This window comes from Euleptes europaea, chromosome 1 (assembly GCF_029931775.1).
Source record: "Euleptes europaea isolate rEulEur1 chromosome 1, rEulEur1.hap1, whole genome shotgun sequence".
Taxonomy (NCBI): domain Eukaryota; kingdom Metazoa; phylum Chordata; class Lepidosauria; order Squamata; family Sphaerodactylidae; genus Euleptes; species Euleptes europaea.
The window spans coordinates 24,160,553-24,304,731 of NC_079312.1; the positions used below are offsets into that span (position 1 = coordinate 24,160,553).

The following is a 144,179-nucleotide window of genomic DNA, read 5'->3' on the forward strand; positions in this document are numbered from 1 at the left end:
TGGTGAGACCACACTTGGAATACTGTGTACAGTCCTGGTCACCACACCTAAAAAAGGATATTACAGAGCTTGAGAAGGTGCAGAAAAGAGCAACCAAAATGATTAGGGGACTAGAGCAACTGTCCTATGGGGAGCGGTTAGGACGCTTAGAGCTGTTTAGCTTGGAAAGAAGGGGGCTAAGGGGAGACATGATAGAGGCCTATAAAATTATGCATGGTTTGGAGAGAGTGGACAGGGAGCAGTTTTTCTCCCTCTCCCATAATACTAGAACACGGGGTCATCTGCTAAAGCTGGAGGGCGAGAGATTCAAAACAGATAAAAGGAAGTATTTTTTCACACAACGCATAGTTAAATTGTGCAACTCCCTGCCCCAGGATGTGGTGATGGCTGCCAGCTTGGAGGGCTTTAAGAGGGGAGTGGACATATTCATGGAGGAGAGGGGTATCCATGGCTATTAGTTAGAATGGATACTAGTCATGCTGCATACCTATTCTCTCTAGTATCAGGAGCATGCCTATTATTTTAGGTGCGGTGGAACACAGGCAGGATGGTGCTGCTGCACTCGTCTTGTTTGTGGCTTCCTGGAGGCACCTGGTTGGCCAATGTGTGAACAGACTGCTGGACTTGATGGGCCTTGGTCTGATCCAGCAGGGCCTTTCTTATGTTCTTATGATATTCTATAAGTCATATTGTTCCTGTTTGATAGCAGAAAAGATGGGATAGAAATATTTTAATAGATCTTCCAAACTGAAATGTAATTGGTCAAATGTAACTGGGGCAGATTATCTCAAAAAGTTGAAGAACTAAGAATTTTTTTTACACATTTTCTTTATGGCAGACTGCAACATTTATTGGTTTTGTTTGCATGATGAATACAGAACATTCCAGTCTCCATCTATATCACAAAAGCTTTCATCTGGCAAACCCACGACAAGGCAGTGTCGCAGCGATCAAAAGCAATCATCTTTCCTTTTAAGGCCCCACAGGAATGTAATTGGTCTTCATCTGAGAGTGGTTCAGACCACCTAAAGGAATAGACAGAATTAGAGATTATGGTAAAATATAACGAGATTGGATTTTGCCATCCTCACTTCCCCAACATTGCCTACCTGCTCAAGAATACTGATGAGCGGTCTAGCAAAATTCAGGTTTTTTATTACTCTTTTTTTTTTCTCCCAGTGTCTAAAGAGACATGTTATACTGCTTAGGGGAGGGGAGGTAGGGGACACTTCTAAGTGCCAAAGGAGCACTCTTGTGCAAATTTTCAATGCAGCCATCTTGGGAAATGTGCTCCAATGGCTTTTCTAGGGTTCTTCAAATCAAAGGGAGTGCATTTGCTGAGGTCTCTTAAATTGTGAGATTGCACATGGTGAGTTCCTATAGCACTTAGAAATAGCTTTGCACCCCTGCAATCCGAAGTTAACACTTCCACTAAGCGAAAGGACCGTTTCTTACATAAAATTGCTCTCTAAGGCAGGATTCCGGCACTAAGGGAAGGTTCCCTTAAGTGCCAGGACTAAGTCGGAGAGCCCAGACTTGTGCTGTAAAATGGGTGTGGGGGGGCTTTTCTGAGTTCCACAATCTCCTCTCAAGAGTGCTCTTCTGGCCTCTAAGAAGGAGCCCTAGTGCCATATTTGCTTAATATTACAAATTCTGAGTATCGAAGATCTTTTATGCTTCTTCGGTACAATGCTTTGCCCTCTACGTATTTAGATGGGAAATATAATAGACTTTCGATGGAAGCATGTAAATGTATCCGTAAAGAAGGTGAACTCGAAACTACTGAACATGTGCTATTTAAATGTAAACTGTATGATCATATACAGTACCTACAGGACTATTAACATTATTACTTGTAGAATGTCCTAGAGCTCTGAGGAAACAACGTCTTAAGTTATTACTGTCAGATACAAGTGAGGGCTTAACAAATAGAGTTGCTAGATTTGCTTGGCTAGCAATAAAAATAAGACAGTACTGGATCAAATCTATATAATAGCTATGGAAGTATGGGATGAATATTGTTTGGAACCCTACAGATTGTCATTTTGTACCAACCCTATTCATTTTCTGTGTATTGATTATTTCAGTAATCTTTATGTTTCTTTTAAATACTGCAATTTGTTTTTGTCCTGAATACTTGTTTTTACTATATACTATGTTTCTTTTAAATACTGGAATTTTGTTTTGTCCTGAATACTTGTGTTTTTACTATATACTACATAACATTTTGTTTATTTGATGGTCCATAACCGTAATAATAAATTATTATTATGAAGGAGCCCTAGGAACCTTCTCAGTTGAGCTCTTTCAGTCATAACAGTGCGAAGGAGGTCACTTCATGCTAACAGAATGTTTCTTAAGATAGAATAGAATCATAGAATAATAGAATCATAGAGTTGGAAAAGACCACGAGGGTCATCAAGTCCAACCCCCTGCACAATGCAGGAAATTCACAACTACCTCCCCGCCCCACACCCCTAGTGACCAGAAGATGGCCAAGATGCCCTCCATCTCATCATCTGCCCAAGGTCACAGAATCAGCATTGCTGACAGATTTCCATCTAACCTCTTCTTAAAAACCTCTATGGAAGGAGAGCTTACCACCTCCCAAGGAAGCTCACTGAGGAACCGCTCTAACCATTAGACAATTCTTCCTAATGTCTAGACGGAAACTTTTTTGATTTAATTTCAACCCGTTGGTTCTGGTCTGACCTTCTTGGGCAACAGAAAGCAACTCAGCACCATTCTCAATATGACAGCCCCTCAACTACTTGAACATGGTTATCGTATCCCCTCTCAGTCTTCTCCTCTTCAGGCTAAACATACCCAGCTCCTTCAACTTTTCCTCATAGGACTTGGTCTCCAGACCCCTCACCATCTTTGTTGCCCTCCTCTGGACACGTTCCAGCTTGTCTACATCTTTCTTTAATTGTGGCGCCCAAAACTGAACACAGTACTCTAGGTGAGGTCTAACCAGAGCAGAGTAAAATGATACCATCACTTTGAGTGATCTGGACACTATACGTCTGTTGATGCAGCCCAAGACTTCATTTGCCTTTTTAGCTACTGCATCACACTGCTGACTCATGTTCAGTGTTTGGTCTACTAAGACCCCAAGATCCTTTTCACACACACTACTGCTCAGACAAGTAAGACAAGATCTGTTCCACATGTAGGGGGATGAAGTGATACAATGTTGAAGTGGTGGGCTCTCCACCTTCAGTCAGATGTGGTCAAGTCCTTTTAGTCGCCTCAGCATTTTGCCAACACTCAGCGTTCTTGAAACTAAAACCCCATACCTAAAAGTTTCAGTTTGTGTCAATGCAAGCCCCCCCTTTCAAAGAGTTGTTATTCCCAAAGAACTCACATGCTTGTCTGAAAGGGAGAGCCGTCCACCCAAATCAATTTTTGGTCCTGGGAATTAAATTGCAATCCAATCCAAATAGGATTCTTACTGTTTACAATATTCTCGATGAACCCCTGCAGAATGAAAAAAACAAACAAACCAGCCAACAAAATTTTGTAAATGTGGTTTGCAAAAAGACTCTGATTTCTCCCAGCACTGCCTTTTGTGTAACTAAAGCTGCTCTGTTTTGCAATAGTATAATTCTCCATCTCCCCTCAGCAGAATTTGCTAAGGTGATATTTGAACATTTCTGAACATTAGCAGTTTGTTTGTATGTATGTTAAGGGATGTCAAGTCACTTCTGGCTTATGGCAGGCCTGATAAGTATATTTATTTACACATTAAGAAGATAGCATAGAGAGGTATTAGCCTGTTATAGCTGAAGCCTGTTGCCTTTTCATACTTTGGTTGGTGCTGAGTTTATAGCTCTACAAGAAGAAGAGTTGGTTTTTATACCCCGCTTTTCTCTACTTTTAAGGAGTCCCAAAGCTTCTTACAATCGCCTTCCCTTCCTTATGAGGACACCTTATGAGGAAGGTGGGGCTGAGAGAGTTCTGAGAGAACTGTGACTGGCCCAAGGTCACCCAGCAGGCTTCATGTGGAGGAGTGGCAAAACAAACAAACCCGGTTCTCCAGATTAGAGTCCACCGCTCTTAACCATTATGTCATCCTGGCTTAGTGGTTAGGAAATGTGACAGGGGGCTGCATTCTGGTCATATCACTTTAATGAGCAGCCTGAATAGCACAGCTTAGCCTGAGCTCATCAGAACTGGGCAGGTAAGCAGGGTCAGCCCTGTTATTACATAGATGGGAGACCACCAAAGAACTCCAGGGTTACTACGCAGAAGCTGGCAATGGCAAGCCACCTCCGCTCATCTCTTGCCTTGAACATCCTGCAGATGGGGTCACCGTGAGTCAGCTGCAACTTGACAGCACATTACCTAGTCATTCACTTTTAAGCAGCATTTAACTGGGATCTGCATGAACATGACATTCCCAGACTCACGCTATTACACCCCTTCTCCTCTCCCTTCTAGCACATAGGATACAAGCTACAAACTGAATAAGGTTAAGTGTGACATGAGAATGAAGGCACAGAAGTTAACCAGAGTTAGTACCCCCCAATTAGAATTGCAAACCAGAGCTTAATCCAGGTTTCAAATCCCGGGGGGGGGGGCTAACCCCAGCTAATTTGTGAACCTGCATTCACATGTCAAGAGTAACCAGAATTAGTTTCTAACTGGGATGTTCAGGACAAGAAGAGAGAAGGCAGGAACAAGACACATGGGAGCTCAACCACAAACAGGCTTCGTGGACATCCCAGTGGACGGCAACACCCAAACGTTGATCAGATATCTTTTTCCTATTGTGGATTTTGTTGCAACAAACCAGCACAACTGGTTGTAGATTAGTAAAACCTGCCCCATCTGGAATAATCAATTCCGTTTTTATCCTGCCCCTCCTCTACTGGGCATATAAAGTTATTCTGTCTTCCTCGTTAGCTCTCCAACTCCCCTGTGAGGTAGGTCAGGCTAAGAGAAAATGGCTGGCTCAAGACCACACAGTGAGTTTCCTGGTAAGCAGGGATTTTGACCTGGATTTCCGTAGGCGTAGTCCAGCACGCTAAGTGCCGTACCATATTGGCTTTCAGATTAAAATTTGGGAGGGTGTTTACAGGCCAAACAAAATTGCTTCATAGGCTGCTTCTGGATTGTGAGCTACTACTAACCAACCTTGAAGCCCCATTTCAGTGCTCTTTTCCCACTTCTACTCTGCACCCTCCAACCTATTCTGTAACATAAAACTTTACCAGCTCTTCCGAGTCCTGTATCACCAGCATCTGGGCATGCTTCTCAGTGCAATTTTCATTGCTCTCATTCCAAGCATTTTGTATCTTATCAAAAAACTTGTAACACTTGCTCCCATGAAACAGCCAGTCTTTGGGGCACAGGAGGCAAAGCTTTCCCCCAGAAGGATAAATGGTGTTCTCTGCAAGGAAGATGGATGGTAAAACGTCAGTGATGTAATTACAGACTCCTTTTCCTGACTGCAGAGGGCAGCACACATCAAGCATCTTGCAATCCTGGGAAAGCACTGACCTCTACATATCTGCAAGGGCCATATTCATAGACTGCAGATCTATTGTATCTGAAGGAGACAGAGAAGTCAGGCTTTTAATATTTAGAGGTCGTGTGTGTGTGTGTGAGTGTGTGTGTGTGTAATGTGTCGCCAAGTTACTTCTGATATATGGAAACCCTATGAATTAAGGACCTCCAAAAGGTCCTATCATTAATAGCCTTGCTCAGGTCTTGCAAACTTTACTGGTTTCTTTGATTGACTCAATCCATCTTATATTGGGTCTTCCTCTTTTCCTGCTGCTGGCATTGAATCAGAGTTGGAAGGGACCACCAGGGTCATCTAGTCCAACCCCCTGCACAATGCAGGAAATTCACAACTATCTCCCACCCACCCCCACATCCCCAGTGACCCCCTACTCCATGCCCAGAAGATGGCAAAAAAAAAAAAAAAACCCTCCAGGATCCCTGGCCAATCTGGCCTGGAGGCAAACTGCTTCCTGACCCCAAAGTAGCCATCGGCACTACCCTGGGCATGTAAGAAGGGTTAACAAGAGCCAATCACTGATGCAAACCTTCCAGCCCTCCCTCTCATGATCTGCCTAAAGTCATAGAATCAGCATTGCTGACAGATGGCCATCTAGCCACCAGGGTGATGCTCTAGCAATTGCCCCAAGACCCTATGGAGTTTCTGGACGAGTGCTAGAGTGTCGCCCTGGTGCAATGCCGGTGTTTCCAGGTTGCGCAGGAAGTGACATCATCATGCAGCAACGAAGATCGCTGCCACCCCTGTTTTGCCTGCCTGCTTCTGCTCGCCGACCAGATGATCATCAGCAACAATTACCAGGAGTTTGCCCGACATTAGCGAGCACTTGGTAAGCCTATTCCTGTCAGATTGGCTGCAGCTCATCCCATCCCTCATTCTTCCAGGCTATCACTGAGGGAAATACCAGCAGCATCTGTCCAACATGTGCCAACACAGGACATCTGAGCCGGCTCCTCTGCGCTGCTGGTCAGCGAGCTACGTTTTGTCATTGGGCCAGGTAAACCCCCTACCACTCAGCATCCAGTGATCTCCGGTGGACAAGTTACCTGTGTATGTTCTCGGCTCTGGCTCACACACGTGCTGTTTAAGATAAAGCATCAGTCTGTCCAGGCTTGAATTGCAGTCACTTCTGTTTCTGTTCATCTTTGGGCTATGTATAACTTCAAAACAACACCCATATCAAAGATGGTTACTGTTATCCAGGGATTGAAATGCATGGGGGAAAGTGAACTGTCTATCAATCCCTCTGCTCCAGATTAGTTTGGAATGGTTATTCCAAAGTACGCATGTGGTAGATTGTGGGAAGCCAAGTATGTGGGAAGCATCAAGTCGGGTGCGAACGGGCTAGAGGGAATAGCTGCTGTCTCTCTTGGCCTTCCTACAGCTCTACAAATAGAGCTGAAGGGTTATAAATGGAACAAGCAGTTGCTGCATATCAAAGGATGGCAATGGACCTAGGTAGACCCTTGTATGCTAAGCAGAGTGTGCTGCAGGATGGGATGGTGGGCCACACTCTTTCAATAGTGGGCTTCTGTGGGCATGAAGGGAAACACAAGGTAGGCCTGGAGGGAATCCAACTGCCAAAGCTGCCATTTTCTCCAGGGGAACTGATGTCTATTGGCTGGAGATCTGTTGTAATAGCAGGAGATCTCCAGCTAGTACCTGGAGATTGTATGGAAAAACTCACAGTACTGATAAGAAAACGTTTGCTACAACAAAGAACCAGTACCACTCAATATTGTACAAAGTCTATTAAATACTAAGTGCAAACATGAACAACTTAACACGAAAAATCTCATGTCATTTTCAGAATGTTTTTGCTTGACAAAATGGCTTGTTAAGGGGGCGTTGAAATTAAGAGCCCGTAACCTCAATCTATGCTCCCCTATGCGAAGTCTAATCTGGCGTACTGTGCTCCCAATATAGAGTTTCGCACATTTACAAGTGATCGCGTAAATGATGCGGCTCGTGGCACAGTTCGAAAAGTGCCGCAGTTGAAACTTAAAATTTTCTTAGAAATATTTATATGTATTGTCTAGGCTGATGAAGCTATGCTTTGGTGAAAGCGCTACAGAATATCCGGAATAGCGTTTCCTTCCTTGCTGTTCACTTTGGATTGTTTTGCTACCTACTTTGGAGCAACCGTCTACTTTTGGATAAGAAGATCGGGTTCTTCTTCCTTTGTACATTGGACTGACGTTTGGTTCTTTGGAGACAGCTATTATGCTTGTATTAGATTGTTTGCAGTTCACTGCTTATTGATTCACTTTGTATATATTGTGTCTAATTTGTTTATTGTTGTAACTTTGTGGTTTTTGATAAGTTGTTCATGTTTGCACTTAGTATTTAATAGACTTTGTACAATATTGAGTGGTACTCGTTCTTTGTTCTAGTACCTGGAGGTTGGCAACCCTTTCCACCGCTCATGTGGCGGAGTGGGGAATCAAACCTGGTTCTTCAGATTAGAATCCACCGCCCTTAACCGCTATACCACGCTGGCTCTCAACATTTCCAGTTCAAACCAGACAACAAACCCCAAATCTCCCCCCCCCCTTAAAAGATGCCTTCCATTCAAAGCCCCTCAAAAGCCCTGGCAAAAAAGCAAGCTTTGCAGCATCTTCTGAACATCTCCAAGGAGGGAGCTCCCCTCACCTCCTCAGGAAGCCCATTCCACTGAGCAGGAGCCATGATGGAAAAAGCCTGGACTCTAGTCAAGACCAGATGTGTCACCCAAGCAGTGAGATAGCCAACAGATGGCTGCCTAACGATCGTAGTTGGTGCACAGGGATGGATGGAAGAAAAAGGTCCTACTTCTCAATTACTTGAGGTCAAGAGATTAGGCCCGATGATGGGGGTTTACCCGCCATGAGTGCTCAACCATGCAATTCCATGTAAGCAAGCTGTGGGGCAACATCTGACCACATTTACTTACCAGAAATGCTAAGCACCACAACTGCCACCAGCAAGACAATGTAGCCAGCGCTTCCAGCTCGCAGAGCAACGTGATGCCATCTGGGGCACTGGTGGGAATCTGTTTAATCCCATGTTTAAGAAACAGAAAGTGAGGAACATGGAATGATCATGTGTATCCTCTCATTTATTAGCGTGTTTACAATGGACCATTTTTTGATTGCAAAAAGATCTGGATTAACTCAGATGAACTGCAAAATGACCTTGCATTTCATTCTAGAAACCATTCATTTCTGGATAAGCTTTCACCTAACTGAAAACTACCAGACCAATTTGAATAAAATGATATGATTTAGGGTCTGAGTAACTAGGCTCCTTTGGAAGCCCTCCGTCTGAACACGTTCTGCTTGAATGAACTTTCAGAATGAACTTTCGGCTTTTATATCCCGATTTTCTCTACCTGTTTAAAGGAGGCTCAAACTGGCTAACAATTGCCTTCCCTTCCTCTCCCCATAACAGGCACTTTCTTTGTGAGGTGAGGCTGAGAGAGCTCTAAAAGAACTGTGACTAGCCCAAGGTCACCCAGCTGGCTTCATGTGTAGGAGTGGGGAAACCACCCTGGTTCACCAGATTAGAGTCTGCCACTCATGCGGAGGAGTGGGGACTCAAACTAGGTTGCCAGGTCCCTCTTCGCCATCTGCAGGAGATTTGGGGGGGTTGAGGAGGGGAGGGACTTCAATGCCATAGAGTTCAATTGCCAAAGCAGCCATTTTTCTCCAGGTGATCTGATCTCTATTGGCTGGAGATCAGTTGAATTAGAAGGAAATCTCCTGCTACTACCTGGCAGTTGGCAACCCTAACTCAAACCCAGCTCTGTAGATTAGAGTCCATTGCTCTTAACCACTACTATACGATTTTTTATCCTCACAACAATGTTATGAGGTACTTTGGCTGAGAGTGTGTGACTGGCCCCAAGTCAGCCAGCGGGCTTTCCGACTTCCGCTAGGGCAGCGGAGTGGAGCAGTCGCCTCCCCCGGAGCTCCGGGAAGGGGAACCAAGAACGTCATAAATAAGGGAGCTATCGTGCCCCCCCCCCCCATTCCTAAACAGTGGAATGGGTAACAGGAAATTTCCTGCAGCCTCGTTGTGCGGTGAACTCCTGGAATCTCTGAGATTTACGACTTGGAGACCCAGTAGCAGTTCCGCCCGCTAAGGAGTACTACATCGCCGAAGACGCTTCTTGGAATTTTAATTGGCTTCACTCCCCCCTACTTATCTACATCTGGCAACTATATAAGTAACTATACCTGCTCTTCTGACATCTGAGTAAGTTTGAAAGACCTCTTCTGTTTTACCTGGATCTGGAAGTCCCAGGAAATTCTTATGCTTATCTATTGAATCTGTCTCTCCCCACTCAGCTTTTAAATGACTTTCTAAAATTAAGAAAGCATCAATAACTTGCCAGGAGCTTTATCAACTTGATCAGTGGGAAAACATAACAGCTAAGATTTTTGAAAGACGCTTTAATTGCCAATCAGGAACTATTACGTATTAAGGGGAGGGAGGAGTGGAGATCCCCCCAACTCAAGGACAGTCTTTTTAATTAAATAAAAACTTCCTGCCACGTCCTCCCTGGCAACAGTCTAGCATCGTGAGAAAGTCAGAGAACTTGGAATCGGAAGCCTGATATCAGTGTGTAACCAGTAAATGATTCCTAAGTCTCTGACTACAAAGAAGGAAGGTTTATGGCTTTGTTCCTGTAGTACCTCCCTGTTACTCATCTTGAATCTGCCTGGATTTCACTTGGAGGTGCAATCATGGCATTCATGGCAAATATGATTCAACAGATGGAACAATTCACGGATTTGATGAACACTTCATTTCAAGGTCTTATTCAGAAACTGGACATTATTTTAGAAGAAACCAAAGAAATAAAAGCCTCATTCACCTCAATGAGATCAGAGGAACCACCAAAAGACTTTCTGGCTGACAAAAGGGATCTTGTAAATGAGGGGAATTTTACAAAGCAATCTGCAGCAACTCACTGGATAATAATGGACTGGAAAGAGTCTGAGTTTCATTTTCACCATCTGGATTTGTTTGATGATCTTCTCAAAGTGACCGGTTTTGACATGTGCTACCTGGATATATCTGATGGATTTTACAACAGCGGCTTGGAGGATTTGAGGAACAGAAAAACTGGATCGGTCAGGATCCCCCTCTCTGAATTTGGGATGGAAGACAATGCAACATGGATCTACTATGCTCCATCTGCAGAAAACAATTTACCAACAATCTCCAAGGATGCCTTGCGTCAACTACTTCAAATGTGGAAAAAACAGAAACGCTGGAAATTCAGGATAAAGGGACTAAATTAAAAGAGTCTGGTTTTTTCTTGCTGGTTAAAATTGACAAGTAACTGACTAAATGGATTGGTTTTAATGGAAATGGGATTATATAAAATATTAATCTACTAGAAATGTCATGTAATAAATGAGTGTTGGGGAGAAATGGAGGATTTACAAATTAACTAATTTTCACTAGAAATAATTGTATGCTTCTTACTATACTAATCCATCTTTACTAGGGAGATTTAATATTTTCCCTTTTTTAAAAATCTTTTATTCTTTTTTCTCCTTATGTGATGTTATTAATTAAATTCTTTTCTTTTTTCTTTTTTGGGTGTTGTTATAGAAAATATAATAATTAAGTGATTAATGATTATTAACAATGCCATTAGGGTTAGAAATTTATGCAAAAGAGATTACAAGTCTATTACAGGATGGAGGGAGAAGCAGGGGAAGTCAACTTTTTTCTCTATTCAATATATGTTATTGTTAAACCTTTTTATTAATAATTTTAGAAAATAATAAAAAAATATTTTTAAAAAAGTCAGCCAGCTGGCTTTCCTAGAAGATCGAGGATTCGAACCCAGAGACTAGCCTGGCACTCTAAGTACTATAGAACACTGTCATTCCAAAGTGTGGTGAGAGGCCTGTAAGAAATTTATATCTTGACAGCAGCAACACACTCGTGTGTGCTTAGGATTGTATGTTTAGAGGCTGCCAATAGTAGGAAGGAGGGAAAGCTGAAAAGGGGGAGGGGAGATAAAGGTGAGTTGTTTGGTGTGTGGGAAGTGGAGGAGGAGAGGCTATGAGGGCTTTCAGGGAAGAGAAAAAGGAAATATTTAGTCATTTTATTTAATTTAAAACATTCCCCCCCAGTCCGTGTCCACAAGTCAGCAAACTTAAAAAATTAAAACAGTTAAAATTCAGATAAAAATAGTGTGTGTGTGTGGGGGGGGGGAATTGGACCTACCCCACAAGTCCTGCTGGTAGTACTTAACCTAGGAAGAAAGTCCCATGCAACTTAATGGAGCTTTCCCCTAAGTTACCAGGATCAATTTGTTTGGAGTCTAAGGGATTTAGACTTCAGCTACCATGGTTTAAGCATGTGCTTAACTCTTGTTTTAAAATCAATGGGACTTCAAAATACTTCACTGTGGTTGGCACTAGGGCTGTTGAAAAAAAAAATTCGGTATAGTTTGGATTCGGCCGAATTCGGCCTGTCTGGATTCGGGATATGCTGAAGTCTGAACTCCCCCACTTCGGGTCCGTGCAATACGGCGCGAATTCAAAGTTTGGGGAAAATTTTCGGCCGAATAAATCCATTAAAAACACAACCGCACCTTTCTGCGGCTCCAGGGGGGCATTTTTGGGGATAGAGGTCCCAAACTTTCAGCAGAGCTTCAAAGGACCCTTCTTACAAGACCCCCCACGTTTTATAAAGATTGGGTCAGGGGAGGCTGAGATATGGGCCCTGAAAGGGGTCCCCCCACCCTTAATGTGCATCTCTGAGCAGAGCTTGCCGCCCACGCACAAAGCTCCCAGCCCCGACAAACAGCTGAGAGCAAGGGCGGGGCAGGTGCGAAGAAGTTTGCAAAGCAACACAACTGCAAAGCAACACAACTGCAAAGCAACACCTTTGCAACCATGCAAAGCAACACCTGACACCTTGCAAACCATGGAAAGGGACAGAGGCAGCTAGCTATGCATAATGAGCAGGAGGGGGTGGAATTTCCCCTTTTGCATCGGACTCGGGACCAGGCAAATGCATTCTTTAAGTCACCATTTGAAAACCAGTTTTGAGCAAGGATCAAAATAGACCTAACCGATCTTATGAATGAGGGAAAACCTGAGGACACACAACTGAAGCCCCCCCTCAAACCAGGGAGAGAGATACTCGAGGGGGCACACACACCCCAGGCAGAATGGGCGAAAGCCCCCTTTGGCTTCCCACCCACCCACAGAAACTGCTCCCTCCCCACACACACACAGACTCTGCTTTCCCCCCCCCCACACACACACACAGGAGAAAAATTATAGATTAAAGCCCCCAAAGGGGTCTTACTGTGGCTGTCTTCTGTTCCATCAGGAGGGGCTGGGAGGACTGGGTAATCCAATATGATTCCATTTAAGCACGGAAGGTTTTGCCGCTCTGGAGATGCATACAGGATCAGGTGATCCATTCATCCCAATAGGGAAAAGGGGAAAGCCCATATCTCGGGACCCCCTGACCCAATGTTTACAAAACTTGGGGGGTCTCTTACGAAGGCTCGTCTGAAGCTATGCTGAATGTTTGGGGGCTGCACCCCAAAAAATGCACCCCCTGCAGCCACAGAAAGAGAAAAGGGGGGAGCCCATATTTCTGCCCCCACTGAACCCATCTTTACAAAACTTGGGGGTCTCTTAAGAAGGCTTGTCTGAAGCTATGCTGAAAGTTTGGGGGCTGCACCCCCCAAAAAGCGCCCCCTGCAGCCACGGAAATGGAAAAGGGGGGAGGGAAAAGGGGTGGAGCCCATATCTCGGGACCCCCTGACCCAATGTTTACAAAACTTGGGGGGTCTCTTAAAAGGCTCGTCTGAAGCTCTGCTGAATGTTTGGGTCTCTACCCTCCAAAATGAGCCCCCTGCAGCCACGGAAAGGAGCGAATGTGCACAAGCACCCCCACCATGAGGATTTCTCTCACTCTCTCTCCCCGGCCGGCCCGCGCAGCAACTGATTCCTCCAGTACTCAATCCTGACTGATTGGCCAGAAGAAGACCCAGCTTGGCCACCGATTGGCTGGGGGAGGAGAATGCTGCTTATTGACGGTTATGCTGCTTACTGACGCCCTGAATTTGCCGAATTTATTCGTGAACTCCCGAACTCGCTGAATTCGGCTCCCCAGTTTTCCCGCCATTTTTGAGTTCGGTTCGTCCCGAACTAAAAACCGCCGAATCAGGGGAAATTCGGCTGTTTTTCGGTTCGGGCCGAACCGAATCGACAGCCCCAGTTGGCACGCATTCAAATTTGGTCAAAAAGCAATGAATTATTTACTTCTGTTCAGCTGACATCATAATAAAGCTATGCAGGTGCAAGTATTTCAGTTTAAAAGAAAGTCTTAGGTTACAAGTGAAAAATATTAGGATTCTACAGAATCCTAGCTTTGGACTAATTACTTAATCTTGTGTCATGGTAATGTCTGATGTGTAATTCTATCCCCCCCAAGCAGCTGTGAGACTGTGTAAGAGACTGGAAGAGTGAGAGAATTAAGTTTAAAGCATCTGGCAGGAAGTGTGCCCCCTCTCTGTTTTTATTAATAATTTTTATTTCTACAGTCTAATCCTGTGTGCTTACTGGAGCGCACTTCCACCCTGGGGTGACTGGGATCCCATCCAGGCTGGAAGGGCTGGTTTGCATGATTGTGGCGCTTCTGCAGCGCGTCATCTGGGCTGCCAGAGCTCCCAGGCTTAGCAGGGCTGTTTGGGAGAGGTTAATCCAGCCTGTAGGGAGGGTAAATAAACAACAAGCTGCCTTTATCCTGTATTCAGGACAGCCTCTCCTCCCGAAGGCAAGGCGCATCGAAGGGGCAGAGATCAGCTCGTGGCAGCAAGCGTCAACAGTCAGGCAGTTTGTTTCTTTACCTTCCCTGAGGCATGAGCAAGAGAGAGACAGCCGGGAGAGGGGTATGGCAGTTTCAACACATGAAGCTGCCTTACACTGAATCAGACCCTTGTTCCATCACAGTCAGTATTGTCTACTCAGACCGAAAGCGGCTCTCCAGGGTCTCAGGCAAGGGTCTTTCACATCACCTACTTGCCTGGTCCCTTTAACTGGAGATGCCACGGATTGAACCTGGGACCTTCTGCATGCCAAGCAGAAGCTCTACCACTGAGCCACAGTCCCTCCCCAAAAATATGGAACGCTTCATGAATTAGCATGTCATCCTTGCGCAGGGGCCATGCTAATCTTCTCTGTATTGTTCCAATTTTAGTATATGTGCTGACAAAGCAACCCCTTTGAACAACATATGATAGCTGAAGGGCTATTCAGACACACACAGAGATTCTTTCTGCAACAGGTCATTCTCATGAGCGGCCACTTGCTGAGCGCTGGAGAGGAGCGGATGTAGGGCACTGCATGCAGGCAGCCACAGCCTCTGACATGGCTGCTGCCGCCCCCTCTCTACCCACCATGGCGCTGCCCAGGGCAGCTGCTCCTCCTCCACCCCCGCTAGATCCGGCCCTGACCCCAGGTGCTGAGCGTCACCCACAAGTAGGCCAATTGGGTAACTGGAGATAAGGGTTTTTTTTTCGTGATTTATTGGCAGGTACTTGAAAAATATTAACATGGGATGTAGTAGTACTTAGAGTGTTGGGCTAGGATCTGGGAGAACCGGGTTTGATTCCCCACTCTGCCACAAAAGCTTGAGAGAATTAATCAAGCTTGCTGCGCCAAAAGGCTGCTCATAGCCATTTTGAGCAGCCTTTTGGCGCAGCAAGCTTGATTAATTCTCTCTGTATTAGATTGCTATTATTGCATCTACAAAGACAAATTAATTAATATCTATGAAGATTCCAGCTGATGAAGCTGCAATTTTGCAGTGAAAACGCTTGTGAGCATCCGGACCGTGTTACTGTTGACTTCTTCATCCTTGTGCTATTTTTTGAAGAAAACAACCTAGAGATAAGACTTTTACTTACCTTGAAAAAGACTTTCCATCTTGAATTTGCTTGTACATAGTATCACTGCTGTGTTCACTTGTTTGTAGATGTTACACGTTGTTCACAATATATGTTTGCATAGTTTGATTGTGTATTATTTATATTATTTGGTTTGAGCCTAGTACTATATTTCCACAACTTCCAGGTGGTGGCTGGAGATCTCCTGCGATTGCATCTGATCTCCAGGCGGCAGAGATCAGTTCACCTGGAGACAATGCCCTCTTTGGAAGGGGAACTCTATTGCATTATACCCTGCTGAGGGCCCTCCCCAGGTCCACACCCAAGATCTCCAGATATTTTCCAACCCAGAGCTGCCAACCCTATCAATCAAGAAAGCCACAGCCCTCAGTTTGCAAGGCCGTTAGCAAAAGGATGTTTTGGAGGTCATTAATTCATAGGGTCGCTATAAGTGGAAAGCAACGTGATGGCACTTAACACACACATGTTGTGTTTATGTTTTTTGGCATACTGAAAGCTTCAGAATGAGCATACAAAATTTCAAAAGGTATTCCTGTGAAGAGTAGCATGTTCTTGAGTTCTGCCTGTGGGAGGAATATTTTTTGCATGGCAACTGGCACAATTAAAGTATTTTAAACCAGTCTTTTTTTGCTATTACTTTCAGAGATCAGCATGCACTTAGTATATAAATAGTGCCAAGACTAAAACATATTAGAATCCTTAATACCTAATGCTAGACTAGTAGTGGTGAACAATGCACTCAGTATGTTTAGAGAATCATTTTCTGTTATTACTATTTCACATATTCAGAGTTTGATACTTGTTTTTCTGAGTAAGCAACTATGTGGTGTACTGGTTAAAAGTGGTGGACTCTAATCTGGAGAACTGGGTTTGATTACCTGCTCCTCCACATGAGTGACGGACTCTAATCTGGAGAACCAGGTTGGTTTCTCCACTCCTGCACATGAAGCCTGCAGGGTAACCTTGGGCCAGTCACAGTTCTCTCTGAACTCTCTCAACCCCACTTACCTCACCAGGTGTTTGTGGTGGGGAAAGGAAAGAAAGGCAGTTGTAAGCCGCTTTAAGACTCTTTAAAGGTAGAGAAAAGCGTATAAAAACCAACTCTTCTTATTATTATGACTGATTTCCATAATATGCATAGTAAACAGATTAGGCCAGCCAGATTTGGGGAACTAGAATATAGCAACCATAGGATATGTGAAACAACACAAACACACTTCAAGGTGTTGTTTCTATAACCAAGTGAGAGTAGCAAAATACTGAAAACATTTGTGATTTTCTTTAGGAGAGGGGCCAGCCATGAATAGTGTGCATCAACTGAAGTTAAATCTATTTTCAAGACCTACCTGTGTGTGTGTTAAGTGCCATCAAGTCGCTTCCGACTCATGGCGACCCTATGAATGAAAGTCCTCCAAAATGTCCTATCTTTGACAGCCTTGCTCAGATCTTGCAGATTGAAGGCTGTGGCTTCCTTTATTGAGTCAATCCATCTCTTGTTGGGTCTTCCTCTTTTCCTGCTGCCCTCAACTTTTCCTAGCATGACTGTCTTTTCCAGTGAAAAGACCTACCGTATATACCCGTGTATAAGCCGACCCGCGTATAAGCCGAGGTGCCTAATTTCTCCCCAAAAATGGGGAAAAATTAGGCACCCGCGTATAAGCCGAGGGTCGGCTTATAACCCCTCCCCCCCCCCGCAGACTTACCTTCTGGGCTCCTGGCGGCGGGAAGTGGTGCGGCCCGGCGGGGGCGGCAGAGCGCCCTCCCCGCGGCCGCAGGGGGCCTCTGGAGGCCTCTCCCGGCTGGGAGAAGGCGGCGGGGGCGGCAGAGCGCCCTCCCCGCGGCCGCAGGGAGGCTCTGGAAGCCTCTCCCGGCAGAGAAAAGATGGCGGCGGTAAGTTCCCCCCTCCCTCCTCCCTCCTCCCTCCCCCCTCTACCGTATTGACCCGCGTATAAGCCGAGGCCGGCTTTTTCAGCCCTTTTTTTGGGCTGAAAAACTCGGCTTATACGCAAGTATATACGGTACCTACCCAACTCTAAATGTCTCTTGCCTTGAAAGCCCTACAGGGTCGCCATAAGACAGCTGTAACTTGATGGCAAAAAACAACAACAACAAAGTTTACTTACTTGAAAATCTGAATGAGAAAGTGAGAAATCGTGACCAGAGTACAAGCCATCTACAGTGCAATGTAACTGGAACTTTTGGGGAAGTTGGATAATGAATAGTAGCTGAATGATTCCTACCATACTGAAATTCAGAAACATAACCAAGAGGTAGATAAGGACCTAAACATATTATCCCACCTCATTGAGTGCATAAAATTCTGTGGAAGTTTTGAACTTGCTTTAAGGGGGCACAATGAAAGAAATTGGCCCCACGAATTCCAAACATCACTAGCTGCCACTGTGTGTCCATTGGGTAGACAATACAGTATCAGCATAAGCAACGTTATATCTTCTGAATGTGAACCAAACAAAGATATGTCACAACACTTTATGTGAGCATGGTGGCTGGAAAAAGTCGATGCTACTTTGATTTTATTGAAGTAAAATTTTTAAAACTGACATCTAATTTTTCTAAACATTTATATAGGGTTCTGTTAACCTAGCCAGCATGGTGTAGTGCAGGGGTCTCAAAACTGCGGCTCCAGAGCTGCATGCGGCTCTTTGGCCTGTTGAGTGCGGCTCTCCGAACTTGGTTTGGAGCCCCTGCTCTTGCGCCCGCTTGCGCTGGCACGCCTGAGAGAGAGAGAGAGCGGGCGCGCTGTCTCCCCCCCCTGCCGTGGAGAATGGCCCTTTCCCTTGCCCTCAATGGTTGGGAGGCTAAAGCCTCCCCTCCCCTCTAGTCGTGCAATTGCTGGGCGGGCGGCTCGGCGGTTCCTGCCCCCCCGCCTATCAGCTGTTGGGCGGGGCAGGCTTCCTTTGGTAGACCTGGCCTCCGGCTGAGTCCCATTGGGAGGCCATGTCTACCCACTGGCTTTCTTGGCAGTAGACCTGGACTCCAAGGAGGGGAAAGTCCCCCTTCAGAGGCCAGGTCTACCAACTGGCTTCTATGGGCCTCCGGAGGCCAGGTCTACTGCCAAGAAAGCCAATGGGTAGACCTGGCCTCCCAATGGGACTCAGCTGGAGGCCAGGTCCACCAATAGGCTTTTATGGCGGTAGACCAGGCCTCCAGATGAGGACTCCGGACGGGGAGGGGGAAATGGCAGGGACTTAGAATTTAATTTTTATCAATAAATAAGATCACTATTAAGTATGATATCAAGTTTTATTTAGTGTACCTATAGTTTGATTAAGACTTAAAACTTTAATTAAAGTTTATTAAGTAAATAAACAGTGTACCTACCTATATTGTTTAAGTTTAAGAAATTTGGCTCTCAAAAGAAATCTCAATCGTTGTACTGTTGATATTTGGCTCTTTTGACTAATGAGTTTGCCGACCCCTGGTGTAGTGGTTAAGAGTGCTGGTTTGGAGTGGTGGACTCTGATCTGGAGAACCAGGTTTGATTCCCCACTCCTCCACATGAAGCCTGCTGGGTGACCTTGGGCTAGTCACACAGTCTCAGCCCCACCTACCTCACAGGGTCTGCTGTGGGGAGGGGAAGGGGAGGTAATTGTAAGCTGGTTTGATTCTTTGTTAAGTTGTAGAGAAAGTCAGCATATAAAAACCAACTCTTCTGCTTCTAGCACAAGTAAAGGTTAAACGACATCCCAAAGACTGTAGCAACTAGGTAGGCTGGATCCATCCTTTTAAATAGCAAAGAAGACTGGACCTGCCCTGAATTCTATCCTTATTCTACAATAACATTGTTATGAGGAACCTTACATGAACAGTTTATGGCTCTTGACTGCTGGCTCTGTAGTGAAATTGGCAAGCTCTTCTGAACCAAGAATTCAGTGGTTTTCAAATTGTCTCCCAGAGAACTTAAGAAGCTTACCAAGAGGTGCACTATGCAAATTATAATAATAGCCAAAGGGTGTTTCTACCTAGTGTTTTACTCTGCCTTAGAAAAGAGTAGGAGTCCAGTAGCACCTTAAAGACTAACAAAAGTTCTGGCAGGGTATCTGAAGAAGTGAGCTGTGGCTCACGAAAGCTCATACCCTGCCAGAAATTTTGTTAGTCTTTAAGGTGCTACTGGACTCCTACTGCTAGTGACAGACTAACTGTCCTACTGCTAGTGACAGACTAACATGGCTACCCGTCTTGATCTTATTCTGCCTTGACTTCCTTACGGCAGTGCATCCACCTCCTGATGCCGTCCTCTATTCACCTTCTTTCTGTTTCCCCCCTGCTTTTCTACAATATTTGCCGGACCTGGTTTGCTACGATCTTTTTGGAAAGATTGAAGTCAAAGCATCTGTGGTCACCATGTACATGAGAGTGTCATATTTTTAGGTCCTTCCCACACCAGCACCATTTTCCTTATCTGTGGTGTCTCCCCCGCCCCTTATTTCGTTCTAAACACAATTCTTCAAATATAAGCTCGGTTTTATTACTGCACAAAGTCTATTGTTCACATTACTGATTGGGATTCCACATTGCTGCAGATAGAAATAAATATTAAAATTATTGCGTTGCACCAACAAATGGGACCCCAGGCCAAGTACCAGTACAGAATTGTCCCCCATTTTTGCTCTGTGGAACTAATTTCTCTGAGTTTCAATTGTGGGGGGGGGGGAATGAATCCGTCTTTTAAAACCACAACCCAGAAGTTAATTAAAATACAACTTACTGCAGGCTTGTGGTGGTTGTTCCAGCCCAGCCTCAGGGAGGTTCAGATCAGCATAAACTATTTCATCAGCCATGGCGGAAGCTGAAATGGTTGCATCTGAATGAAGGCGGGCACCACTTATGTTTAGAGTAAGATGCTTTCCCAGAAGGTCAGGAAGTGACATGAGTCAAAGACCACTGAGTGTCATGCACAGGGGCATTCTGCAACATTTTTCTCGGGGATGTGTATTTTTGTATTTTTCAAGTGTAACGTGTATTTTTCATTAAATGATAAGCCATTACAATGGTGTTGCAAAAAAGAAGTGTGAGCTAGCTGCTGCAATATGACTGAGCCAAGCCATGCCATGCTGTTGAAGAATTTTGGAAATGCTGATTTCAAATTGTGTGTTTCCCTGATTGACCAGAAAACACATGTAAATCCCACTGATTTCAATAGGACAGGGATTAGTATGGGCTTCATTCTCCCACTGAATTCCAAGTGACTAGTGATTCACTTTGGCTGGATTTCTGGTGTTTTGTATGAATGAAAATCCCTAATATTATAATACTAGAGGCTCACTCTGCTCACCAGCCCCATAGCACACTGTGATTATAATATTTGACAGTGGTTTGCCAATGAACCAGCAGGTGTGTTTCCTTCCAAAAGAGTTACCATGATACTTGATGAATTACAGCCAGAGGAATCATCACAACATTCGCTCTGATAGCTCAGAGAAATTCTTAACCCCCCTCTGTTTTGTAAAAGAGGGAATATGTTCCACTCTCCATGTCTGCCCTGCCTTTCTTCCCAATGTGGTCCCAGGTGGCTTACATCATTCTTCCATAGGGTACACAAAACCTCCAGGTACTAGCTGGAGATCTACTGTTATTACAACTGATCTCCAGCCGACAGAGATCAGATCACCTGGAGAAAATGGCCACTTTGGCAACGGGACTCTATGGCATTGAAGTCCTGCCCCTCCCCAAACCCCACCCTCCACAGGCTCCGCCCCAAAAACTTCCTGCCGGTGGTGAAGAGAGACCTGGCAACCCCATTATTCTGCCCTCCGTTTCATACTCACAACAACCCTGTGAGGCAGGTTAGGGTGAGAATGTGACACTGGCCCAGTGTTGTCCAGCAAACGTCCATGGCACAGTTGGGCTTTGAACATGGATCTTCTAGATCCTGGTCACTTGCCTCTTCTAGATCCAGGTCACACCTTCTAACACAACACCACACTGGCTCTTGGGTATGTCACTGAAGTTGTTTAACCCCCTTTGTTTTTTAATGGAGGGAATATCTCCCATCCTGTGTGTCCATGCTGCTTCCACCTTTCTGGCTTCTCATGAGTAAACCTTTATTTCCAAATAGCAGAGGGATGTTCTGGAGCTAATCTGGGCCAGAAGATGCTGATTCGTTTAATCTTTGTTGCTAGGGTTGCCAACCTCCAGGTACCAGCTGGAGATCTCCGGCTTTTCCAACTGATCTCCACCCAATAGAGATCAGTTCACCTGTAGAAAATGGCCCCTTTGCCAATTGGACTCTATGGCATTGAAGTCCCTCCCCTCCCCAAACCCTCCCCTCCTCATGCTCCGCCTCAAAAACCTCCTGCTGGTGACGAAGAGGGACCTGGATACCCTATTTGTCACTGTAACTCCCATGTTCATCCAGAAGTCAGTGCCCAGTGGGTTATGTCTGCCTCAAACAGGTTGTAGTGATGGTTCCGGAGATAATGCAGGTCTGGATGTTGTGATTCCCTTTATTTTCAGCACTGAAACTCCCACTGTCATTCTGAAGGTGGTGGCCAATTTGGAAGCACCTAGATTTATTTTCTGGTGTTATGCCTGCCATGGACAGACAAGGGCCTTCTTTTATTATTATAGATTGATAGATTTAAGAGAATTTCAAAACTCAGTACAGCTACAATGGTTGTAAGTCATATGAACAAAATTCTGCTGGTAGACCTGAGAAGATCCTACCTCGCATCAAGCAACTTGTACTGCTCTGAGGGCCGCACTGCAAGTTACGGTTTACTCAAGTTGCCACTGTGGCAGCTACAAGTTGGCAGTGGCCCTATCCAGATTGGGCCCACAGCATGGGGAAAAGGGACTCCTGTCTTTCCCTCTCCGTTCAGTTTTTCAGAGCTGAAATGGCCCAGGGAGGATAGGGGGAGGCCTACCATATATGGGGGAAAGTATGCCTGCCCTCCTGGGGCATTTCAGCTCTAGAAAATGGCACTGGGGGGAGACAGGAGCCCCTCTTCTCCTGCACAGTGGTCACAATCTGAATCAGGCTCCTCAGTGCATTTATGCTGGAGTTGCCCCTGGGGACTGATGGCTGCTCTTTGGTTACACAATTTGTGTAAACCATTATGTGTAGTTTGGCCCTAGGTACAGCAGCAAGAACGTAAAAAGATTTTTCATATTAGCTGAAAAAAAGCAGGGCCATGTTGCTTTATACAACAGTAGTTAGGCTGTGGCTCAGTGGTAGATAGGGTCACCGGGTCCCTCTTCGCCACCAGTTTTTGGGGAGGGCAGAGTTTGGGGAGGGGAGGGGCTTCAATGCCATAGAGTCCAATTGCCAAAGCGGCCATTTTCTCCAGGGGAACTGATCTCTATCAGCTGGAGATCAGTGGTAATAGCAGGAAATCTCCAGCTAGTACCTGGCGGTTGGCAACCCTAGTGGTAGAAGGTTCCTAGTTTGATCCCCGGCATCACCCATTAAAATTAGGTGATGCAAAAAAACTCTACCTGAGCTCCTGGAGAGGCATTACCAGTCAGAGTAGACAATAAGGACCTTGATAGACTAATGATCCCATTCAGTATAAAGCCTCTTTGTAAGTTCAGCTTATGTGGCATCTTGGAGGCTACTGGGAAATATGTGGTGATTTCTCTCATATCCAAACACTGCAAATGAGTATCTATGAATGTTTAAATATGCCCTGAAAGACCTTAAATATGATCAACTGAGTGCTTCAGTTGGGCCTGTGCAGTGAAGGAATCACAGGAACACTTTACTGCAAATTTGAGGCTGTCATACTTTGGTCCCATTATGAGAAGACAAGAGTCATTGGAAAAGACAATAATGCTAGGAAAAGTTGAAGGCAGCAGGAAAAGAGGAAGGCCCAACAGGAGGTGGTTTGACTCTATAAAGGAAGCCATGGCCCTCAGTTTGCAAGACCTGAGCAAGGCTGTTAATGAGAGGATGTTTTGGAGGACATTGATTCATAGGGTCGCCATGAGTCGGAAGCGACTTGACAGTGCTTAACACACATATATCAGAATTGGCCTTAAGATGCCACATCCATTTCTTTGCACTCAGACTAAAGAGGAAGTCAGTTATTACTGGGTGAGAATGATACAAAGAGGCAGAGAGATTCTGGAAGTCTATTTTTGGAACATACTTCAACAACTTTTGTTTTTGCTTACGGAACATTTCAGCCTCCTCGCCCAAACCACCACCTTGACCAAATCCTGCCCAACCAGCGAGCTCAAAAGGGTGCCTTAATTCTTCAGGAAGTGTCAAAAGCATCACCAGCTGAAATGCACACTTGTGAAAGCATTTCTTAGCAATGTCCACAGAAATAACCTCCAGCTTTATCATAGTCAATCCTAAAGTGTTTTCTCTTCCAAAAGACTGGCAAAAATGTTTTAGATCTGTCTCTGTGTAATTGTGTACAACATTCTTAGATTTTTGTCACAAGAAAGAAATGGGGGGGGCACACTGTACATTAGCCTCTTAGCCATGCCAAATTCTTGGACCGTGGGGGTAAGCTATAGCCAATCATGGCACATTTTTCTTCTCTGCATGCTCATGCACCACTTGAAGTCATAATCCAGGATGAAGATCGAGGACGCACTAATTTTTCCACTGTTGAGACACAGGGTTGTTCTATACATTAGTAATGATACTGCTTTTTTTTCTTGTTTTGCCTTCTTTCCTGGCATGTGGATTGACTCACTTGCTTGAGTTGTACGCTTTAAATCAGAAAACCCAACACCCTAAATTAAAGCTGTTCCAGCAGGACCTTAGCCTTGACTTGGTAGAAAAGAGCAAGAGCCCAGTAGCACCTTAAAGATAAAGAAAATTTCTGGCAGGGTAGGAGTTTTTGTGAGTCATGGCTCACTTCTTCAAATACCTAACTTGTTGGCCTGACTTGTGTGAGCATTTGCACTTCTTAATAAATTGTTGAAAGAAAAATGTAATTCTTAACAAAAGTTTTCTGACAAACATTTTTATTTATAATCTTTAACAAAATTGATATAAGTACCATTCTGCAAATGGCTTACATTTTAAAAGGGTGTAGTCTAAATTGATTCAATGTCTTTGTAAGAACTAAGTGCCTAGAAAGTTCTGCTCTCATTCCACTTCAGAGACTTTGCTTATTGAGGCAGTTCAGAGACCCAAAAACAGAAGTGATTCCACTTTCATTCCATATTGCAGTTACTGACTGAGAATATTTTTTATCAAGAAAAACCCTAAGACCTCTGCACTAAATTAATTCCTTTCCCATTAGAATCATAGAGTTGGAAGGGACCACCAGGGTCATCTAGTCCAACCCCTGCACATTCTAACCTCCCTTAAAAATACATCATTACCAAGAACACTGATTCAAGGGATGATTCATTTCCACCTTACACAACCCATTTCAAGATAACATGATAACACCCCTTTGCCTTTCTGGTTAGATGTCATCTGGTAACACCTCCTAACCACTAACTGCTTGACTGTAATAACAAAGAATATTGGCAAACATTTTAACTTCTCAGAGCAAAGGTGTCAGCGGCAGGACAAACCAAAACCATTTTTAAGTGCAGGAAGTGAAAGGTCAGTACTGATGATAGAAAAGTGCAGATAGAACAAGAGAAAGGGGCACAGAGGCTGGCACACTGAGGACACAGTTCAAAGAGGACAGTGGACTAACAGCCTTTCTACACACCATAAAACCCTGGTGCTTGTTGACAGACAAAACAAGGGATTTGTACCAGATATGCAACAGGAGCTTTGTGCCTCCTAGAAGCATCCTGTCCCTTTTCTACTCACAACCATGGCGTGCCGGGAGTCTGTGCATTCTCTTTACCATTTTTTAAAAGTTTTTAAAGTTTTATTTCAATACACAAAACAAACAAACATAAAACATGAACATTCATATTCATACAATTTGTATGGAGCTATTTAAGTTTACGTTTTTTGAGTTACATTACTCTTTTCAATATATCTTCATATTTTGTAACATATTTATTGTGAAGGATATATTACTTAAATCTTTCTTCTTGTTTTAACATTATGCTTAATTTCCAACTATATAATTTAAAAAGACATTACATTTTTCTTGAAATTGGTCTATTATGTATAAAGGATGTTAGTTTTGCCATAATTGCATATTAAGTTAATTTACTCATCCATTCATTCAAATCTGGGTATTTCTCTGCCTTCCATCTTGCTGCATATGTTACTCTTGCCACTGCCACCACGTACTTGAATAATTCACCAAAATAAAATGGCAGATTATCTTTGTGTGTGTATGTTAAGTGCTGTCAAGACGCTTCCGTGTTCCCTATGAATCAATGTACTCCAAAACGTCCTATCTTTAACAGCCTTGCTCAGGTCTTGCAAACTGAAGGCTGTGGCTCCCTTTATAGAGTCAATCCATCTCATGTTGGGTCTTCCTCTTTTCCTGCTGCCTTCAACTTTTCCTACCAAGATCCAATTAGTCTCTTCATAATACCGGAAAGATTAAGGTCAAAACACAGTTCAATGTTACTCAAAGTTATTAGTTGACGTTTTCTGATATTTGATAGTAAAAGTAAATTCCATAAAATATATAGTTCAGTTAATTGAAGCTGGCAGACTTAAACAACAGCAGATCTTACTGTGGATCTTGCTGGCATTCTCCCATGTCAGTCTCCATGTTTTCAGTGTTTCACGAGACAGAGGAATCCTATACTCTTTCCACGCACTGGTCACCAGAACACTTCTAATACTATAGAAGAGGGTGGGGGTTATTTTCAACCCTGCCTGGCAATTAATGCCCTTGTTGTAGGAGAAGCATGAAAGCACATACCAATGTACTTTCAACCAGTCACTGTGACAAGCCTTTTTTTTCCTACAGAGGGGACGCACACATCTTTTTTTGGCATCTAGGTCCATTTTGAACTATAAACCTTCCCCTCGGTTTCCAGGTGTTCTATAGGTAGCGAGTGTATAGGCTTTGGGTTTGCTGCTGTGAGGTAAATTTTGTGGTGCACAAGGAGATTATTGAGATCACTGTAGCTGGATTGGCATATAAACAACTAAGAAGATTTATTTATTTACAGGTTGGGTTTAAAGGAACAAACCAGCATCACAGGTCTCCAGGAAGACAAAGCAGAAACCTGGCTGAGGCACAAAAATTTAAACTGGCTATGACTTCAGAGAGTGGTTAGACTTTTCTACAATGCTTCCAGGCATGCACAGATCTTTTATTGACCAGCCACCAGGTTGTATCCTCTCTCATACATGGGTTTCAACCCACACCAGCCTGCACTTTCCCCAGAGTCAGACTAAATTGTACAAGGTCTGCCCATCACCAGAGACAAGCCTAACCACTGAGTCCTCTCTTCTCTCCCAGAGATAGAACTAAATCGATCTGACACACTACCAGGCAGAGCTACCCTTCACTCTAGTCTGCTCTTTTTCCAGAGCCAGACCTGAGCTGTCCCTGCTCTCTCCCTGAGCCTGAACTCAACTCCCCCCTTCTCCTGTGTTCCCTCCAACATCTCTTCCCCCTCCTCAAAGGTGACTGGAGGCTGGAGCAGCACTCATCTGAGTGGCTGATTTTCCCTTCAGGGGCAGGGCAGCCTCCTGTCCATCACACAGAAGGGGGCAGGGGTTATTTTCAACCCTGCTTGGCAATTAATGCCCTTGATGTAAGAGAAGCAGGAAAGCACATACTAAATGTACTTTCAGTCAGTCGCCATCTTGGCTCCCCCCTCCCTTTTTTGTGGCAGCCATCTTATGGCTGCTCTCACCACACTGTGTCAGAATTGTAAAGGTTGAAAAGGTTGGGGCAGTGTTCTGCACACAGAGTAATTTTACTTCTCTAACTCATAGAGCTGGACAATGTGGGGCAGCAGAAGGCAGACAAATTCAAGTGAGATAAACTCTTTACCAAGTGAGAGAAAACATCCTGCAGAAAAGACCAACTTAATGTAGTGTTTTGAACTACTGAAGGGTGCGTTTTCCTTCCCAAGGCCTTCCTCAATACCACTCGTTTCAATCTAACAATTAGCTGTATAGTATTGTCCCCCCGAAAAGGTGGGAAATTATTTTCTCTCTTCCAATTCCAAAATGGTGTCCCCTCTACCTTGCTGCTGCCGGGAAGGCTGCTGTGGTATTCTGCCTGTTGTACGCAAGACCTCTGCCACAGACACTACAGCGTCGACCATGGGACGAAGGATATCCCTGGTGCGTTGGAGCTCCGCCTCAATCATGTTGAGCTCCTTAATCCTAATCTCCCTCTCCAGCTGGTTGTCCCCGGCCCTCGCCTCTCTATCCAGCTGGGCCTCCCTAGCACGGGATTCTCGATCGAGCTGCGCCTCCCGTGTCCGGGCCTCTCTGTCTAGCAGCATCTCCCTCAGCATGGCCTCTCGAAACTCTCCCGCGCTGATCTCGCCCCTCTCGTGAAGTGCCTCCATGGTCTCCCAGGTCCTCCGGTAGTCTGTCATGATTTCATGCATCATTTCTTCATGGGAACGCCTCTTCCTCTCTCGCATGGACGCCATTCTCTCCGCTGTCGTTAGGGGACGTCCCAAGGGATTTTCTCGCCTGCCTCTACCTGCAAGAGCCAACAACATTGTATGTTTAGTAAGCCCCCACCACCTGCGTCATTTTTTACCACAAACAGAGGATTCATCATTTTGCCTGTCGTGCTGTATTATCCCCCTATGCTGGCATCAAAATCGATTTGAGTCAAAAATGTCATATTGAACCTCTTCCTTACCAATGCATATCTGAAGATCTCAGGAGATAAACACAAAACACACCAACAAACATTCTGCCAGCATAGCGGATGGGTGAAGTTATCTATTACACAACTTTCAAATGAAAGGGACAAAGATGAGGAAGTTTTCGTTAGAGATGTGATGGCGCAGGGGGGGAAATGGAGAAGAACAAGGGAGAATGATTTCAGTTTCTCCCCTTCCTCAGGCCTAATAAAGAAAACATGGGATCTGGGGGGAACCTGAGGTAGAGAGGACCTCTTTTGAATTGCTTTCTCTTCTTACACAATGATCGGTAAGATCATAAAATACAAATTGCATGAAAGGGTTGATTCTCTGTGAGCTTATGTAGAAATGGGAGGCTCCATCAAGTGAAAAGTTGTCACAACAAAGTCCCAAGGATTTCAATGGGATGTCTGGACCAAACCATGCAAGATGCTGGATGCTTCTGATTGTGTTAATTAAAGATAAATTATATTGGAAGGGGATTTGATGAGGATAGGGGCTTCATCAGGATAGCTACAGATACCCATCCTTCCAACCCAGGGAAGCTCACTGATTAAAGCTGACGCCCACATGATGTTAGTAGGCCAGGAAGGGGAAAAAGACAAGACAAGAGAAGTCACGGGAAGCAGGAAGTGCTTCAAGAAGTTTTTTACTAGTTCCTGCCTGCCCTAACTGCCACCGGAAGGGAAGCCCATCCGTTCCAAAATGCCCTTCTGACCAGATGGAGAACTTTCTCAACTAGTTTGGCCCTTAGTTGCCTCTAAGTCCCATTCTTTTCAGTGGCACTGAAACACAATTAACTCACCCAGTGTGGTGTAGTGGTTAAGAGCAGTGGTTTGGAGTGGTGGACTCTGATCTGGAGAACCAGGTTTGATTCCCCACTCCTCCACATGAGCAGAGGAGGCTAATCTGGTGAACTGGATTTGTTTCCCCACTCCTACACATGAAACCAGCTGGGTGACCTTGGGCTAGTCACATTCTCTCAGCCCCACCCACCTCACAAGGGTGTCTGTTGTGGGGAGGGAAAGGGAAGGTGATTGTAAGCCGGTCTGATTCTTCCTTAAGTGGTAGAGAAAGTCGGCATATGGTTCTTCTTCTAAAATGCCATTTTTTGTTAGCTTCATGTATCATTTATCACTGTGCCAGTATTTCCTATGTTCAACTTTCCTTTTTTTCCTTGTAAGTTTTCAAAACAACAACAACAAATGTATGCATAGATATCTCGGGGTACAGCGGTTTGCAGATTTCACTCCTAGGGATGTCTGTACCCTTTGTTTGAATAACAACTAAATAATATACAATTCTTTGTTTCATCAGTAGACCACACACTGCTATTCCAAGCCCTAGTCTCCAAAAAACCTTGTTATTTATGTGCCAACTGGATTTCATGTTCTTAACATAATAAAATTTATGTTTGATTCATCATTATTGCCTGGATTCCAAATCTTCATAACAACATAAAGGGAGCCCTGTAGGGCTGGACTAGAGGCCCATCTAGTCCTGCATCATGTTTCACACAGTGGCTAACCTTCTTCCAAACCATTCTTGGTTTTGTTTTAAAGAGTGGGGAACAGGAAGAGGGGGGCAGGTTCTTTTCCCTTTGTATAGTTCAAGGTCTGACTTAAAATCCCATCTTGCATCCATCACATGAGCAGCTGTTTGTATGGTATGCTTTTCCCTGGGATCAGACATCAGTTTTCACAGACATTCAGTAGGGCAATGCTTTATCACAGCACTGGTAGTATGCTACTGGCCCTGACCTGGATGGCCCAGGCTAGCCCAATCTCCTCAGATCTTGGAAGCTAAGCAGGGTCAGCCCTGGTTAGTACTTGGATGGGAGACCACCAAGGAAGTCCAGGGTAACTACATAGAGGCAGGCAACGGCAAACCACCTCTCAATGTCTCTTGCCTTGAAATCCCTACGGAGTCGCCATAAATCGGCTTATGACTGACGGCGCTTTCCACCACCACCATAATACTGCCTTTGTTGGGAATGCCATTTGAAAGAATTTAGATGACTGAGCAGCAACAAAGCAACCAACCATAACAAATAACACCAGTGCCACAGCGACAATGCTGCAATAGGGCTGTATCCACACATCACTGGATAGTGTGCTATTATTGTGCTATAGCAGTCATTTGCAACTGTATTTTCCTGGTGTGGACCAGACAATGCAATTTCAACTGGATGCTATAGGGCCACGACAGCACACTATCCAATGATGTGCTGATCATTGTGTGGGTAATTTATTACACTACCTGTGGTATTAATTAATGTAAGGGCAAATCTCTGAAACCACTGGCTTGCATGGCTATATCAACAGTGGCAATTTCATTCCTATACATCACGTGGCTTTACAACTCCTTTGGCCTCTGAAAAGGCAGCGTGTGTGTAGATATGTATAACAGGAGAACCAAGGAATATGGACAAATCCAGAATTTTCACATACTATGTCAGTATGTTTACACTGATGTGAATTATATTTGGTTCACTAACAGCCTTGCTCGTCTGCCTTGACCCCTCTGAATTTTCCTCTCTCCAACGTCTGTTCTCTCCCCTCATCCAGCTAGATTCTCTCCACAGTCACTTTCCCACCCTCCCCCATTTTCTCTGCCCATCCTGCCCTCTTTTTTCCTTCCTACTTGCCTGCCTACTTCCCCCAAAGCCCAATCAGTTTGCAGGGGTGGCGCTCAGGCTGTCAGGAGTGAGTGCTGATTGGCTGCTGTGGTGAAACTCCTTCCAAGAGGAGCAGCTTCCTTGCTAACCTCCCCCCTCAAAACCCCCTCCCTCTCACCTTTTTGACTAACATTGGCTGATGCTAGCCGGAGTTCCTGGCAAACAGAAGACGGCCAGGATGGCACCCAGTTTTACCCAGACTCCTCTTTTCAAACCAGTTTTGAGTCTCAGAGGGTAGCTGTGTTGGTCTGCAGTAGAACAGTTAGATTTCAGTCCAGTAGTACCTTAGAGACCAACAAGAGTTTCAGGGTACAAGCTTTCGAGTGCCTGAAGAAGGGAGCTTTGACTCTTTGACTCTTGAAAGTTTGTATTATGAAACTCTTGTTGGTTTCTAAGGTGCTCCTAAAATCTAACAGTTTTGAGTTGGTACCTTTCTTCCAATGCTCATCTAATCCGGTTCTCTGAACAGAAGGAAACTGGGGATGTTGATTCCTGACCCAAAAAGCCAGCACCTCCCTACCATAGCAACACCCCAGATACTTTTTAGGGTTTCCCACAGCTGATTTGGTATCAAAAAGACCAAACAGCTGAGGGCACCCGCTCAAAAAACAAAAAGTCAGCACTTGCTCACCAGTAATAGGATGGTGTCCATCTTCACTGGGGCCAGCAATTCCTTGTCCACATAAAGGCACAGCTTTTTCTTCTGTACATTCCTCCCCTATTGTAGTTTCGATCACTTCCGGGTCAGCAACCACCACCTCGCGCGAGATCCCCAAATTCGGTTCGGTTTCAGTATCTGTGTCAGCATCCATGCTTGAGAGGGTGTTGGGTGGGGTCATTTGGTTGCCTTCTTCCTCGGAGACTTGGGCCTCCATGTCTTCCGCATCTTCAGTTTTCACGACGACCCGGATGGACCCGTCCATGCTGGCCAGGCTTCGGTTAGCGACACCGTCCATTTCGCCGCCAAACATTTGATCCAACTCTCGAAAGTAGCGGCAAGACACCGGCTCAGCCCCGGCACACACTTGCGCGTCCTTGGCTCTACGATAACTTCGCTTCAGATCCCGCGCCCTGTTCCTGCACTGTGACGCATTGCGCTCATGACCTCTGGCAACCATTTGGGCCGAGAGGTCCTCATAGATGTCGCTGTTGGGAGGGCGGTTCTCAATCCACCTCAGAATCAGCAATTCACCCCAGAGGGCGAGGAAATCCCGGGTTTCGGTCTCTGACCACACCGGAGCTCGAGGCTGCAACCGCTGGCGAGGGGTATGTGGCATTTCTGCTCTGACCTGATCAACACAGAAAAAAATACCACACTCCAAACAGCTCCAAATACTCAAATGCCTTAACAAGTGCAAAACTTTCCCCCAAAGAGCTGAAAGCCACACCTGGAGCAAAATAATACAGATGTTGCATAGAGCTGAAAGGTACAAGAAGAAAGCCAAGATGGAACCTTTTGCACCGAGTGTTCACATGAACAGTTGTTGTTAGTCAGTAGTAACGTCGTGGGAGGAGTTTTTTGACCGGGACTTGAGAGATTCCCTTTCAGACAGCTGAAACGGCCAACCCTCGCCCACAACGTCACAAACATCAGCCCGCAGACTGGCCATTTCCAGGGAAAGGTGGGAGCAGCCTTACACTGAACGAATAGGCAAGGCTGGAAGGCGGAGACGCCTTTTGCAAGCAATGGAGCCACCCTGCCTTTTGCGGACAGGAAGAGGAAGGCGGCTGTGCCGGGGCTCTCCGCGCACCCCCTTTGCCCCACTGCACGGCTTTGCCCATTTGCAGATTGCAGATGGAAAAGAAGCTCGCCGCGCCGAGTTGCACCGGAGGGTCCTTTCCTCTGCGCTGCACTGTGTGCGCCCCTTCCCCGTTTCTGTCCCCCCTGCTCCTTAGGACTTCCCGACACTTTCCCTCAAGCTGTCTGCCGACCCATTCCTTAGATCCAAACCCGCCCCCAATTGCACTTTCTCCAGGAGAGAGGGAGCAAATCGCAACATTGAAACAAAAAATAATAATCGAAGGATGACCTTGGGAGATCAGATGGGAATCCAGCAGGACCACCTGACGCTCTCCCCCTGCTGGTTCCGCTGGGTTCCAGCACTGCTCACCCTGTAACGTCAACCCCCTCCTCCGCCCGGCGCCTATATAGTTAAAAAGTATCCAAGTAGCTTGCAAACTTTTGCAGTTCCGAAAGTGCAAAAAAAAGGAGCCCGTTTTTCGCCGGGCAATGATGCCCAAAGGCTCACAGAGCCTGGGGAGACGTGGGGGGGCCGGAAATACTCCAGGGCTGTCAGGTGGACGGAGGGAAGAAAGGCATCAATATATCAAACCGAACTAAGACGGAAGTGGCTGGAGGAATAAATGCTGGAGTTCATTGGTTCTTGTAGGTTATGCGGGCTGTGTAACCGTGGTCTTGGAATTTTCTTTCCTGACGTTTCGCCAGCAGCTGTGGCAGGCATCTTCAGAGGAGTAACACTGAAGGACAGTGTCTCTCAGTGTCAAGGGTGTAGGAGTCTTTGGAGAGGAAGGCCGATGGGGGACCGCACGTTGTCGGAGGATCCGCTTCTTCTAGCAGCGCATCTCTGCGGCTTTTTCCACCCCTTCCCAAAAGCATCTTCAGTGGTTTCCAAGGAATTTGTTTTTTTACTAGAGGGCACTCTCATAATAGAAGCTTGCATGTTCTCTTAAGTTTAGAGTCCATTTCACCAGATATTCTAAAGCAGGAGTAGGGAACCTTTTTTCCACCAAGGGCCATTGGATATTTATAATATAATTCGCGGGCCATACAAAATTATCAACTTAAAAATTAGCAGACCAAGCCCCAAGCAGGCAGCTGCCCCAGATGACCCCCCCCCCACACACACACACACATGGGCAAGCAGGTAGGCATCCAACCGATGACGCACTTGCCCACCTGGTGGCACAGGATAGTCTGTTGCACCAGCCGGGCGTAGCCATCCAGCCACACACTAGAGTTGCTCCTGCTCTGCATGGTCGGGGCCAGATTCTACAGCTGGCTCCTGCTACCTCCGCCTGCAGGGATGAAATGCGGACACACTGGCTAAGAACTCAGCCCCACATGCATTCTGGCCCTGCCCCCTTTAACCCCTCCATTGTTGCCACTTCCGCCCCCAGCCCTCTTGTAGTACAGCGAGAATACATTTCTCCACAGCCCAGGTGGGAAAGGGTTAATAACAGTTTCTTAGGCGGTCCTAGCAGCTCCATAGCTAACAACTCTTCTGCAAGGGGGAAAAAGGCTTCTTTTCTCGGCAAAACAAAACACACCCACCTTGAATAGAGGCTATTCCTGTCTGCGGGAGGGGGCTGATCGCCAGTCTTAGATCCTTCTGAGCTAGAGATCTGCCAGGACCCACAAAGGGCCAGACCAAATGATTTCACGGGCCTTAAACGGTCCCCAGGCCTGACGTTCCCCACCCCTGTTCTAAAGTGATGGTGATATATGCACATATGGCTGAGGCGGGATAAACAATATGTCAAAAAAGTCCTGACATACAAGGGATAGCAATCAATGCTAAAATTAATGAGGCATCTAGGCTTAGCAGAATCTCTAGCCTGACATAGTCAAACTAGGGTTGCCATCTGCCAGGTACTAGTTGGAGATCTCCTGCTATTAAAACTGATTTCCAGTCAATAGAGATCAGTCGACCAGGAGAAAATGGCCGTTTTGGCAATTGGACTCTATGGCATTGAAGCCCCTCCCCAAACCCTGCCCTCCTCAGATTCTGCCCCAAAAACCTCCCACTGGTGGCAAAGAGGGACCTGGCAACCCTAGGATAAACCCATTACCATAGGGCAAAAGCATGATGTTATGGTAAGGAGTGTCAGACTGGGATATGGGAGAGCAGTTTGAAATCTTCTTGCTGGATGATCTTGGGCTACTCACTGTCTCTCAGCCTAACCCATCTCAAAGGGTTGTTCTAAGGATAAAATGGAGGTGGTAAGTAGGGTTGTCAACCCCCAGGTGTTACCTGGAGATCTCCCGCTATTACAATTGAAATCCAGACGACCAGCATCAGTTCACCTGGAGAAAATGGCTGCTTTGGATTGCAGGCTGTATGGCATTATACCTTGCTGAGGTCACTTCCCCAAACCCCACCCTCCCAGGCTCCACCCCTGAAATCTCCAGGTATTTCCCAGCCCCAAGCTGGCAACCCTAGTGGTAAGTCACATGTGCTGCCCTAAGCTTTTTAGGGAAAGGGTGCAATAAAAATGCACTACATACAAATCATGGTTTTCTCTGAATTCATAAATGTTGTTTGTGTTTCATAGTACATTTGCTGTGGGAATTCACTGTTTTCCAGTACTCTTATTGCTAAGGCATCTTCCAGATTACAGCTGTGATCTGGTTTATCCTCAGTTCCGGCTGCCTCCAATCACTGTGTGATTGGGACAGTTGTTTCTTTTTTTCTCTCTTTTTTGTTTCTTTTTTTCTCTTTTTTATTTTTCAAACTAAACATACAGACATACAAACAAATTATTACATTATACTGGAACTATATAGTTACAATTTAATTATTGCATTCTTTAACACTCTTTCATATTGTGCTTATATTTTCATATAATACCTTTGTTCTTAATTTAATATAATTTATATATTTGCTATAATTTAAAATTGGCTGTGTAGTTAAATAGTACATTCCATTTTTCATAGCTAAAAGGTACATTTTGTGCTAAGTCCCTATCTGGTCTTCTAAATGCTCTTAGAGCATCAATAAGGCACATGAACAAGTTTTTCATGTAATCAAAATATGGGACCATACCTATTCTTTACTTGTCAGCAGCTCAGGCAAAGGTATTTTCTAGCTTTGTTAACGGACATTTTAAAAATGCAAATCATAACTCACTTTGGCAGTCTTTAAAAAGTAAAAAATGGAGGAAAGGAATTTTTTTGGAGCAAAGGTTAGGACAAAATGTGATTAAGGTGCTACAAGGCTTTTTAAAAAGTGCTGGAAAAGACTGACGTTTAACCCCCCTGGAATTTTTCTGACATGCAATTCCCCTCCATTCAACTGAAATCTCTGTGCTTGCAAACTTTGGGAAAGGTGGGTCTCTTTCAGCTTCATCAGTGCAAGATTCACTTGAGTATGCGAGGGAAGGGTTGTGGCTCAGTGCATAGCACCCGCTTTGCATGTAGGAGATCCCAGGTTCAATCCCCAGCATCTCCAGTTTAAAGGTTCAAGAGTCTCTGGAAAGCTGCTGCCAGTCAGAGTACACAATACTGACCTTGGAGAACCAGTGGATTAAGGTTGCTTCATGTTCTTTCTGCTCCCAGAGAGAAAGGTACATAAAAGGTATCTAGTTACTAACCAAACAGCCTGGGATACAAGCAGTTTTTAACAACAGTCAGTTGAACAATAAGCAGCCATAATAAAGATCCTTCATTCCCTAGGTCTAGGAAAACACCTTTGGAAAGATTGATCTACTGTGTGTAAAAAGTGCAATCAAGTCACAGCTGCCTTATGGCAACCTGGTAGGGTTTTCAAGGCAAGAGATGTTCAGAGGTGGTTTGCCATTTCCTGCCTCTGGGTGGGCTGAGAGAGTTCTGAGAGAGAACTGTGACTGGCCCAAGGTCACCCAGCAGGCTTCATCTGGAGGAGTGGGGGAATTGAACCCAGTTCTCCAGATCAGAGTCCGCCGCTCTTAACCACTACACTAGGCTGGCTCTCGATTGATCCACTAACATCTCAGAATTACACTTCCAGCAATGAAGTGCTTGCTCACAAAACCCACCTAATGCTTAAAAAGAGAATTAATTCCAAGGCACATGTTGGTGACAGAACAAGTTGGCATAGTGTTTAGTACTGAAATAGGTTCTGGAAGACCTGGTTCAAATCAAAGCCATGAAGCTTGGAAACTGACCTCGGGGCCAGGCCTAGTGTCTCAGTTTAGCCTACCTCACAGGGCTATATGACAAAATGGTGGTGGCGGGGGTGGGGGAGAGAATGAAAGCAGGCCACCCTGAGAGAGGGAAGACAGGATCAAAGTTAAACCAGATACACTGCTACTTCTCCAACCGAGTGTTGCAAAGTTCTTCCATTTGGAAAAGATGGAAGAGGTTGCTCATTCCAAGTTGCTATAACATTCCATTTGCTGCTATTCCAGACTCTCCGTTGGGTATGTTGATTATAGTTCCTTCAGTCTCCATTACCATAGGACGTAGAGGTTCATTTCCCAGATCTGGATCTCCTGTGGAAGGATGAGCAGGTCTCCCTCTTCTCTGTTTCCACCAAAATGCAAAAGGTACTGCCACCACCACCGCCACTGCTGCCACCACACCTCCTGCTATGGCACCATAATTTGGGGGGTTTGAGCCTAAAGGAGAAAACAAAGAAAATTAAACTTCCATATGACGCTCAGCTACTCTTTGAGGGTGCCAGTTTATATGAATTTGAGCCTAGTCCTTGAAATGGGGCCCCACCAGGACACCAGCTCTCTCTCAGTACTTCACTGGACTCAGTAAACAAACACACAACAAGAGTCAGTCTTCTTAAAAAGAGCAACGTTCTTACGGTTAGTAACAGAGAGAAGACAGAAAGTTTCTTCACGGTGGTTTCTATCTCAAAACAGCAGAAACATGATGGAAATGGGTCTAATGTTTTATCTGGAACATACCAGTACATATGTTTTTAGGATTTCCACTCAAGATTGGCATACTTTGTAGATAAACATCAATTGGAATATGTTGAATCCTCACATTTTAACAGTCTGCTTAAAGCAATCACTTGAAAATGGGCATTAGTTATTTCCCTGGTCCTAGCAGCCATTCTTGCTTGGCAAAGTGTTAGGAAGCCAAATAAACTGCAAAGAACATCTAAGAAAAGACTTCAGCACGGCATCAGAACACTGCCACTCACTACAAAATGCCACATATAAATCTTAACACAGATAGGCAAGAATCTAGTTCCTTTCGTCTCTGAAATTGCTATCAATGTTTTTTGTTTTCTTGGTTCTTAAAACTTTTCTGAAAGTTTAGTCAAATAAGAATGTTTTTAAATCAACTGTTCTGTTCAGTATTGTTTTTTAGTTGGAAGTCCCATAAGAACACAAACTGTGGAACTCCCTGCCCCAGGATGCGGTGATGGTTGCCAACTTGGAAGGCTTTAAGAGGGGAGTGGACATGTTCATGGAGGAGAGGGCTGTTCATGGCTACTAGTAAAAATGGATACTAGTCATGATGCATACCTATTCTCTCCAGGATCAGAGGAGAATGCTCATTATATTAAGTGCTGTGAAACACAGGCAGGATAATGCTGCTGCAGCTGTCTTGTTTGTGGGCTTCCTAGAGGAATCTGGTTGGCCACTGTGTGAACAGACTGCTGGACTTGATGGGCCTTGGTTTGATCCATCATGGCGTTTCTTATGTTCTTAATGCTGAGGTCACTGAACTGCCAAGCTAGAAAACATGTGTCGAGTTATTTGAACTACATACCTCACTAGGGAGATTGTAATGTTTGGATTTCAAAGGACTGGCCACAACCCAGCTGAAGCTGCAGGCAATAATTAATGGCATCAAGTCACATTCAGCCAGAGGTCCAGGGAGCCCTGGGCTATTTCCAGCTTTTGAGGCCCCTAGCCATAATAAAATTGTGTCACATTTTGATCAGTTAGGAAAGCAAGCCTGTTCCTTTATTCCAGGAGTATAGAAAGTTCTCTGGCCGTTCCAGGTCTCTGCCCACCATGGCATCTTTTTTCCTTACTCCTAGTTTCACCAACTTTTCTCTAGGTATTAACCACTGCCACCAACTAATCTGGGAGAATTATCTCCTGCTAAAAGGATTAGTACTTCTAGCACTCTTTTACCACGTTGCCATTTAAAGGCTCCGCCTACTTGCCACTTGTCTCTTGTGTCCCTCACTAACAAGAGGATGATCTTTTGCACTTGTGCTTCCCAGGGATGATGATGAAGAAGATGATGAAGAGTTGGTTTTTATATGCTGACTTTCTCTACCACTTAGGGAAGAATCAAACCAGCTTACAATCACCTTCCCTTCCCCACAACAGAAACCCTGTGGGGTAGATGGGGCTGAGAGAGCTCAAAGAGAGCTGTGACTGGCCCAAGGTCACCCAGCTGGCTTCATGGGGAGGAGTGAGGAAACAAACCTGGTTCACTAGATTAGCCTCCGCCACTCATGTGGAGGATTGGGAAATTAAACCTGGATCTCCAGATTAGAGTCCACCGCTCCAAACCATCACGCTTAACCACTGCACGACACTGGTAATCAACTACTGACTCTTCTCCTCTGGTATCTGACCAAGGGAGCTTTGACTCTTGAAAGCTTATAACCTGACAATGTCGTTGGTCTCTACGGTGCTACTGGACTCTTCCCCTGTACCACACTTTGGAAAACGTATCTGAACGGGGCTTTACACGGTTACAGAGTCCAGATTTCAAACTTTTAAAATATAACAATTTTTAATAAAGAAATTGCTCTTGGAGTTGCAGCATTTAAGAATTGCCCATTATCTCAAATCTGGGTATGGGCTTCTCCCAATTGCCCCCCTCCATGTGGTCAAGATGGCATTCAGATGCAGAACAAACCTGTCTTAATCTTTCATGGACTATGACAAGATGGCAGAAGACTCTCCTTCTCCCTTGTATCCAGGGAATTTATAATCTCCCTTTGCTCACCCCTCTGTGGGTCAGCATTTCCTTTCCTGTTCCCTTCAAGAGCAGAAATATAGCTCTTGGCTTCCCAGTCTCTGTCCCTTGGCTGAGGTGCTTGCTGGTAAACATTTTGTCTTCCATATAAGAAATGAAGTGCTTGGAATTAGGGGAGAGATGATTCATCCCCTGTACTTCTTGCTGGCTGCTAAGCAGCAGCGCTGCTTCTGGAGCAGATGTCGTGTGCGTTCCCAATTATTTTTAACTTTGCTGTGAGTCCCAGGGTGGAGGGTATTTCTTCACATGGTCTAATAAGAATGCACATAAAAACAAGCCACAAAACCTACCAAATGCCTACATTTGTCTAAGTATGAAGACCCCTTTAAGCTAGAAGCACAGGCCAAATGGTACTGTCCCTAAACCACTCGTCCTGGGCTCAGATGAGCATTATGGTAAAAATAAATTGTTCACTTAGTATGCAAGAACCATGCAGGCTATCAATGCACTTGCACCTGACTTCTTGTTAGGATTTCCTGCCTAACCACATTCATAAATTTAATGAAATATTCCTTAATGATTTGTTTGTTTTTTAAACGAAAGGCATGATCTGGAAAAAGCAAATGCAAACTGCCTCTCCTGGTATGTGCCCCAAAGGACTCTTCGAACATCAAATATTAATCTTCTGGTGGTCGGTAGCCCAAAGAGTGTTTGGTTGGCCTCGACCAGGGCCAGGGCTTTTTCTGCCCTGGCCCCTGCCTGTTGGAATAGTCTCTCCAGTGAGACCAGGGCCCTACGGAACCTTAAAGAGTTATGCGGGGGCTGCAAGACAGAGCTATTCCGCCAGGCGTACAGTTGAGGCCAGCTACAGTTTCTTTCTGTATAAATGCTGGCCTCCCCTAACCCTCCACTGCCCGATTCTCCCCTTTTACTGCCTTGTGGGGACTAATCCATTTGTTCACCCCGCTGTATACTCCATGTTACAATTTAGGGGCACCCTCTGACTTTGTTGTATTATTTAGGGATTTTTACAGGGCTGTTTTAATTGTGGTTTTAAATGTTTTATTCCATTTTAATATGTTGAAATATTTTGTGAGCCACTCTGAGCCTGGCCGTTGGCTGAGGAGGGCGAGGTATAAATAAATAAATAAGCCTGAGTATTAGACCCAGGCAACACCTCCCAGAGAAGCTGATAACACTAAGAATGTATACAACATGAAGTGGTGGAAGGGATTGTGTCCATTCAGATTGAAGGTAGAGGGTTATATTTTTGATACCAGCTCTCCATAAAACAGAAAATTGGCACACTGGGGTGGAGTCTAACCTTGCCTTTACTAATAGAAAACCAGCATGGCCTCTGCAAAGGGAAGTCCTGTCTCACCATGCTTTGAGAAAGTGAACAAGCATGTAGATAATGGTGAACTGACAGATATTAAATACCTGGGACTTCCAAAAGGCTTTTGATAGGTACCTTACCAAAGACTCCTAAATAAGCTTAGCAGTCATGGGCTAACAGGACAGGTCCTCTTATGGATTAAAAATTGGTTAGACAGGAAACAGAGAGTACAAATATATTGACAGTTCTCATAATGGAGGGAAGTGAGTAGTGGGGTCCCTCAAGGATAGGTACTGGGTCCGGTATAAATCACAGAGTTGGAAGGGATCACCAGGGTCATCTAGTCCAACCCCCTACACAATGCAGGAAATTCACAACACGAGAGCCAAACACTGATGCAAACCTTCCTGCCCTCCCTCTCATGATCTGCCTAAGGTCATAGAATCAGCATTGCTGACAGATGGTTATCTAGCCTATTTAATTTGTTCATAAATGATCTGGAATTGGGGGTGAACGGTGTAGTGGCCAAGCTTGCAGATGACACAATTATTCAGGATGGTGAAAACCAAGAATGACTGTGAAGAGTTCCAAGAGGATCACCACAAATTAGGTGAGTGAGCACCAATATGGCAAATGAAGCTCAGCGTAGGCAAATATAAGGTGATGCACACTGGAACAAAAAAAAAATCCCAACTTTAAAAATACGTTGATGGGGTCTGAACTCTGTCAATCTGAGAGGGAAAGAAACCTTGGGGTCATAGTGGCTAGCTCAATGAAAATGTTGACACAGTGCGTGGCAGCAGTAATAAAATGGCAAACTCCATGCTATGGTGTGGCCTCATTTGGCATACTAGGTACAATTTTGGTCACCATATCTCAAAAAGGACACTGCAGAGCTGGAGAAACTACAGAAGAGGGCAATCAAGATGATGAAAGGGTTGGAGCACCTTTCCTACAAAGAAAGGCTAAAGTGACTGGGACTTTTCGGTTTGAAAACAAGACAACTGCGGGGGGATATGTTAATTACGCATGGTGCACAAAGAACTTTCTTTCTCTACCAATGAAGTTGATGGGTGATAAATTGGATGGCCAAACAGAAGTAATTCTTTACTCAATGAGTGATTAAAATACGGAATTCACTGCCAAAGGATGTAGAGACCACCACAAGCATTAAAAAGGGGATTAGACAATTGATGAAGGATTAGACAATTGATGAAGGTTAGGCCTACTGGTGGCTACTAGCCATAGTGACTAGCGTATATTTCCACATTCAGAGGCAGTAAACCTCTGAATACCAGTGCCGGGAAGCAACACTGGGGGAAGGGCTTGGTTTGCATGACTTGCGGGTGGCCCTCCAGAGTAATTGGTTGGCCACTTGTGATACAGGATATTGGACCAGATGAATCAGCGGTCTGATCCAGGAAGGCTCTGCTTATTTTCTTATATCACTCAAGTCTTGTACCACCTACACTGGCTTCCAAACGTTCAGGCTCAATTCAAGATGCTGGTATTGACCTTTAAAGCCCTATATAGCTTGGGGCCAGTGTTATGACAACACTCCTACAGTCAAAGGCTGCAGGCCACCCAGAATATAGAAAAAGGGGCAGCTAGAGGCACTCCTCACTTGCTTTTAGACTCAGATCACATGGTAAAAGCCAAGGAAGAATAGCTTGTCCAGACTCAAAGCAAACAGACTGTCAACATTTCCCCTTTGCTTAACACTTTCCCTGACCAACCAGATGAGTTTCTGGCTAAGAAGTTCCTAAATGATGAAAAATCAGTTTACTCTCTTGACTGCTAAATTCTGTGCTGCAGCTATTAAAATACGTCGTACCCTGATAGGATAACAGTAACAGAAATATTTTATTACTCAAAATATTAAGGGGGTCACACCAAGTTATACAATGTTTATATACATTTTGTGACAACAGGACAAATATTATCAAAAAAGGGATTCTTAAGACAACATCTAACACCTCAAAGGGAAAAAAACTAGCCTTTCCTCAGTTAATCATAAGAGCAAAAACTCATCTTCTGAGTGCTAACACATCCATAAGCAAATATTCATTCATTGTTTTTTAGTTTAATCAGGATATCAGTGCATCTCAGGTCACAGTTAGCTTTGTCCCAAACAAATATTAGCCAAGGAAATAAATTTCTGGAATCCTGAAACTAGCAAATAAATTAATTTGACTCCACTATCACAGGTTACACCCTCCCCCCAAGATAGGGAATTATCAATATTTTAGTAATCATTGAATTAGGACTTACCAAACTAGAAGAAGAGTTGGTTTTTACATGCCGACTTTCTCTACCACTTAAGGAAGAATCAAACCAGCTTACAATCACCTTCCCTTGCCACAACAGACATCCTGTGAAATAGGTGGGGCTGAGAGAGCTCCAAGAAAACTATAAGTAGCCCAAGGTCACCCAGCTGGCATCACATGGAGGAGTGGGGGGAAAAATCCAGTTCACCAGATTAGCGTCCGCCACTCATGTGGAGGAGTGGGGAATCAAACCCGGTTCTTCAGATCAGAGTCCACCGCTCTTAATCACTACACCATGCTGGCTCTCACACCATACTGCCTCCCTAGATAGCTGAAGTATTTTATTTTGACTTGGCAAATATTTTGGTTGCCAGTCGTCTTTTACATTTCCTTTCAGTCTTGCTTTCAATCTATCCATTTGCAGTTAATAAAAGTTAGCACTTTAAAAACAATGGTCTCGTTGTTTTAAGGGGAAATACTGCACCAAACTGCAATCTGTGTATACAAAGTCTCAGGTCCAAAGAGGTCCAAAACTGTACGCAGTGTGTATGAATGACCTGACCACACCCATGTATTCCCCACCCCACCCCCGGTCACAGGAAACACCAGGATACTTTAAGGACTGCCTACTCCCATATGAATCCTCCTGACCATTACAGTTTTCTTCACAAGCCCTGCTTCGGGTGCCCCCACCATCTGAGGGCAGATGGCTGGCAACTAGAGAAAGTGCCTTCTCTGTTGTGGGACTGAGACTGTGGAATTCCTTCCCCATGGAAATTCCTCTGTCCCCCTCTATCATCTTCTACCAGCAGGTGAAAATCTTTTTGTTTTGCATTCCCTTATAGATCTTCCTTCCTGTTTGTTTTTAATTATTGTTTTATATATAAATGTTTTTAAAGTTGGTTTTTAACATTTAACAGCTTGCCACCTTGGGGGCCCTAATTGGGCGGCTATGTGGAATAAAAAATGTTTTAAATAATGATAAATAGTAAACCTTGTCTTGCTAGACAAGATGAGGTTTGAACAGGGGGCGTCTTGGTTCACAACACACACTACAAACCATTAAGTGACAGCATATCAGAGCAGAAGCATAATGGTTAGGTATTTAGAGAGCTTGTACTTTCCACCCCACCCTCATTTCCCCCATAGATCTTGTCCCACCACCCAGTAGTTCCACTGGAATCGTATAGTCTCATCGGCTACATTCGAGAAACAGAAATCTACAGAGAATTCATAGTAGCTTCAGAAACTTACCCAGAACATAAAGGAAGACGAGCTGCAAGCACTTTTCTGAAAGTTGGTACTTAAGTTGGTACTCTCCCGTAAGGAATCTGCTGGCATTCTCAACCACAAGATCATTTTCCAAAACATTAAAGTGTTCCTTGTACGCACTGTTATAGTATGTCAGTTTTCCATTTTTAACATTCGCTATGGGGTCGCAAACAGAAGAAGAATGTTTCTTCTTACATAAAAGAATTGAGTTGTTATAGCTTGATATGTTTGGCATGATCATTTCTGAATAACCTTCTGGTATGGATTTGTTCACAGCAGGACATTGCGTGGTACCTAGAAATACAAAAAGGATGATTAATGGACTTTAAAAGGAAATGCTAAATGCATCCTAAAGTCTTAGGGAAGTACCACATCTTAACAAACTAGAAAGAAAACCTTGGAATGCAGCACCTATTAATGTTGTTTTAATATAAGAAGAAAAGGGACTTTTTCCTAATGGTTTTAGTTTCAATGCTTTGCTAAACAGATTTTTTTAAAAAAAATTAAGGGATGGAGGGGGCGAAAGAACCAGGAAGAGGGTTGCTTTTAAGCTATACATATATTCTAATCAATGTTGGCTTTTCCATTTCATTTCAGGGTTGTGAGAAATTGAGAAAACAATAGAACTAGTTATTGTGAATATTTCAATAAACAAATCAAAATATAATATTGGATAACAGCACTGCAAAGAGTCAAGGCACAAGAGCCAGCAAAAACCCAGTGTGTGTGTGTGTGTGTGTGTGTGTGAGTAAAGTGCTGTCCAGTCATTAGCTGACTTATGGAGACCCTGTAGGGCAAGCGACATTTAGAGATAGTTTGCCATTGCCTGCTTTATGTGGGCTGAGAGAGTTCTGAGATAACTGTCACTAGCCCAAGGTTACCCAGCAGGCTTCATGTGGAGGAGTAGGGAATCAAACCTAGTTCTCCAGATTAGAGTCTGCTGCTCTTAACCACTACACCACACTGGCTCTAGTAGTTATAGTAGTTAGAAAAATGGACTGATGATGTCAGGTCATCCCTCAAAGTTGAACAGGAAACTCTAGTCAATGCAGAATGTTGCAGCTCAGTTATTATCAGGAGCTAGACAGTGGATGCATACTACCAGCTTGGTGTAGTGGTTAAGAGCGGTGGGTTTGATCTGGAGAACAGGGTTTGATTCCCCGCTCTTCCACATGGGCAGTGGACACTAACCTGGTGAAATGGATTTGTTTCCCCATTCCTACACATGAAGCCTTGGGTGACCTTGGGCCAGTCACAGCTCTCTCATCCCCACCTACCTCACAGGGTGTCTGTTATGGGGAGGGGAAGGTGATTGTAAGCCGGTTTGATTCTTCCTTAAGCGGTAGAGAAAGTCAGCATATAAAAAACCAACTCCTCTTCTTCTACTCCCATTCTGCAGTCCCATCCACCACATGCCCATAAACTACTGTGCTCCATTCAAGATACTGGCCATCATATATAAAGCTATTCATGGCCTAGGACCATCCTATCTACAAGAATGTCTCTCCTCCTATGCTCCACCATAGCAACTTCACTCATCTGAACATGACCTTCTGCAGATACTACCCCCTCCAAATGTGCAAGATCAACAACTGCCCTTACACATGAGTTCTCTGTAGTGGCCCCCCACTTTGTGGAACGGCCTGCCTGAGGTTAGGAAGGCTTCCGCTCTTCTGGTATTCCGCAAACTATATAGAACAGAATTGTTCAGGAATGCATTTTTATAAAGGTGACAGGACTATATTACAGCCAGGATTGGAGATATTTAAAGGAAGGGAATGGGTCTGTGAACCTGACTACTATGTATGGTATGTGTTATTTGCTGTTGTATGCATTATCTTGTTTTCTGTGTATTGTATTTCTAGTTTTGTAAAACAATATGCTGCTTGCTTAACATGTCATGCTTAATAGTTATGTCTGTTTCTTATGTCTGTTTTAAATGTCTGCTTGTTTCAGATTCCTGCGTTTCCAGCCCTATCACATTGCTTATCAGATGTCTCTCTTACTTATTGGGTTTAGTTACATTGTATAATCTTCCTTGGGTCTCTGTGAGACAGGTGGACCGTAAATACCATACATTCAGCCGGACCATGCGTGTGTGTTAAGTGTTGTCAAATCATTTCCAACTCATGGCGACCCTATGAATCAGTGCCCTCGAAAAAATTCCAGAAGTACAGCTTTCCGCCTACCTTAAAATACAACTTTATAACAACTTATCAACCACAGCAACAACTCTTGTATCACTGCCTGCAAAGAAATGAATTCCTGCAGCTGCAGTCTGAAATATTGTGGGGGGGGGGGGAGAGACACCACATCCTGTTCTGGTTTCCCTGTCCAACACTACCTCAGGTGGCATGCCTCTAATACCCAACACCCATCTCTCCCGGCAAATCCACGCCCTTGATTCCATTGCACACATAAACCTAACATGTCCCCGTTGGGGGTGGGGGGAGATTACACATCTTGAACCTGCACGCGTGTTTAGATCCCCCCCCCCCCATCGCTTCTTAAAACCAAGCTCTAAATGATCACCCACCTGAATGAGCCTGACATTTGGAAACGAGGGCCACAGTCACCAGCAGGGCTCCGACCAACATCTCCATTCTTCCAGCCCCGGGAAGGCTCAGCCAACCCCTCCTTCTCAGCGGAGCGCGCGCACCTCTCCAGGAGCGCGCGCCTCCTCTGCTCCGGGCCCCGGGCGGCACCCTCAGGCTGTCGGACCACCAGAGCCTGTCGTGGCGGCCCTAATGAGCACCCCACAAACCAAACATGGCTACCCCCGCTGAAACCCGTGCTTCCCTAGTTTCTTCCTGTTGCAATTCCGGCAGATTGAAGTTCCCGCGAATACCTCAGCGAAGAGGAGGAGCATGTTTGTGCATAGGAGGAGACTAGACCGGGAACGGAGAGCGACAGTGCAGGATTGGGGTGGCGGGGGAAGGGGGGGGGGAAGAGAGAAATGTCGTGTAAGCCTTTATTGAGACCGACCATGATTGCATACCGATAACCCGGCTAATAAAATCCATTGAATTTTATTAAAATTGAATTAAATCCCCCCCCCAATCAATCGTGGAAGGAACGCTGGGAGTATAAAGGAGAAAGCTGTTTGCACGCCATGAACTGTAGTACGGGTGACGGCACTAAAGCCAGACTGGTTTGCTTGGAGAACTGAAAGGGCAGGCGAGAAGGAACCGATACTTTCTAATTGTTGGTGGTGGGGATGCTTTGTCAGCAAATAATTCGGCGTAACAGAGGCTTCAGAAACGCAGCTGTCCGGACGCGTCTGGTTCAAATGCTGTCACGGAGTCAGCATTTGAACCACGCCCCTTCAGCACTGTCTGCGCCAGTCTGAAGGGTTATGTTTGCCTTTGGGGACCCCCCAACACTTTATGCATTTTGCTTTACCCGGTGGGGCAAAAAGGATCTTTCCAAGTCTGTTTCTGGAAGGCCTAACCCCTTCCCCTTTAGAGTACCCACTCAAAGCAGCCTTCCCAAGCACTTTTAAATCCCCCCTTCATATTTCAGAGTTCAGTATCATTCGTGATTTACTTACTCAATAGACAGAAGTCAAAAAGGGCAAGAGTCCAGTAGCACCTTAAGGACTAACAAAAATATTTTCTGGTAGGTATGAGCTTTCGTGAGCCACAGCTCACTTCTTCAGGTATCTGAAGAAGTGAGCTGTGGCTCACGAAAGCTCCTACCCTACCAGAAAATATTTTTGTTAGTCTTTAAGGTGCTACTGGACTCTTGCCCTTTTTGACTACTGCAAACAGACTAACACGGCTACCCACTGTGAATTATCAATAGACAGAGTTACAGACATTACTGCTGTGGCTTTTAGTTTTTTTTTTTTTTAAGCAGGCTGAAAACCATAATACTGAAGTGATCCAGACACACACACACACAAACCTATGGCATCACCAGTCTGTTTATCCAGGTACTGCTATTTAACTGTTGTTGTTTTTTGCCAGTCTCTGGTCTTTTGCTTTGCAACATTTTCACCCAGTATTATAGGCCAACGAGTTGCAATTCTAAATCAGCTTTATCAAAGACCTGACACCCTGACTCACAGGGCAATCCTAAACAGAGTTACACCTTTTTTTAAAACCCATAGTCTAAATCTGTGGATTTATAAAACTGTAATCTACATAAGATTCCACTTCAAATCTCAGATCTCATTTTCAAGGGGGAGGGAGATAAGATATAAACCCGATTTATACTGAATCAAACCCTTGGTCCATCAAACTCAGTATTGTCTACTCAGACCAGCAACAGCTCTACAGGGTCTCAGGCAGAGGACTTCCACATCACCTACTACCTGATCCTTTTTTTTAAATTGGAGAAAGTGTGCAAAATGTTCATGCAAAAATCAAGAAGAAAAGCGCATACAAGATAAGTTCAGTGACAATTCACAACATTACCTGGGCAGTATTATCTCGCTTATTTGTAAATTTGTCTTTAACAAAAGCATCCAATGGACAGTTAACAGGGCAGTGTTTACTTTTCTTGATCTGAGACAGGATTCAACCCCCCAAGCTATTTTCAGTTCTGTAGCTCAACCCTGAAAGGTAACAAAGGTGTCTCAGGCCATTTATGCACCGGAGGTTTTGCCTTGGATTTGCCATTCTCTAGGTGCACATTTTCCCCATCTGAATTCTCACAACTCTGCATGGGGGCTTATTGTTGAGTTTTGAGAATGTAGATAGGGAAAATGTGCTGCAAATCCAAGGCAAAACTTCCCATGCATAAATGGCCTCAGTTTCAGCAAGTTCAGACCCCATCATCACATGTTTAAAGTTGGGAACTTCTTTCCCAGAGTGCCTTAAACTTACTTGCAGTGAACTTCATTTGCCATATTGTTGCCCACTCACCCAATTTGTGGAGATCCTCCTGGAGCTCTTCACGGTCAGCTTTGATTTTTACCTTCCTGAATAATTTGGCATCACCTGCAAATGTGGCTGCTATGCTACTCACCTCCAGTTCCAGATCATTTATGAACAAATTCAACAGCACTGGTCCCAATAACAAAAGTTGGACCCTGCTGATCACTTCCCTCCATTGCAAAAACTGATCCTATTCCCTGCTTCCTTTCATTTCACGGGTTTTAACCAAATTTATCATACTGGCCTAACTACACTACGACTTAGCAACAATAGGGACAGAACATTTGTCAGGAAAGTTAAATGGAAAGAGGAATCCAATATTTAGCAGGATCTACAGACCTTTTCATACTCAAGCCTTTCTCAGCCTCTCTCGCAAATGGACCTCAGATTTAGCAACCTACCTACCTCTTCAAGTATGCAGCTCTTGGAACGAATTACTCTTAGCTCCTTGTTTGAAAGCTGAGCAAAAGCTAAAAAGGGAAGTAAGTGTGACCTTATGCCAGTTGTGTCGTAAGGGACACGAACAACAGGATAGAGACCTTAATGGAAAATCCATTCCACATTTTCTTTGCAACTCCTTTTGTACTCTAATGTATTTCAATAGAACCCCATGCAAGTCAATTGGCAATCCTGCTTCCCATTATGTTCTATGGGCTGTCCAGCCTCTCCCATTGTTTCTAATGGGCAATTCTGTCATTCGTTTTTAGTACATATGATAACTATCTTCAAGTACTTGAAGGGCTGTCATGTAGAGGAGGGTGCCGAGTTGTTTTCTGTTGCCCCAGAAGGTCGGACCAGAACCAATGGGTTGAAATTAAATCAAAAGAGTTTCCGTCTAGACGTTAGGAAGAATTTTCCAACAGCTAGAGTGGTTTCACAGTGGAACAGGCTTCCTCGGGAGGTGGTAAGCTCTCCTTCCCTGGAGGATTTTAAGCAGAGGCAAGATAGCCATCTGTCAGCAGTTCTGATTCTATGATCTTAGGCAAATGATGAGAGGGAGGGCATCTTCTGGTCACTGTGTGTGTGTGGAGGAGGTAGTTGTGAATTTCCTGCATTGTGCAGGGGGTTGGACTAGATGACCCTGGTGGTCCCTTCCAACTCTATGATTCTATTATTTTATCCCGTGTCCTAAGTGCCTTCCTCGAATAGGACGTGAATCGAAGCTTGCAGCCTGAACTATACACACAGACTTAGTGCAATGGAATTTACTCTGAAGTAAGCACGCATAAGACCAGCCTTTTAAGGTCCTTATGAATTTGTAAAGGGGGAAGGGGAAGAAGGATTACTAAGAACAAAATTCATTTCTTACCTCCGAGCCTGTGCCCCGTTGCTCCCTCTGGAATTTTTATATATATTATTGCCGCCCGCCCGATGCTGCAGCTGAACCGCGGGAAACTAGAGAATCAAAAGCTCGCGGTTTAGCCCCAGTTTAGGGCGGGCGGCTTCCAGCGATTTGCATATCGCGCGGGCTTTTTAGCCGGCAGCCAGTAATTCCGAAAGGGCGGGATCAAGGAAGAAGAACACGCAAGCCATTTGTGCATGGGAGGTTTTGCCTTAGATTTGCCACTAGAGGCACAGTTTCCCCATCCGAATTCTCAGACCTCAAAAATAAGTCCCCATCCAGAGGTTTGAGAATTCAGGTGGGGAAAATGTGCTTCTAGAGAGCAGCAAATCCAAGGCAAAACCTCCCGTGCATAAGTGACCAAAGTTTTTGTAGAGCACAGGCTTTGGTCGTGTCTGCTGTTCCTCTTGCTCCTCCTGCCGGAGTCCTGTCCCCATATTTATTCTGGTTTTAGTCACAAATTAGACGGTGTCTATAGCCATTTATGCAGGGTCGATTCTGTTCCTTGCTCTATGCTGGGGGGTTTTAAAATCCGACCTTTAAAATGACTATTTAGGGTCCCGATGCAAGAGGAGAAAGTAAAACAAATTCCACCCACTACTCGCCTTTTATTTTGTTTGCCTAGGCATTAGCAATAGTCGTTTGCATAGGTAAGCAGCGGCTGGGATTCTGCATGCTTCCTTCAGTGAATGCTTGGATGTGGGGATGGAGCAAATAAAAATGTCTCGTTAAAGGGGCTCTTAAGAAATGCGAAGCAGGTATGTGTTGGCTTCACAGTGATGTCTGGAATGATGGTTCAGCATGAATAAAATATATGTGGGGTACTTCAGCCTGGAATGCGCTGCTAATTACCAAGCATAAATGGCCTATGTGTGAAGTGCCGTCAAGTCGCTTCCGATTCATGTCGACCCTGTGAAGCAATGTCCTCTAAAATGTCCTATCGTTAACAGCGTTGCTCATGCCTTGCAAACTGAGGGCTATGACTTCCTTTATAGAGTCAATCCATCTGATGTTAAGCCTTCCTCTTTTCCTGCTGCCTTCAACGTTTACTAGCATTATTGTCTTTTCCAATGAATCTTGTCTTCTCGGGATGTGATCCAAGCAGAACAGCCTCAGTTTAGTGATTTTACCTTCTAGGGAGAGTTCAGGCTTGATTTGATCTAGAAGATAGGATAGGGCTATCCATGGCTACTAATCAAAATGAATACTAGCCATGATGCATACCTATTCTCTCTAGTATCAGAGGAGCATGCCTATTATATTAGGTGCCGTGGAACACAGGCAGGATAATGCTGCTGCAGTCATCTTATTTGTGGGTTTCCTACAGGCACCTGGTTGGCCATTGTGTGAACTGAAAAACTGCTGGACTTGGGCCTTGGTCTGATCCAGGCAGCTTTTCTTATGTTCTTATGTAACCCACTGATTTGTCTTTTTGGAGGACCACAGTGTCCGTAAAACTCTCCTCCAATACCACATTTCAAAGGAATCTACTTCCTTCCTGTCAGCTTTCTTCACAGTCCAAATTTGACACCCATACATAGTAATAGGGTCTATTGGAAACCTAAAATACAGAGTAGAGGTGAAAGTTCTGAAAGGGCTTAGGGGAAGCAGTAAACAGGAAGCCATTCGAAAGTGCCAGATGTGCTGCTAGTATGGGGGTAACATAAGGGCACTCATGAAGCCGCTGTGTGCTGAGGCAGATTCTCGACCTGTCAGGTCAGTCTTGTCTGCTCTGTCCAGCAACTTTTCATTGAGTTGACTATCAGCTGGGGTTGATGTTGTGTCTCTGGTTTTTGTTCACTATGTGCATCCCTCTCACCGCACATTTCCCTTTGCTCTTCAGGAAGTTTGAGTGATTGTGTTCTATATTTTACTGTTCCCCCACAAAAAAAAATCTTTTATTCCCTCATGTAACCCACCTTAAGGGTTTCTGTGTCAAAAGGCAGAGTTTAATTTTTTTAAATAAACTACTTTTGACCACAATCCACAGACTTTGTAACAGGAAACCATTGCAAGGAGATTACTGTAGGTCAAGAGTGCAGATGGTACAATCTGCTCCTGAGAATCTGTGATAAATCTGTAGCAGCAGTCTCCAGTATGCTGTAAATTACTTGTTATAAGAAGACATTTTCCAGGTGGGGCTTCCTATTTAAAAAACAAACATTGATTTGAGTCAGTGCTCAGCCTTGGTACCTGTCCTAGAAAGGTTCTGGCCTGGAACATAGGAAGTAGTATTAAAGAAGAGTACTCTGAGCAAGCACAGAGTGCCTCTCTTCCACCAGAGTAGCCAAACCATGGGGTTAATGTCCTCACATTTAAGCTTCCATGCAGCTCGTTTTACAAATGAAGCCCTGAAAAGTGAGAAGGTTGTTCAGGGCTGTTTTTCCTCTTTGAAGCTTTAACAAATTATTTCCTTCTAGTTCAATGGGGTATGCCAGTTATATTTTGTGGGATTATTTGGCATAAATTGTTTCAGTCTTTCCCTCCTGCCCCTTGATAAAGGGGAGCTAAAATAGTAACTGCCCCCTTTTATGCACGGGTTGTTTCCATCGTGATCCCACCCCCAAACTACTTCAGGGCTTCATTTTCATTATGCACATCTTTTCTGACCTTTAGAAATCACTTAGGTCTCCCCCTGAGTTTTCCCCACGTTTTCTGGATGCTGTTTTTGGTGGCATCCAGAAAATGTGAGGAAAATGCAAGGAGAGAACAAAGTGATTTCTGAAGTTCGGAAAAGATGTGAAAACGAAGCCCCCAAGTAGTCGTAGGGTGATTGCCATGGAAACAACCTGTGCATAAAAGGCCCGCCTAGCAGAGCTGTAGGAACATGAATTCTTCAACTGCTAAATGACTGAATGCTTTATTTCCATCTAGTCACACTATCACATGGGCAGAGCAATCCTATGCCCTAAAAGCCGCTAGTTAATAGAGGGGGGGGGGAATGCAAAGAAGACCTACTCACAAAGAGCAGAAAACATACCAACCAGAATGGTGTGTATATCTACATCACTGATACAGAGTAGCATGCCAATGAGAGAAGCAGGTCCTCTTGTCAGTCACACAGATGCAGCCAACCAATGCATGGTAATGCCAGTATGCCTCCACGATGTCACTCTAGCCCTCACCTACCCACAGAGCATAAAAAAGTAAAGGAACATAGGAAACACAGTCAGAGGGTGGTGGCATGTCCAGTACAAGCCTGCAACTGCCACCATCCCAAGAACACAACAGCACACACAGTCCCTTCATTCACACAGCACAGAAAGCCCGCATGGCCTCTCCAGGTTCAGCCAGTGGGAATAATGTCCGCTCTCTGTAAGAGTAAGGGGGAAGGCATAGACACTAGGAAAGGAGCAAATCAAGCTGCATTATACTGAGCCAGACCACTGGCCTAGCAAGGTTGGTATCTGAGCCAGACCACTGGCCTAGCAAGGTTGGTACTGTCAGCCATGGTAGCGGCTCTACAGGATTTTTTCCTCGGCAGAAACCATTTGTGAGCCACCCACCATGACCACATGTTTTCTTTCATGGTCAGCTTTAGACTATTCAGACCCGTCCGTCTGTTTTCTTTCTTTCCTTGAGAAACTGTGGTTCACAGATCCGTCTTGCACGGTCCATTAATGTTTTGATTATTCCTCTGTTCTGTCGTGGGGGGGGGGGGGTTGGAGTTTTTGTGTAAGTAGCGATTTGTGTGAGTTGGTTTACGGTAGACCTTGTGACCTAATTGAAAGTTTGTTTTACGGATGACAAGGGTATCAAGAAATGGGAGTTTACCCTCAATTTCCTTTTCCATGGTAAACTGAATGTTTAGATGAATATTATTGAGATGGTTTAGAAAGTCCATTAATTTTTCTTCACCATGGCTCCAAATAGTAAATGTATCATCTACGAACCTGAACCAGACTGTAGGTTTGTAAGGTGCCGATTCTAATGCTGTCTTTTCAAAATATTCCATGTAAAAGTTTGCTATTACTGGACTGAGAGGACTTCCCATAGCTACTCCATCAATCTGTTCATAAAATTCTTTATCCCATAGAAAATAACTTGTTGTCAAACAATGGTGAAATAATTCACACTACTCGCAGAGAATTTGCTGCCACAGACAAGGAGTTGTTTTCCTTGCATATCAATACTAGCCACAAAATGAGAAGCCATGATTGGGACAAGATTGATAATCTCACCTACAGAAAAATGGAACAGGGGTTACTAGCCATACTTCCAGACAGAAGCAGAAGTTTAACAAATTACAGGAAAGAAGACAGACCAGTCCAAAACTTGACAACAAACGGATTACCTTCAATCTGACAGACTGACAACTCTCACCTGAAGAAACTTCCATCCTAGCCAAGGGAGGAAACTTTGCAGTCACTCCCACCCAAATTCCGGTAAAAGACATCATTGCAAATGTAGAAGCTGCCATTCGTAATCTACCTGAAGAAGATGCTGAGGAAATAAGAGGAGAGACAGCAAGAATTCTATGAAAAGCAAAGCCCCCTGCTAGCAATATAACATGCAAGGAGAGAAACACCATCAAGACCCTCCAGAAATCATTATTCTACCATCTGACAAAGGCAATGCCACGGTGATCATGAAAACAGAATACAAAAAGAAGATTGAGGAACTTCTGGATCCTGCCACATACAAAAAACTAAAACGAGATCCAACTTGCAAAATTACCAGGAAAACTAGCATACTGATCAAGAATTCCACTCTTCATCCGGACACACACAGAAAACTATGCAAGACAGAAGCACAACCACCACGATTATATGGACTACTTAAAATTCATAAGGATTCCGTCCCACTCCGACCCATCATGAGCGCCATTGGTTCCCCAACATATGAATTAGTTAGATATTTGACCACCCTCCTACAGGACCACATCGGAAAAACCGCTTCTTACATCAAAGATTCAACTCATTTCATCAACAAAATCAGTCCGTTGAGACTCAGTCCACAGGATATATTAGTCAGTTTTGATGTTGTATCCCTCTTTACCAAGGTTCCAGTATCCCTCTTTACCAAGGTTCCAGTAAAAGACACAATCTCATTGATTAACCAGATTTTTCTGGAAGATATAACAGCCTTATTTCACCATTGTTTGACAAGAAGTTATTTTCTATGGGATAAAGAATTTTATGAACAGATTGATGGAGTAGCTATGGGAAGTCCTCTCAGTCCAGTAATAGCAAACTTTTACATGGAATATTTTGAAAAGACAGCATTAGAATCGGCACCTTACAAACCTACAGTTTGGTTCAGGTTCGTAGATGATACATTTACTATTTGGAGCCATGGTGAAGAAAAATTAATGGACTTTCTAAACCATCTCAATAATATCCATCCAAACATTCAGTTTACCATGGAAAAGGAAATTGAGGGTAAACTCCCATTTCTTGATACCCTTGACATCCATAAAACAAACTTTTAATTAGGTCACAAGGTCTACCGGAAACCAACTCACACAAATCGCTACTTACACAAAAACTCCAACCCCCCCTTCCCCGCCGACAGAACAGAGGAATAATCAAAACATTAATGGCCAGTGCAAGATGGATCTGTGAACCACAGTTTCTCAAGGAAGAAATTAATCATCTAAATCACGCACTGCTAGCAAACGGCTATTCCAGAAATGAAATCAGAAGGGCCATTAAACCAGTCTCCCATAGGAAAGGTATTATTGCCATTTATTAAAGGAGTCACTGATAGGATGGAGAAACCTTTGAAAAAACATAACCTACAAACAGTGTTTAAACCCACCAAGAAAATACAACAGATGCTACGATCAGCAAAAGACAAAAGAGATCCCCTCACCTCTGCAGGAGTATATTGTATACCTTGCAGCTGTGGACAAGTTTACATTGGGACCACACAACGCAGAATACAAACAGGGATAAAAGAACATGAAACATACTGCAGACTTGGCCAACCTGAGAAATGAGCAGTGGCTGAACATGGACTGACCCAAGCAGGACACAGGATCTTATTCCAAGACGCTGAAATACTGGACAATTCTACCAACTATTTTGTCAGATTGCACAGAGAAGCCATTGAAATTCATAAACATCAGCACAACTCTAACATAAAAGAAGAGAGTTTAAGGCTGAATAAGGCTTGGCTTCCTGTCCTGAAAACCTCCAGACTAACAAAGACTACAGTCCACAATAGCCATGCGGATTAGCTTTGGATTTCACATGTTAACAGATCACTTCAGGATACAATGGTTCCATATTAACATACCACACCCTCATTAGCACATTATCTAGATACTTACAGGACAATGACTAGCACATTACCTTTGATACTTTTTGCAGGACAATGATTCAGCTCAAACCCAACCCCTTTCTGACTATATATTACTCTTCCTACACACTTGACACGGAGAGACACTGTCCTTCAGTGTTACTCCTCTGAAGATGCCTGCCACAGCTGCTGGCGAAATGTCAGGAAAGAAAATACCAAGACCATGGTCACACAGCCCGGATAACCTACAAGAACCAATGAACTCTGACTGTGAAAGCCTTCGACAATGTTTCTTAATTGTTTTCATCAAGCCTATCTGTGTGGCTCCTTCAAGTGTATAATCCCCTCATGAATAGGCCAGGTGAATGCTGGTTGACACCTAGAGTCCAAATATTGTCCTCACTGAGGACTAGAAGACTAAGCAGTCCCCCCCCCAAAAAAACCCCTCAGTTACAAAAATAAAATTATTGAGAGGGAACAAAAGCAGTTTGTAGGGTGTGAAATTTAAGACTCTAGTTTTTAGGTCTGGAGATTGGGGAGGGTTATCACAATGTTAAATTAATAGAAGGTTGGAAACATCTCTTCCCCAGCTGAACAGCTGTGCTGTGTCAGGGTACAGAGAAGTTGATTGTAGGCACTAGAAACTGCACCTAAAGCAGAACAGCAGCTGTCTGGGAGGCTCCCAGGAGATGAAAACAGGAAGCCAAAGTTGTCAAGTTAAATCAGGCCAGTTGGAGGGACAAAATTACAAAGGGTCGTTGCAGAGAAGCATCAGCAGCAAAAGTTTCAGGCTCTTTTGCAAAGTTGTGTCTGCAAGGCTGGCTTTCTTTCCTTCAGCCTTCATCCCCCAAAGATTCACAGTTCTCCATGCGACACCCCAGAGCTTCCAATCTGGGCGCCTTTTAGTGTGGAGTCCTACCCTGCAAGGCCGTCTGCCAAACTAGTTCAGGTGAGCTGGGTTGGCTGATAATCTGAGGGGTTGTAGCTGGGGCTGGGTCAACTGAGTCAGGCATCTCCACAACCATTCTGGAATCCCCAGCAGGGCTGACCTGTGATTCAGATTCCTTTTGCTGTACCTTGTTCTCTCCCAGCTGTGGGTCAGATTGCAATGGGCTCTCAGCCAGCTGGGGTTTGAGGAAGGCTGGTTCCTCCTGGCCCGGCTCTTCCCCTGAGGATTCCTCGCTTGCTGGGGTCTGAGCCACAACACCAGCATCTGAACTGAGCTTCCGTTGTTCTTCTCTTGCTAAGTATGTAGCCAGCCTGGGTGTGATCTTCAATGGCTCCTTTCCATGAGGGTTGCTGTCTGAGTTTAACACCACCTCCATTGTCTGCAGACTTCCCTTATTTAGTCTCTTTGGGGCAGAGCTTCTGCAGTGAGCCCCGTCTTGGTCAGCCTGATGCACCCTGCCCAAGGCTGGAGGCATGGCTTCCTGTTCCCAACTCCAGGGGCTAGCTTTGGGGTTCCTGCTTAGTTGAGGTCAGGATTCTCCCCACCACCACCACCCTTCCTTTTGTTGCTTTGCCTCCTCTTTTTGGTTCCTCTGTTTCTCTCCCCTTCTCAGACAGAAATTCACCAGGTGTATATGTAGCAAGTAATTCGGGAATCTGTACCTGTTAGATTTCTGCCTGGACATCTGCCCTGCACCCAACAGAAAGTCAAAGCCAAGTATGAGAGCATAATATGCAAGACTGTACAATGTGTTTCCTGCTTATAAGCGCTGAAAATCAAAGTTGAACTTAAATTAGAGTCTCCATGCATTTTGAAGCACGGGTACTATCTTATCCTAAAAAGATCTGTGTGGAAGTTCGACTTTATTCAATAGAGCTTACTCGCAGGAAAGTGTTCTTAGGGTTTCAGACTTACAGTGAAATCCTGTACATAGAAATCGATGGGCTTAGACTGAAGTAACTCTGCATAGGACTGCACGGATCTACTTTTAAACCAAAGGGGTTTTGCTCCTGGAATACAGGAAGCTGGGCATTCCAGCAACTGGATTTCAGACATTGGATTGGGAGTCCAGAAATTCATTAGCTTGGGGGAGAAAAGATCTTTTGTGATTAAGAGATTTTCTGGGGTGTGGCTGTAGTGACTAAAACAAACAAATCGCGATGAAACAAATAAATGTTATTGTGTTTGTTTCACTCCTGTCTTGCACCTTAACGAAAGTTTTTAGAATTCTGTCCTTTTTTGTGGGGGTGGGAAGGAGTTACTTGAAAACTGAAATAGAAAACTGACAGGAAATTCAGTAAGAGACAAATCTGCACAGGGTGATTTGCATATGTGTCTGTGGCAGCTCTTTTAAGAAGACCAGTAACAGGAGAACTTGCCACCGACACTACCTTCTTCTCTGGAGAACCCGAGTGAGTAGCTTGCCTATATCCCTTACCAGAATACTGTATAGATATGTTTTGATGGGGAGGGGGGGGGGGCTCTTTCAGTTGTTTTAAAACTTCACCAGACTTAACTGTCCTGTATGCAAAGATTCAGGCTAGGGTTGCCACCAGGACTGGAGAAAAATGTATTGCTTGTGTGCGCGTGCCGTCAAGTCACAGCTGACTTATGGTGACCCTGTATGGTTTACAAGGCAAGAGATGAACAGAAGTGGTTTGTCATTGCCTTCCTCTGCATAAAGGCCCTGGTATTCCTTGGTCTCCCATCCAAATACTTGCCAAGGCCAACCTTTCTTTGCTTCTGAGATCTGACAAGATCGGGTTAGCCTGAGGCTATCCAGTCAGTTGTATTAGAGACTTAATAATGGAAGTGGGCAGTTGAAGCTTTTCAGGGCATGGAGGGATACAGCATCCTAGTAATTCTCTATTAAACAGACCGTACTTTTTTTTTCCCTTGAGGCAGCTGGGAACCCTAGATCAGGCCACAAATATGGGAAGTGAATATTAAAAAAAGGACCTCTGAACAGGCAAACAGTGCCTCTCTTCCACTACAGTAGCCAACCCTCTGTTGTGTGTGTTGTTAAGGGCTGTCATGTTGCTTATGAGTCTTGGCAACCCTATGAATCAATGTCCTCCAAAATGTCCAAAAGGGGGATACGGTCTGATACCCATGATTAATGGGCAAGTATATCCACATTTAAGCCTTAAGTCCTGGCACTTTTTTCTTCTTTCAATTAATTTAAAGTATTCATATATCTGCCTTTCTCCCATTCCCTCTGTACCCAATGCTGGTCAAGTAGTGTTCTTAAAAATTTGAGCATTCAGAACGTTACTAGAAGTATCAATCTGTTTCCTGATTTCTTTAACATTAGTGATCGCAACGGTCCTATCATATAATTCCAACGCATCAAAAGAAAAAAAAGAAAAAAAAAAAACCACCCACGCAGATTCCATCTACCTATCCAAAATTCAGATTATCTATGTGATAGTGCAGCTTGTCTGGTACGGCAAAAAGAAATTGGGTATGGGGTGGGGAAAGAAGACTTTTAGTGAAGTTCTGAAAACTTACAGTGTCATGGTATGTGAGAAACTGAGTAAGCCACTTCAAAACGGAAAGTGACCTTTGATGCGTTGCATGAAAGGGAAAAGAAGTGAGGAGAGGTTGACTTCCTAAACAGCTGTGCCTGGTGTACAGCTACAGCTATAAGTGAGATTAAAAACAAGAGAAGAACAGCCTTAAAAGTAAAACAATGGACAAGACTTATTTTCATACCTGGTGGTCATGCAAGAAAGTCAAGAGGTTCTGGACAGACATTCATCAGGAAATGTGGAAGGTGTTAAAATTAGATTTCCCTCTAGACCCAATGCTACTAGGAATACTGCCGACAAATTTGAATAATAATAACAGAACTTTTCAACTAGTGTTGCCAGGTCCCTCTTTATCAGGTCCTTCCCAAACCCTGTCCTCCTCAGGCTCCGCCCCCAAAACCTCCCACCAGTGGCGAAGAGGGACTTGGCAACCCTATTCCCAACAGGGGCTCCCTACAGACACAAATGTGATGCTGCTGGGGAAGGTCATGGTCTTCTGAAGCATCATGTTCTAGTGAGGTGGAAGAAGGCCAGGATTGGTCTTTGCTTTGGGTGAGAAGGAACCGAGGGCTAAGAACCACATTGGCAGGCACCACCTGGTAACCAGCAATCCATTGGGAGGAGAGGGGGAGGAGAGAAATATAAGGAAAGAGCAACAACCAATGCAGTTAAGAAAGCTGATGGATGAGATCTTACGCCTTACCCTATTCTCTCACCCACCCAGGTCTGGGACAGTATCTTGCCTGGCTTATCAGATAGTGCAACATTGAGTAAAGAACAAAAGGAAATGGTGTGTGTGTGTGTGAGAGAGAGTGAGTGAATGGTGAAAGGTCCACACACAGTTTCCTCTGCTGCTGCATCCACCACTTCTACACTTTCTGCAGTGAATGTGAGTTGGGTCAGGGATACCCAGATGCAACTTGCATAAAAAGAAACATTTTGCTCAGCTTGCTATGTTGTTGCCTGTCTCCTCTTCAAAAGCCTGTCAGTGGCTGTAAGAAAACTTTCTGCAACACACTGCTGAATACCAGGCCCCCAAAGTTTCAGTAGAGTGCATCTTCTGTTTCTTGGCCCCTTTCAATTGACAAATTCTAGACGGGAGGCAGTATTGAGAAGAATCACTTGCACAGTAAACTTCCTCAACTCTGCACGGGGCTTTATTGTTTTGCAGAACACAGAGCTTCTGGCTTCGTCTGAGTGGAGCTCACAGCGTCAGTAAGAAGAACGATTTGCAGCCATGCAGCCAGCAGCCTATCTTCCTGTCTCCGAGCCTGGAGGAAGAAAACATCAAGATGAAACCACAGCTGATGAACTAGATGTCCTACGTCCTGGGGAAAATGAAGTGTGCGGGGAATGCACAAACAACACAGCGCAAAACACTGACGGAGGTAGGAGAACTCGAATCCAGCTCATAAGAAGATTGTCCTGGCATTAGTGGAGGGCCTTCCCCTGCCCTTCTCATTCCATTTTTAAAATGGATCACTGGGTGATATAACCCATTTCTTGCTCTCCTTTCCTTCTATTGGGGAATCGGGGCCCCAGTTCCTGTAAAGGGAACCCCGATATTTAATTTTCTGCTACCAAATCAGAGGGATTGGATCGTTCCTCTTGAACTATGAGAATTGAGATCACACACACGCACAAAAGAGGCAAGACGCATTTGTCTTGAAGTAAAACAATCTTTACTCTAACTCAGGGTAGGGAAAAAGTCACTGGGATACAAAACAAATAATATCTGTCTACATTCAATGTTTCCTATACTTGCCAAGACCTTTGGCAAGGCACTAAGCTTACTTACGAGTAGGCACCCTTAGCAAAAGGAGAGCCTCTCTCCATCGTGCCTGTTCAGCAGTCAAGCAAAAAGTGGGACAACTACTTTCTCTTCTAACAAAGAAATTGAAAGCAGTTGAACATGCAAAATAGTTGTATACGTGACCCTCAAGCACGATTGCAATGGCCACTACACTGACCATTTGGTCAGTTGCAATGTTAACCCCTTAACTGTCTGACATGTAACAAAGCTCGCTCTCTAATACCCAACAATCCCCTTTTCGAGGTTTAGTTACATTCAGACATATAAACACAATGCATCACGTAAATATTCAAACTGTTGTCTAGGCAGTGGCTTCGTCAGGATATCGGCCACCATCTCTTTACTTTCACAGTACTTCACTACTACGAGACCTCTTTCTTGTTTGTCCTTTACTGAGTCCAATTTGAGTCGAAGCAGTTTCTTCCCTTTCTTAGAGTTCTCGCCATTCAGTAGTACTATACACGCTAGATTGTCCTCAAACATTGTAGCAGGTGTCAGTTCATCTAATCCAAAGTCGCGTAGCAGTTCAATTATCTCTTCCAGCTCTGTACATGTGCACTTGGCTGCTATGCATTCTGCTTCAGTTGAAGATGTTGACACAACTTGCTGTTTCTGGCTGGTCCAGGAGATTAGGTTTTCTCCAAAGTAGAACAGATATCCACTTGTAGATTTGCTGTCTGTTCTAGTACCACCCAGACTAGCGTCCATGTATCCTATCAGTTTCAGCTCAGTATTTGGAGTTATCTTCAACTTCAAATCAATAGTTTTCTTTAAGTATTGTGTGAGGTGTTTGATTGCATTCCAATCATGTTCTGCAGGTGTGCTGGTCCTTCTACTTAGGATTCCAACTGCTGCACTTATATCCGGTCTACTAACGTTGCTCAAGTATAGAAATTTTCCAATAGCTTCTCTGTACTTGTGATTGTTAGGCAATAGTTCACCTCCGTCTAGATCCATATATGAAGGGTCAAGTGGAGTGTCTTTGGTCTTGCACTCCTTCATATTCATGAATTGCAGAAATTCCAATATCTTGTTCCTTTGATTGATTGAAAATCCATTGTCTTGGTTTCTTTCAATCTCCATTCCAAGATAGTTCTTTACTTCTCCAAGCAGTTTCACTTCTACTGATTCATTCAGTTTGTTTGCAATTTCTTTTGCAGCTTCTTCAGTGTCAGAACAAATCAGAAGATCATCTACAAAAGCCAAAACAAAGTCCCATCCATCATCCTTCTTCCTTCTGAATAAACATTTTTCTATATTTCCTTGTTCAAAGCCTTGAGCTTTCAATAATGAGGTTAGTTTGTGGTTCCATGCTCTTGCTGACTGTTTGAGCCCATACAAAGTCTTTTCAAGTTTACAAACTTGATTTTTAGTATCACAGTCCTTTAATCCTGGTGGAAGTTCCATGTATATTTCTTCTGATAAGTCTCCATTCAGGAAAGCTGTTTTGACGTCGAGTTGCAGTACCACTTTATTCCTGGAGGCGGCTATACTCAGCAAAGTCCTTATAGCCGTGTGACTAATCACAGGTGCGTAGGTTTCTGTGTAGTCAGTTCCATACTTCTGGGTAAATCCTTTTGCAACTAGTCTTGCTTTGTATTTGTCAACAGTTCCATCCGAATTCTTCTTGACCTTGAACACCCATTTACATCCCACAGTCCTTTTGTTTGGTGGGAGTTTGGTTAGTTTCCAGGTATTATTCTTCTGCAGTGAGTCTAATTCTTCTTGAATTGCCTTCAGCCATCTTGACCGCTCCCCATCGGGCAACTTTTGCAGTTCGTCCCAACTTGAGGGTTCCACGTGGCTGTCAATTCTAGTGAAAAGACTCAGTTTCTCTGCTGGTATTCCTTTTGTAGTCCTTGTAGATCTCCTTAAGGTCTGAGAGGGTTCCGCTGTTCCATCAGCACCGGGATCAACCCCTTTTGAATCTGCAGTCTCTTGCTGTTCCGCAGGAGCAGGTGGATTGCAATCCCATGCTGTAAATGGAATCTCTATGGTTTCCTCTTCACAAACCTCTGGATCATTGAAGTTATTAATTTGTTGATTATTAATAAAATTTCTTTCATCTATGTATACTGCATTCAATATTTGTAAATTGTAAGTCTTAATGTCCATTATCCTGTACCCTTTTGAGAAAGGATGGTATCCCACAAGAATTCCAAGTTCTGTAGTAGGATCCATTTTCCCCCTTTTCTCCTTTGGGATGTATGCAAACACACGAGATCCAAATGCTTTCAAGTGTTTCAGACTAGGCTTCCTGCCATTCCATCTTTCATATGGAGTCATGTTGATAGCACTTGAAATTGTCCTGTTGTAAAGGTAAGCTGCTGTATTTACACACTCTCCCCAGCAGGGGTAAGGCAAGCCTGCCTGTAGCATTAAGCATCTTGCACTTTCCATCAGAGTTCTGTTAAACCTTTCTGACAACCCATTGTTCCTAGGGGTATATGCAACTGAGGTTGCATGCTCTATTCCTTCAGATTCAAGAATTTCTTTCATTTCTTTATTAAGGTACTCAGTCCCTCTGTTAGTGTACAATAACTGTATTCCTCTGTCATGCTTATTCCTCATCAGGGCAACATAAGCTTTAAATCTTTCAGCCACTTCAGTCTTTGATTTCAACAAATACACATATGCAAATCTTGAAGCGCTGTCTATGAAATGCAGAACATATTTTGCCCCTCCTGCTGAAGGCTTGAGTGGGCCAATCAAGTCTGAGTGCACTTCTTCCAAAATCTCTGCCTTAACACTGCTTGGCCTCTGCACGTGCTTAGGCGCTGTTCCCTTTCCTCTGAGACACACTTCACAACGTTCTTTGTCCTTAAAGCATTCCTTAACTGGCATTCCACAATCAATCAGCAGTTGCTTCACTGACTTAAAGTTTTTATGAGCTAGTTTCACGTGCCATTGGTACAAACAGTCCTTGTGGTTGCAATCTTCAGCCTTCTGCTCTGTCAATCCTTTATTAAAAGCAACTAGGCACTTTGATTCTTCCTCAACATTATCCTCATTTCCATCAAAATCACTTTCATCAGAATCAACATTGCTCTCAAAATCACTACTAGCATATTCCTCCAATTGACTTGCAACATTCTCCAGGCAATAGTGTGAGCCTACTGATAGCACTGGGTATTCTCTCCCTTCAGAATCAAATAAGCAACATTTGTCCTTTTTTATAGACACTTCAAAATCTGCATCCACTAGTTTATTCACGGACAATAAATTTTCATCTGAATTAGGCATTAGGAATACGTCTTGTAAGGTTAAATGCATTACATTTCCACAGTAGCTTTGAATTGCAATAGAAACTTCACCTTTCTGAGTGCATAGAGATCTTTCTCCACAAGCCATAACTAATGTTTCATCACAAGGCTCTAGAAAGTCAAAAGCTGATCTCAAGCCAGACACATGTACATCTGCACCACTGTCAAGAACAAATGTATGCACACGCTTTAAATAATCTTTGGTTGAGGCTTTATTCGAGACTAGGTAAGCCTTTGGGTTATTGTGCCATCTGGGCTTCCCTTGGCTTGAACTCCCTCTTGTGGATGATTGGGGCTGTTGCCTCCCATTTCCATCCCTCTCCCTTTGTGAGGATTTGGCGGGCTTTTCTTCCCGGCGAGAGGGGGGGGGATTTCTCCCTTTGTTTCACGTTTCTCACATTGAAATGACCGGTGACCATGCTTTTCACATGAGAAGCATCTGATTGTGGATTTGTCATTTACACGCAATACAGACACTCCACGAGATAATTCCCTCTCTTGGCTCCTGTCTGCTTCAAACTGTTTAAGCGCAGTCACCAGCTTAGTAAGGGTCAAGTCCTCTCTACCCAAAAGATTCCTTTTTTCAGCGTTATATTTAGAATGCAAACTTCCCAGAAATAGTATGAGAAACTCCTCTTCACCGATTTCCCCTCCTACAGCCTTCAATTCTGATTCCATATCTTGCATTTTCTTAAGGTGTTGCAAGGGGGTCATATCTCCAGACATTCTATTTGCATACAGTCTAGTTTTTAAAATCATTTTCTGGGTTTTGGACACAGTTCCAAATTTCTCATTGAGTGCATTCAGCATTTTCCTGGCGGTATCATTATTCAAAATGATCGCTGTCTCTTCCGGATTAATTGCATTGGCAATCAAATTCATTGCCTGGGCATCTGCAATTTTAAATTTCTTAAGGGCTTCTCTATTTGTCTCAGCTGGCAGGTCTTCATTCAAAACGTGATTCACCCCAATTGCTGTTAAAGCATTTTCCACCATTCTCTTCCATACGGGGAAGGAGGCTTGGGTGATATGTGGGACAGAAACGGATTGGGGCCCTTTTGAATTCATACTTCCCTTATCGGTGCTCATTCCAGCGGCTCAGGGCTGCTTTCCTCCTCACAGGATCCAAGCGCGGGGCGCGGGGTTGAGTTTCCTGCCGTCCTTTGCAGACCAGGCTGCTGGCTCCGTCACAGGAAAAATTCCCTCTGGGCGTTTGTAAATCCTTTCGTCTCCAGTGAAGATCCCAAAAGCAAAAAAAAGAGTGCGGTGTGATCCTATCTCAATAGCCAAAATAAAAACCAAGCGTACTATTCCCACTTATTGGGGAATCGGGGCCCCAGTTCCTGTAAAGGGAACCCCGATATTTAATTTTCTGCTACCAAATCAGAGGGATTGGATCGTTCCTCTTGAACTATGAGAATTGAGATCACACACACGCACAAAAGAGGCAAGACGCATTTGTCTTGAAGTAAAACAATCTTTACTCTAACTCAGGGTAGGGAAAAAGTCACTGGGTTCCAAAAAAATAATATCTGTCTACATTCTATGTTTCCTATACTTGCCAAGACCTTTGGCAAGGCACTAAGCTTACTTACGAGTAGGCACCCTTAGCAAAAAGAGAGCCTCTCTCCATCGTGCCTGTTCAGCAGTCAAGCAAAAAGTGGGACAACTACTTTCTCTTCTAACAAAGAAATTGAAAGCAGTTGAACATGCAAAATAGTTGTATACGTGACCCTCAAGCACGATTGCAATGGCCACTACACTGACCATTTGGTCAGTTGCAATGTTAACCCCTTAACTGTTTGACATGTAACAAAGCTCGCTCTCTAATACCCAACACCTTCTAGTTAAACTTGGCAAATTTATTTCTTGATTTTTTTTTAAAAAAACTTCCCATTTATTATGCCAGTCTTTTATGATATTAGGGACTAAGTCATTCCACTTGGCAGATTTCAAAAAATTAAATACAGAACTGGCACGACTCATTTCCTACCTTGATCGGTTGGTGTCTTTTCCCATCTTTCCAGTGTTTTAGTGTGAGTGAAATAGGGTTGCCAGGTCCTCTTCCCCACCGGTGGGAAGTTTTTGGGGCGGAGCCTGAGGAGGGGGGTTGGAGATAGGAGGGACTTCAATGCCATAGAGTCCAATTGCCAAAGCGGCCATTTTCTCCAGGTGAACTGATCTTTATCGGCTGGAGATCAGTTGTAATAGCAGATCTCCAGCTAGTACCTGGAAATTGGCAATCCTAGCATGAAAGCACACATGCTACTGATTAAATCACCAGGTAGACGAAGAAATTTTAATTGTGTTGTAGGATCATATTGACGTTCCTTTTATACTAGTAATTTCATCCCCAGCAAGGGTGTGTATGTGTATAGTTTGAGGTGACCAGCACAATATATTACTGAACAAAAACAGCCCATTCCTAAAGGGGGGATAGATCTGTAGTGGCCAGGAGTGGCACAGCTGTGGTGCCTCCTCAGAGGCTTCCTGACTGCTGCGGAGAAGAAAAACCTATCTTTTAAAAGTAAAAAATACATTGACTGACTTTAGCAGGGCTAGGCCACCCAAAAAGGTGGTGTAGCCATGCTGCCGCAGCAAGGGGTGTTCCTGGGCTGAAAGATGTGAGGAAGCTGCCTAAAGGCAGCCCCACCCCAGGAAACGCCTCCCCCACGCTGGCACGAGCGTTCTCTTCCAGGATTTAGTTCCCAGAGTGGCTGCGCTGGCGGTGGGGGCCATCGGAGCTCTGTGGCTTTTGGATGCCGGTGTGTTTGCCCCCACTTTGGCGTAGGTGCCATTGAAATGCCTGTATTATTGTATCAATCCCAATGACAATAAAACAGCAGGAGGTTGAAGATTCAAAGCAGTTGTTTATTGGCCAATACACAAACAGGTGAAAATTGCCCCAAGGCGCAGGACAATTCACACAGACATCAAAGGATTGCAAACACGATTACAGTTTTTGGTATGGGTGGTACAAAGATGCAATACATAACGTAGATATCCAAATACCCAATACTAGGGACCCCAGGATTGGCATATCCTATTAGAGAATCGGAGGCGTTGCAGAGAAAGTGGTGATCTAATGCTCTCTGAGCAGAGAAGACCCACCAGTGTCAGGTGCTTCTCTGTTTGATTCTAAATCATGGCTATCCTTATCTTGGACCTTGGTGCCTGCCAAGGCTAACTAACAAGGTTCCTAGCTGGCTCTTATGAGTGGGAAGCCAGCTTATGAAAACATACTAAGGCCGTCTATGAATTCTTTAATTAGCTTCTAACTAAGGAGCAACAGTGGGCCTCTTATACTTGAGGCCTGTAACATATGCAAGTGTTTGGTGTAACTTATAGAAGCCACCTCTAATATGCTGAGTGTGGCATGTTCATGAGTGCAGATATACTTTATTGAGTACAAAGAATATATTTCAAATCAAAGAATACATTTCCAATACATTTCCCATAGCATATAATGATTTCAGGCATTACACCATAAAATGGAATCTACACCAGCGCGGGGTTATGCCGGCTCTTAAGGAGATTCAGCCCCCCTCAGGATTGCAGCCATACCCCACATTCCATTCTGTATGTTTTTTATTTGCTTTCTCCTGAAGGCTCAAATTAATAAAAAATACTAGCTCACCAATATTTACCTTAAATTGGGAGGGAGGCATGATCACTAAAAGTGCCAACAGGATTGGAGAAAAAAAATGTCTTGTCACTTCAATAGAGACATAATGTGTGACAATTGGTAGCTGAAGCTTTTGTGGCATGAAGGTCAATAGCATCTCCTTAAACCTCTTTGAAGGGGTAGGACATTTTTCTCCCCAGGTACTTGGCAACTCTAAAATAACACCTGACACACAGGTTATCTGTACAAATGGATAATTTCACAAGGGCTGCCACATCATTATCACTTGAGCTGATCACAGGTGGTGGCTGGAGATCTCTTGCTATTACAACTGAGCTTCAGGCAACAGAGATCAGCTCACCTGAAGAAAATGGCTGCTTTCGAAGGTGGAATCTATGGCATTATACCCCATTGAAGTCCCTCCCCCAAACCCTGCCCTCCTCAGGCTCCACCCCCAAAATCTCCAGGTATTTCCCAGTCTGGAGCTGGCAACCCTACTGGCATTTAGTGGCAAAACAATTTATTTATTCATTTATTTAAAATCCTTTTATCCTACATCACTTGCAAAGCAGATCCCAATAAAAATAAACATAATTTTTAACAGACATTAGAATACAATTAAGCAGCACTAAACATTCACTACAATTAAGCAGCACTAAACATTCACATCACTGTAAAATGCCACAATCACAAAGGGATATAGGAGAGTCTTCTTGAGTGAACAAAGTATAATTTTATTTGGACTAAAGAAAGAAAGGAACACAAGGCCTACCACAGTCCTTCATAGTACCTTACCTATCCATCTTACCTAGAGCCATAAGTAAAACCTGGGCAGGATCTCCTCCAGATTCTGGTACCCTGGTACTGGATTTTTTACTATTACAGTGGGGTTACCGCATTATGTATTCCCAGTGATGTATTAAGAGTTTGAAAATCTTATACAAAACATCACTTTAAAAGGGTTTTTGGATGCCACAGCTAAAAAATGGTTGGAAGACGTCTTCACAGCTAAAGGGGCCAAAGAGCGAACAGTATTTTTTATAACAGTTTCAAACTCTTGATACATCGCTGGGAATACCTAGTGCGGTAACACTCAATGACATGGCTCAAGTAGGACAGGTCACAGTCCTTTCCTCCAGTCCAGACAAAAGTTCTTTCAGTGCCTCAAGCACAGTGAATAGGATGGGAACATTGAGCCACTGGGAATATTGGGAATATTGAGCAGCTGTAAGTCTCCTTTGGCCTTTTGAACACCTTTAAATGTTTGAGAGGATCTTCTTACTTTCACAGAATGGCCTTCCCATACAGGTCCCTTTCTCAAGACTATTCATGTTTTATTTCTTAGTTGATCGAGCCTCATGCTGGAGATGTGTACTTTATAAGATAGGACGAAGAGGAGCCATAATCTTGATCCTCATGATTTTTGTGATTGGCTTGGCAATAGCTTTGGGTGGTAAGTTCTCTTTCCTGCATTTCATATTCCTGCCAGGATTTACTTCACAAATCCATCATGGTTAGGGTTCCCAACCTCCAGGCATTAGCTGGAGATCTCCTGCTATAACAACTGATCTTCAGCCAATAGAGATCAGTTCCCCTGGAGAAAATGGCTGCTTTGGCAATTGGACTCTATGGCATTGAAGTCCCTCCCCTCCCCAAATCCCCCCCTCCACAGGCTCCACCCCAAAGACCTCCCACCAGTTGCAAAGAGGGATGAAGTAATTTAAATTCCAACTGCAGCTTTATTGCGGCTTTATTTGATGAACTTTCATCTTACTATGCTGGCAGTTTGATGCTTAAGCACTACGAAGGAAATCCAGTTTGGGTTTTCCATGTTTCTTTGGAGTCCATTTGTCTCTGGGTGTGATTTACACTGTGTTTACATCTACAGACTTCGGGAACTTCTGTATATTGTTATACGCTTAGATAGGATTGTACTTATACAAATATAAGTTGTGTGCCATCAGTGCTTGTTGTTATTTTGTAAACCTCCAGGTATTAGCTGGAGATCTCCTGCTATAACAACTGATCTTCAGCCAATAGTGATCAGTTCCCCTTGAGAAAATGGCTTCTTGGCAATTGGACTCTATGGCATTGAAGTCCCTCCCCTCCCCAAATCCCCCCTCCACAGGCTCCACCCCAAAGACCTCCCACCAGTTGCTAAGAGGGACCTGGTAACCCTAATCATGGTTCCACCCCCTTGTTCTTTTAGTCCCACCCTCTGGTCACTTCCCCCTGTGTATCCACACTGATAGCACGTGAGTGTTTTGCTCCATCCTTGCTCTCAGACTGGAATGGTTTTTTGTGGAACATCCACACGACATTGTCCTATTGTTTATTTTGTTCCTACAAGTCCTTCAAAAAGCATTGGTAATTTGTACATCTGTTTATTACAATACTTATATCCTACCTGTCCAGGAAAATATCTGAAGAATACTAACATCATCCTTACCAACTGTCACCTCTGCCTGGTCTGGATTTAGTTTAAATTGGATGGGCTGATCAATTATTTTATCTGGAACAAATCCATTGTTTTATCTGCACATATCCATGAGACCACCCATGCTTCCCACCACTATGCTTCTAGGCATGCATGCACACCCTTCTTTTGATGGGCCTGAGCAGTGTGTAGGCTTGCCAAGTCTCTCTTTGCCATTGACGGGAGGTTTTGGGGTGGGATTTGGGGAGGGGAGGGACTTCAGTGCCATAGAGTCCAGTTGCCAAAGTGGCCATTTTCTCCAGGTGAACTGATCTCTATCGGCTGGAGAGCAGTTGTAATAGCAGGAGATCTCCTGCCACCACCTGGAGGCTGGCAACCATAGCAGTGTGCGTGATTGGAACTTATTCTGCCACGCAGTGCACACAAACCCTTCCCCTAGCAACTCAAGTCAGTGTGTGCAGCCAGGGGGTGGGAGGGCTCAAAAGCAAATGAGGATGGGACAGTGGTAGTGGTTCCCACCGGAGGTCTTGGGCCCTGTCAGCTTCCCCACCTTGCAATATGCTGATGCCAGCCCTGGTGAGGATGCTGCAAGATCCATGCCTGCAGATGGAAACATAGTCCCCACCATGACATATAATGTCTTTGACTAACTTTTGTTAGTCTTCCAGCCGTACCTGTTCTTTGACAAGCAGGTTTTGGCCTGAGGATCCCCTTTTTCTGACCACATTTCTTTGTAATGGTGTATTTCAGTACAAAACCAAAGGAATACTGATGGAGATACGACATGCCCATATGACTGGATTGGGCATAGGGGAAAGTGTTACTACATTTCGGAGAAAGAAGACAATTGGACCTCCAGCCAAAGTTTCTGCTTGGTACATGGTGCCTCCCTGGCTATTATTGAAAATAAAGAAAAGGTAAGAAGTGAAACTATTTTGTACATCCCAGAATGATCTTTTTGTATATAGGGAGGAGCCATGGCTCAGTGGTAGAGCATCTGCTCGGCATGCAGAAGGTCCCAGGTTCAATCCCCAGCATCTCCAGTTAAAGGGACTAGGTTGATAGGTGATGTGAAAGACCCCAGCTTGAGTCCCTAGAGAGCTGCTGCCAGTCTGAGTAGACAATACTGACTTTGATGGACCAAGGGTTCAGTATAAGTAGGGTTGCCAACCTCCAGGTACTAGCTGGAGATCTCCTGCTACTACAGTCAATCTCCAGCCGATCAGTTCACCTGGAGAAAATGGCCACTTTGGCAATTGGACTCTATGGCATTGAAGTCCCTCCCCTCCCCTCCCCCCACCCTCCTCAGGCTCCACTCTCCATACCCTCTGCCGGTAGCAAAGAAGGACCTGGCAACCCTAAGTATAAGACAGCTTCATGTGTTCATGTCTTCATATAGAACAATATTACTCTAATAGTCACACTTGGATCCTGTGCAGCATAAGAAGCTGAATGTGTTTCTGAATTAAAGTACAAAATATCTTAGAATTCCAGCAGCAAACCTTTAGCACGTTGGGGGTGTGTGTGTGTTGGCAAAGGCTATTCATTTTCAAAACATGTATCCCACATTTCTATACTGCTGTGGTGCTCACAGTTCACCTAAGAAGGTGAGGAGCTTTGTGGAAATAAATACCAAAGCTGTTTTCTTTCCATCTGCTGCATATGTTCGTCTCTGCATGTGTGCCATTATATACATAGGCAGCTGCTGCATTGTTGACCTGTGTGTGTAGCAGCTCAGGGCTTTAACTTCCTTCTCTTCTGATCTCCAAAGGTTTTTGTGAGCCGAATCAAAGGCAATCATCCTTCTTGGATTGGTCTCCACAGAGACCCAGGTCAGCCCTGGAAATGGACAAATGGAGAAAACTCAACGTGAGTCTCCCCCACCCCGCCCCGCGCCTTTAGACTTTAGTCCTGATACCTCAGCCCAGGGGCAGCTTTGCATTTCACCGTTCATGAGATGGGTTGTGTTGACACTTTGGGGAGTATAATTTTGAACAAAACATAACTCATTTGAAATTGAAGGTAGGATGCAGGGCATCCAATATCCTGGGCTGCACCCTACAATTCTGCTCAGCTAAATGCTCCACCTTTTGACACATTTGCTGTTGGAAGTTTGCCCCCTCCCCAAATTCCTGAAACAGAACAGCTCCTAAACCTGCTCCTGAAGGATCTGTGACAGATCCGCTTTTTAATAAATAAATAAATTCTTTTGTCAAAATCAGGACTCTTCTAAAACCACAAAGGGAGGAAGTGAGGCTATGCTAGCTGTGACTCATCATCCATACCCTTAAATAGTTTTTCCTTCCCAAGAGACCTAAGGCTAGTTCTAGCACAATTGCTGTCAGACATGATTGCATGAGAGCATGTGTGTGAGAAAACCATAGTGGAACTGACTTGTCTTCTACATAACACTTTTTTGGGGGGTGGGGGAGAATCTGCAAGGTGGACATTTTTGGAATCCAGGATCTTGCTCAAGGATCTGTCCCCCCACTCCCCCCCCAAAAAAAGACTCCTGGGGTGTCAAGGTTTTTATTTCTTGCTGTCAGCTTGACTTCCTTGCTTGATTCCAGTATTGTTTTCCATTGCAGGCTGAAGGTCATTGGAGACGGAGGAAACTGTGCCTACCTGAATGACGAAGGCACAGCCAGCTCTTCAAGGTGTGGCACAGAACATCACTTCATTTGCAGCAAATCTCTGACATATTTTGAAACGGAATAGTATGTAAGACTTGCTTGCTTTTATTCCATACTGTTAGCCAAATTGCCCTTAAACGTGGGGAATTAGCAAGCAAGATGGCAAATTACAATATTTATTTTTATAGCGGTATCGCAACCTTTGTCTACCAGAGCCCGTAACTGTGACCTTTAAATAAAGACAGAAGCAATAGATTTCCAATTAAAAGTTTAAGTCTTTTTCATTCAAATCAGTGATGCACACAAACATACAGAGAATCTAGGAATATCAAGAGAGGAGTACAAGCACAGTTGCCAATGTAGCAGGTGATTGTTGGTTGGGTATATTTACTGTATCTAGATGAGGTGTTGTCAAAATTAACGTAGACTAATACAGATTGAAAGTTAAAACCGAGGTGGGGCAGGGGTTCCCGTGGACTTGACCAGCAAGGCGGGAGGGAGCGTGGTCAGGCTGCACAAAACCCAGACCGACAGAGTAACGGCAAAGATGCCAGGAAAGACCTAAGGCTGGTTAGAGAAAGGTTCAGGATCCAAGATTCAAGAGAACTATTGAGCTGGGGGCACCCCAGATATACTGTTTTTCTGGTGGCGGGGAGAGGGGTTTCAACCCTCCTAGGTTCCCAGGTGACAAAAAGGTGACGAAGGACTAAGCTGTGGCTACCGGGGTGGGGTAGTGAGAATTTGGAAATCTATTCTGATTCCAATGGCTTTTGCAACTCGTGAGAAACTGGAAATTTTCTGCTGACAAGATTATCATTCTGGAACAATGGGTACGATCTGTGCAAAACGTCCTGGGATCGCTGTTGCTGAGCTGGAGGAACGACTCATCTTGATATCAGGATCGCTGTTGACTGCCCATTAAGCTGTGGATGTTGCAAGGGGGGGTGTTTGGCACTGACTACGTGACTGTCAATTGTTCATGACATGGCTGCGGCTGGAACAGGGGTTTTACAGGAACATGGCTTCTCTTCACCGGAGGCTGCCCCTGCATCTGCTTCCTAGCTGCTAACTGCACGGCGCTCACAGGAGAGGCTGAGTCCGTAACTATAGAGCGCATAGCGACCGTCCCGTAGCGTTTGGGGTGGGCGTGCGGCCAGAATAGTAGTCGAGTGCCAGCATAGCGGGTTGCCAGGTCCAGTCCAGGAGGTTTGGGCAGGCCCGTATGCTATCAATACATTGTAAATACATACATTGTACTTTGACAAGAGTTTTTATAGAATTGTTAAAGACTTGATAATCTGCATTTATACATATTGTACTAGAAGTATGTCAATAAAAAGACTTGCTTTTTAAAAGTAAGTAAAGTTGTTGAGTCCTGCTCACTTGATGACTGGCTGAATAAGATAACTTCACTTCTCAGTAAGTGATACATTCTAAGAGCCTGTCATCTGAACAGCACGACCCGCTTCAGTGTGTTATCTAAAGAACCATCTAAAAGGTGCACTGATGTGCAAGCTCTATAAAGAAATATTGGTCCATGGACCAGTCAGTACTCTAAATAAGAACTCTAAATTGCTTGTGCTTGCACGCCTGGACATCAGGGGGCACTATATTGCTGTATATGTGCATATGTGTTATCTTCTTAATGAACAAGTTGCCTCTCCTTGTCTTAACCAGGGAGCTTCTCTCTGACTCCTCCTTCTCATCCTGTGTCCTTTGTGTTCATCTCTTTTGTCATGGACATGCAAGGAGCAGTACGCCTCTACAAGTTGCTCCTGTAGAAGCCATTCAATCTTTCTTGCACCTACATGCCACTAGATTAGCTGGTCCCTTGTGAGCCAGCGTGATATAGTGGTTAAGAGCAGAGGTTTGGAGTGATGGACTCTGATCTGGAGAACTGGGTTTGATTCCCCACTCCTCCACGAGTGGCGGAGGCTGGATTGGTTTCCCCACACCTACACATGTAGCCAGTTGGGTGACCTTGGCCTACAGTCACACTCTCTCAGTCCCACCTACCTCACAGAGTGTCTATTGTGGGGAGAGGAAGGGAAGGTGATTGTAAACTGGTTTGATTCTTCCTTAAATGGTAGAGAAAGTCAGCATATAAAACCAACTTGTGATAGGGAATACTCTTCTTTAGATTAGGCTTCTGTCTCTTCTTTTGGCTGCAACATGTCTGTGAGTTGACTGTCTCAATAAAATTAAGTTTTACCTTTTTGCACTATACTTATTTGGAGTTTATTTACTGCACATGGTATGATGCTCCTGTGACTTTGCAACTTCACTATATTCACTATCCCCAATAGTTTCTTCCAGTGGCGTAGCGTGGGGGGTGCAGGGGGGGCCGGCCGCACCGGGCGCAACATCTGGGGGGGCGCACTCGCACTCGCAGCTCTCTGCCCCTGCCTGGCTCACTCACTCACTCTCTCTCACTGCAGTGAGGGCTGTGCGAATCCGATCCGAGCCGCCGGGTCGCCGCCCACTGTGGAGGGGGGGGTGCGTGCCAGGCGTGCGGTGCGGTGCGGAGAGAGCGAGGGAGGGACTATCTGGGGGAGGGACAGTGAAGCAGCCGCCCAGCGCAGCGCTGAGCGCGGGAGAGAACCAGCATGCAATTGGCTGAGCTGCCGAGCAGGAGGCGGGAGGACTCGAGGAGACGTGGGGAACTGAGTAGAAGCCGCCGCTGCAGGTAAGTTTGGTTGGTTCAACAGTGACTAACAGTAATAATGAAGATCTAGGGAGAGCGTCCCAGTCTTCGCTTGCTCCTGACCGGTTTTTTGCTTTGCAAGACAGAATCTTCTCTTTGGCCCACTGGCTCCATCTTGTGGAGGGTCGCGGGCTGCACTGTGGGAAATGGGCCCATGCCCGTCCCCCTGATCCCACCTGGGTTTTTACTTTTCGGAGCAGAGTGGTCCATCCCTTTGGCCTGGCTTTCCCCTCTCTCAGCCTCGAGGCCACATTTGCTTGAAGCTGGTAATGCCCTTCGGTCTCTCCCTTGCATGTAGACGGAGACGGGCAAATCTCTGTACGGTGTCCTGTGCTCTTGCAGTGGGGAAAGTGGAAGAGGAATTCCTGCTGGACAGCGTCCCATAAGGGGAGAGACCTGGCTGTCTCCCTCCCAGCCACCCTTAAAAGCTCCCAGAATGATTGCCCTCCTCAACTCCCCTTTTGGTACATTTCCGCCTCTGGCTGCGTATTTTCCCATGGTATAGCCTAGCCAGGATTTTCAGAATCTCAGTTTTAGGATCGGGGCCCTTGAGGAGGTGTAGACCCCTCTGCTAATCCTCCGCCTCAGACCCTTGCCAACACCAACCGGCCTTCCGCCTGCTTGGGTGGGTGAGTGATCGGAGGTAGCCAGTGGCCCCAGCTGCCTGGCTGCTAAGCTAGAAGGGGGAAAATCACATTGGAGGGGTCCCCGAAGCTGCAAGCTGGCTCCAGTGGCGCGCTGTTGCATTCAGGACCTTTGAATGGGAATGGTGGGGGAGAGGAATGCTGCCTGTGGCTGCCTCCTTCCCCCAGCGTGGTGTAGTGGCTGAGAACAGTGGACTCTAAATCTGGAGAAACGGGTTTGATCCCCTGCTCCTCCACATGAGCGGTGGACCCTACTCTGGTGAACTAGGTTGGTTTCCCCACTCCTCCACATGAAGCCTGCTGGGTGACCTTGGGCTAGTCCCAGTTCTCTCCGAACTCTCTCAAGCCCCACCTACCTCACAAGGTGTCTGTAGTGGGGAAAGGAAGGGACTGTGATTATAACCCACTTTGAGACTTCTTAAGGTTGAGAAAAGCAGGTTGTAAAAACCATCTCTCTCTCACACACACACACACTAGCCTAAAGTGCACCTCAGTAATGCTATAGGTTCATTCTGGGAACAGGACGCAAGTAAATATTATTAGAAAATCTGTGTCCTTCCTAAGCCTTTTTTAATTAAAGCATAAATATTGCATTCTTAACATAGACTAAATCCACAAAGCATTACACCATCCTCCCATCATAGTTACATAGATAATTAAAGGAGAGCAATTACATGAGTCCATAAAAGTTTCTTACCCCCCAAAGTAAATAGGTCACAGGCAAGAAGCCCCTTCTGAGAAGAAGAGCTTGGTCAATACAGCTTCCCGTATTTACAGGATTTTAAAATCATCTCCTAACAATAGCGAACAATCCCACTTGATAAGGGTCCACATTCTTGGCTAACCCATTATCTCATAACTTCAAACACCAAAGAAGGTTATCTATTCTTTAAATATCTTCTTAGAATATTTATAAATGTTAGCCCATTCTTGCTAGTCTTGATATTTGTTGTCGTTTACGATGGTTGTGAGACGACATATAATAGCATGGCCCATGCTAGGTTACTACATTTGTAGATTTGTATTCATAGACCTGCTGAAAATGTGGAGAATGTGTAATGCATGTTCGCACTCAATAAAGTGTTTGAAAATAAACTTGTATTTAGATGCATTTTACTTTAATTACATCAGTATTTTCATAACAAACAATACATGTGCTTAGGGGGTAAGGGTTTCTTTAACTAATCTAGTGGAAGAGACTCGAGTGCTAAAATCCACGGGTTAGGGGGCGCAAATTACTTGCCTTGCCCCGGGTGCTGACAACCCACGCTACGCCACTGGTTTCTTCCTGTCTCCACCCCACCATATTACTGTCCAGCCCTCCTCCTCCTCGTTCCAAAGGCCTGGAAAGGTTTCTGACCCCACAAACCATTCAGAGAAGCAGAAGACTGTTGAGTCCCTGAGATAAGCCATCTTCGTTACAGAGGGGACTGGATCTGTGTTCTAGTACATGGTGGGTATGAGCCATTGTTTGAGGGAAGAGAAGCACAAGCACAAAACCTTGGGGTTTTGGTCTTTCTGTTGTTCAGCTGAACACCTAGAAGCAGCCAAAGTTCAACATTACGTTAATATACTAATGAGGTCCAGGTCTTGCTAGACATCAGGGCAACTGATGGGTGTGCGGAAGGGGACCTCAAGAACCGAATGAGGGAGCTGCTGGAGGTCTGTGACAGGAGGGGAGAAATAAATAAATCTAGACAGGCTGGAGAACTGGGATAAAACCAATAAAATGCATATCAACAGAAATAATTGTAAAGTTCTGCATTTTGGTTGGAAAAATCAAATGCATAATTATAGGATGAGTGAGACTTGTCTGAGCAGTAGTGTGTGTGAAAAGGACCTTGGGATCATAGTAGACTAAACACTGAACATGAGTCAGAAGTAATGCGGTAGCTAAAAAGGCAAATGCGTTCTTGGGCTGCATCAGAATTATAGTGTCCAGATCACGTGAAGTGATGGTATCGCTTTACTCTGCTCTGGTTAGACCTCACCTAGAGTACTGTGTTCAGTTTTGGGCACCCCAATTTCAGAAAGATGTAGACAAGCTGGGACGTGTCCCGAGGACAGCAACAAAAATGGTGAGGGTTCTGGAGACCAAGTCCTATGAGGAAAGGTTATAGGAACTGGGTATGTTTAGCCAGAAGAGGAGAAGACTGAGAGGGGACATGATAACCATCTTCAAGTACTTGAAGGGGTGTCATGTAGAGGATGGTGCCGAATTGTTTTCTGTTGCCCCAGAAGGTCGGACTAGAACCAACAGGTTGAAATTAAATCAAAAGAGTTTCCAACACTTAGAGTGATTCCTCAGTGGAACAGGCTTCCTCAGGAGGTGGTAAGCTTTCCTTCCCTGGAGGTTTTTAAGTGGAGACTGGATGGCCATCTGTCAGCAATGCCGATTCTATGACCTTTAAGCAGATCATGAGAGGGAGGGCATCTTGGCCATCTTCTGGGCATGGAGTAGGGTCACTGGGTGTGTGTGGGAGGAGGTAGTTGTGAATTTCCTCCATTGTGCAGGGGGTTGGACTAGATGGCCCTGGTGGTCCCTTCCAACTCTATGATTCTATGAGGCCCTTTCTTTGTAAAAGCCTCTCCAGACATTTACTGAAACAGGGCACCCTCTGGTAGTTGCCTACAAGAGTGCACATGATAATGCATGATAATTAGCATCACATTCCAGGCTGAAGTGCCTTGCATATTTTTTTGAATTTTTCATGCTGAACTGTCATTCTGGAAGTGACTGCGAAGCCGGTGCATACCTGCTTCGCATTAATTAAGAGCCCCTGTAACGCAACCTTTTGTGTTTGCTCCGCTGAAACCCAGAAGAATCCCCTGAAGGAACAATGCAAAACAATAGCGGCGCGTTAGCTATGCACATGCTAATGGGTATGCAAACAGGAACACAGGAGCAGGCAAGTGGGGGGTGGAATTTCTCCTTTTGCGCTGGGACTGTGACTAGGCATTTTTAAAGTTGTATTTTAAAAAAGAGCTGTGACTGAGCATTAAAACTGACCATGCAAAAATGGCCTGTGCGCTCCAATTTCAGAGAGACGCAGAGGAGATATCATATTGTTAGTTCACCAACACCTTCCCCCCCTCCTCACATTTGTCACAGCACAGTTATTAAAACATTTTTCAAGAACAGAGAAAAAGAGCTTCTCAACCTTTTGGTTAAGATCAAGTGTAGTCAGTATATTGTCCTTTAAAAATATATTTTATTCCAATATCAAAATAAACATTTATATTATATATGCCCGCAAGTATCTATTTACATTTACATTTTTTCAGTTTCATTACTCTCTCTTTTCAATATACTCTTCAATATATCATATCTAATTTTTTAAAGTTTTTTATTGTTTTTTTATATATCACAATAATTTGCATCATTCATTAACATTGTTATATAATATAATCATTATTTTTCTTAACCAAATAACTTAATGTTAGTATTTCATTGACTTCCCCTCTCCCCTCCTCTATCTATTTGATAACTTAATTGTCCCCTTTGCATTTAAATTCTAATTCATTGTAATTTTTTTCTTATATCAATCTAATTACAATTCTTTTAATCTTAATCAATATCCTTAATATTTCTACTTCTCTCGTTTGAATTAGATCAAAGTATAACCTTTAAGCCTTCCCAGCTTTAATTCATTTTCACAATATATTGTCCATGCCTCCCATTCTCCCACGAATTCTGTGTTCTCCTTTAGATTTACTAATGCTGTAAGTTTAGCCATTTCTGCTAGTTTCAACATTTTGTTTATCCAGTCCGTCTTGTCTGGTATCTCCAAAAGCTTCCATTTTGCTGCATAAACCAGTCTTGCAGCAGTAGTGGCATATATCAAAAATGATCTCTGGGTTAATATTGTTTCCGGTATAACACTTAACAACATCATTTCCGGCGTTTTTGGGATATTCTGTTGTATGATCAGTCTTAATTCATTATAGATCATATCCCAAAAGTTCTTAGCTTTTTCACAAAGCCACCATATATGATGAAAAGAACCAATTTCTTCTTGACATTTCCAGCATTTTGGTGACATTGTCTTATTCATTTTGGCTAACTTTTTTGGTGTCAAGTACCATCTGTAAATCATTTTGTAGGTATTTTCTCTTAAAGATTGTGATAGTATACATTTCATATCCCTTGACCAAAGTCTCTCCCATTTATTCAATGAAATATTATAACCCAATGTCTGTGCCCAAGTTATCATCGTTGGTTTAATTTGATCTTGTTCTGAATATAGCATTAACAACACCTTATACATCTTTGAAATTAAATGATCATTATTGTCCAATAACACTTGTTGTAAAATAGTTTTATCCATAACAAATCCTATTTTCATATCCTGTATATATACAGATTTTATCTGATGATATTGAAATTATATCATATCGAATGACGTATTTATTGTACAGCATATATTGTGTGTGTGTGTAAAATGCTGTCAAGTCGCAGCCAACTTATGGCGACTCCTTTTTGGGGTTTTCATGGCAAGATACTATCAGAGGTGGTTTCCCAGTGCCTTCCTCTGCACAGCAACCCTGACCTTCCTTGGTGGACTCCTACCCAAATACTAACCAGGGCTGACCCTGCTTAGCTTCTGAGATCTGACGAGATCAGGCTAGCCTGGGCCATCCAGGTCAGGGCACAGCATATATTACCTAAATCTTTCTTCTGTTCTGATTTAACTTTATTCTTTATTTCCAGAAGTATAATGTTAAAAAGACATTCAATTTTTCTTGAAATTAAGAAATTGGTTTGTTATGGATAAAGGATGTTAGTTTTGCCATAATCTCATATTATGAGATTAAATTTAGTTAGTATATTGTTAGATGCGATATATGAAACTTGCCCTCCTTGCTCATTACTTAACACCATCATTCATACAACCCTGCTTTACATCTCTCTTTTTTCTTTTTGCCTGCGTTTTTCATTGCATGTCAGTATCTGGGGCTTGCTGCAGATCCAATTCTTCTTGGTCTTGCACCATGAGGACATGATCTTCACGTCATTCAGGTAAGCACAGTCTCCTCCTTCGACAAGGTCAAACCTGCAAGAAGGCAGCAAAATGTGATTATAATGGCTACTCTGTTCATGGGGCAAATGCAGCTATTATTGAATGCCAATAACGGTTCAGGCCTTGGTGCAATATATCTGGAAGTCTGAGACGTTTGGAGGCAACACAGGAGAACGTGTCAGATGACATCAAGAGAGAAAGAATGAAAACATCAGTATGATGCATTTTATCTGTTACCACTGATTGCCATGTGTAACCTGTCACTTGTGAGCCACCTGGCTGCTAGTTGCGCTGCTGGGGTCTCACATAATGCTCATTCTAATTACCTGAATAGGAAGGAGGGGTTATTAATAGAAAAATGGCAAGCCGATTCAGGCAAGAACAGTTTAGCTTTGCACCCTAGTCCAGCTGGGAAGGGGTAAAGTGGGGGTTCTGGGCACCTACAATGGAGGGAAAGAGGGTGGGGTGGAAGGTGGTACCCATAGCAAGAGATGTAGGGGCAGGCAGATGCTGGTTTTTTGTTTGTTTATGTTATTTAGAGTGTGCTTTTCTCACTCTGACTCAAGAAGGATTACACAGTGTAGGTAAAAGCAATCAAGATTATTGGGCATGCCATAAACAGTGCAATAGGATTTGGATTGCAGGAAATTGAGAAAAAGTAGAAATCCTGTCTGCTCCCACACTTCTTGCTGTGTCTTTTGCGGTGGGTCACCTTTTCCTATCCAAGTGTGAAAACAACTGTGCCCTAGTATTTGGCAGAATCTGCTAAATGACACTGCAGTGCTAGGGTGCATTTGAGAGTTTATGAGATTTCATATTTGAAGCTTGCCAGAAGCAGAACAACCAAGAGATGTCAATCTTAAAGCAGCAGCTGGATGAACACTTGTCAGGGATGCCTTAGGCTGATCCTGCATTGAGCAGGAGGTTGGACTAGATGGCCTATATGGCCCCTTCCAACTCTGTGATTTGAAGTCTAAAACATTCAAATGCAGGGTTTGAGGTTTTAAAAAAATCACGTTCAAAATGTAAATTCAGTCTTTTTCTTCTCAGTAAAAAACGTGCATGGCAAAATTTAAGCAAATCTCAAATATTAACAAATGTTCCTTTTAGCTCTAGGGAGGGAAAAAACACCAGTAAAAACCCTCTGTCAAGACTGCCATTCACCTGTTTGCTTTAAACACCCCTCTCCTAGCTACCTTAGCAGAACCCTTGATCATAGGAGTTCTAAGATATATGTTGAGTTGTTATCTCCACCAGCCTCAGTCCTCCAAAAATAAAGAATGAAAAAGGAAGAATGAACTCACAGTGTGTTGTTGAAGACACTCCCATTTGCCCATTTCCAAGGCTTCCCTTGGTCTTTCCTAAGGCCGATCCAGTGATAAACGGGTCCCTTATAACGCAGCAGGAAACCCTTTGGGATGAACAAAATGCTCTGATTAATGACATTTGTTTAAAAAATACAGTGTAAGGGATATACACAAACACCAAAATCTGGATTCAGAATTAGAAAATCCAGAATTTCTGAATATCTGGAACTCCATTAAACATCTGGAACTCAGTAGGAAAGTAGGAAACTCAGGAGCCATGTTCTACTTAAAATGCATACAGAGAGACAAAACACTTTTAAAAAAGTTTTCCCCAGCTCTCTGTCCTTTTCCTGGTGCCTATATCAACCCCAAAGTGCTGAGAAAATGTTAAAGTATACACAGCAACAGCCACTACTGCCAGGCACTGCTAGGTCTTTTATGCACAGCTGTTTCCCTTGCAGTCACCCCTCCAACAATTTCGGGTCTTTGTTTTGATTATGCATGCCGTTTCTAACCAACCTTCAGAGATCGCCTCGCTCTCCCTCTGCATTTCCCTGCATTTTCAAATTAGAGATAAAACAGGTCCTTAAACTAGACTGGGTTCACTCTGGGCTCTAGAGAATAATTCTCCTCAATCCTTTAGGGATCCCTCAATACACCTGAGTTGACTTCCCTCTCCCTGGTTTTGAGAACTCTTTCCCTCAGAGCTATCTCCCAATTTCAATACCAAGACGCACTCTATACGCTCAGAGTTAAACCTCCTCACGAACCAGTTGTTGACCCTGTCTTGGTCAAACTATTTAAATAGTGTTCCTTTGATTTTAACTCCTGAGGATAAATCCTCCTCAGATAGCCCCGCAGCTCTCACTAGCTGCTTAGAGCTCTCTCCATACTAAACTCCTGTGCTGAACTGACTCTCTCTCTGTTCATGACCCTTCCTACTGCCTCTATGCCATTTTCTGATGGTGCTGGGTAGTGGGTACAGGTAGGAACACCACCATGGTGCCTGTCAGAAGTGCCACCATTGTACCCCACCCACAGGCCCATCTCTGGCAGCATGTAGTTGGGGGGCTCGGTGGCAGTAGGCCCTGCTAGCTGCCCCACCTCAGGGTATGATGAGAAACCAGGCTTTCTTTTAAAAACAGCAAATCCCATTCACTTAACCACCAGCTATAATATTCTTATGCTTTGTCAATATTCTAGAAAAGACTGCTGAGAAGAAGAGTTGGTTTTTATATGTCGACTTTTTCTACCACTTAAGGGACTCAAAACGGCTTACAATCACCTTCCCTTCCCCTCCCCACAACAGACACCCTGAGAGGTAGGTGAGGCTGAGAGAGCTCTAACAGAGCCGTAACTTGCCCAACGTCACCCAGCTGGCTTCGTGTGTAGGGGTGGGGAAACAACTCCAGTTCACCAGATTAGCCTCCTCCGCTCATGTGGAGGAGTGGGGAATCGAACCCGGTTCTCCAGATCAGACTCCACCGCTCCAAACCACCACACCACACTGGCACAGTGTATTTCTTTTCCTCACCATTTCCAGCTCTGTTTCGATGAACGACAGGGAGGCCCCAAGTGAGGAGCAGTTTCTGAGGCTAGAAAGCCAGTCTGCTTCTTCTTCAGAGAAGTAGTAGCATTTCCCCAGAAATCCAATCCATCCATTGGGGCATGAGGTGTAAATGACAATCTCCTCAGAAACTGCACATGGATCTGAAGCTGTGACTGAAAGAGCAAAAGACAACAAGACAAATCAGCACAAACCCTTTTTTAAAATAAGCACACAAAAACAATCCTTGTGCCTTCTTGAATGTGGGAACTATATACCCCATGGGGTATATATTCTAGGACTGCAAAGACATTAGTGATTAAAGAAATCATACCTTGTTTCAGGACAGAAGTAGTCAAAGTGGCTTGCTTCCCTCTACCCACAAGGAAGGGGGTGCTAAAACAGATTTATATGTTTATACCAGATACAAATGTGTGCGTGCACATTCACACACTGCCTTTTGTTGCTGTGTCTGATGAATGAGATGACTGATATATACAACTGTGTTTGTGAAACACAACTTAAAGTAGTGTTCTTGTGTTTCCTGTGCTCACAAACTTTGTATTGTACCATGCGGGAGGGCAATCAGCAGCCCTAATAACCCTGACAAGCTTGATCTCCTCAGAGACTGGCATCTAAGCAGGGTTGATCAAGGTCACCACTTGGATGGGAGGCAGCCAAGGAGGAAGGGGATCACTACACAGAGGCAGGCAATGGCAATAACCACCTCTGCTCGTCTCTTGCCTTGAAAACTCCACGAGGGTTGCCATAAGACAGCTGAGACACTTTAACTTATATGGAGGGGGGAACTGCATTCAGGTATACAGCAAGAAACAAGAGGTGGGTATTGGCAGCTTCTATTATGGATACTAGTCATGCTGCATACCTTTTCTCTCTAGTATCAGAGGAGCATGCCTATTATTTTGGGTGGAACACAGGCAGGATAATGTTGCTGCAGTCGTCTTGTTAGTGGCTTCCTAGGGGTTGGCCACTGTGTGAACAGACTGCTGGACTTGATGGGCCTTGGTCTGATCCAGCAGGGCCGTTCTTATGTACTGAATGACAAGAAGGCATATACAGTTAGAACATGCAACTGCCAGGCACGTGGCAACTGTCCCTGAAACTGTCCGTACATCTGGCACCTTCAGCTGGATAGACTGGTGCTGCTGGATGCAAAATTGCACCTGAGGCCACTGAGTTACCAGCCCCAGGGCTGATCAGACACCAGGGAGGGCTCAGGGCCAGTGGGCTCCTTATCCATCAGTGATGGAGACCCCCAGACAAGGATCCTTTAAAGCAAATAAAGCTTTATTGAAAACATGTATGCATCCTATGCTGTCTTCATGCACACTTCACACTCACCCCAAAATTAGGTTGGCCAGACCTGATGATGGGTGCAGGCTGCAGTGCAAGATTGCTGGTCCCAGAGAGCCCCATCAGTGAAGGAAAGTAGAACTCTGCTGGATCTTCTTCTTTGTAGGGCTGGTGACATCACAATGCCTTTGGCCTCCTTTTGCTTGTCTTCGTCTACTTCAGTCCTTCCCCTTACTGTCCAAAATGTGGTATGGCCAGTTCTAGCTCAGTACCAGATGTTCCTTGTGGACAGCTTCAGGCCTCCGACGGTCTCAGCAGATTCTGGTTTGCTTCCCTTAACTTGAAACACCAGCTGGAGAAGGGTGGTGGAAGAGGCTGGCTACATGGAGAGGTTCAAGCATTGATCATGTATCAGGATGGCTCAGGGCAATTCGTTTCTGGACCGAGAAAGTGGGGGGTGATTCCTGATCTTCGGCCTAGATGTTATTTCTGTTGTAAACACACACACACACTTCCCATTCTCACACTCATATACAAGCACTTCTCTTTCTAAACAGACTCAAGACATTTCAGGGGCCATTGCCATTTGCAAAATAAGCTGGTTTCTTGGTCCAGCAGACTTAGAAGCAGACATACAAGCATTTAATAAAACATTTCATAGAGCACAATATATTAGCAACCCATGTTAGAAATGGAATTTGTATCCCATGTTTCACAAGGGGAACTTGAAATATAGACAATGAAACTCACCTCCCTGAGCAGCCACTAAGCCAGCCACAACACCTCCCAGAGCAGCCACTAAGACAACCACAACAGTCAGGAGGATCGAGAAGACTAATCCTGTCCCACAATACGATGGTTTCCTGGTAAAAGCTTGATAATCTATGAAACAAAATGATATTAATATTCTTGGGGTTTGCTCAGAGGAAGAGACCTGCATGAGAGGCTCATTCTGTGACAGAAAGATGTTTTACTTCCAAATACCTGCTGAAGGTACTTAGATGTGAGGGATGTAAAGCCTTAATTCAGATGAAACAACCTGGCTGCCTTCTTCAGATTATCTAGTATTTGTGTTAGGCATTATGGTTTTTTTGCAACTTATCACAACTCTGAGCAGTCTAACAGTGAATAACCTGTGTTTGGGCAAGTCAGTCATTACTCTTCTTCACCCTGCTCTGTAACAAACCATAGCACTAGATGTTTATTCACTGGTATTCCTATTTATCTAAAGCTCTGTGTCCCGATATTTTTTCCTTTTGTCTTGCCACCTTGATTACCCTTGTGGGGCATGGTGGTTAGAGTTTCATACTCAGATCTAGGAGAACCAGGTGTGAATCCCTATTCTGCCATGGAACCTTGCTGATGACCTTGGGCCAGTCATTCTCTCAGCCTTCCTCACAGGGTTGTTGTTGTGATGATAAAAAGGAGAAGGGAAGAATTATGTTTAAGCCATTTTGGGTACCCATTGGGGACATAAAGGGATATAAATATGTAACTACTATAGGGAGAAAGGTGGGATACAATCTCTTAAACATTAAATGTTTTAACATTATCTGAAGTGAGCTGTGACTCATGAAAGCGCATACCCTGCCATAAATTTTGTTAGTCTTTAAGGTGCTACTGGACTTTTGCTCTTTTCTACTGCTACAGACAGACTAACACAGATACCCATCATGACTTAAACACTAAAAACACAAAAAGGGGCACTGCATGTGGTACATAAGAAGTAGGCTTTTACAAAAGTAGGCTGTAGTCAAGGACAGCTTATGTCAGAATAAAAGCTTGTTGCCTTTTTAGCCATAAGAATCCTAAACTTAGGGATGCCAGCATCCTGGTGGGACCTGGGGATCCCCTGAAATTAGAGCTCATCTCCAGACTACAGAGATCAGTTTCCCTGGAGAAAATGTATGCTTTACAAGGTGGACTCTATGGCACTATACCTCACTGAGGTCCCTGTCCTCCCCAGATTCCATCCCCAAATCACGAGTTTCCCAACCTGGATCAGGCCACCCTATGTTCCTCATCCCCTGCTGGTGGCCAGGGGGGACCGGACAACCCTACCTAAGCTTGAAATTCGCTGCACTTTTAAAACCCTTTTGACTTCATCGGTCTATGGGTATTCCACCTCTTTCCTAACACCTTACCTTTCTTTACTTTATTGAAGCCAAAATGCCCAATGAGTTTTTCATCTTTACTGGTTTCCTGATGTTCTGTTTCTTGACCCATCTTCTTTTCACTGATAGAAGGAAGAGATGCTGTAGGATACACTGATCACTCATCAGCCTCGTTGTCGCCAGTTATGAGATGCTGTAGGATGCACTGATCGCTCATCAGCCTCGTTGTCACCAGTTACAATTTACCACATCTTAACAGCTGCTACCTTGAAAACCAATAAAGTAACACAAGAATGTTAGGAGATTTGCTGTGAGTGATTTCCTTGTAAGGGCCAAACTAGATGTGATGGCAACCACAGAACTGACCTTTGGAAGCCACTGCCCTTTTAAAGACTAATTAGGTGATTTTGAAATACTGTGGGCTAAGGCATTCTTGTCCCCCCTCCCCCATGCTTCTTCAAGTACTGAAACAGCTGAGGCGATTCAGCCATTTTGGGACTTGAAAAAGGCGTGGGTCAAGGACAAGAGCACCTCAGACTGCCACACTGGGTTTTTTAATTGTTTTTAAATGGTGGTGCTGTCTAGTTTGGCCCTGATACTGCTGGTCTTATAGAACTTGGCTATTGAAAGACAAAGTTAGGATGAACTTGGGGGCATTCCAAAAGTGAAACTTAGGCCCTGGAATTTTATAGTGTTTTTGTTGAAGCCTTTCATACAGCACCTTGTAGACTTTTAAAGTGGAGACAGGCCACAGTATACACACACAGAATATTCAGTCAACTGAGTAAATATGGAAAGAAAAAGAAGATTCTCTCCCACTCTGTTTTTCTGGGATTCCAACTGATGCTACCTCCCAACCACTTAGTCCAGGGGTGTTGAATTCAATTGTTACGAGGAATGTGTGGGGTGTGTGGGCTGCCTTGGCTGGCTCACGGGCTGGATAAGAGCTCTCAAGGGGCCGGATCTGGACCACGGGCCTTTTGTTTGACACCCCTGGCTTAGCCTACTAGATGCCCACCTTTCCCTCCATCTGTCGCTGAAGGACAATCAAAAATGCTGCACACACTGCGTATATATGTACAGAAACCTTGATAGGCCTCCTCTGTCACAAAGCACCTGGCCGGGGTGGGGGTGGGGGGAGAGATATGCCTGCCTTTAGGTGGGACCTGAGGATCCCCCAGAATTATAGCTCATCTCCAGACTACAGAGATCAGGTCTCCTGGAGAAAATGGATGCTTTGGAGGGTGGACTCTGTGGCATTGTATCCTACTGAAGTCCCTGTCCTCCCCAGGCTCCATCCACAAATTTTCAGGAGTTTCTCAACCTGGATCTGACAACCCTCCCCCCCCAATCCCCTGCTGATGGCCAAGGTGGGCCTGGCAACCCTCACATAAAAAGGGGGATGGAAGGAAAGAGGGTATTTAGCAATTCCCCTACTGGTAACTTTTCCTTTGAAACACCCCTCCCTAGGTTTGCCAGCTCCAGGTTGAGAAATCCATGGGGATTTGGGGGTGCTGCCTGGGGGGTTGGGAGGAACCACACTGGGGTGAAATGCCATAGAGTCCACCCTCTGAAGTTGCACGGGAACTGATCTTTGTAGTCTGAAAATCAGTGGTAATTCTGGGAGATCTCCAAGCCCCACCTGGAAGTTGGCAACTCTTCCCCTCCTGAAGGTAAAAGTCAAAAATTAACGTGATGAGGCAAGAACCCTCCTTTTCAAGATTTAGTTTGCCATGTGGAACATTTTAATAAAACATTGGAGCATGCAACTATGATTTTTACCTGAAGTTTGCAGCTGGGCTACCCCAACACAGCTGGATCCCCTCAGCTACCTTTTGACATCCCACTAAAGGCAGACTCATACATTACAAACTCTGCATAGCTACTGCAAAGACTTTCAGAAAGACACAAGCAGGGAGTTCCCCACTGGGAACATAATTCCCAGGTATGCACGGATCCCCAATGGTCAATTATGCATGGCTGGTTTGTCTTACAATTCTCCCACAAATGTCCCAATAGTTTGTGGGGATTATGCATGATGTTCCCCTCCCTCTGGGCTCAGCTTGCTTCCATTATGCAACGTTTTATTCCAAAAATAAATTTACTTCCAACCTTATCTCAGATGTGAGTATTGTTCAGCCACGGGCTGATCTTCCCATATCCCAACATACCCCCATTCTCCTCCTTCAGCCACCCCATCTGAAATACCCCAGGAAGCCATCTCAGAGATGGCCATGGTCAGCTCCTTCTCTGTGCCCCTTCATGTTTTTTTTTTAATCTGCTGCTCAGATGGAATACAGGTATATCATCATATTGTCCAAAATACTGTTAAAAATCCCAGAGAGAGCCAGCAGAGCCTAGGATCGTGCACTCGCTTGCCACACACACACACACCCCGTGGATAAGTCATCACCCAATCATGGGGGAGAACAAACATACAATCCTAGCCTCTGCTGGCTCTCTTTGGGATTTTTAATAGTATTTTGGATGGTATGATGATATACCAGGACTCCGCCGGAGCAGCAGAAAAAAATACAGCAAGGGGGCACAGAGAAGGAGGCTTCTATTTGAGTGATTTTCAGCAGTGTGTGTCCAACCGTGGAGATTTCCCCTCCCCCTTTCTTTTGTGCGATTCACAGGAACAAGGGAATCAAGAATTTGCCCATCTATTCTAGTCAGTTTCAGCAGTGTGGGTACAAAGGAGAATCTCCCCCCTTTTGCTCTTGTGAATGCAATTCTATACTCCATTTTTGGTTGTGAAATGGCCACTCATGGGGGGGGGAGATGGGAGAGGGGCAGGGAGACATTTTTGTTAAGAGTAAGCACTACTGCCACTGGCAATGCAGCATTTAAAGGGGAGGGGACTCAGGTACATTCTTGATTTCTTCTTGTGATTATGCCATGCTCATGAGACTGTCCAGGACTTTCTTCACTACAAGCAACATCATGCATAAGATTTTCCAATCTCGGTTTTAAAAGTGCGAGACAAGAGAGGGACGAACCAGGGACATACTAACCATGCATAAACAACCTATAGATCAGGAGTGTGATGTCTGGGGAGAATGAGCTTAATCCTTCTCCAACCCCGCACCTTTTTTCTCACGTGAACCAGCCCAGGGGGGGGGGGGGAATTACTATTTGCCAAATATTTCATATGTCTAATTTACTAATCTGGTCAGGGAAATGGTGGAGGGGGGTGAGAAGTCTTAAACACCCTCTCCCCATTTGCCAAAATCCCAATCTGTATTGGGTCTATGCATGCCTGGGAATTTAGTTCCTTAGAAAGAACTCCCAGAAGATGTCTGTCAAAAGTCTTCATGGTTGCCACAAGGATTTTGTGGTGTGTGAATTGGCCCACAGCCATATGAGCCATCTTGAGTCTGTCATTTTCTCTCTCTGTCTATTTTCTCTCTCTGAGTACAATCTGCCTAACAGGTAGATGGATAAAAATGAAGGCAACAGCACATATGCAGTTCTGTGCCTTGCAGGAAAGAGGAAACATATTATTGAAAGGTGATAGAGACTATAATCCCTGCACTGCCTTGGTACTTCTGGCCAAGCATGATAATGGAAAGATGAGATATAAAATTAATGAAGGGGAATGTTTAGGGTTACCAGCTCCGGGTTGGGAAATACCTGGAGATTTTGGGGGTGTAGTCTGGGGAGGGCGTAGTTTGGAGAGGGGAGGGACTTCAATGTCCAATTGCCAAAGGGGCCATTTTCCCCAGGGGAACTTATCTCTGTCGCCTGGAGAGCAGTTATAATAGCAGGAGATCTCCAGCCAGCACCTGGAGGTTGGCAACCCTAGGAATGTTGCAGAATGTGGTATTGACAAATTTGGTGGCTTCATGTTGGGGTCTCCTTTTGAAACTTTTTTTGTTGGAGTAAGACATCTTGAACATATTGCAGAAAATGTCCTGCAACTCTGCAGAGAAGAAACTCTCAGTGGTTTCTTCAGTCTTACCATCTTCATGCTGAACTTTTATCCATTTATCATTTGAAGTAGAGACTGATCACTTTGGCGGCTGATCATTGGTGACAGAGGACGGTATCCATCATGCCATATTATTGAAAGGTAACCATAGACTTTTGTTAGAATGTCATGGCTGGCTAGATGCACAGGATGAAAATATCAAATTTGACCTCCATGTGAAGGACAAGAAAATTAATTTTTGAGGTGTCATGGCCATTAACGAAACAGGATAAACTGTCTAAGAATCTTTATTTTTTTTTAAAAACCCAATAGATAAAAACTCCCCAAACATATGAGAAATAGTATACCATTCAGCCAATTCTTATGGCTTAGAAGAAATTTCTCAAATATTTATGACTTCAAAAGGGGAGTTTCCATTCTTAAACATAATTTAGGTAGTAGGGGCTATCCAAATCATATACCACAGTCTGCTTATTTAAAAGGCGTGACAGGAAGAAATTACTCATGAGAATAGGAAAAACTAACTGTGACAGGATTATGCGTAATCTTATAATAATGTACATGTGGGTCTGAAGAACAGTATTGGTATCCCTGATGTGATAAGAAACTCAAGATTACTTTGAGAAGAATTAAAGAATCTGCATGTCTGTTTCATTTGTCATCACCCCTCCACCGACTTTGGGTCTTTGTTTGGATTATACAGGCCATTTCCAACTGTCAGAGGTTGCCTCGCTTTCCTCCTGTGTTTCCCGTGTTTCCCTAGGGTTTCTAAATTCAAGATAAAACAAGTCCCTCAAAATGCAGGAAAACGCAGGGGAAAAGCGAGGCGACCTCTGATAGTCAGAAACTACATGCATAATCCAAACAAAGACCTGTAGTAATTGGAGTGGTGAGGATGAGTAAAACAGCTACGCATAAAATACCTGAGGGAATATCCATAGTAATGCTCATAAATGTGTTAGTCATTAACGAGTTTTACGAGGCACTAATCCTCCTCAGGGACTTTTTGCCTGAGGAAATTGTAATTGTTGTAAATTAACATGCAATATAAAATATATAATCAACCCTTTAGATAAGAAAATAAATATACTCTAAAGGATTATATATATAACTTGTTGAGTTACATCATCCAATCCCCCTATAATAAACTTTATGCTGGAAAAAAAAACAAGGATCATAAGAACATGGATAGGATTGCCAGCTCCAGGTTGGGAAATACCTGGAGATTTTGGAAATGGAGCCTGAGGAGAATGGGGTTTGGGGAGGGGAGAGACTTCAATGGGGTATATAACACCCTGGAGTCCACCTTCCAAAGTGGCCATTTTCTCCAGGTGAACTGATCTCTGTTGTCTGGAGATCAGTTGTAATAAATCTAGGGTGCTTTCCAGCCACTACCTGGAGGTTGGCAATCCTACAGATAGCAGAACATAAAAGAATATTAAATTGAAAACAGCAAGTGTCCCATTGGCTAAACACTTCACTGAAAACACGGTGACCCTCTGTCTTCACCTTTTGGGCTGTGCAAAAATTATCTTGTCAAAATGAGAGGCTGCTATTGAAAAAAAGAAGACTGGGCTGTGAGATGCAGACCCTGACTTAAAATTGTCTCTGGAATCGCATCCATTTATGTAAAATAGAGAGAGATTCCATCAACTAAGCACTGGTATATCCTAGGCAATTGGCAATTGCTCCTGATCTTGTACTCCTGCTGAAGGAACCCTGCAAGACTAACAGGTTTCTAATGTTCTTCTAGGAGGAAGATTCTTCTAAAATCGAGCCAAACCTGTTGGATGCTGGACAGTTTATCTTATCTCTCCTATGTATGGGGAGTTTTTTCTCTCTCCCATGGGGTGCAGAGGCCAACTAAGCATGAGAACATTCCACAGGGGTTGGCAGACGGCCAGACTAATAACAGCAATCCACCCTGTTAGAAGCGAAGTCACAACATTTCTCGGAAAGGCAGAAGAACGCTTTCACTTTCACAGCAAACCTCCCTCCCCCCACACAGATTCATTCCAGAAAATCTGTAGTGGAGGAAAAAGCAAGGTATCCAGTAACATGTTAAAGGCTTATAAATTGTATTGCAGCGTTAAGTGCATGACAATCAGGGTATTAACTCAGAATTTTGTAATATTGTCGAAGGCTTTCACGGTCAGAGTTCATTGGTTCTTGTAGGTTATCCGGGCTGTGTAACCGTGGTCTTGGTATTTTCTTTCCTGACGTTTCGCCAGCAGCTGTGGCAGGCATCTTCAGAGGAGTAACACTGAAGGACAGTGTCTCTCCTTCAGTGTCCTTCAGTGTTACTCCTCTGAAGATGCCTGCCACAGCTGCTGGCGAAACGTCAGGAAAGAAAATACCAAGACCACGGTTACACAGCCCGGATAACCTACAAGAATCAGAATTTTGTGTTTGCATTTTCCAAAACTGCTGAATTAACAAGTTCAAGACTACTCCTCACCCCCGCATCTTAACCTGAGATTTCTCACTCACTATAGGTACAAATATTTTGCATATTCCTCTGTAGCTTCTTATTCTATCTTGAGTTTGGGTTCCTGTTCATCATACTTCTCCCATCTAACACCTGTTACCAGGGGCCTCACCTACTATGCGTGAACTGATTTATCTTTGTATTCATCATATTTTCAACCAGTCCTCTCTGAAAAATCCTTCCACACATGAACACATGAAACTGCATTATATTGAATCAGACCCTTGGTCCATCAAGGTCAGCATTGTCTATTCTGGCTGGCAGCAGCTCTCCAGGGTCTCAGGCTGAGGTCTTTCACATCACCTACTTGCCTAGTCCCTTTAGCTGGAGGTGCCAGGGGTTGAACCTGGGACCTTCTGCATGCCAAGCAGAGGCTCTACCACTGAGCCACAACGCCCCCCACACACCTTTCTTTTGTGAGTATAAAAATAACAACCGAATGGATATGAACACACATCAAGCAGCCTTATACTGAATCAGATCATTGGTCCATCAAACTTGGTACTGTCTATTCAGGCTGGAAGTAACCTCTCCAGGGACTCTAGTATAGGGGTTTAAAATTATATGCCTGGTCCTTTTTAACTGGAAATGCCAGGGATTTAAACTGGGACCTTCTGCATGCAAAGCAGACACTCTTCCATTGATCCACAGCTTACCCCCCCAATACATCTGAGGAAGTGAGCTCTGACTCATAACAGTTTATGTCAGAATTAATTTTGTTAATCTTTAAGGTGCCACTGGATATATACTTTCCTGTAAACTACAGAAACTGGAGGCTGGTGAAGCAAGAGAATCCCAAAACTAGATGATACCTTAAAGGGTCATCTAGTCCAACCCTTGCAACAAAGCAGGCTTATTTAGTGCAAAATTATCATTTGGTAAATTTGAGCATTTTCCAAAATCATCACTTAACATGAAGTGAGATCCTCTCAAACATAGGAAGAGCCCTGCTGGATGAGACCAGTGGTCCATAAGTCCAGTATACTGTTTCACACAGTGGCAAACCAGTTGCTCTGGAGGGCCAAACTAACAGGCACAGAGGCGCAGGCCCTCCCCTGGTGTTGCCTCCTAGCACTGGTATTTAGAGCTTTGCTGCTCCTGGATATGGAGGTTCCCTTTTCTCACCATGGCTAAGAGCCACTGATGGACCTTTCCTTCATGAATCTGTCTAACTCCCTTTTCAAGCTATCTATGCTTGTGGCCATCACTAGCTCTCCTGGCAGAGTAAAGATGTATTTCCTTTTGTCTGTTATTAATCCATTCCCTCCCCCACCCCCGCAATTCTTTGGGTGCCTTGAGTTCTAATATTGGGGGAGCAGGAGAGAAAGCTCCACTTCCTCCACCCCATGCATAATTTTATAAACCTCTGTCATGTCTCTCCTTAGCTGTCCAATGGACTGATCTCCAGGTGACAGAGACCAGTTCACCTGGAGAAAATGGCCACTTTGGAAGATGGACTCTATGACACTATACCTCATCAAAGTCCCTCCCCTCCCCAAACCCCACCCTCCTCAGGCTCCACCCTCAAAATTTCCCAACCTGGAGCTGGCAATCTTACCAATAGAGCATGCTGATACACTAGCTCTCATTTAACAAGGCCAACCCATGGGAGAGGGTCAGTTTCCATAGCAGCTCTGAGGCCGGCCTTGGCTGGGGATTGAGGGCAGGTTAAAAATACAAATAAATAAATAAACAAATAAATTTTATAGAAGGGTATCATAGCAAAGTGTCCTAGAGATAGCACAGCATATATGTTGAAAACAAATACAAAATAAATATATGCAAAGAGGTGACCTGGGAGGACCAGCAGGGGAGAGGAACCCCCATCCCTACCACAGCCCTGTTTCCTCCCCCTCTTGTTCAACTCTGTTTCCCCAGGATGCCCCATTATCCTGTTTTCCACCATCTGCCCCAACCTGATCCTCCCATCCATCTGTCATTTACTTCCCCTCCCAGTTGATCTCTAGTAGTTGCGTTTTAATTACACCACATCTTGGACAATTAAATAATGTTTAATAGATGGCCCTAGAAGCCCCATGGCGCAGAGTGGTAAGCTGCAGTACTGCAGTCAAAAGCTCTGCTCACGACCTGAGTTGGATCCCGACGGAAGTCAATTTCAGGTAGCTGGCTCAAGGTTGTCTCAGCCTTCCATCCTTCCGAGGTTGGTAAAATGAGTACCCAGCTTGCTGGGGGTAAAGGGAAGATGACTGGGGAAGGCACTGGCAAACCATCCCGTAAACAAAGTCTGCCTAGTAAATGTCGAGATGTGACGTCACCCCATGGGTCAGGAATGACCCAGTGCTTGCACAGGGGACCTTTACCTTTAATAGATGGCCAGCGTGCCTCTGTTCAATTATTGGCATTTTTAAAATTTTCCAGCATAGCCATTCATTTTCTCTTCAAATCTTATAGTACATTATAGTACTGCTAAAGGAGGGTTCCGAGTTGTTTTCTGTTGCCCCAGAAGGTCGGACCAGCAACAATGGGTTGAAATTAAATCCAAAATGTTTCTGTCTAAGACATTAGGAAGAATTTTCTAACAGTTAGAGCGGTTCCTCAATAGAACAGGCTTTCTCGGGAGGTGGTAAGCTCTCCTTCCCTGGAGGTTTTTAAGAAGAGGTTAGATGGCCATCTGTCAGCAATGTTGATTCTATAACCTTAAGCAGATGATGAGAGGGAGGCCATCTTGACCATCTTCTGGGCATGTAGTGGGGGTCGCTGGGGGTGTGGGGGGGAGGTGGTTGTGAGTTTCCTGCATTGTGCAGGGGGATGAACTAGATGACCCTTGTGGTCCCTTCCAACTCTATGTTCTTTGATTATGTAATAGAAAAGAGCAAGAGTCCAGTAACACCGTAAAGACTAACATTTCTGGCAGGGTACAAGTTTTTGTGAGCCACAGCTCATTTCTTCAGGTATCTGAAGAAGTGAGCTGTGGCTCATAAAAGCTCATCCCCTGCCTGAAATTTGTTAGTCTTTAAGGTGCTACTGGACTCTTGCTCTTTTCTACTGCTCTTGACAGACTAACATGGCTACCCATCGTGATATTAAATCTAGTACATTACGTAGAAGGTCTTCTTCTACAGGGCATCTTTTGTAATACAGGGAGCGGTAGGGAATAGAACAGGAATCAGAACACCACAGCATCTCCCTCTGCTACACTAGGGTTGCCAATATGGGGCCTGGAGATCTCCTGGAACTGACTACCAAGATCAACTCCCCTGGAGAAAATGGTGGCTTAGGAGGGAGGACCGTATGGTAATATTCCCTGCTGAAGTCCCTCTCCTTCCCAAACCCTGCCCTCCCCAGGATTTACCCCCAAATCTCCAGAAATTCCCCAACCCAGAGCTGGCACCCCTATGCCCCATATAGTGAGGACTGGGGTATCCTTTCCCTTCGCCCCACTGTCCCAAGAACTCCCCACTGTCCCATAGCACATAACACACACACACAACGTACAGACAGGAAAAATACAGAAGTACAAACAGGGTAAATGCTCACTTCTAGTCCTGGTCTGGTTCTCACCCAGCCCCAAATACCACCCCTTTCTCACACCAGAGGCATGACAAACCACCAAGACCCTCTATACCAATAATAGTGGTGATAATTAGAGAGAAAGAAAACCAAAAATACAAAAAAAGAAAAGCACTATCTAAATAAATGTTCCCAGCACCATCACTGCACTACGATGCCAATGGTCTGGCAGAATGCCTTCAGTTCTCTGCACAAAATGAGATTTAATATAATTTTAAATATAATATCTGACTCTGAAAATGTTTTGAGGAACTCATAAACAATATCAATTTTGTTTGGCTTGATTTGTAAAAAGAGGAGGGGCTTAAAACTGCCAGGACCCTGTTAACCAATAACCCCAAGCAACCAGGGGACTATCCAGAAGTCGCTGGGAGACAGAGAGCCAGTGTGGTGTAGTGGTTAAGGTGTTGGACTAGGATCTGGGAAACCCAGGTTCGAACCCTCACTCTGCTACAGAAACTTGCTGAGTGACCTTTGGGTCAGTCATGCACTCTCAGCCTCAACCCTGGCAAGTATTTGGATGTGAGTCCTGCAAGGGATACCAGGGTTTGATGTGGAGGCAGGCAATGGCAAACCACCTCTGAGCATCTCTTGACTTGAAAACCCTATGGGGTTGCCATAAATCAGCTGTGACTTGATGGCAAAATAAATAACAATTGGGAGGCAACTGTGTTTGCTCAGAGGCATTCTTCTTTACTATCCTTTCCTATGTGGCAAAGCCACATCCTATGGAACAGGGCATGTTCCCTAGCATTAGTCCAAATTAAGCTTAGCCTACTCAAAACATATCCTCCCAAAGAAACATTGTACACCACTAAGGTTGTACTTACTCCTGGAGAAGTGTCTGCTCTCTGTGCTGCTGCCCATTATGGAAAAGTGAAAGAGATCCTTCTTACTTTATATAATGAGTGGTAAATACTTCATCACTCCCCATTCACTGGAAACCCTTCACTGGAAAAAGAGAAAAACGAAAGTAGAACTAGTTCTGTTTCTTGGAAATCATTTGCAAGCTGCTTCATCTGCAAAGCTGGAGACCGACCGAAAGAGGAGACGGGTAAACAGAAGTGGAGCATAATTTGATATCTCAAACTGTCGGAGGGAGAATTACCCCTTGATGCCCCTGCACTATTTTTCAACTACTCTCCGGATGTACAGTGACTCTCTAGAAGACCTCACAGGGTTATTGTGAGGAACTCCTGAGGGAGGACCTGTTATCCTTGGAGTTCTTTGGGGAAAGGGTGGGAGGAAAATGCACTGGGTAGGGATCCCTTATTTTTGTTTCTTTCGCTGGTTGCCGTATTGCAGCTTTTCAACCTTTGGAGATATAACTGGAAAGTGGAGTGAAAGCGTGTTTGTTTAGATCAATACAAAATCTCTGGCATAGTACCAGGGAAAAATCGCCTGCGCAATGTCAAGTTCGTTCACAGCAGGCACCTATTCTTCTAGCTCTCTCGGGGGGGGGGAGGCGCTTGTTAAACAGAGGTGTGGCCAAGACATTAAGAGCCAAAGTACCCACAACGCAGGAGAGCCAACTTTAATCTACTAACATTTTGCCAGGATTTCTTGGAGGAAAAGAAGATACTCACCTTCCCAGCCTGCTTTCTACTGCGACGTTTATTCTCCTATTCAGAGGCGTAGAGAGACTAGCGTGATTCCTGTCCTGCTAGCCGCTACCTACTCTGCAGCCCCCAGGTGAACTCGAATTGACCTCCAGATGAGCAGAGCAGTGGGAAGGGGGCTGCCCCAGATCCGTCTCGCCCTCTGCTTCTCTCCATCTCGCTCGCTTCACCAACGATCCCAGTTGTCGCCTACTGCGTCCGCCCTCTTCCTCCTCATCTCTTTTCGCCGAGGGATGGTTGAAACCCCCCCCCCACCTTCTCTTGGCTGCCTACTCAAGATCTGCTTGATATTTCCCGCCAGCATTTTGGGGAAAGTACACAGGACTCCATATCCAGCCTCTGGTGTAGCGTCCACCTTTAAGATCATTGTAAAAGGAGTCCCTGAGGGGCGATTCACGGGCTACACCTGTCCTTCTCCTGTCCACCCTCCAGTTTAGAGGTGATCTGGGAGTTGCCTGCTTGGAGTTTACTTAATTCCCAGGCGCCTGGAGGCCTGATTCAGTTTGAGACTGGAGGGGGGAGGAAAGAGGGCGTTTCTCCCTCCTTGTTTTATTGTGGAAACTTTCCCATAGCCCATCAGCATGTGTGGGTTTTCCCAATACGGGAAACTGTTTGGAAAATCCTAGTTATGCATGGGAGGTTTTGCCTTGCATCTTCAGCTCTGTAGATGCACATTTTCCCCATCTGAATTCTCAAAACTGCATAGGGGCTTCGTTTTGAGTTCTGAGAATTTGGTTGGGGAAAACGTGCATCTAGAAGGCAGCAAATTTCAGCATGGGGACTTATTTTTGAGTTTTGAGAATTTGGTTGGGAAAGATGTGCATCTAGAGAGCGGCACATTCAAGGCAAAACTTCCCATGCATAAATGGCCATTGGGGGAGGGGAATTCAATCCCCTGTCCCTTCCTGCTGCCCTCCTGATCTGAATCAGGCTTGGGCACTCATGGGGTTAAGTTCCGGACACTGAATTCCTAGCACACATCTAGTTGAGAGTTTTTGTGTCCACCTGTGGGCAGAGTTTCTATGTTCCCTCTTCACTCCCATTGGAGGCTGCAAATGCATTTTTATTTTCTTCAGGAAAAAGCATCTGACCTAATTCCAGTAGCCCAGTAATACAAACGTATGTTTTAAAAGTATGTATTTTTTAGCCTGGTTAAGAGCAGTTCCTTGCTGAGACTGTCTTTCTTGGCTACCAGCTCTAGACTGGGGAGGAGCTGAGTTTCTGAAAGAGGAAGGGGAAGGGTGGGCTGTGGGTAACCAGAGGGAGCTGAAACTAGGGCAGAGGTCATTGAAAGCGATGTGCTTTTTGCAAGCCCCAGCTTCCCCATGAAAAACAGTCCCATTCCCTCTTCATGCCCTGAATTCATGTTTCCCCACACTCACATTCTTAGAATCATATAGTGTCATGAGTCAGCTTGCGGAGACCTCCCCTGACAAAGAGGAAATAGAAGCCAGAACAGAGGGACATACGCAGGCAGAAGTCACACAGGAACAACCACAGTGTCTACAGCCTGCCAGAACAGAGGAAAGTCAGGAGATGACTCACCATGCCTGCAGCCTGCTGGCTCAAGGACTCCCGCTGGACCTGACACCTCGCAACATGCCAGAGGCCTCACCAAGGCCACTGGAGCAGAGAAGGAGACAATGCAGCAGCAACATCACCTGTTGCAATTTCACTTCCCTGGCCCTGCAGTGGGCTTATCTTGTCCTTGTTCTTATTCTTACTCTGTACATAGGAAAATAACCCTTTGTTGAGTTTAGCATCTCTTGCTAGCCTAAGCTCACACTGAGCTTTAGCTTTTCTAACACTCTCCATACAAACACTGGTTATTTGTTTATATTCAACCTTGGTTATAAGGCCCTCCCATTTCCTAAATGAGTTTTTTTATTTCTCAAGTCTTTAGAAAGCTGTTTATGGAGCCATACCTGGCTTCTTTAGGCTCCTCCCATTTTTCCTTCTCATAGGAATCATTTGTGATTGTGCCTTCAATATTTCACTTTTAAGAAACTCCCACCCCTCCTGAACTCTTCTTTCTGACTGGGATTCTATCCAGCATAATTTTAAGTTTGTTAAAATTTGCTTTTATAAAGATTAACATATATGTCTGACTATGTACAGCTTTTCCCTCACCCAAGATTGTAAATTCCAGAATTACATGGTCATTACTTCCCAGGGCGCCCATTACTTTCACCTCATCAAACAGTTCTTCCCTGTTGGTAAGAACTAATCCCAAGATAGCAGACCCCCTTGTTTCCCTCTCCATTTTCTGGAAAATGAAGTTATCCACAAGACAAAACAGGAATTTATTTGACTTTTCACTTTTAGCAGAGTTGGACTTCCAACAGATATCTGGGTAATTAAAATCTCCCATGATGACCACTGTGTCCCATCTCTTTAAGAACTTTGTAATCTGGTCTAGGAGTGTCTCATCCAAGTCCTCTGCCTGGTTTGGTGGTCTATAGCAGACACTGTATCTGATAAAAGGACCCAAAGGGAGTGAATTAATATCACCCTGGAACAGCTGGGTGAATATGTCATCCAACTCAAAACCAATCTTGCGAGGTGCGGCATGTCAGAGTTTTACAGAGGAAGTGCTGTGGAGTGTCCCTTCTCAGGGAGGTTCAGGGAGTGCCCTGAGACGCATCCAGGCCATCAGGCGCAGTTTTGGGGTTTGTCATGTGCACTCACTTTAACCACTGAAACAACCGCTTGCTCATTTTGTTTTCTTTTGAGCTATCATGTGAGATCTCTTTGATTTTGTCACAATGAGGGAGACCTAGAGGAAGTGTTTCTGGGGGGCTCTGACATTGCTGTGCAGAGTTGGGATGTGAGGGTGCAATGACCTTGAAAATTCACCCCTACACGGCCATGGGGGTTCTCCTCTATTACCCCATGAGTACCTTATGTGATTTAAATGCACCAATGAAAATGCATGGCTTCGGAGTCCATCCTCTTTAAAAATGGGACCGACAGGATGGTTTCTGCTATGCTCAACAGCTTTTGCTTGAGCAGCAGCGCTATGGATACTACACCATTGTCTTGTTTCTGATGTCATAATGCCAAGTGTACCAAGGAAAAGGAAACTGAGCACGCCAAAAAAATGGAAGCAGAGTGACGACAATGAGAAGGGTGGTATTGCTAAATGCCAGTTTGGTTCAGCTGAGAAAAAGAGAGAAGAAGTGGGAAATGGCTGAACACCCAGCAAGAGATGGTGTTACTTATGATGAAGATCTTGCAGAGGGGTGTGGTTCTCTGAATCAGCAGTCCCTGGTAACATTCAAGGTATGTGTACAGCAGGTGCTCTTTTTTGCTTTGAAAGTTGCATCATGGGAAACCTGTATAGTGCATTGTTCTTATTTTTGTGTGTCCACCTGCTTGTTTTTAGAAACGCAACCTCATGGATTTGGCTGATGCCCAGAACTCTATTCACAAAGTCATGCAAAAATATGTGAATGTGGATGGCATTGATATTTCCCTGGTTGAGAGGCAGAAGAAACGTTCAGTCATGTATCATCTAGCCTTGGCTTATTTTGAAAAGTATTTTGAAACGTAGTTCTAATGATCTAGTGTTCAGAAAATGTAAAAGCTGTATCCTCAGTGAATGTGGTCAGGCAGCTTACAAATGGTTAAACTGGACTGAAGATATTTACGGCAAGAATTTAAAATACATCCGCTGTAATCTTAATTTGGGGATAAAATGTGTTGAATGAAAACTTTCAGCTTCAGCCCTCTCAATCCAATTGTGCAAAAGCATCAGTAGTATTATTTTATGGTTCAGCTCTTGACAGTTTAAAAACTTACAAGGTGGACAAAGGGGTGATGGGTCATGAGAGAGAGGCAAGGATGACCAGTTGTATAGGTAATTCCCATTTAGGTGGATTTCCTCACCTGCCCAAGATTTTACAAAAACAGGCTTCAAAGAATTTTCTTATATTTCCTACTAATCTCAGAGCCCTCTTATGTCAATAAAGGTAGAAAAGAGCAAGAGTCCAGCAGGACCAGGACTCCCTTAAGTGGTAGAGAAAATTGACATATAAAAACCAACTCCTACTCCTTCTTCAAAACTTCTGGTAGGGTATGAGCTTTTGTGAATCACAGCTCACTTCTTCAGATACTCAGTAATGTTATTGTCCTGTGCAGAGTTGATGCTGAACACTTCTCACATTGCCACAAACAGTTCTGAACGTTTTGCCATTATTTTGTCTGTATTCATAGAGGTGATGTCTTGCATGCAGATGTATAAGGTGCCATCAAAGGCAGGAGGACAGATATGAGGTTTTTCCCCCTGCTGATAGGGAATATAGGTGTGTAAGGAGATATGGTAGGTTTTTTTGTTGGCTAAAAATGGGAGAAATCCAAGGAGCTATATATGAGTCATTAAGGGATTCTTTGAAAGCAATGTCAGGTGAATGCACTGATCAGAACACAATCAATGTGAGCATTTATGCGGCTTACAGTATTTAAGTATTTTAAAAATGTGTAATGCAAATGGGTTTCATTTTAAAATATTGGAAGGCTTTTAATAAAATTGCAGTCTCTGGTTAGACAGAATGTTTAAGGATGCTATCTCAAAATCCTGCTCACAAATTATAGAGCTGTGAGTGACCTTCTGAACAGAAAGATTACAGTCAGCAGTTTCTGTGCCATAAATTGAAGTAACAATTATTTACAATATATTTAGGTTGTCTGATAATTTAAAAAGTAAGCACCTTTTTTACTATCTGTATATTTCCCCTCTTGGTTCTGAAAGCTTTCAAAACTGTAATGCATCACTGCTTTTTAAATTGATTATATTGTAAGAAAACACAGGTGCTTATTTTTTAAATTAGCAGGCAGCCTTAATATAATGTGAATAATTGTTATGTTGATATATGGCATAGAAAACGCTTGCAGTAATATTCAGAAGGTCACTCACAGCTCTATAATTTGTAACTAGGATTTTGAGACATTTATTTTTCTGCACAGCAGAGTCAGGCATGTACCTCAAAGGGGTCCTTATCCAGTCCAGGCATCCGGACTAGCTAGAGATGCTTCAGTTTTTATTAAGAACATCCTGTACTTTCTTTAAATACCTGGCTGCCCTGCCTGACCTCCTCTAGGAAGGTCATTGCTGCTGAACCTGTTGCTGAGAACTGGCTGGGCTCCTTCCAGCTGGCAGACTCCTGAGTAGACTCTATCAAGGTCAGGCAGGCCCTGCTGCAACTGGACAGGCACCTTCCCCAGCTGTGGGGCTTGCTGGCACAGCACACCTTTGGTTGGGCTTGCAGTCTCCCGGGGTAAGTGCAGGGGTGAAGGTGTCACCCCCGGACAAGAGAGTTGTACGTATGTCTCTGAAGAACAGAAGGAAGGCTGTATGAAAGAGGGATAGAGAATGAAAGATAATGCAGGGAGGAAGCTTGGGGATATGAGACAAAGGGTTATTCTGGGGACATAGGAAAAGTGTGTGTGTGGGGGGCGGTTACAGGAGCCCAAGAAGCACGAGATCTGGAGAGGGGCTTTGGGGAGGCTCCATGACAGCAACCAGGAGCTGTGTTAGAGCAATGGGGAAACAGATTGTTGGGACAAAGCTAACTGTGACCTGAGATTGTGCCAATTATTGAACATTTACTGACAGATATGTGGGGGCTTAGGAGATCAGTTTTTCTGCTCTTATCATTTCTCATGAAAGAGACTGGGTTGCTCTCTTGAATGTGTTCAATATTTACTTTAGGAAAATCCCTTTATGTCTTCTGTCATGTTCATACTTAGTTGTCACAAGCAGAGACCATTTCTTGTGGCTGGAATCAGGATTGTTTGTTTTTAGAATGAGCCTTCTTGCAAAATGGTACCTAGAAACCTTGTTTTGGACTTTTTTACTATTTAACAAATTTTGGCAATTGTTTCCTCTGAGTCTGATCAAGTTGCTTCTTCCCCCTTGGCTTTTTGGCATCTTTTGGCCATTTTCTGGGTATGGAGTAGGGGTCACTGGTGGTGTGGTGTGGGGAGGTAGTTGTGAATTTCCTGCATTGTGCAGGGGGTTGGACTAGATGTCCCTGGTGGTCCCTTCCAACTCTATGATTCTGTTATATGATTCTATGATTCTCTTTGGCTGTGAAAGAGAGTGGGTGAGGGAGTTAGCTGCCCCTTTTTCTATTTGTTGGGGTGAACTGAAGCCCTAGACAACTATAGGGGTGCTGACATAACAAGTTGCCCTGAAGGACTAATAAACAGGGCAAAGAGGCCAAGGTCTTCCCTACTGTTTCTTCCTAGCGCTGGTCTTTACTGCCCCTGAATATGATGGGTATGTTATGTAGGAAATGGGTACAGCTGCACAAGAGTATACACAGACAGTCCTCAGTGGGCTTCTATGCAAATAAAGTCTCATTTCCTTTAAGTAAACTTAAGGGAAGGGTGGATGCCAAGAGATTATGTTCCAGCTTTTATATAGGTTGGCTTGTAGCATTAATTTTTTAAAACATATTTAAATCTGAGTTTTAAGATCATGCTGTGGTTTAGGTGTGATGGGTGGGCAAGGAAGTCTCACTATACTGACAAGCAAATATGTTAACTTTTGAGATTTATTTAGTGAGACACTGTAAATGTTAGATTCGAGTCCAGTAGTACCTTTGAGACCAACAAAATTTTAGATCAGATAATCATTAACTCTCGAAAGCTCATACCCCGAAAATCTTGTTAATCGGTTAGGTGCTACTGGACTCGAATCTAGTTATTCTACTGCTACCCTCTGAAACTGTAAATTCTAAATTATTTCTTACTTATTTCCATCCCTGATGCAGTTTTCCTGACTATTGTAGATTATTCACAAGTTGCATTGTCTCTCCCACTTTTTGTTCCCATTTTTTTTCCTCTTTGAGTGTTCAGTAATCTGTCACCTCTAGCACAATTTCAGACATCCAGGTGTCAAAATGACATAGAAATTTTAATGTTAGTCAATTTTTTTATATGCAATGTGCCACAGATGTTTTGAATTGATTGTTGTTCTAACACTCATGAAAATGGCCTTTTGTTTTGGTATTCCTTCCTTGTGTGTGTTCCTGGTGGCAGGGAGAAAGTCAGGGGCTTAAACTCTTGATAGGATGGCTGTTACCGCACTAGGTATTCCCAGCGATATATTAAGAGTTTGAAAATGTTATAAAAAACATCGCTTTAAAAGGGTTTTTGGATGCCACAGCTAAAAAATGGTTGGAAGACACCTTCACAGCTAAAGGGGCCAAACAAAGTGCGAACAATATTTTTTATAACAGTTTCAAACTCTTAATACATTGCTGGGAATACCTAGTGCAGTAACAGCCAATCTTGCTTGGACAAATAGGTAGGTCCCTTCACAAAAGAATAAATGGAAATAAATCTGACATTAAAAACCACAACACTCAAAAACCAGTGGGAGAACATTTTAATCTTCCACATCATTCCATTGCTGACCTAAGAGATGCAGCCCTCAAACAAAAAAATTTCAAGGGGATATTTAGAGTTGCCAGGTCCCTCGTCGCCACCGGCAGGAGGTTTTGGGACAGAGCCTGGGGAGGGCGGGCTTTGAGGAGGGGAGGGACTTCAATGCCATAGAGTCCAATTGCCAAAGCAGCCATTTTCTCCAGGTGAACTGATCTCTATTGGCTGGAGATCAGTTGTAATAGCAGAAGATCTCCAGCTAGTACCTGGAGGCTGGCAACCCTAGGGATATTACAACATGAGATTGTTGAACTTGAGGTAATTCACAGGTTCAGAGCAACAAATCCGCCCAGGGCTGAATACGAATGTAGGATTCTTATCTCACTACAGATACTAATTTTCTGTTCCTAAGAATGTCCCCTCTGCTTTAATCAATCTAATTACAATATGCATTGTACCTCTGCATCCTTTAGAAGCATTCTTTACAACACCTCTCCCACCTTCTGACTAGGGTAAAAAGACTCAGCTCTCCACATCTATTCTACTTGTGTCTGATGAAGGAACCTTTGATTCACCAAAGCTTATACCATGAAACTCTTGTTGGTCTCTAAGGTGCTTTTCTGTGTGTGTGTTGCATTTGACTTATGGCAACCCTATGAATTAATGTCCTTCAAAATGTCCTCTCGTTAACAGCCTTGCTCAGGTCTTGCAGACTGAGGGCTGTGGCTTCCTTTATAGAGTCAATCTATCTCCTGTCGGGTCTTCCTCTTTTCCTGCTGCCTTCAACTTTTCCTAGCATTATAATCAAGTTTCTTCCTGTCAGGTTTCTTCATTGTCCAACTTTCATACCAAGACATAGTAAAGGGGAATACTATGGCATGCTAAGGTGCTACTGGACTCAAATCTAATTGTTCTTCTACTGCAGCCCAATATGGCTACCCTCTGATATGATCTTGTTCCTGTTTAAGGTTGCCAGCTCCAGGTTGGGAAATACCTGGAGATTTGGGGGCGGAGCCTGAGGAGGGCGGGGTTTGGAGAGGGGAGGGACTTCAATGCCATAGGGTCAAATTGCCAAAGCAGCCATTTTCACCAGGTGAACTGATCTCTATTGGCTGGAGAGCAGTTGTAATAGCAGGAGATCTCCTGCCACCACCTGGAGGTTGGCAACCCTATTCCTGTTTCATTGCTTCTGTTTTCAGATTATTCAGTCCACTGCCTCATGTCGCATCTTTGAATCTCCAGTAAATGGTGGTAGGATGTACCATATTTCTTATTCCCAATGCGGCTTTTATAAGATAAGCAAACAGTGCCAATAACTGAGAGAACATTAAAAAGGTAAAGGTCCCCTGTGCAAGCACCGGGTCATTCCTGACCCATGGGGTGACATCACATCCTGATGTTTCCTAGGCAGACTTTGTTTATAGGGTGGTTTGCCAGTGCCTTCCCCAGTCATCTTCCATTTATCCCCAGCAAGCTGGGTACTCATTTTACTGACCTCGGAAGGATGGAAGGCTGAGTCAACCTTGAGCCGGCTACCTGAAACCAACTTCCATTGGGATCGAACTCAGGTTGTGAGCAGAGCTGTTTATTGTTTATAACACTGCTAGAGTAGCTCAGTGATCCCAGGTGTGCTGGCTGTGGGTGCTATAGAGCCCACCAATGTGTTTTTCTGGTGCCCAGTTGATTCTTCCCCGAAGTATCTGTTTGCGAAAGCAAACAGCCAGTCCTGGATTTCTGCCACTTCATTGGAGTAGGAGGTGGTTCAGAAGAGCCCAGGAAGCGTTGTGTTTGTGTCTGCAGAGGGCACCCATTTGGAAATCACAGGAGGATATGCTTTGCTTGGAACCTCCCAACACTTTGTGACTGGACATCATGGCAGCCTCTGTAGAAAGGCACCCTCTACCTATTTGTAAAATCCCCAAAGTGCCCACAGCTTTCACCAGGTGGGGGACCCCTGGAATAGAATATTGACTTCATCCAGACAGGGCACTGAAGAAATATTTTTGTTAGAACCAACAAGGGTTGCCAAGTCAGGCAGTTGTTCCCGTTGCCTGCTGGCACCTCAAAAGCTGGCAGGAGGAAAATGGGGAGGCGCTGCACTGATGCATGGCATCACTTCTGGTGAAAAACTGGAAGTGATGCCATGACATCAGAAGAAGTGCTCCAGGATCTGCCAAAAGATATGGCTTAACCATTGAGAGGGTGTGACTAGCCCAAGGTCACCCAGCTTGCTTCATTTGTAGAAATGGGGGAAACAATTCCAGGTCACCAGATTAGCCTCCACCGCTTATGTGGAGGAGTGGGGAATCAAACCTGGTTCTCCAGATCAGAGTCCACCGCTCCAAACCACTGCTCTTAACCACTACACCATGCTGGCTCTAAACAGGAGTCGAATCTAATTTACTGGGATGGCTGGAGATGCAGGAAGCATGTCCTGTGCTTATGGTAGCAAGGAGATGTGAAAATGCCAACTGGAAGGAAGGAAGATTCCCTGAGAGTAGCAATCTGCACATCACAGCAACAGCAGCAGAACAGTAAAAAGGAGGGATACTCATGTCTCTGTCTCTATAGTCTCCCCCTCTGAAGTCTGAGGCTGAGAAACATCACAATGTGCTTCTCTTCCAACCTGCCCTGAGGAGGGAAGAACATTTTCAACATCTTTGTCTCTTCCTTCAGTCTGTTTGTAGCCTTCCCCAACCCCCCTCCACAATATTCATTGATGAACAGGGAATTTTTCACAGGCAGCAAGAAATATTCACAAAAAGTGATCTCTCGTTTTAGCTTAGCCCCCCACGCCTCTAAACACAGTGCATAACCATGGCAGAGTAGTGTTTTTTCTTCTTCTGAGACTCAGCTTAATTTCCCCCCCATAGCTTATTTTTTTTGTCATTTATACCAGAAGAGCTTCCGTCTCACAGATCCACTTGTTTACAGCGCTGCAAGCTTCAGAAACCACTCTGTTTCCCTTCAGCATCCCACAGCTGTTTGCTTGAACAGTACCCGTCACTTGCAGCCTGTAGAATGAAGGCAAAAGTCAACCACATTTGCCATAAGATGACCAAAGTCACTCCCTCACTTTGGCAGGGTTTAATTGTAGGGGCCCACACACTGCTGGCACAATTGAAGCTATGTTTTTGCTTGCTCATCCGGTTTCCTGTCTGCAGGCATAGATATGGGGCATGGCCAGAGGATCTGCGGACAGAGAGCGACATTCTTGGCAGCTCCACCTGCATTAACAGCAGCAATGCAGCGCCCATGTAGGGGTTTTCTATCCACTTTCCTCAGCCATCCCCTCACATCCTCCCTTCCCCATATAGTGCCAACAGAGGGTTTTTGGGCTGGCTTAAAAAACCTTGTAGTTGCTATTTTTAGAGCTGTATTGCTATAGCAACTAGTGGCTTTAAAAAATCTGGCAGAAAGCCTGCCAGTGTCACAGCAGGGTAAATACTGGATACAAGGAGATGATGGTCAAAAATGCATGGTTGCTGTAGCCTCCTTTATTCCCTGTTTCAGCCTGGATCACATTTTTGCGAACGGACATTACCTTATTGATTGTCGGCTCAGCCCTGTTTCGACACAAAATGAACATGGCTTTTCCCATTCCTCTTCTGGCCCAAGTCAAACCATTCTTCCTGGCTCATCATTGGTCAATTTGAAACGACCAATCACCGGGGGCAAGGGGGGGCGTTGCAAACTCAACAGGAACTCCATGTCTCCCGCATTTTCTGTTTTCATGGACCGATTTGCACACAGTTTCGTCCCTGCTCATTCAAGGTAATGTGTCCAGTTTACCCCCTCCCCAGCCCGAGTTACTTTGATCCTGGCTGAAATGGGGAATAAAGGCGGTTCAGCGACCATGTGTTTTAGACCGATGGCTCTGATTTGGGCAGGAGGTTAAAAAATGTGCACCTTTCTGTCCAGACTGTGTTATAAGCCAATTAGATTCTAGTCTTTCTGGAAAGATTGTTGGGGAAGTAAGAGAAAACCTGGAAAGTGGACCATTGGAGGATGATCCAGATTTGTCATGTCACGTTTGGGCCTTAAAAGTTTCTATGCTTTGTTCAATAAAAGGTCATAAAAACAGGTAACGAATTTGAAGGCTAGGTAGGGGCAGGTTCATGCTCAGGATAACTGGGCACAGAACCTCATGGTGAAAGCAGAACCAAAAATATTCCCAGCCCAAACACTTGTGAATGGCAAGAAATACTCACAGTGTGCTATTTAATGGGGAACCGTCTACCCAGGTCCATTTTCCTGCTGGGGAGGTGGTTGTTAGTCCAATCCACAGGAGCTGCACTCCTTCGGTAATACTTTGTATGAAGTCCTGTCAGTGACACAACAGGTCTGCAGATTCTAGCATATTTAATTTTAAAATGTATACCTTGCCTTTCCACCCACAGCGCCTGCCCTCAAGGCAGCTGATTTTGAAGTCAGATACATTCCAGTTAGGTGACTACTCTGCAGAACACAGTGAAATACCTGATAGCAGGAGCGAATTTGCACCATGGGCAAACAGGGTGAAGAACAGCCTCTGTGAGGAAGACAGTATGTGTGGCTCAGTATGCTTCTGCCATACTTCACGTGTGCCTCAGCATGCCCATCCCTCTAAACAGCGGGCCCTTCTAATCTGGAGAACTGAGTTTGATTCCCCACTCCTCCACATGAGTGACAGACTCTAATCTGGTGAACAGGATTGATTTCCCCACTTCTACACATGAAGCCAACTGGGTGACCTTGGGCTAGTCACAGTTCTCTTAGAGCTCTCTCAGCCCCACCTACCTCACAGGGTATCTGTTGTAGGGAAGGGAAGGTGATTGTAAGCCGGTTTGATTCTTCCTTAAGTGGTAGAGGAAATCGACATATAAAAACCAACTCTTCCTCCTCTTCCTCCTCCTGCACAGCTCTTGCCTCCCACAAGCACATAGCTACTCCCCATTCAGGATTGCTGACTGGTAGCTGGCACCCGGTGGGAGACTGGGGATGGGGCATGGGGTGGGGGTGGGTGCAGTTGCATCAACAGAGACTACACAGTAATACAAAATAGTAAAAGTTGCAAAACTGCTCAAATGTAGTCTGAATAATTTGTGAAGGTCTCAGAATTTAGCTTCTCTTGATACAGAGCCACCGCCCCCCCCACCCGACAATGGCTGTGCACATCTCCAGTATTTACCAATTCCTCTTGTCCCTGTATCACCACAATTTGAGAGTTTTTTGCTGCGCAGTCCTCCCGACTCTTGTTCCAGTTTTGTTTTTCTTTAGAGATCCAGTAGCATTGGTCCTCATGAAGCAACCAGTTTTCCTGGCAAAGTTTGCACTGGGAATTCCCTAAAAGAAAATAAACAGCCAATGCAAGTATCCACATTGCAGGTTTTTCTGGCCATTTGTTAATGCAGAAAAAAACTAAACTACTCATAAGCCAGTTCATGAAATTGAAGGCTTATTTGAATTAGCCGCCTTTGTAATAATAATACGCTTAAAATTCTAAGTGCTGTACAAACACTAAAAGTAAAATATAACCTGGATGCAGTCCTACGAACTAAATGTTATTTAAGTAGAACTTTTAAATTTTTTAAACAAACTGATAGAGTTGGTAGCTTTGTGTGTTCTCACAAACTCAAAATTAGCCAGCAGAAACTCCTCAATATCTGAAGAGCAGCTTTAGAAATTAGATGAAAACAAGAATATATTTTGTTAAAGTTGACAGCCAGTGAGGTATAGTGGGTTAGAGCAGGGGTCTCCAACATGGTGCCCATGACACCTGCTGACACCCTTTCTGTCACCCGCCAAATGTTATGAAGTGGGCAGGGCCAAATGGGGCTTTTGGCCAGCAGGGCTTCTGATTGGCTGTGCAGATTAAAAACAAAACATTGCTTCAGCTATCACCACAGCACAAGGATCTTCACTGTGTGACTGAAATATATCTAAAATAATACGTTCATTTTAAAAGGAATTATGTTAAGTAGAGCTTCTGCCTGAAATGTGAAGAGTCGCTATTAGAGTTAAGCGTAACCTTACTCCTTGACATTCTGTGATTGGCTCTACTTTAGGGTTGCCAAGTGCCAGGTGGCGGTGGGCAATCCCCCGCCAATCCACCTGGCTGCCCGCTGACCAGTTGAGGGTCGGCGGGCAACCCGTGTACGCAGCGACACGTCACCTCCGGTTTACATCCGGAAGCGCCGAATCGCAAAGGGCCGGTTTCCATTCAAACTCCCAGTTTGAGTGGTAAAGGCCTGTTGCAATGCGGCACTTCTGGGTGTAAAACACATCACAAAGAGCTGTTTTAAACTCCCAGTTTGAGTGGAAACCGGACCTTTGCAATGCAGCACTTCCAAGTGTAAACCGGAAGTGATTAAGCACTTCCGGGCGTGTGCAAACACCCCCACCCCCACCTCAAAACCTCCTGCCGAAGAAGATGGGGGACCTGGTAAGCCTATTCTGCTTCCTGCAGCAGCCATTTTGTGACTGGTTCCATCTCCCGTGGCAGCCATTTTGTAGCTGTGCCCACCACACTATGTCAGAATTACAAAGGTGCCCTCAGACTCAAAAAAGTTGGGGACCCCTGGGTTTTAGTGTTGAGTTAGGCTTGGGAAGACTCAGGTTCTAATATTATCTTGCCATGTAACTCACTGGTTGACCTATATCTAGCCATTCTTTCAACATAACCTATATCACAGCACTGTTGTGAGGATAAAAACAGAGGAAGCGAGAACCAAGTATGTTGTTCTGAGTTTCCCAGAGGAAGGGTGGGATAAAAATAAGGCAAGATGCTAATTTATATTCAGTTTTCCCAACCTGGAAACTGTCATTGTGCAAGCGGCATTCTCCTATCCCAGGCTCAGGAATCAGAAAGCAAGCAAGATTTGGCCTACGATCCATCCAAAACCTAGCACTTCTAGATCCCGTTGATTTATAGTGAAACTAAGCACATATTTACACCTCTCTTGCTTAGAATCAATGGAGCTTAAAAAATACTTAGCATTCAGTGGGTCATATCTACACATTTTTGAAATGTCATTTTGAGGTCACTGTCACCTAGGGTTGTCAACTCCAGATTAGGAAATACTTGGAGATTTTTGGGGGTGGAGCCTGAGGAGGGTGGGGTTTGGGAAGGGGAGGGACTTCAATGCCACAGAGTCCAATTGCCAAAGCGGCCATTTTCTCCAGGTGAACTGATCTCTATCAGCTGGAGATCAGTTGGAATAGTGGGAGATCTCCATCTACTACCTGGAGGTTGGCAACCCTACTGTCACCCCATTTTGGGACTTTGCTGGGTTTCTAAGTAGCCAGGGCAGACCATTACCACAAGGAGCAGAGTTACCTGCTGAGCCATTGACACGTAGCTTACACAGCAACTGTCGCAAAAGCTGGCAGTTCTCAGAGGGAGGATTATCCAAGATGGTCTTCAGTGGAGTTCCATTGATGGGTCCTTGGGAGGCACAGGTCTTCTCTTGAGCATCCAGGGCTTGCTTGAGCTGCAAAGCTTCCAACAGCATTTTCCATTCACACAAAGAGAATTTATGTATGTTTAAAGATGGCTGAAACCTGGCCCTGTGTGAATAACCAGCACTGCTACAATCTGGATGAGATTTATTTTTTTAAAACCCACAAAACCCCCCACACATGTCTTCTTCTTAACTATGCCCAATAATTCCAGTTTTTCTTCTCTTTTTTCTCTTAGTTTCTCTTATAAATATATATTGGGTGCTTTCTCTCTGATTGCGTCCATTTCAGAACTCCACTAATTTGAATGGGAGCGAGGAAAAGAAGAAACCAAGCTCCTTCGTCTTCTGTAAAGTTTCCCCTTTCATTACAGTTCTATAGTTGGTTATCAAACTGGGATTGGCAGGAGTCATAGTAAAAGTGACATGGCTTGCATTGCTTCTTGGGCTGTGCATTTGGATACACCGAACTGAAAATAAACCCGAAAAAGCCATTTCAGGTTTATTTTTGGACGGAAACCCCCCCCCCCCCCAGCTATTTCAGTTTTTTCGGCTAATCTGGATTGCAACAACCTATAGAGAAGGGAGGGTAGAAGTGAGGGCAGAAAGTTAGAGTGGCCAATAGGATTTCAGGTTAGGGACAACATTGCTCTAAGGCCAATCACATAAGGTGTTTTATGCCTGGACTTGTTCCAAATTTTTCTGTACATGGCAAAAGAGCATAAAAAGGAGGTCTGGTTGCAATAGACCTCATTCCAGACAGAGGTTTGACAGAGTTCAGTGTGCAAAGCTTGGCTTTAGCTGCTGTAGGGTTGCCAGGTCCCTCTTCACCACCAGCAGGGGTTTTTTTGGGGCGGAGCCTAAGAAGAGTGATTTGGAGAGGGGAGGGACTTCAGTGCCATAGAGTCCAATTGCCAAAGCGGCCATTTTTTCCAGGTGATCTGATCTCTATCAGCTGGATATCAGTTGTAATAGCAGGATATTTCCTGCCACCACCTAGAGGTTGGCAACTCTAAGCTGCTCCCTGTTGAGTTTCTGGTGCTTCAACTGCTGCATCCCTTGGATTATTGCCTGCCTGTGCTGGATTCCTGCTGCCTGCCTGCTGCCTAGAGAAGAAGACACCGAATGGTTTGAAATAATTGGTTTATTTTTAGTTCTTTGGTCTGATGGTGTGTAGGGCGGCCCTCGGGGCCTTTGATGCCTACAGTCCAGGCCTTTAATTGACTTGAGTTTGGTTATTTGGTTTCCCTGTTGAGGTTTGTTCGTTAAAAGTTGTTTAGTTTTTTTTTAAAAAATTGGGGGCCTTGTGTGTGTGTGTGGTAGCTCATCTTGTTTTTTTTCTTTTTGAGGTATTGTTCCTGGGTTTCACTTTTTGGGTTTCCTTCACCCCTTCTATCCTTTGCTTGGTTTCCCTCCCCCCGTTGTCTTTTTCTGGTCTGGGTTGTGGGGGGAAGCCTTGTTAGGCCTGAGGGGCTGGTTTTTTGTATCATTCTATGGTTCTTGGATTGTTTTTTTCTGTTGTGTTCTTTTAAGTTGGTCGCAGAGCATTTCTTTTGTTGTTGTTTGGCCTTGTGGGAGGCTCAGTATTCTACCTGGTATTGTGTGGTTGGACATGGGTTCTGTTGGGCTTGTGCTGCCACAGCGTGCCTGGGTTTTGCTAGGCACCAGTACATTGGATTGACTTGTAGCTTCATCTGGGCTGGCAAAAAAGCCCTCTCTTAATTTTCTTGTGTTGTGTTTCTGTGTATTTTCAACATTGGTTCTGTTAGGCTTTGCGATGTGGTTTGTGGTTCCATTGGAATCAGGTTCTGGTATGGTTCTGTAGAGCTTGTGTTGGGTTAGGAGGTATTGGCCTGTAGTTGCTCACAGGCATGCCTCTTTGTTTTTCCCCTGTAGGAAAAAAGGCTGTTTTTTCCTCCTTTGGAATCAATGGAAGGATGGGGATGTGCTGGTTATTGTTTGGTCCAATCACATTCAATGGGAGATCTTTGCAGGGGTCTAGGAGGGCATTTTTTCCAGGTAGAGGCACCAAATTTACAACACAGCTGCTGGTGACTCTCCTCAGTAGAACCCCAAGTTTGGTGAAGTTTGGGTCGAGGTCTAATTCTATGGACACCCAAATGGACAAAAACTGGGCGTCCACAGAATTGGACCCCCAACCCAAACTTCACCAAATGCTGCAAATTTGGTGCTTCTACCTTGAAAAACAGCTCCCCCAGAGCCTTAAAAAAATCCCCATTGACTTTAATAGAGCTGAAAATTTTCAGAAAGCCGAAAATACCAATTTACTGGTATGGGTATTTGACTTTTTTAGTTTCCCGAAAAATTTCAGGTTCAGTAAACCCGAATCCGAAAAATACTAAAAAAAAGTTGGTGCACAGCCCTAGTCGCTTCACTGGTTTAATAATATATTCAGCGGGGAGGGGTCGTGGCTCAGTGGTAGAATATCTGCTTAGCATGCAGAAGGTCCCAGGTTCAGTCCTGGAATCTCCAGTTAAAGGGACTAGGCTGAGAGCCTCAGCCAGTTTGAGTAGACTTTGATGGACCAAGGGTCTGATTCAGTATAAGGCAGAGTCATGTGTTCAGCTATAATCATAGAGTTGGAAGGGGCCACACAGGCCATCTAGTCCAACTCCCTGCTCAGTGCTGGATCAGCCTAGAGCATCCCTGACAAGCATTCGTCCAGCTGCTGCTTGAACACTGCCAGAGAGGAGGAGCTCATCACCTCACTAAGCAGACAATTCCACTGCTGAATTACCTCTTACTGTAAAAAAATTCTTCCTAATACCCAGCTGGTACCTTTCTGCTCAAAATTTATACCCATTATTCATTCATTTAATAATTATATCTTTGTTTTAGTTAGCTCGTTGCAGAAACTTTCAAGACAGTGTATAGAAGTACATACTAAAAACACAATAATTTTTTTAATATAGCAAGCAAAATAAAATAAAAAGCAGCAGTAAACGCTTAAAGTTCAAAATTTAAAAGTTTTAGTGCTGGAGTAAATAAATGCGCTAGCAGTAATATGACAGCCCTTCAAATAAGAGTAATCATATCCCCCCCTTAACCTTCTCTTCTCCAGGCTGAACATTCCCAGTTCACGCAGCCTTTCTTCATAAGGCTTAGTGCATTCCTAAGGAGTTACTCCAGTCTAAGCCCATTGAAATGAATGCATTCCTAAGGAGTGCATTCCTAAGGAGAGTTACTCCAGTCTCAGCCCATTGAAATGAATGGGCTTAGACTGGAGTAACTCTCCTTAGGAATGCACAGTCTCCAAGCACAGTCTCCAAACACCTGATCATCCTTGTCACTCTTCTCTGCACCTGCTCTAAAGCTTCTGTGTCTTTCCTATAAAAAGGTCTCCAGAACTGGACACAGTGCTCCAAATGGGTTATGACTCATGCAGTATACAGTGGTACTATCACATATAGGGTTCTAGATGCTATGCACCTGTGTGTACACCCTATGACTGAGTTTGCCTTCTTTGCTGTGCCATCATATTGGCTACTCATACTCAATTTGCCGTGTGCCAAAAACCCCAGCTTGTCATTGTAAAGGTCAAACAACTGTCCAAAATTAGTCATTATACACATTGTGCAAACACTTGGGTAACCTTTGGCCTTGAACAACTCACCCCAAAGTCCCAATGCCATCACAGCTGCTATCAGAATGAGGATTGTGGCGCATCCTATCCAAACAGCAAGCCGATGCCAGTGGCGACGTTTTGGCAGGAGACCTACAAAAAGAACAATTGGGGAGAACTTCAGCCTCTAGTACAAATATACAGCAAAGAACATTGACTGCTTATATGGCAGTAGGGTTTGCCATCTCTGGGTTGGGAAATTTCTGGGGATTTGGGGGTGGACCCTGTGGAAGGGAGGGTTGGGGATGGGAGGGACCTCACAGGGGGATAATGCCATAGAGTCCGTCCTCCAAAGTAGTCATTTTCCTCAGGGGAGCCTGGGGATCAATTGTAATTGTGGGAGATTTCCAGGCCCCTCCTGGAAATTGGCAACCCTATAGTGGCTGCTGGTTCTTTAAAAAAAATGAAATTTTAAAGTTCATAGAATCATAGAATTGGAAGGGACCACCAGGGTCATCTGGTCCAATCCCCTGCACAATTCACAACTGCCTCCCCCCCACACACACACACCCAGTGACCCCTGCTCCATGCCCAGAAGATGGCCAAAAAAATCCTCCATGATTCCTGGCCAATCTGGCCTGGAGGAAGATTTCTGACCCCAAAGTGGCGATTGGCATTACCCTGGACATATAAGAAAGGGACGCGAGAACCAAACACTGATGCAACCCTTCCTGCCCTCCCTCTCATGGTCTGATAAAGTTCACAGAATCAGCAGCATTGCTGACAGATGGCCATCTAGCCTCTGCTTAAAGACCTCCAAAGAAGGAGAGCCTACCACCTCCCGAGGAAGCCTGTTCCACTGAGGTACCGCTGTATCAGAAAGTTCCTCCTAATGGTTTACCGGAAACTCTTTTGATTTAATTTCAGCCCATTCTGGTCCAACCTTCTGGTTGGCCAGAACAGAAAACAACTCGACACCAACCTCTATATGACAGCCCTTCAAGTATTTGAAGATGGTTATCATATCACCTCTCAGTCATCTCCTCTCCAGGCTAAACATAGCAAGCTCCTTCAACCTTCCCTCATAGGGCTTGGTCTCCAGACCATCTTCATTGCCCTCCTCTGGACACATTCCAGCTTCTCTACATCCTTCTTACGTTGTGGTACCCAAAACTGAACACAGTACTCTCTGTGTGTGTTAAGCGCTGTCAAGTCGCTTCCGACTCATGGCAACCCTATGAATTAATGTCCTCCAAAATGTCCTGTCTTTGACAGCCTTGCTCAGATCTTGCATATTGAGGGCTGTGGCTTCCTTTATTGAGTCACAGTACTCTAGGTGAGGTTTAATTAGAGCAGAGAAAAGTGATACCATCACTAAGGGATATTGGAGTGTAGACGGGATGCTAGAGAACCAGTGCATGAAGGGGATGGCAGGCAGAACTTTTTGTGGGATTAAAGGGTTCTCAAAGATAACTGATGGGATGTGTAATGTTATGGTATAGCCTGATCTCTTCAGATCCCAGAAGTTAAGCAGGGTCAGTACTTGGACGCAAGTCCACCAAGGAAGACTTTGCAGAGGAAGGCAATGGCAACCATCTTTGTTTAATCTTTGCCTTAAAAGCCCCTTGCTGCTGTCACCATAAGTTGGCTATGACTTGATGGCACTTTACATGCACACAGACACAAAGATGCCCAAGAGACAGCAAAATGATAGAAGTGAACCACTAATGAGGTCAGTAATCCAAGTGTGAGCTATTCCCAGATTTATGTCGCTGCAGAAACCCAGTTGCAAAGGTGTTCCCACTTATGTGTATGACTTATAATGTGTCACTTCCTCATCAAAGACCTGGCAACAAGCTGTGGAAACTTTGTGGATATTAGTCAACATGTCAATTATCAGCAAGTTGTATGCCTTCAATTACACAAACAGGATTTCTTACATTGGTTCTTTGTTATTCTCCCTCTGAATTTTGTCATGGTTTGACTCTTTAATGATTACTCCCCAATTTTTATTTTTATTTTGGCTGTAGAATCATTGTTTTCTGAGTTGATCAGTTCACTTTCCTCCAAGCTCACGTATATAATTTTAATACACTGAATTCACCTGAAAGCTGGCTCAGTTTAGTCAAAAATGTATGCCAGAAACAAGGGAAACATTGCATCAAGCTACTTTGTGTCAAGGGGGTATGACAGGTCAGAGCAAAACAAAACACAAAATTGAGGGGAGTGAATCCTCACTGCTCTGGGTAATGAGTAGGGATGCCAGCCTTCAGGTGGTGGCTGGAGATCTCCTGCCTTTACAGCTGATCTCCAGGCAACAGAGATCAGTTCACCTGGAGAAAATGGCTGCTTTGGAAGGTGAACTCTATAGCATTATATCCCATTGAAGTCCCTCCCCAAACCCTGCCCTCTTTAGGCTCCATCCCCCAAAATCTCCAGGTATTTCCCAGCCCAGAGCTGGCAACCAAATGACACCACAAAGGTATAATTTAAGATTTATTAAAGGTGCCAAAGTGTACAAATATAAGAGCAGTGCCCATAGGGTTGCAAGCTCTGGGTTGGGAAATAGCAGCTCATGACTAGGGTTGCAAGTTAACAGCCTCTCTAGCTAACCAGCTGCCAGACTGAGGGACCAGGTCTCTAGCCCTACCAGGTATTAATCAAGAAGCCAGTTCTTCAGGGTAGGACACTTACAAGTTGAGTTCCAAAAACAATTAAGTTGATAGCTGTAGCCAAAATAGGCCAAGGTACTGAGTTTAGATTGAAGCCCGAAAACCCAAATAACACCACAAAGGTATAATTTAAAAATTATTACAGAAAGATGCCAAAGTGTACAAATATAAGGGCAGTGCCCATTAGGGTTGCCAGCTCTGGACTGGGAAATACCTGGAGCCTGAGGTGGGTGGGATTTAGGGAAGGGAGGGATACAATGGAGTATAATTCCATAGAGTCAACCTTCCAAAGCAGCCATTTTCTTCAAGTGAACTGCTAGCAGGAGATCACCAGCTACCACCTGAAGGTTGGCAAGCCTAAGTGCCCAGTAAGGAAGAAAATTATAACATCTAAATACCTAATCTAAAATACTTATACAGGTTTTTTGGTCCTCTGACCTAGGTATTACCTGACCGGTCTGAAACAAAGAGTCCAGGTAAAGTTTCAAAGTACAGAATCCAGAGGTAGGTATTCCAACCACCAAGGCCCAAACCAGTCAAAAGGATGACTAGAAGCACCAAACCAGAATGTAAGATTGTGCTTTGATCCTGTTTGACCAATCAGGTGGGTTGCTAGGACATGTGACTACGCACTTCTGTAGCAGCATGCACTCATACCCAGGGTTCCTTGCGCTAATGAGATGGAATGTGAGTGCAAAACTCCTTTCTGTCCTGGCCTTGAACACATGAAGCTGCCTCATACTGAATGAGACACTTGGCCCATCAGGGTTAGTAGTGTCTACTCAGATGGGCAACAGCTCTCCAGGGTCTCAGGCTGAGGTCTTTCACATCACCTATTACCAGATCCTTTTAAATGGAGATACCGGGGATTGAACCAAGGACCTTCTGCTTGCAAAGGAGATGCTCTGTCACTGAGCCATGGTTCCCCCACCACCCTTGAAGTTCCCAGTAGAGTTGCCAACTCTGGGTTGGGAAATTTCAGGAAATTTGGGAGTGGAGCCTGGGGAGGATGGGGTTTGGGGAGGGACCTCAGCAAGGTAGGATGCCATAGAGTCCACCCTCCAAAGAAGCCATTTTTGCAAGTATCTAGGTATTTGGATTACAAATAAAAGCAAAGATCTAATAGTCAACAATTAAGTTAAACTATGGGCATTAATTAAAAAAGACATGATATCGTGGTCCAATAAAAATATTTCCTTTTAGGGCCGTATTTCAGTAGTACAAATGAATATTTTACCAAGACTGTGGTTTCTATTTCAGAATTTACCAGTTGTAACACAAACAAAATATTTTGATGTATGGAGGAAGGACTTGTTGAACTTTGTCTGGCAAGGGAAAAAATCCAGAATTGCCTATAAATATTTGGTTGACTCTAAAGAAAGAGGAGGATTTGCTTTTCCTAATTTTAAACTATATGCGGAAGCATCGGCTTTGATATGGCTAAAGGACTGGATACAATTAAAGAATATACGTTTATTGGATTTAGAAGGTTTTGATAACAGATTTGGGTGGCATGGTTACTTATGGTATGATAAACTTAAAAATCATACGGCTTTTCAACATATTGTGAAATCCTCTTTAATAAAAACTTGGTTAAGATACAAACATCTCTTAGAAATCAGAACTCCTCTATGGATCTCTACACAAGAAATGTTAACATTACGACCATTGAGACCATCTCAATTTGTAATTTACCAGGATCTTCTGTTATGGGAAGATAATAAATGTGCCCTAAAAGATCAGGAAGATTTAAAAGAACATTTGACCTGGTTCCAATATCATCAGATAAAATCTGTATATAAACACTATATGAAAATAGGTTTCACCAAAGACAGATCAATTCTACAACGAACGTTATTGGAGAATAATGACCATCTAATCTCAAAGATGTACAAGATGTTGTTGATATTCTATACAGAACAAGATCAAATTAAACCTACGATGATAACTTGGGCACAGACATTGGGTTACAATATTCCTTTGAATAGATGGGAAAGACTTTGGTCAAGAGACATGAAATATATACTTTCACAATCGTTAAGAGAGAATATTTACAAGATGATCTATAGGTGGTATTTAACACCAAAAAAGTTGGCTAAAATGTATAAAACAATGTCACCAAACTGCTAGAAATGTCAAGATGAGGTTGGTTCCTTTCATCATGTTTGGTGGCTATGTGAAAAAGCTAAGAACTTTTGGGATGTGATCTACAATGAACTAAGACTGATCTTACAAAAAAATATCCCTAAACCTCCGGAAATGATGTTGTTAAGTATTATACCAGAATCAATATTGACTCAGAGATCCTTTTTAATATATGCCACCATAGCCGCAAGATTGGTATATGCAGCAAAATGGAAATTGACAGAGGTGCCAGATAAGACTGACTGGATAAATAAAATGTTGGAACTAGCAGAAATGGCTAAACTTACAGCATTAGTAAATCAGAAGGAAAATATGGAATTTGTGGGAGAATGAGAGGCTTGGACAACATATTGTATAAATGAATTTAATTTGGGAAGTATTAAAGGTTATGTTTTGAGCTAATTCAAGTGATTAAAGTAGAAATAATGATAAACTTAGTTTTTAAGACTATGAGATATGTAATTAAATATATAAATGACATATAATGAATTAGAATTTGAATGCAAAGGGGAGAATAGAGATACTAAAGAGATAGAGGAGGGAGAGGGAAAGTCAATAAGTAAGAACTACAATGATTAGAGAAAAATGGTTTATGTTGTATGATTTTGTTGATTGGAGGATTGATGATAATGTGATCTAATTAGAAAACAATAAAAAAAATTAAAAAAGAAGAAGCAATTTTCGCCAGTGGAACAGATCTCTGTCATCGGGAGACCTGTTGCAATTTTAGGGGACCTCCAGCCCCCACCTGGAGATTGGCAACCCTAGTTCCAGTCCCATGTTCTCACTTGCACCTTTGACAAACCCATTTCATCCTTTATCTCTCTGTCTCTGAAATGGCAAGTCTTCATGACATTAGTTCCCAGAGAGGGGCCTAGGTTGCCAGCCTCCAGATACTAGCCGGAGATCTCCTGCTATTACAACTGATCTCCAGCCGATAGAGATCAGTTCACCTGGAGAAAATGGCCACTTTGGCAAGTGGACTCTATGGCATTGAAGTCCCTCCCCAAACCCTGCCCTCCTCAGGCTCCGCCCCAAAAACCTCCCGCCGGTGGAGAAAAGAGACCTAGCAACCCTATAAACAGATGTATTCAGTTTGATGGAAAAGGAGACTATACATGTATAAATCATAAAGGGGTTCTAGTTCACAGACACTTATGCCTTCATACATGCATCAGTCAAAAGACTCTTTCATTATTTTGGCTGCAGCTAACACAGCTACACCTTGGGAAAACATCTGCAGACTAGATGAACAGGAATATGGATGTATCGAAGGCACAACAGCACATTCTGAAATCCACAGAGTTGGTTGTTGAGTTAGAACATCCTTATGGTCGCTGCCCATAGCTGCTCCAACCCAGAGAACCTGATTAGTACAAACAAGCCCTTTCCTTACCTTGCCACTGAAACATCGGGTTGTGTCTTTGTTGCTCTTTCCTTGGCTGAAAGTTTGTGTAACATACATCTTCCATCTAACAAGATGTTCTTTGGTTGGTGGCAGAGCCCTTTTCTAAATTGCCCAACTCAGCCTCTGACTGAGAAGCAGCAGTTCGACCCGCTTCTCAGTGTCAGGGAAGAGAGTCACACAGGAAACGGGGGCTCTGAACGTTCGACCACCTCTGCACACCTCGGCTTCTCTCTTATCTACAGGAGGCTGCCAGAAGTCTCTTTGCTTTTCTTTAAGCAGTTTCTATTTCATTGTTTGTGTGAAAAGTGCCACCAAGTCACAGCTGACTTATGGCAACCCAATAAAGGTTTCAAGGCAAGAGACTAACAGAGGTGGTTTGCTGTTTCCTGCCTCTGCATAGCGACCCTACCCATAGGTCTCCCATCCAAGGAATTAACCAGGGCCAACCCTGCTTAGCTTCTGAGATCTGATTCATTAAGGATCTCACATCTACTTGGAGAAACAAATACCATGGCTGGTAGTCACCTTCTCAGTGCTGCAGCTGCGGTAACTCAATTGCCTTTGTCCACTGGTAAGGCCACATCATGGTGGAGGAGGGTTGCCCACCTCCAGGTACGAGCTGTAGATCTCCTGCTATTACAACTGATCTCCGGCCCATAGAGATCAGTCCACCTGGAGAAAATTGCTTCTTTGGCAATTGGACTCTATGGCATTGAAGTCCCTCCCCTTCCCAAACCTCGCCCTCCTCAGGCTCCACCCCAAAAATCTCCAGGGATATTGTCTGCACCTAACCCCATGAGCTACCACTGGAAAAGAGCTCTAGCGTGTCTGTATTGATGTTTGATATTGCTCCCAGAAATCAACACTACATATGTCCTTTGTTTAGCCTGGCTTTTTCCTTAATTCTAGTCTAGAATTGAGGCAAAAACCATTACTTAATTCATCCTCTGATTAGTGTATACATGGTGGTGGTGATGGGGGGTGAAGCATAAGTTTGAGAGCCCAGTTCTGCCTTCAGTCATTTGACTTTCTAAATTATCATGGTGCATAGCAGATGGCCCACGGGGCAGAGTCATGGGGCTGTCCATTTGGCTCCAGTAAAGATCCCTTTATGGCCCCCCAAACTATTTTTGTGGATCTGTTTTACACATGAACGCATGAAGCTGCCTTATACTGAATCAGACCCTTGGTCCATCAAAGTCAGTCTTGTCTACTCAGACTGGCAGTTGCTCTCCAGGGTCTCAGACAGAGGTCTTTCACATCACCTACTTGTCTAGTCCCTTTCACTGGAGATGCCAGGGATTGATCCTGGGACCTTCTGCATGCCAAGCAGATGCTCTACCACTAAGCCACGCCCCTCCACTACGTGATCGTGTCAGCTGTAGCAAGGGTACATTCAGTCTCTGATATGCAGAGGTGGGTAGGTTCCTGATTCCAGAAACATACATTAAGCAGTGAATGCTGAAAAGGGTCAGCAAAAGAATTTGGCTGTAAGATCTGGAAGCTGCTGGTTTCTAACAGCCTTGAAAAGAAGCTGATTGCATAAACAACCGTGACATTTCCTAATTGTGAGATACCACCAAAACAACAATGCTAAACAAGTCAATATTGCTAAATCTATAAGGGCAGGCATGAAAGTTAAAAAAAATCTCTTTGACCTGGATGGCCCAGCTAACCCAGTCTCATCAGATCTCAGAAGCTAAGCAGGGTCAACCCTAGTTAGTATTTGGATGGGAGACCACCAAGGAAATCCAAGGTCACTATGCAGAGGCAAGCAATGGCAAACCACCTCTGAAAGTCTCTTGCTTTGAAAAACCCATGGGCTTGCCATAAGTCAACTGCAACTTGACAGCCAAACAATAAATTCTTGCAGATCAAACTGATAATATTAAAATAAACCACTAAAGGGACTGGTTTAAAATCTGGCAGCCTAGATGAAACTCACAACTGCAGGTTGCCACCTGACACCCCCCCCAAAAGCCAACCTGATCTGCTGTTACAGGTGGAGCTTTCACCAGCATAGAGAGAGAAAGGAGGACAGAGTCATTTCTTCCCCTGAAAAGGCCACTAAAGGCGCAGTGGCAAGGGCTGGTAAAGCAGTTTCAACCATGGGGAGGCAGCTATGGGCTAAAATGCATGGTCGCTTTAGTCTCCTTTATTCCTTGTTTCAGCCAGGATTCAGCCAGGATCGAACGAATGCGTTTCACCGAACTTGCGTTCGATCCTGGCTGAATCTTGGCTGAAACAGGGAATAAAGGAGGCTAAAGCGACCATGCGTTTTCGCCCTATGAGTGGCAAGTTGTTTGAAATGCCTCCCACAAGGTCTAGGGATTTTCCCCACAAGAGCTTGAAACTTCAGGGAGGGCTGTTTGACACACAGCAATTGCAGAGGCCTCCATTGCAGCTCTTTTTCAAGCAACAGATGACGACCATTTTATTTATTTCAATGTATAGCCTGCCTGCCCGCCCTGGCCAAGGCTTAGGGGAGGGCGGGCTATAAATTTTTCTTTACATAGGGTTGCCAGGTTCCCCTTTGCCACCGGTGGGAAGTTTTAGGGGCAGAGTCTGAGGGGTGGGTGGGAAGGGGAGGGACTTCAATGTTCTGCTGCTGTTGCTTTGATGTGTAGATTGCTACTCTCAGGGAATCTTCCTTCCTTCCTTCCTTCCACACATGAAGCTGCCTTATACTGAATCAGACCCTTAGTCCATCAAAGTCAGTATTGTCTACTCAGACTGGCAGTGGCTCTCCAGGGTCTCAGGCAGGGGTCTTTCACACCACCTACTTGCCTAGTCTCTTTAACTGGAGATGCTGGGGATTGAACCTGGGACCTTCTGCATGCCAAGCAGATGCTCCATCACTGAGCCACAGCCCCTCCCCAGACCAGAACGCCACTCGGTTTTCCAAAAGTCCCCGTTGGGGGAAAAGGTGGGGTATGTTTGTTATGATTACATTTTGAATACAGTTTGGCAAAAAGGATGAATGCAGAGGCCATGAGTTCATCCTACCACTCCCTTGGCAGGAGGCAGAATCTGGAGAGAGGAGCAAGCAGGGCAGAGAACCAGCTGATACTTTCTCCTCTCCATCTTGCTACCATCAAAGCAGGACATGCTTCCTGCATCTCCATCCAGCCCAGTAAATTAGATTAGACTCCTGTTTAGAGCCAGCATGGTGTAGTGGTTAAGAGCAGAGGTTTTGGAGCGGTTGACTCTTATCTGGAGAACCAGGTTTGATTCCCCTCTCCTCCACATGAGCGGCGGAGGCTAATCTGGTGGACTCGATTTGTTTCCCCACCTTGGGCTAGTCGCACTGTTTCAGCCTCACCTACCTCACAGGGTGTATGTTATGGGGAGGAGAAGGGAAGGTGATTGTAAGCTGGTTTGATTCTTCCTTAAGTGGTAAAGAAAGTCGGCATATAAAAACCAACTCTTCTACTCCTCCTCCCCCCCCCTGCTTTTGACTCATTCCCCCGCCCCCGACCATATGGAACAGTCACCCAGAGTGATGGCAGACAGGGGATTGGAAAGCTCAGTGGTTGCCGTTCTGGTCAAACACTCTTAAACTTTACACCACAAGCACAACAAAAACGTTAGCTCATACTGAAACATGCCTTCCAGCCCTGCAGTGAAGCTGGGGAGGGGCAAAGGGGTGCTTCCCCCTGGCAATGCCTGGTGAGGCTCACTAAACAGACCTCAGAGCTCACCTAGAAAGGACTCTTTGATGGGGAAATGCCAGGGATTGAGCCTGGACCTTCTACCTGCAGAGGACGTGCTCTGCCTTTGAGCTACAAGCCCTTCTCGCCAATGGGTCTACCAAAACTTTATTCCGGCAATTTCATACACTTCCTCTTAACAGGGCTTTGCTTCTCAGTGTACATGTTCCACACACCCCACCCATGTTAAGTATTAAAACACATTTAGAAAGCTGTAATTGCCAGAAGACCCAAGGCTGGCCTTCTGGTCCTTTTTTTTTAATTTAGAGAAATGCAAATTAAGGGGAGGGGTGTCTGACGATGCAGTGGATTTAAAAGGTGCAACTTTGTGTGGGGTCTGCACTGTGACCATTGTAGCAGTCATGCTAGGGAGGGGTGCTTAATTATTTCCTTGGGTGCCATTTTTTGCAATCAAAATGCCTCCCCTCAGATGCTTCTCACCCATGAGAGGAAAATATAGGATTTTCAACACCCCACACACATACACATGAGTCATCCCCAAACTATCTCTGTCACTCCAGGCCTTCTTGTTTCCAAAGCACAAACCACAATTAACATCAACACTGCTTAATTTTATTTTTGCTCTTGACTCCTACCTCTGTCTGCCCTCAATGACTGTTTATATGATGAGCATGAAAATCATTAGTTTCTCGAGGGCGAGGTTCCATTTTCATGCTTTTTATAAGTCTGTGTAGTTGGAGTGGCTTCTAACTCTGTAATCTAGTGTTTTTCATACTTTCTACCTACAAGGAATCTTTCATCTGCTCCTCTATAACATTTGGTACAGAACCCCAGTTTGTTGCAGAACAATACTATGGAGTGAGTAGAGTCCATTCAACAACTACTCTGTGCTGGGGATGGGGCTGTGGCTCAGTGGTAGAGCATCTGCTTAGCGTACAGAAGGTCCCAGGTTCAATCCCCATCATCTCCAGTTAGGGACTAGGCAAGTAGGTGATGTGAAAGACCTCTGCCTGAGACCCCGGAGAGCTGCTGCTGGTCTGAGTGGACAATACTGACTTTGATGGACCATGGGTCTGATTCAGTATAAGGCAGCTTCATGAGTTCATGTGTATTGCCAAGAAAAGCTGGTAGTTGTTGTCAGACTTTTATTCAGGAAAGATTGTTCACCAGTACAAAACTCTGCACCGAGGAAGCCCTGGTAGGCATTCCATTGTGTGAATCCCTTTGCAGAATCACTCCAATCTAAACCCAGAATTTCATTTGTAACTTTGCATTTGTGTGTCCAAGTGGTTTCCTACAAGCTGACAGGAGCTGGGGATGGGGGATGTCCTGTCCCTTTAATAGAGACTTAATGTGTGGAAATGGGCAGGTGAACCTTTCTATGGCATGGAGGTAAATAACATCCCATTAAGCCTCTGTTGAGGGGCAGGACATTTTTTTCCCTCCAGGTTGTTGGCAACCCTACAAGCCAACCAGCAGAGGCAGCTGAAAAATAAAATTAATTTTCCTTTATTTTGGAGCAACTTGGAATAGATGTTGGCTGAACAATCATGGATTCTGTACTCTCAGCATATTTACATTACATCAGTAAGCATTAATATTTCCCCAATAAACTGCTGTTATTGTTAATTGATGCCATCAAGTTGTTAGCCTAATTCCTTGGTTATGAAATATTTGGGGAAATTAGCGTTCAATAACCGGCAGTGGGTATAACCTGGGATTGTTTAACCAATGTTTACGGGAGTCCAGTCCGAGATTCAATAGGAAAGACGAAGGCAAATTAGTTCTGTTTAAAGATTTTTACTTAGTCAATTAGGTATGTACACAAGCATACAAATATCATAAAATCAACGTTCATACAGAGTCTAAGAGCAAAAGGGAGGAGATGAGGGACGGTCGCCAATGTGGCAGGGATTGATGACGGGCGATACGTTACCTGTCCTATAAAGGTAGGTGTCCTAGGTTCCATGGAATAAAACACTGGAAAGGATAGGCAGAGTGGAGGGGTACCCAGGGAGGGGGAGAGTGGGGGTGAGCTATGCAAAGCTCCACACACAGAGTGACGGCAAGGATGCCAAGAGAAGACCTAAGGTAACGTATGGATCCCGTGGACCCTACTTATACTATTTTCCGAGGGGGAGGGTGGTGAGATTACCCTCACGGTTCCCAAGCTAAGACAAAAGGTGACAAAAGGATTAACGATCGGCTGCCAGGGTGGGGAGATATGATAATTTGGTAGACTATACTGTCTCCATTGGTTTGCGCAACCATGGGGGAATCAGGAATCTCTCATTGATGGGTTTTGCTGCTCATACACTGGTTGCACATCGCGATGTCGGGAAGGCATTCCTTTACATAGCCGGAGGAATAAAGATTATTTGTTTGTCTTAACGTCTCTGAATGCTGAGCTAATTAAGGTGATCAGCTCAGGGCTGGGGGGAACGTGCTGTCGCTGTTTGCGTGCTTTCAGCTCCCTGCAACATGGCTGCCACCGGAACGGGGGCACTTCGAACGGTGGGCTCCCTCTGGTTCACTGGAGGGTTGACCTGGCCTCTGCTCCTTGACTGCCGGCTCGCGGGATGACAGAGCGCTCCTCTCCAGGTGGTACTAGGCTTGCCGCCTGCTCTGGAGAGGTGGGGGCACGCACCGACTGGGGTTGCCATGACCAGTTCGGGATACAAACAGTCCATATCTTAACAAAGTGGTTCTTCCCCAGATGAGCAATTTAATTGCTTCCCCCAGCATTTGAACAATCTTACCACCCACTCTGCACCCTGTCAGTCCTCATTTAAATATAAAAGCAAAAGAACTTCCCCATGCAATTTCAAATGTGCTGCAACTCATACAAACTAGCAATGTCTCTTGCAAGTAGTAAACCATTTACTATTGATTAGTGGGGGTTTTGGCTCCCTCTAGTGATCAGATGATTCATATGAAATAATTTGTTTTATTTAATACCAATTTTACTTTGTTTTTTGTAAAATTTTCATTTCATTTCATTTTTCTTTAAAATGTGTTATTAATTTTAAACTGTTATACAAATTGCACAATATACAGAAAAAAATTACATAAACAAAAGAGAAACAAAATCGTGACCCTATTTGGCGAGATTAAAATAGCTTAGCCAAAAGCAACTCTATCTGTTAAACATTCTTTCCATTCCTCAATACCAACTGATATGTCTCTAAGCTGTTTTGTGAATAGTCAGCTCAATAGTTTGTTTCCATTGCCTTGCAAATACGATTCTATCAGCTGTGATGAGATGTCACAAAATAGAACGCAAGTTATTAGAAACCTGCGGTATATAATTATCCCAAAAAAGCCAAAGCCAGCTAGCATTACATCAAGACAGGATTGCCAATAGCATTTAGCTCGAACACAAGTTCACCAAGTTTAAATCACTTCTGTTATGCCTCATATTGCAGTTCTCTATGCGGCTCACAGTACAATTAAAATAAAAACACATTTTCTAATTGTAACTGATGGTTAAGATAAAGATCTCTTCAAGTCTTTCCTCTGTTGGGCCACAAGGAGGTGGTGTGCAATTCTTTCCATGGCTTTCAAGATATCCCATTCCTTTCTTATAACGTTCTTTCAAGACATGGTAGAGAAAATGTGAGTTTAAGTTTCTCATTGGGTCAAAATCCAGGTTAGATTACACATAGTGTGCAATTCAATAGCCAGAAGGAGACTTCCAGGCACACTTCCTCCTCTCCTGCCTGCCATCAGCAGACTTACTTCAGAAGAAGGACCTTTGTGAAGTACAGTTCTGGCCGCTGTACCTCAAAAAAAGATATTGCAGAGCAGGAGCAGGCTGGGAAGTGAAAATGGCCCTGGAACAAGCCAGGCTGACGGGCCCCTGAGATACCACAGACCAGCGCCACAGGACTCGGCTCAATAGTGCAACCAATGGGTATTGCTTCCTCCTGAAACTGGTGGCAGGGTGGGAAAAGACTATTGTTGAACTGACATCCATAACCATCAACTATGGAAAGTCTGAGCCACGAGGCCCCTGAGGATCTGGCAGTGTTGCTAGAACTTGGTTACCGGTATGCTTCTCCTGTCCACCAGAGGCTCTCTAAGGCAGTGGCCCACCAGGAATTTTCCCTGTAAGTTCAGTGACACGTCAGGCCCTGTTGCAGAGCTGGGGAAAGTGTTGGAGAAGGCAATCAAGATGATTAAGCGGCTGCAGCACCTTTGCTATAAGGAAAGGCTGAAGAGTCTGGATCTTTTCAGTTTAGAAAGGAGATGCTAAGGAGAGGCATGATAGAGGTTTATAAAATTTTGCATAGGGTGCAAGAAGTGGCTACAGGTTTTTCTCCCTCTCTTAAAGTACTTGGGAACACCCAGTGGAGTTTGTGGGTAACAGATAAAAACAATTTGTGGGTAACAGATAAAAACAAATACTTCTTTACTCAATGAGTCATTAATTTGTGGAATTCACTGCCAGGAGATGTAGTGATGGTCTTGAGGATAGATAACTTTAAGGGAGAATCAGGGCCCATCTAGACATGATGGGTCAGCATTTTAAAAAATGAGTTTCCAGCCAAGAATGTCTTTAAACTTGGCTGTAGGGGGCCAATTTTGATTGGAACCATTGTGGCACAGGGGAAGAAGGGGATCGTGCAGTTTTTCCTTCCCAAAAAGGCACCGGTGCCTCCCTGACCAGAATTAGGCCTGACGGCACTTTACACACACACAGTGTAGTTTAAAGGAGTCCCTGGCTGGGAACTCACTTTTTTAAATGGTGGCACATCCCTGGGGGAAACGTGGGGACACCAGTCTCATCTAGTTGGACCCTTAGATTCATGGAGGAGAGGTCAATTAATAGCTACTAGCCAAGCTAACTAAAGGGAGCCTCCACACACTGAGGTGGCAGACTTCTGAATGCCAATGCTAGGAGTTAGCGACAGGGGAAGGCTTTGGCCTCTACACCTGTTTGTTGGCCCTCCAGAGCAATTGCCTGCCCAGTGTGTGAAACAGGATGCTGGACTTGAAAGACCTCTGGTCTGATTCAGTAAGTCTCTTCTTATGTAGTTTTAATGTTTGTTTTTTAACTTCTGTACATGGTTTTTATGGTTGGTTTTTAATATTTGTGAAGGCAGCAGGAAAAGAGGAAGCCCCAACATGAGATGGATTGTCTCTGTAAAGGAGGCCATGGCCCTCAGTTTGCAAGACCTGAGCAAGGCTGTTAATGACAGGATGTTTTGGAGGACTTTGATTCATCAGGTCACCATGAGTTGGAAGCGGCTTGAAAGCACTTAACACAAACACAATTTGCCTTGAGTCTTTATGAGAAAGGCAAACTATGACTGAAATAATACTTTTAAAAGTATTATGTATGCACGAGACCGGAGACGGAGTTCCAACAACAACCGCTTTATTAGCAACCTAGAACTGAACTGTCAGTGCTCAACAACCTGCTTATATACCAATCCCAACCACCCAGTGCCACACATCCCAAGTCCGTGATTGGGCGGCTAGAGTTCATGGTCCAATGAGAAGTAAGGGTGAAGGAGCCTGGGGAAAACAGCAAGCTCAACATGAGTCTTACATTTCTGCTACATACATAACAAAAAGGATGGAGATGTCTGCCAGGGATGCCAAGATTGGGGACTGGGGGTACAAAATTCAAGGAAAAGCTGGAATCATGCTCAGAGAATGCATTTTGTTGTACTTTTAGTGCAGTTCTACACTGCAGCCACTAGGGGCGCATGGAAGCCAGAGCACAGTGAGCAGCAGCAGCTGTGACTTCCTGTTGCTGTTTAATATACTTTTTTCAGCAAGCACTTTCTGGCTGCAAACTATTTTAACTACAAGGAGGCCAAAGTAAACAGTTGTCTATCATAAGATGCTGATGTGCCCATCCACCAACCTGGTATGTGCTTGTGGTTTTACAATACATCTTGTTTTAGGCTTATGGCTTTTCTGCAATCTCATTTTCCTCACTTGTAAGTTCTTGTTTCTTTGGTTCCCCCCCCCCCCAATTCTGAATGTGTTTCGCTCCCTCTTGTGGTAGATTCAATATCATGTCCCATTTATGTCTGGCATAAAATATGCAAGGAGATATGAACGTGTGTGATATCAAAAAGAGCACTAGAAGGAGCAAAACATGTGCGGAACTGAAAGACCCCCCTAAAGAAAAAGGAACATACAAGTGAGGAATGTTTCTCGTGCCTGAGATTTACAAGGGGTGTGTGCATGCTTTACTCACCCATTTTTCGGTCTATCAGCAACAAGCTTTTCTTGTCCACCACTTCTTAAACCAGCTTTATCCACTTTTTGAACTTGCCTGCCCTGGTGTGGCCACTATGATGAGTCAGGTTACGATGTTGTTGCTTGGCTGTTCTAGGCAAGGCTTGCTGGAGAGACGCATATTTACATGCAAGTAAGGCTCACTGAGGAGCCCCGTGTCACCATTGGTTTCAGGTAGCCTATATCTTCCTAGTAAATGTTGTGATGTGATGTCACTCTATGGGTCAGTAATGACCGGGTGCTTGCATCTGTACTTTTTAAAGCACCACCATACTCAGTTGCCTAAGAATAGGGAATGTGCTTGATTTAAAGACAACAACAACCAACAGAAATCTTACATTCTGGTTGGGAGAGGAGAATGGGGTGGTCTCTTTCTGCTCTCTGTTTATTCTTTCCGTTTAAGGAAGCAGCACTAGAAGTGAAGGGGAGGAGAAAGAAGGGGCTGTGGGAGTGGGTAGAGCATCTTCTTGGCATGCAAGGTCCCAGGTCCAATCCCCAGCATTCCAGTTAAAGGGACTAGGCAAGTAGGTAATGTGAAAGACCTCTACCTGAGACCCTGGAGAGCTGCTGCCTGTCTGAGTAGACAATACTGACTTTGATGGAACAAGGGTCTGATTCAGTATAAGGCAGCTTCATGTGTTCAAAAGCTGGTGCCAGTTGAATTTCAGCATCCAGGGACTACAGATGCTTTCTAAAGTTAGGGCAAATGTGGGACTTCCTCCCCATGAAGGATAAGATGTCCCCTTTTTTTCTTCCCCCATTAAGCTTCTTGACATTGTTGTGTCTCGCTTTATTCAATGGGGCTTATTCCCAGTGGTAACTTCGATCTCACCTACATTTAATTTATAGAGCATAGCAGTGTTCTGGCTAGGACCCTTGGCTGGGGAGTATTACTGATTCTGATTGCTCATTCCCCCCCCCCCGCCCCCATGAGTACACAGTGCAATTCTTTCTGTTGTTGACATTTGTCAGGGTGGATGCTTTGAATGCGTGCTCCCTGCAGGCACAGAGGAGACCCCCACCTGGGCAGTTTGAAAGCACCTGCTCTTGGAGGTGGGGGTGGGGGTTGAGGAACTCATTCTTTGTTTTACAGGAGGGATACTTTGGGGGAAGAACCTGGATTTCTTCAAATTTGTCTCTTCTCCTTTAATGTGGACCTGTCTGAGGTGGTGTTTATTTGAAAGTGGGGTTCTTTTGCACCATACCTTGTTGCAATGTGCACTGTATAAATCAATTAAGTAAAATCTCTTTAACAGCCAGTGTAATGTAGTGGTTAAGAGCGGTGGTTTGGAGTGGTGGATTCTAAGCTGGAGAACCGGGTTTGATTCCCCACTCCTCCACATGAGCCGCAGAGACTCATCTGGTGAACCGGGTTGGTTTCCCCACTCCTACACATGAAGCCAGCTGGGTGACCTTGGACTAGTCACAGCTCTTAGAGTTCTCTCAGCCCCACCTACCTCACAGGTTCTGTTGTGGGGAGGGGAAGGCAAGGTGATTGTAAGCCGGTTTGATTCTTCCTTAAGTGGTAGAGAAAGTCGGCATATAAAAACAAACTCTAATAACAATAATAATAATCCTATCCCTTTCCCTTTAATAGTTCTTACCTAATGAACAATTATTATTCTATTCATAGATGGTACCATAGAATCATAGCATCAGTTTACTTGAGCATCAGTTTGCCAGCTCAATCAGATGTCCTGATCTGGTGTTCTGATTGCAGGTGAAAGGAGGCCAGAAGTTCTGGACGTAACGGGAACGGTCTCTGGAGTGCAGTTTCTCCCCTCACAGATCCTGAGTCTTCGTAACAAAATGATGCAAGCTCCGTGCAATGCGGTAGAAATGTGCCGCCTGGGTTATCTTGTCCCTTCTGCACCCATGCCACTACCACTACCACCACCAGACAATCCAGGTAAAATGTAGCATCCAGGTAAACTGCAGCATCTTTATCTGGAAGCAGAGAGGTCAGGGATTACGAGTGGCCAGCTGCCCAAGCAGAACTGTATGCACGCAGCAAGATTGTGCTTCTGGAGGTAACAGTTCTGTGCTTAAGAGGAACCAAACGGGTGTCCCTTGATTTGAGCACTTTTTCAGGGCTTTGTGGCAGTGATCCGTTCATTCGCTCAGATAGCTTCCCTCTGGCTGGCTCTGGTCCTGTGGGGCAAACACCAAACGCCTACTGTTTTAGTTTTTGAAATTAATTTTATAGGATTGATGTCCCCTATTAATTTTATAGGATTGATGTCCCGCTGTGAGCCCGGCCTTGACAGGGGCTGGAGGGGCAGGCTAGAAGTCCAAATATAAATAAATAAATAGATTAAGAACATAAGAAGAGCCCTACTGGATCAGACCAGTGAACCATCTAGTCCAGCATCCAGTGACAAGCCAGTTCCTCTGGAAGGCCAACAACAGGGTGTAAAAGCCAAGGCCTTCCCCTGATGTTGCCTCCTGTCACTGGTATTCAGAGGCTTGCTGCCTCTGAATGTGGAGGTTCTAGTTAGTCGTGGCCAGTAGCCGCTAGTAGACCTCTCCTCCATGAATTTGTTTAATCTCTTTTTAAAGCTGTCTATGCCTGTGGCCATCACTACATCTTCTGGGAGCAAATTTCACATTTTAGTCGCTCTCTGTGTAAAGAAGTCTGTCCTATAACTACTATTTCAACTTTTCTAATTCTGCCTATGATAGGGTTGCCAACCTCCAGGTGGTTGTATACTTTACAGTTGAATTTACTGTTTTGAAAACCTCCAGGTGGTGGCAGATCTCCTGCTATTAACAACTGATCTCCAGCCGATAGAGATTAGTTCCCCTGGAGAAAATGGCCGCTTTGGCAATTGGACTCTATGGCATTGAAGTCCCTCCCCTCCCCAAACCCCACCCTCCTCAGGCTTTGCCGCAAAAACTTCCCTCTGGTGGTGAAGAGGGACTTGGCAACTCTAGCCTATGGGAATAGCTACCACCTATTTTTCCTGAGGAATGTCCCAAGAAGGGTTACCAACTCCAGATTAGGAAATTCCTGGAGATTTGGGGGTGGAGCTACCCAGGGAGTATGTCAGGGCTGTGTGTTGGCTCCACAACTTTTTAATCTCTATTTGTATGACCGTTCCTGGAAATTTCCTGCAAATGACATACAGTGAGGGGAAAAAGTATTTGATCCCCTGCTGAATTTGCCCGTTTGCCCTCTGACGAAGAAATGACCAGTCCATAATTTTACTGGTAGGTTTATTGTAGCTGTGAGAGACAGAATAACAACAGGAAAACCCCCAGAAACCCAGAAGACAAAAGTCAGAGTTTGATGTGCATTATAATGAGTAAAATAAGTATTTGATCCCTTTGCAAAAGATGACTTAGTACTTGGTGGCAAAACCCTTGTTGGCAATTACAGAAGTCAGACGTTTCTTGTAGGTGGCCACCAGGTTTGCACACATCTCAGGAGGTATTTTGTCCCACTGGTTGATAGGGGATCAAATACTTATTTCACTCATTATAATGCACATCAATCTCTGGCTTTTGTGGGTTTCTGGGGGTTTTCCTGTTGTTATTCTGTCTCTCACAGCTACAATAAACCTACCAGTAAAATTATGGACTGGTCATTTCTTCGTCAGAGGGCAAACTGGCAAATTCAGCAGGAGATCAAATACTTTTTTTCCCTCACTGTAGATGCTCCTAAACCGGCAGGCCATCCAGTCCCTATTTTTCTCTATACTGATGATACTGTTTTGATTTCCCTCTCAGCAGTGGGTGTATGGCGAGCTCTAAAAATCTTTTCACTTTACTGTGTGGCTGAATTTCTCCACTTAAACAACCATAAATCCAAAGTAATGGACTTTTCCAAATCTAGACAGTGTCAGTCACTCTCTTGGTCCTTAGATAAACATCAGCTTGAGCAGGTTTATTTATTTAATTGTTTAATTCATTTAATTGTTATTATTTCATGCCTCTCTCTCATGGACTCCCCATTCCTGTTGTACCTTAGCAAGTACAAATACCAATATGGACGCTATAAAAAGATTCTCATTTCCCAGTGGTGGCCAACATATCCCATTAGTTTTACAGGTGTTTTGGGCAAAAGTCACAGACCAGCTTCTATATGGGGTCCCTGTATGGATCCAAGCTTTTGGTTCCAACAGAGAAGCCATCCAGTCATCTTTCCTTTCTTCATTGTTTGGCACTCCCAGATGTGTGATTTCATCAGTCCTGGGCCTTGAAGCAGGCAGGAAACAGCTGGCCTCCTCTGCTTGGTTTGCCGCCCTAAAGTGTAGACCAGGGGTGTCGGACTCCATTGTTAACGAGGGCCAGATATAACATAAATGACACTTGGTCAGGCCGTGCTGTGCCTCGCCAGCCCAGATTGAGATTGGGGGTGGGGTGGCTGCCAGCGTGGTATAGTGGTTTGGAGCAGTGGTTTGGAGCAGTGGACTCTGATCTGGAGAACCGGGTTTGGTTCTCCACTCCTCCACATGAGTGGCAGAGGCTAATCTGGTGAACTGGGTTGGTTTCCCCACTCCTACACATGAAGCCAGCTTGGTGACCTTGGCAGGTCGCATTTTCTCAGCTTCACCTACCCACAGGGTGTCTGTTGTGGGGAGGGTAAGGGAAGGTGAGTGTAAGTCGGTTTGTGTCTCCCTTAAATGGTAGAAACCAACTCTTCTTCTTCTTGGCTGGCTCGTGGGATGGATTAGAGATCTCAAGGGGTCAGATCCGGCCTGTGGGTCTTATATTTGACACCCCTGGTTTGGACTATGTTTACACTTTTCTCAATCCCTCCCTCCCCTTTTTGCTTGGTCGTGTTCTGATTCCTTTGTAAGTCCGTGGTGCCAATTTCTGGAGGACTATCACAGTAACTTCTAGACTACTGTATTGCACATTGGTCTGCCCTCAAAATCAACTTCGAAACTCCAGTTGGCGCAGATAGTGCATGCATATTACTCCCATTCGGCAGACTCTCCATTGGTTGCCCATTAGTTACCGGGATCAATTGAAGGTGTTGGCTATCACGTACAAAACCCTTCATGGCCTTGAACCCTCTTATCTGCAGGACTACCTCTTCCCCTATGCTTAGGGTTGCCAACCTTCCGGAAACAGCTGGAGATCTCCTGCTATTACAACTAATCTCCAGCCGATAGAGATCAGTTCACCTGGAGAAAATGGCCGCTTTGGCAATTGGCCTCTATGGCATTGAAGTCCCTCCCCTCCCCAAACATTGCCCTCCTCAGGCTCCACCACAAAAACCTCCCACCGGTGGCAAAGAGGGACCTGGCAACCCTACCTATGCTCATCGGAGCAGGGCCTTCTGTAAGAGCCAACCTGTAAATGGGCAAAATCAACAACTGCCCATACACGCACTTTCTGTGTTGTGGGACGGCCTGCCTGCGTAGGTCAGGAGGTCTCCCACTCTCCTGGCTTTCTGCAAACTATGCAAACCTGAAATATTCAAGAGAGCTTTTTGACCAGGTAATAAAGTTGCACTGTACAAAATAGTTCAGAAAGTTACTGGGATAAATGTGGTGTACACTACTGTGCATAGCTTGCAGTAAGTAGGATCCTACCATATAATTTTTGCATTGTTGAACATGATATATCAATAGTTACACTAGTTTTCTGTTTGGTTCCAGATTTCTACAGTCCTAATCCTATTGCATTATTTATTGAATGTCCCATCCTGTTTATTGTTTTGACTCACTCTGTGTAGTCTCCCTTGAGTTTCAGGAAGAAAGGCGGACTATAAATAACACAAATAAATAAATAAATACAGTCCGGGGCTGGAAATGACATCTAGTGCCATGTGACATCACCACAACCCCCAAAAAACCCAGATGTCAGCACACTGAGCAATGCTGTGGTCATCCCTGAAAGAGACGGCCATGATGTCACCCACGTGCTGATGTCACTACTGGGTTTTCGGATGCCTTTTCTGTCTATTGTCCAGCCACAAAGCTGGTGGCCTGGCATCCCTAGCATACAGTACTCGTTCAGGAACAAGGGATGAAATCCCATCATTCTCCATGCTGTCACAGGGGCTTTGCCTTGATTCTTCTCTCAGGAGGTTGGGTGGTGCATTGCACTCCCAACTGGCATATCCCTTAGAAGCTCCTTGATCCATTGATCTTGAGCAGCGTAATTTTAAATCTATTGTTTGAGGGATATAAGGACTGAAATAAATCTACCTCTGACAATGTAGCCTTGGGATCCCTGTCACTTAATAAAAAAGGCATTATGTCAGACACAGAGACATTAGATTTATATATTAAAAGGGGAGAAATATAACGTGATTTAAGTTCCACATAAAAGTGGCATTCATCCTTCTTTTCAAACTGACGTAGCCTTGAGGAAGGAGGCTTTGTGGGGAAGGTATGTGGAGTGCACTTTTTCATATGGAACTTCTCTAGGCTTAGAGTCCTTGCTTCAACCCTCCCCCTTGCAATTCCCAACTGTTCTTTCTTCTGCAGGCCTGCTACTGGCTTCAGAGTGGTTGGTCTCCCTACTACCCATTCTCCTGCTATGGCTGCTGCCAGTTCTTCTGCTCCTGCTGCCATTTAATGCTCCTACGGCTTCTTCCGCTTCTGTGCTTGCTGCTGTCACGGCTTGTGCTTTCCTTACATGAGGTCAGAGGCAACTACAATTCAGCAGGAGCTCTGCAGTGAGATGCCACGTCTAACTGTGCCTTGACTCCTTTCCGTCAAGAAGCTGGCCTGTCTCTGGAAATCCTGATGTGTGGCTGAGCGTTGATCAGAGAATGGTGCTGTGATTGGTGGAATTGGCTCACTTGCCACCAGCCGTAGCCGCCAGGAAGACATCAATACCCCTTAGTTACCTAACCATAGGCCTGTTTTATTTATTTTAGAAAATCAGTCTTAACTGTTGAGGTGAGTAATGGCATATAACCATTATAAAATAGAGAGACTGCAGCCCCCTTTTCTTGTTCTGACTCACCTTTCCAGAGTTTTATGGAGCTAGGTGAAGAAGAGGATTGGAAATGGGAAAGCAGATTGGGAGCCGTCGCATACGGCGCCCCAACTAAGGGGGGGGAATCTCCCTAGCTCTGAGGACAGCTATTTTTCTGTCAGAGGTCCAAGTGAAAAAACAAGACAGCAGGGGGGATTCTTTCCTCTGCTACCCCCCCCCAACAGTGTTTCTGAAAGAGTGAAGCAGTTCTCCCGTTCTCTGGTTTCGTCCTGTCCATTTAGGGATGCCTTCCCTGAGGAAAGGTGTTGTTCCAGCCACACAACATCTTGACAATTACCAAGGTCAGACATTTGATCCCAATTATACAAGTGGGGAATTTCAGCCACAATAATAAAACCTTGAATACATGGTTTGGCCCGTAGCTCTGTGACAGAACACCTGTTTTGCATGAAGAAAACCTCTGTTTGTAATCTTTCCAGTTAGAAAGATCTGTGATAAAGAGATAAAAAATAGCAGACTAGATCTTGGTCAGAAACCTCAACTATCCAGTATCATCAAGAGCTCCCAGTTTTTTAATCACGTGCACAGGTTCTGAGTCAGATCAGAATTACTCTGTGACAGCTGAGAAACCCACTTGTGAGGGGGCATTACTTCCAGCCAGCCACATGGAAAAGAAAAGTCTCTTGGGCTGTCTTGAGGCAGCGCGTTTAGCACTATCCCCCAATGCTGTGAGGAGAACGGGCAGTCTCTCTACTGATCACTTATTTACAGGTCCTAATCTTCAGATTCAGGAGATCAGAAGTTTGTTCCAGTTATAGGGCCAAAACCTTATATCCCAGCCTAAGAGCACTCAGTGTTGTGTTTAAAACTTGGATTTAAGGTTAGTTGAATTATTCTTGGAATGCTGAAGTGAACAAGAACCACAAATATACAGATAACACTACCTAAATGCCAAAGAGATATGTCATATGTCAAAGAGAGGGTTTGTCAGAGAGTAAATAGGCATATGTATCATTTCTTATTCAACCTAATCTGAATTGAAAATGCATCAGTTTCTAAGGTTCCTGCCAGAGCCTCTCACTGAATTCTGATTTTGATTAATTCATGGGGTTATAAGGTGTCCATAGTTTAAATTAGGGTTGCCAACCTCCAGGTACTAGCTGGAGATTTCCTGCTATTACAACTGATCTCCAGCTGATTGAGAGATCAATCTCTCAAACCTCCTGCTGGTGGCGAAGAGGGGCCTGGCAACCCTAGTTTAAATAGGCACAATTATGTGAGCCAACATCTGACTTCATTAAACCTTCTGATTTGTAACCTCCCTGAACATACACTGACACTTCCTCTATTGAATATTTGTAGGAAATAATTCTGTCCTTCCTGGATTATTCTAGGATTATATACTATGTAATCGTCCCTGAGTCTCAGCAAGGAAGACGGACTGTAAATAACCAAATGAATTCTGGGCATTGAATCAATTGGTTCACGATTCAGTGCAACATATTACATGATTGTTTCTAATGGGGGCAGCAGAACTGGTTCTTGCTGGTCAGCAAGTGGGCTCTCCAAGGCCAGTCAGGGATAGATATGGCATATTGCATGTTACAAGCAATACAAGTCTCTTTTTTTTTCCTTTAGAAAGCATGTCATATAAAGCCGTTGTGTGCCTAGCTATCACTTGTGTGCTTCTGAATGTCATCTTGCTTTGTGTTATAATAGGTAAGTTGTTCTGGTGTTGGGGTGATAGGAGGCTGCCCCAATCTCATCATACCTCTGAAGCAAAGCCAATTTGGCCCTGGGTAGTTCTTGAATGGGAGACCACCAGGGAAGTCCAGGGTCGCTATACAGGGGCAGGCAATGGCAAACCACTTCTGTTTGTCTCTTACCAGTGTGGTGTAGTGGTTAAGAGCGGTGGTTTGGAGCAGTGGAGTCTGATCTGGAGAACCAGGTTTGATTCCCCACTCCTCCACATGAGTGGCGGACGCTAATTTGGTGAACTGGATTTGTTTCCCCACTCCTACACACGAAGCCAGCTGGGTGACCTTGGGCTAGTCACACTCTCTCAGCCCCACCTACCTCACAGGGTGTCTGTTGTGGGGAGAGGAAGGTGATTGTAAGCCGGTTTGATTCTTCCTTCAGTGGTAGAGAAAGTCAGCATATAAATACCAGCTCTTCTTCCTTGAGAGCCCTATGGGATCTCCACAAGTCAGCTGTGACTTCACGGCACTTTCCATTGTCACCATAATTACAGCCTGTGTTATTACATGTCCTTAGCCTGTGGGTCAGAATCTCAAATTTGGGTATTCCTTGTCTTTTAATCTGAAAGAGCCCACTTTGATGCCCCAGTGCTCGGGAGCCAGGCTGTCATGCCATAGCATAAGTGGTGCCAGTGTCCAGAATTGTAGCATGAATGTACCATGACAGCAACACTAGGATGGCTTTCTATATAA

At 44.4% G+C, this 144,179-nt stretch overlaps 3 protein-coding genes and 1 non-coding gene across 4 annotated transcripts; 1 reads left to right on the plus strand and 3 right to left on the minus strand.

Moving 5' to 3' along the window:
• Positions 1–14,669: 14,669 nt before the first annotated feature.
• Positions 14,670–14,772, minus strand: LOC130493633 (U6 spliceosomal RNA). Its single transcript, XR_008933998.1, has one exon. It is a non-coding gene; the product is annotated as a U6 spliceosomal RNA (small nuclear RNA).
• A 12,694-nt stretch (positions 14,773–27,466) lies between these two features.
• LOC130479638 (uncharacterized) lies at positions 27,467–32,132 on the minus strand. Its single transcript, XM_056852035.1, has 2 exons — positions 31,463–32,132; positions 27,467–27,985 (listed from the first exon to the last, which is right to left on the minus strand). Exons 1-2 carry the CDS (start codon positions 32,106–32,108, stop codon positions 27,474–27,476), a joined length of 1,158 nt encoding a protein of 385 aa, XP_056708013.1. The 5' UTR covers positions 32,109–32,132; the 3' UTR covers positions 27,467–27,473.
• A 29,379-nt stretch (positions 32,133–61,511) lies between these two features.
• LOC130473806 (C-type lectin domain family 2 member D-like) lies at positions 61,512–74,130 on the plus strand. Its single transcript, XM_056845422.1, has 4 exons — positions 61,512–61,662; positions 72,163–72,329; positions 73,184–73,281; positions 74,001–74,130. Exons 1-4 carry the CDS (start codon positions 61,512–61,514, stop codon positions 74,128–74,130), a joined length of 546 nt encoding a protein of 181 aa, XP_056701400.1.
• Positions 74,131–82,261: 8,131 nt separating this feature from the next.
• Positions 82,262–88,807, minus strand: LOC130473817 (C-type lectin domain family 2 member D-like). The gene is given in 6 exon segments (XM_056845433.1): positions 82,262–82,348; positions 82,351–82,447; positions 83,719–83,825; positions 85,256–85,443; positions 87,365–87,421; positions 88,726–88,807. Coding segments are annotated over 6 exon segments (618 nt in total).
• Positions 88,808–144,179: the final 55,372 nt, after the last annotated feature.

Bases quoted from the DNA above. Each gene is read 5' to 3' on its own strand.
- LOC130473806 (XM_056845422.1), top strand. From the start codon at position 61,512: ATGCAGCCAGCAGCCTATCTTCCTGTCTCCGAGCCTGGAGGAAGAAAA. The intron at 61,663-72,162 runs GTAGGAGAACTC...GGTGTATTTCAG, and splicing joins AGCGCAAAACACTGACGGAG to TACAAAACCAAAGGAATACT. The intron at 72,330-73,183 runs GTAAGAAGTGAA...TGATCTCCAAAG, and splicing joins TTATTGAAAATAAAGAAAAG to GTTTTTGTGAGCCGAATCAA.
- LOC130479638 (XM_056852035.1), bottom strand. From the start codon at position 32,108: ATGCCACATACCCCTCGCCAGCGGTTGCAGCCTCGAGCTCCGGTGTGG. The intron at 27,986-31,462 runs GTGAGCAAGTGC...TGGCTCTTGCAG, and splicing joins TGGACACCATCCTATTACTG to GTAGAGGCAGGCGAGAAAAT.